The sequence below is a fragment of the Lynx rufus genome, unplaced genomic scaffold (genome assembly GCF_022079265.1).
Source record: "Lynx rufus isolate CCGP_SWC_20201006 ecotype Redwood Valley unplaced genomic scaffold, mLynRuf1.p SCAF_2, whole genome shotgun sequence".
NCBI lineage: Eukaryota > Metazoa > Chordata > Mammalia > Carnivora > Felidae > Lynx > Lynx rufus.
In genome coordinates, this window is record NW_025814834.1 from 220,491,580 (window position 1) to 220,622,151 (window position 130,572).

General features: G+C 56.3%; 4 protein-coding genes across 7 annotated transcripts in view; 3 read left to right on the plus strand and 1 right to left on the minus strand.

The window, feature by feature from the left end:
* The first annotated feature begins 61,263 nt into the window (after positions 1–61,263).
* Positions 61,264–69,804, plus strand: CUNH1orf174 (chromosome unknown C1orf174 homolog). The gene is made up of 4 exons (XM_047083351.1): positions 61,264–61,354; positions 67,165–67,275; positions 68,358–68,816; positions 69,234–69,804. The coding sequence occupies exons 1-4, from the start codon at positions 61,340–61,342 to the stop codon at positions 69,342–69,344; spliced, it is 696 nt and encodes a 231-aa protein (XP_046939307.1). The 5' UTR covers positions 61,264–61,339; the 3' UTR covers positions 69,345–69,804.
* Positions 69,805–73,094: 3,290 nt separating this feature from the next.
* On the minus strand, positions 73,095–85,537 carry DFFB (DNA fragmentation factor subunit beta). Its single transcript, XM_047083348.1, has 7 exons — positions 85,264–85,537; positions 83,891–84,017; positions 81,477–81,665; positions 80,592–80,671; positions 78,608–78,778; positions 77,591–77,691; positions 73,095–73,958 (listed from the first exon to the last, which is right to left on the minus strand). The coding sequence occupies exons 1-7, from the start codon at positions 85,384–85,386 to the stop codon at positions 73,724–73,726; spliced, it is 1,026 nt and encodes a 341-aa protein (XP_046939304.1). The 5' UTR covers positions 85,387–85,537; the 3' UTR covers positions 73,095–73,723.
* A 311-nt stretch (positions 85,538–85,848) lies between these two features.
* On the plus strand, positions 85,849–120,980 carry CEP104 (centrosomal protein 104). Of its 4 annotated transcripts, none has more exons than XM_047083337.1 (23): positions 85,849–85,978; positions 86,462–86,616; positions 89,745–89,895; positions 92,635–92,808; positions 93,198–93,336; positions 95,133–95,195; positions 95,503–95,579; positions 98,434–98,602; positions 99,061–99,216; positions 100,367–100,588; positions 102,318–102,512; positions 103,091–103,258; positions 103,853–104,026; positions 105,588–105,764; positions 108,290–108,496; positions 108,859–108,975; positions 111,017–111,053; positions 111,258–111,324; positions 111,855–111,963; positions 114,032–114,170; positions 114,330–114,397; positions 117,481–117,565; positions 118,533–120,980. In XM_047083337.1, the coding sequence occupies exons 3-23, from the start codon at positions 89,783–89,785 to the stop codon at positions 118,646–118,648; spliced, it is 2,772 nt and encodes a 923-aa protein (XP_046939293.1). In that variant the 5' UTR covers positions 85,849–85,978; positions 86,462–86,616; positions 89,745–89,782; the 3' UTR covers positions 118,649–120,980. The 4 variants fall into 4 exon arrangements, with proteins under 4 accessions (XP_046939293.1, XP_046939294.1, XP_046939296.1 ...); XM_047083338.1 differs by having other exon boundaries at positions 89,770–89,895; XM_047083340.1 differs by lacking the exon at positions 86,462–86,616.
* A 6,251-nt stretch (positions 120,981–127,231) lies between these two features.
* LRRC47 (leucine rich repeat containing 47) overlaps positions 127,232–130,572 on the plus strand; it is an 11,149-nt gene continuing 7,808 nt past the window's right edge. Inside the window, exon 1 of the mRNA XM_047082405.1 lies at positions 127,232–127,852. Coding sequence (XP_046938361.1) covers positions 127,232–127,852 — 621 coding nt within the window. The remainder of the gene's footprint in view (positions 127,853–130,572) is intronic.

Genomic DNA, 130,572 nt, shown 5'->3' on the forward strand with positions numbered 1-130,572 from the left:
CTGCAGCCACCGCAGTTCAGTGGCTTTGCCCCTTGGGTCCATCTCCTCTCGTAAGCCTGGGAGCAGCCAGGTGGCCTGGCCACCGCGGGCACCAGACGCTTGGCCCCACCCAGCTCCCAGTGTGGGTCCCTGAGTGTTGGCCAGCACCCAGGCGAGGGCACCAACCCTTAAAGGAAAGCCCTAGAACTCCCCCTGCCCTTGGAGTCTGGGCCAAGGGGAGGCATGTGTGTGCGTGTGCGTGCACGTGCACATGTATGCGTAGGCACTGTGGGTGTGTCCGCATGTGCATTTGTGGGGTGTTGAGAGGTAGCCTGCTCCTTTTTTTAAATTGTTTTAATGTTTTTATTTATTTTTAAGACAGAGAGAGACAGAGCGTGAGCAGGGGAGGGGCAGAGAGAGGAGGAGATACAGAATCCAAAGCGGGCTCCAGGCTCCAAGCTGTCAGCACAGAGCCTGACACGGGGCTCGAACCCACAGACTGTGAGATCGTGACCTGAGCTGAAGTCGGACGCCCAACCGACTGAGCCACCCAGGTGCCCCGGGCCTGCTCCTTCTTGACTTACTCATTCCCATCTTCATGCTGTCCTCAGGTCACCTCGCAATCTTGATGGAAAAGAGGGTTCTGGATGTCCTCGTCCTGGGATGGATCTGGAAAGTACCTTGCCCTCTGGAGCAGTGAGATAAGGGGCAGTGTTGGCTGCCCTCTCTGGTCTCACTCCCTGGTGTAGGACCCACTTCCGGCACTGGCCACGCTGGGCCCTGGGTGTGGTGCCTGATGCCCCTCTGACCACACTCCCTGGTGCTCAACACATAGTCCTTGTCCCATCTCTTACTTGAGACTTTCTCTCTTTGAAGACAAATGTTTGCTGACCTCACAACATGGTGGCCCTCCCCCACCCAAGTCTCCCTTGCCCCATCTGTTCGCTGCCAGGGCCTCTGCCCCTTCTGCCCCCTCTTCTTGGACAGAAATAACAAAGGGGATGATGGCATCTGGGCAGCAAACTTGGCTCACTCTGCCTTTCTGCCCTTCTTTTAAGGTCAGAGTGAAAATGCTTCCCAGTTCGGTATTTAACCTACGACTAACCCGGCATTAAATGAGCAGGTGTTTCCTGGCATCTCTGAGACAATTGCAGCGGGCAATCAGACCCCCACAGCCACTGAGTCCCAGGACATCACAACTTAGGTATTCGGTCCCCAAGTCTCCCCTGGATACTGTGGGGAAGGTGGTTCCCAGAAACGTGCTGGGATTCCCAAGTGCCTGGAAGGCGGAAGACACATTCTGTGCAAAAGGGGTTGTTCTGGACTGCAGTCGAGCTGAGAACTGGCTGCTGGTTAAGTCCTTGATATGGCAGCTGTGTGGGTATGTACAGGGACCCTTGGTCCCAAATCCCAGCTCTGCCACTTAGCCTCTGTGTGGTCTTAGGCAAGCAGTTCGCATCTGTGCTTCAGTTTCCCAATCTGTACAATCAGATTGTGACGATAACGGGTTGCTACCTTATAGATTATTGTGAGGAATTAATGCACTCATGCATATAAGGCATTTTATTTTTTTTTAATTTTTTTTAACGTTTATTTATTTTTGAGACAGAGAGAGACAGAGCATGAATGGGGGAGGGTCACAGAGAGAGGGAGACACAGAATCTGAAACAGGCTCCAGGCTCTGAGCTGTCAGCACAGAGCCCGACGTGGGGCTTGAACCCACGGACCGTGAGATCATGACCTGAGCCGAAGTCGGACGCTTAACCGACCGAGCCACCCAGGTGCCCCCATATAAGGCATTTTAAAGCTGTCCTTGGAACATAGAAGCATTTACAACTATTATTTCAGAAACTGAGGAAGAGACAGATCGGGGGTGGGGTCGGGTACCAGGCGAGCAGGTTTCCCAGCTGTTGTGGAGCCCAGATGTAGTATTCTCAGTTCCCTCATGAGCCAGTCACTAGGATTCTCAACCCAAACCTCTACTGACAAGCTGGAAATGGGGGATGTTGCCAAGAGCTGGCTTCTTTTTGATCTTTATTTAAAGGGTATTAGGAAATCCCGCAGTATTGAAACACCCTACAGTGAGGCTAGTGTAGAGATAGAACTTTTAAAGCAGACAGATCAAAGAGGCAGCCTCTGGTGCTTCCAACATCTGAAGCCATCCTTATAATCACTCTTCAGACTGCCTGGAGGTCAGCGGACGACCGTGTGGCTCATTGTTCCCAAACCCATGGGCTTTCCAGGCAATGGAACCACAGAGTTTGGTTTTCTCCCTATGATTAGGAAAAGGGAAAGGAATGAGCTTGCACCAAGCACTCAGTTGTGTGCCCCATACGAGGCCACCTCATTAATCCCTATGACAACTCTATGAGGAGAAGAGTATTATGCCCTTGATTCAATGAAGAAGCCAGTGCTCAGAGAGACTTAATAACTTGCTCAAGGTCACACTATTTGACAAATGGACAGCCAAGACTCAATTCCATGTCTGCCCCTAGCACATACTTTCTTCCCACTACCCACTGGGGAAATAGCCTTGGATCCTGAGCTCTCAGAAAAGTAAAAAAAAAAAAAGGGGGGGGGTAATTACTTACATCCTCAAATCCTGTATCCCCTCGTTTCTTCCCACTGGTGTGCTGGGGACTCAAGAGCACAGAAGCCATGACTGACTGCCCCTGCATTTAATGATGTGCTCAGGAGGTCCCACCCCAGGGACCACCTGCTCACAAGCTTTCCCTATGCCTGCAGGGTCCTCATATCCACCCACATCCCAGATGCTCTGTCCCTCATGATGGGTCTTCCACAGCCTGCAAGGTCAAAGCTCCAGCGCATTTTTCAGAGAGCCACACACAGCCTCCAGCAAGTGCTCCTTGGCCCCTCACTCATGAAAGGTGAACATTATGTCTCTTTTATTGCTGGGAGACCTATAACTCAAGGGTACTGCAGGCAGAAGGAAAAACCAGGGCAGACTTCAGAAGTAGAAGAAAAAGTAATACCCTTCATCGGTGAGCTGTTTAAACTCTCCCACTGGGGAACACTTTGTTTTTGATGAAACAGCTGACGTTTGTCTCCAGGAGCCCAAACTGAGAAAAATGGGGCAGCCACTATTTATCCCAGCCAGAGATTACAGTGTCCTGACCCAACACCCCCTGAGGCTCTAGCAGACTACTCGACCAAAATACACAAACCGGAATCAACACGATGTTTTCTCCACACACAGATGCAACAGCTGGTTGGCTGTGGTTTTTTTCCCCTCCACAAACAAGAGTTGACAAACAAGTTCCAGACAGACTCCCAGCTGGTGTACTGCCCTCTGCTCTCCTGGCACAGATGCTATGTGCCCCCATTAATGTAAATCCATAGGGATTTTAGAGGTTGAGCTGAAGGGCCAGGACCATAGGTGAAGGAAATTAGATTTTTGAAGCAGATTCATGGCGTATGGCAGGCAAGGTTTCAGGCTGATGATGTGGTCAAGTGTTCAGAAGCATTTTGGATCCAAATCTGCTTGTTGGGAGTAGCAGACAGTGGTGGTATTCCACTCTGTAGACCCTCAGCACACTTCAGCACTGTGGGGGTGGACAGTTCCCCCTGTCTCCACCACCACCACCCCCACCCCTCCCCCAGAAGACAGTGGTGGTATTCCACCCTTAGACCCTCGGGACACTTCAGCACTGTGGGCATGGACAGCTCCCCTGTCTCCTCCCCTCCCCCACCCCAGACTTGTTTGCATCAGGCTCTCTCTCCACTTACTCCCATACAGCTCACGATGTGGGGAAGATTATACCCTAGAGGCAACCCTGAAAAAAAACAAACGGCAGGTGGTGGATAAATGGCCCTGTCTCACTCTCTTCAGAGGTGCAATAACAGGCGTTCTGTGCAGCGCTTACGGGGTCCCAGTGGGACTGAAGCTCCGTTGAATACAGCGATAATTATCTCCCTAGCAGATTCTTTCACCGAATGTTCCTCCTGCCCTATTCCACTCCCACCATCCCTGCTCCTACTCCTTAGGATCACTTCTCCATTAAAGCACCTGTACCCAAGCCCTTGTCTCAGGCTCTGCTTCTGAGGAATCCAAACCAAATTTAGAAAGCCACCCCTCAGAATGGAATCCTGGAACTCAAATGCTCCCTTATAAGGTAGAAATAAGGACCCCATTGGTGAGTGACAGATAGAGTGATGTCTCGTATGACAGCCTGTGTTTTTTTTAATGTTTATTTATTTTTGAGAGAGAGACAGACAGCGTGTGAGTGGAGGAGGGGCAGAGAGAGACAGAGGTGGAATCTGAAACAGGCTCCAGGCTCTGAGCTGTCAGCACAGAGTCTGATGCGGGGCTCGAACCCACAAACCACGAGATCATGACCTGAGCCAAAGTCAAATGCTCAACCAACTGAGTCACCCAAGCACCCCATGGTCTCTATTTTAAAGTCTATTTTTTGTGATACAAGTATAACTATCCATCTTTATTCTAGTTTCCATTTGCATGAAATATCTTTTTCCATCCCTTCACTTTCGGCCTGTGTATGTCTTTACATCTAGAGTCTTGTAGGCAGCATACAGATGGGTTTTTTTTTTTTTAATCCATTCAGCCACTCTGTCTTTTGATTAGAGCATTTAATCCACTTATATTTAAAGTAATTATTGGGGCACCTGGTGGCTCAGTAGGTTAAGCTTCCTACTTCAGCTCAGGTCATGATCTCACAGACTGTGGGTTCGAGCCCCACATCAGACTCTGTGCTGTCAGCGCTGTCTGCTTGGGATTTTCTCTCTCCCTCTCTCTCTCTCTCTGCCCCTTCCCCACTTGTGCTCTCCCTCTCTCTCAAAATAAAAAACTTTAAAAATAAAGTAATTATTGATAATTACGTCCTTCTTGTCATTTGGTAATTGTTAAATGGCTGGTTTTTTAGTTCCTCTTTGTTCCTTTCTTCTTTTTTTTTTAACGTTTATTTATTTTTGAGAGAGACAGAGACAGAGCTTGAGCAGGGGAGGGCCAGAGAGAGAGAGACACAGAATCCGAAGCAGGCTCCAGGCTCTGAGCTGTCAGCACAGAGCCCAACACGGGGCTCAAACCCACGAACCATGAGATCATGACCTGAGCCGAAGTCGGACGCCCAACCGACTGAGCCACCCAGGCGCCCCTCTGTTCCTTTCTTCTCATCTTGCTCTCTTTCCTTGTGGTTTGACGATTTTCTTTAATGGTAGGCTTATATTCCTTTCTCTGTATCATTTGTGTACTTACTATAGGTTTTTGTTTTGTGGTTACCATGAGGCTTACATATAATAACTTGCATCTGTAACAATGTTGGTAACAACTTAAGTTTGATCCCATCCTAAAGCTCAACATCTTTCACTCCCGTCCCACATTTTATGTTTTTGATGTCACATTTTACTTATTTTTATCTTGTGTATCCCTTAACTAATTATTATCATTTTAATTATAAACAAAAGTTACTACTTTTGTCTTTTAACCTTCACACTAAACTTATAAGTGATTAATGCACTACCTTTACTATATATTTACCTTTCCAGTGAGATTTATTCTTTCATTAATTTTCCTGTTATTATTTAGCACCCTTCCTTTTTACCTTAAAGAAATCCCCTTAATATTTCTTATAAAGCTGGTTTGGTTGTGATGAACTCCTTTAGCTTTTGCTTGTCCAGAAAACTCTTTATATCTCCTCCAATTCTGAATGATAACTTTGCCAGACAGAGGATTCTTGGTTGAAAGTGTTTTCTTTCCACATGTTGATTACATCACACCACTTCCTTCTGGCCTACAAAGTTTCTGCTAAAAAGTCTGCTGAGTGTCTTACAGCTTGTATGTAACAAGATGTTTCCCTCTTGCTGCTTTTCATATTATGTCTTTGCCTTTACATTTGACATTTTAATGATAATGTGTCTTGGAGTGGGGGTTCTTCTCATTTAGAACTCTGTCCTGTAAGTCTCTTAAGCTATCTTCACTTTTTTTCATTCTCTTTTCTTTCTGTTGCTCTGGTTGTGGAAGTTCCACTGGCTTGTCTTCAAACCCACTGATCACTTATTCTGCTTCATCTAGTCTGCCATTAAACCCCTTAAGAATGTTTTTCAATTCAATTATTGTCTTCAGCTCTGTGACTTCTATTTGGTACTTTCTAATATTTTCCATCTGTTTGCTGAAGTTCTCTCCATGTTCAGCCATTCTCCTCCCTGGGCAGTGAGCATCTTTATGAGCATTATTTTGAACTTTTATCATGTAAATTACTTATCTCCATTTCATTCAGGCTTTTTTCCTGAGGTTTTATCTTGTTCTTTCATTTGGAACATCATCCTCTGTTCCTTCACTTTACTCGATTCTCTGGGTTAGTTTCTATGCAATAGATGAGACAACCACCTCTCCCAGTCCTGAAGGAGTGGCTTCTTGGAGGAGAAGAACCTTGTCATTCACCCGTGCCCCAGGTCTTTGTTGTCTGTCAAACCTCTGTGCTTGTCCAAAGCAGCCAATTATAGTATTAACAGCTCCAAGCAGCCGAGGATGTGCCAAGACCCGTCAGAATCTCAGTACCTAGATCCAGACTCTTTGGAAGCCAGATCCTTCACTAGCAGCTTTGTAAGAGGTGTAAATATGTACAGTCCTGTGGGGCCACGAGTGGAAGCCCCATTGGGCACCAGTGCCGGGTGATGTCCTCTGGGCTGCAGCCACAAAAACTGGGGCAGCAGACATGAAAGGCAGGGCAGCAGTGCATGTAAACTACCTTCCAGGAGACACCAGTGCTCCAGCACACAGCAGAGGGAAAGCACGAAGATAACACCCACATTCTGAGGTGTCTGGAAAGAATTACAGTCAGCTCCCAGATGTGTGTTTAATTAGAAGACTGCCCCTCAGGCGACAGCCAGGATGATCAGCTATTAAGCCTCCTTCACAGAAAGACAGAGATCTTGGATCTGATGTCTCTTGCTGTGTTCTGGGGTTTGTAGCTGTTTAAGAATCATTTCTCCATTTGTTGCAGTCCTGTGGGACCCACAAGCATAAGTCCCACTGGCCACCAGAGCCAGGTGACATAGAATTGTCCTCTGGAAACAGCTGCAAAAATCAGAGCACCAGGTAGGGGTCAGTGCCACCAATTATTATAGTCCCACAAAACCAGGAGGACAAGCTACCCTGGCTTCTAGCATCAGGAAGCCGAGAGGAGTCCCCTGCATGGTGTCCGCAAAGATTCAGGCACCAAATGTCCTCTTCCATGAGATAATGATGCTCTGGAGCATGGGGATGGAAAAGTGTGAAGGCGGAACCCCCCACCTCATCCCCAGAGAGCGTTCCAGCAGAACACTGCTAGACATGTGTGTTAGATGAAATGGCCACCCTTCAGGCCAACACTGTAATATAAGTGGGTGCACCTCCTCCACGCAAGTCTGGGCAGGATCAGCCGCCTCTGGAGGAGAAGCCATAGATTACACTCTCTTCAGTGTGGCCACACACGGATATGTGTCTGGTTCAGGAAATGACCAGTTTTCATTAACTGGCTTTAATCATCAGCTATTTAAAATATGGTAATACATTAAATCATGACAAGTGTTGACTTCCCCCATTTTCTGGGGATAAAGTTCTTGGTTTACTTCGGTTTGCCTCAGCTAACAATGTCCCCACATGAAGCACTCCTCCTGACTTCTGTGACCACATGTCTCCTTCCCACTCCATCCTGGCTCTCCATGTCTAGTCTGTGGAGTGACTTAGTTCTTGTCACACCTCATGGCCCTTCTCACCTTTTGGCCAAAGCCCCAGGACTTTGCCACCTGGAGGGAGTCTCTCTCTCCCCACCTGAGGTTATCCTCACCCAGTTATCCTTCAGCTGCCCTGACACCCCTCTGCCAGGATGTGCTGGATGTGTCTCCCAGAGAGTCCCTGGGGTTTGTCATACTTAGCCCACATGCTATAATTATGACAACATTTCGATGTGACCTATTGACTTGTGCATATAAACCACAGTACTATAAGCTTTATGAGAACAAAGACTGTGTCTCACCCATTCTTGTTACCCCAGAATCTAGCATTTTTCAGGGCACATGGCAGGTACTCAGTAAATATCTGTTAGGAAAATGAGGTTGGCGTAAAACAGCATACCTACAAGGTGTCAGTAGAGTCAATTTATGAATGTGTTACTTTCTTACAGACGTTATAACAAGGCACCACAGGCTGGCTAGCTTAAAACGAAGAAATTCATTCTGTCACAATCCTGGCAGCCAGGAGTGCAACATCAAGGTGTCTGCGAGGCTATACTCCATCTGAGACAGTAGACGGAATCCTTCCTTACCTCTTCCTGGCTCTTGGTGGGGGCCATCCACCTTTGGTGGCCCTTGGCTTGCCGCTTCATCCGCCTCTGTCATCGCATGACCTTCTTGATGTATGCCTGTCTTATCCAATGCGTTCTTTTTCTTACGAGGACACGAGTTGCTACGGACTGAATTGTGTTTCCCCCCAAATTCCTATTTATTACCATAACCACATTACTGATGAATAACCGAAGCTCAGAAAGCTTCCATAACTCCCCGTCTCAGTCACTGGGGGGCTCCTGTAGCAAAATACCACAGACTGGGGAGTTGGAGTCTGAGCTGGAGGCCACAAGTCCAAGATCCAGGTACAGGATCCCTTGTCCAGTAACAGCCCGCTTCCTGCTTTGCAAATGGAGGTCTTGCTGTGTCCTCATATGGTGGACGGCAGAGAGGAAGAGCAAGCTGTCTTCTGAAAAGGGCACGAATCCCACTCGTGAGGGCCCCACCCTCCTGACCATCACCTCCCAAAGGCCTCACCTCCTAATACCATCACACTGGGGGTTAGGGTTTTAATATATGAATTGAGGGGTCACACAAACCCAGTCCATGGCACAGTCCCCAAACCACCCTGTTCCAAGGGTGACAGTGAGGGCATATGGTCTGTGGCACGTGCACGGGGACCTCAGGCTAATAGTTGCTTGTTAATGGACTCCAGCCAGGAAGATGGACAGCGTTAAATTTCTGAATATTTTTAATGGACTCTTAAAGGACGTATTTTTTCCCCATTTTTTCTTAAGGAAGGCAGCAAGATATGGCAAGAGAACCCCCAGAAAGGACTCTGAAATGGGAGTACCTGCTGTGTGTGGCTTTGAGCAACACACGTGTGCTCTGTGTGCCTGAGCCGTCAGACCTGTGAACCGAGGCTCACGACCCACAGAGCTGTGAAGGGTCACGTCTGCATAACCAGCAGCCTGGGGCGCTCGAGGCCTGTGGAACATGCGTGTATTGGTCACTACACGAGCCACCAGCTTCCTTGGGAGGATCTCCTTGGCTCAAACTGTTCTAGCAGGTGGTGGGAGGGAGCCTGCAAGGGGGGCTGGAGGCCGCTCACTCCTCCTGGTAGGAGCTCGTGTTAAATTTTTAGGGATTTTAGGAGCCAGTGTTTAAAGCATAGCCATTATTACAAAATCTAGTATGTAAATCCACCGTTGAATTATAATAAAAACAAAAGTAATATGGACTCAAAATTCCTCGCTCCCTAATGAGTCTACCGCATGTTACTATTCTCTGTGCCTTCAAGGTTGTCGGGTCTGCCTGGGTGGGGGACCAGATGGCTGTGACTTCCCACCCACCTGTTCCCAGCCCTGCTTCTCCCAACATACCCACAGGGAGCTTGAGATCAGCCGTGGTAGGACAGACACCAGGGAAGGGGCCAGCACTACACATCGAAGCTTGACTTCTTGTCTCGCGGATTTTCTAGACTTAGAAAAATAATGAAGTGTCACTGAGGCAGATTAAATCTGAAAGTGTGCTGTGAGTGTGCTCGTTAGTTACACTGTGGAGAACACAGCTCCTCGAGGAAATAACTTTGCCGTGTTTGAAAACCGTCATCCAGTTCAGCAAAGAAATTACATCGTCGACAGACGGATGACGTCCAGACGTGCAGCTTGGCGGTTTGAGGTTGGTCTCATTCGCCAGCGTGAACAAAAGCACGAGCCAACATTTGTGTCAGAGCATGGCAAGCGTTGGTTGATTATGAATAATACCAGAGCTCGGCAAAAGTCACCAAAAGCAATCTGTGAGAATCAATGGGCCACAAGGAATTTACAATAAAGAGTGCTGTATCTTGTATTGTTACTTGTAAACTGTGTGCTGCGTATCCGTCAGTAAAACGTTGACTCGTGTGCACGGGTGTGCGTGCGTTTTGCCAGAGAGCCAGCTGGTTCACATCACCGGCACACACTGACTCCGAGAGCTGCCAACCTTGACCTTCTGAACGCCACGGCCTCTCCCCCACCTCACTCCTCGTGGCCACAGCTCAACTCTGATCCTAGAAATGCCACGGTCGCTGGCCTTGACCACGCAGGGCCCAGAGGGTGGTGGCAGCAGAACCAGGCGCTTCTAGGCATGGGTCTCTCCGAAGCTGGCTGGGGCCTTACGGGAGAGAGGAATCTGTTTTCTGGGACCAGTTACCAGGAGGAAACATCATTTCTGCAGAGAGGTAGCATCAGCCTGCAGCCCCAGCTCTTCCAGTGGGAAGACAGGCAGGCAGAGAGGTCTAGGCTGAGGAACGTTCATGTGCCTTCACAAAGACTCTCTCTCTGCCTGAACTCTCGTCTGCCTCCCCTAAGTCTGTAGGGCTCTACCTCGTCCATCCCTAGGGGACCTGCCTCTTCCAGTTGTAGCTAGGTCAGCTTAGAGGGAAACCCCACCCTGGGTATCTGATGGGGTTCCCATCCCCCACTGCCCCCAGGGGGTGTCTGGCCACCCTGATCTGTCATCAGCAAGAAGCTGGACCCAGTGGTAGGCTCTCTTTTTTTTAATTGGGGTAAAACATACATACAATTTTCCACCATAATTATTTTTAAGTGCACAGCTCGGTGGCACCACGCGCCTTCACGTGGCCGTGCCGCCACCGTCACGATCCATCTCCGGACCGAGCCTCCAGCCCCATGAAACACGGAGCCCCCACCCCCTCCTCAGCCCCCCGTGCCCACCCTGCCACATTCTGTCTGTGGACTTGACCACCCTAGGCTCCTCATAGAAGCAGAATCATAGAGTACCGTGCTTCTGCGACTGGCTTATTTCACCGAGCACGTGTCGGCGTTTCCTGCCTTTTCAAGGCTGAATGGTATTCCGTTGTGTGGGTCCGCCATATTTTGAATATCCACTCATCCATCAGTGAACACCCGGTTGCTTGACTATTATTGACCGTCGCGGACATGAGGGTACAAACACCTGTTCAAGTCCCTGCTTTTAATTTTTTGGGGGGTATTTCTACGCCCAGGAGTGGAAATGCTGGATCATACAGTAATTTTTAATTTTTTGAGGCTGATGTCCACAGCGGCTACACCGTTTTACATTCCCGCCAACAGTGCAAGGGCCCGGTTTCTCCACATCCTCACCAACACTTGATCTCTGTGGTGATGACAAGGCAGCCATCCTGAGTGCGAGGCCATACCTCGTCGTGGCGCTGCTCTGCCTTTCCCCGATGATGCGTGATGGTGAGCATCTTGTCGTGTGTCTCTTTGGCCATGTGTATGTCTTTGGAGAAATGTCTGCTCAAATCCTTTGCCCTCGTTTTGAATAGGATTGTTTGGTTCTTGGTTGTTGAGTCGGAGTTCTTTATATATTCTGAGTATGAACCCCTTATCAGCGATGTAGCTTGCAAATATTTTCTCCCATTCTGTGACGTTGTCTTTTCACTCTGTCATTAGTATCCTTTGATGCACAGGGGGGTTTTACTTTGACAGAGTCCAGGAAATTTGGCTTTAAATTTCAAAGCACAGCTAATTTCAACAAGCCCTTGGATCCAGCCTGGGCCAGCCCTGTGTGAGGTTCTGGGCACACAAGGAAAAGGGCCAGAGGTGCCTGCAGTCTGCAAGGTGGACAGACTCACAAATAGGCAATAATGGACTCAGTTATGGCACCCGACGCAAAGCTCTCTGGAAAACACACACACACACATGCACACAAACACAGGTTGGGTAGAGCAGCCTCATAGCTAAGGAAATATCTGGGTCCTTTCAAAGCCCCCTCGCACAACCAAAGGGACCCTAGGACACTCGGTGGGCAAAGCGCGGCTCCCTCAGCCCCCCTGAGAGACAACAGTCATTATGGAAGGCCCAGCAGACCCCAGGAGGCAGGAAATGAGAGGAACGTGTTTAAGACCCCGTTTCCACCCCCCAGGACTACAGCCCCAGGACCTCCCTGAGGCCTGGCGACCTGCTGGGGATGTGGCCCTGACTCTCCCCACCCCCAGCCCCATCTGTGGAAGGGGATAATGATCCATTTGTATTCATAAGACTATTGCTGGGAAGATTAATTAAAAGGCGAGGGTATTTTTAACCATCTGTACTAATTTAGAGGAAGAATTTAGAAATATAATTGTATTATCTGTAACTGAGGAATTCACAGATCCCTCTTGGAATCAGAATATTAATGTGTCTCTCAAAGAGACAGCAACACGGGCAAAATCACGCCTGCCATCCCTCCTAAATTAGCCCAATTAAATAAGGATAATTTTAAATGTTTGGCTTTGGGGGCGGGGGGTGGGAGACAGGCAGTCACACACTGGCAAGGAGAAAAGCAACCTCTCTGCCCCAAGTCTGGCGAGGCCACGTCTCCGACACCAGGCTGAGGGACAGCCCCACCGCCTCCGTCCTGGTCCCCGAGGGCTGGGGTTCCAGCCCCAGGGCGTGGGAATGGATGTTCTCCGGTAAATAACCAAATAACCACAGCAGGGAAACCAAATCAGCCTCCAGGACAGGAGGGAGGTGTTCAGAGATGCAGCTCTGAGCGGGTCCGCCGAGCTCAGAGGCCGTGACCCCAACCTCTGTCCCCATGGGGCCCACGGGACGCACCAGCCTTCAGTGTGGCCAAACTAGTCAGTTATTTTTTTTTAATTTTTTTTCAACGTTTTTTATTTATTTTTGGGACAGAGAGAGACAGAGCATGAATGGGGGAGGGGCAGAGAGAGAGGGAGACACAGAATCGGAAACAGGCTCCAGGCTCCGAGCCATCAGCCCAGAGCCTGATGCAGGGCTCGAACTCACGGACCGCGAGATCGTGACCTGGCTGAAGTCGGACGCTTAACCAACTGCGCCACCCAGGCGCCCCTAGACTAGTCAGTTATTAAAAAACACGAAGCGCTAAACCACCAGGGCAGGGCTGCACAAGGGTGAGCGGGAAGGCTATTTCTGGGTGGTGGCACCTGGGGACAGGGAGGGGCCCTTCTGCAGACCCCAGGCTGTGCCACCCTGCCTGGACGGCTGCCGGCAGGGGAGCCAGGCTGGAGGACTCCGCTGGCCCTGGGAGGTGCTAGACTTCCACACCCGGTCAGAGGCCCCACGGGAGCCCCGGGCCTCTGAAGGGCTAGGGACGGGGAGGGGGCTCCCCTGTGCCAGGGCCCTGGGGCGATGAGGGCCAGGCACCGACGTTCAGAAGGGCACACCTTCCGCCACGCTCCTTCTGCTCCCGGAAGGCTTCCCTGAGCACCCTCGCCAGGCCCTCCGGATTCGGGGTCTTCGCTGAATTTCCTGACGCACGTTGCTGTGGGCCCTGCCGGCTCAGCCGCTCCCGCAGGGATGCTGCAGGGGGTGGTGTGCATGCACACGCGCTGAGTGTGCACACAGGTGAACGCACATGTGGGCACGTGAGTGCACACACACCCACACATATGCACGCAGGCTTTGAAAAGAGGGTGTGACTCACATTAGCAACGTGACTTTGGGCAAGTTTTGAAACCCTCGCCGAGCCCCCACTTCCGCCTCTGGGGTGAGAGGGGGTAAGACACCAGCTCACGGGACTGGTAGGAAGATGCGAGCTAGTAGCCGATTTGTTTCCAGAAGGCACTGTTGACGGGCGGGACCCTGACCCAGGAGACCCCATCCTCTCTCTGCGCCCCACTCCACGGCCCTCATATGCCCCCTGAAACAGGGGAGACGTCCATCAAGTGTCCCCGCGTTCCCAAAGGACCAGGGAGATGGGCACTCAGGTGCAATAAAGCAGGCGGAATAGTGCCACCGCCAGCCGCGCCTGCGGGCAGCGTTCTCCCCAGACAGAGCACATCGTGGCTGGCAGGCATCCGGCACCTTCCAGACCCTGCGAAGCTGAACCTGGGAGATTTCCCCAGGTCAGCGATATGCACGGAGAAAACGAAAAGGGAAGTAACGCCCCAGGGCCACCTCCAGACGCTCCACAAGACACTGGGCATGCGGGGGGGGGGGGGGGTGCGGTGAGGAGGGCATCAAATGATGCCTGCACCCCCCCTGCACACGTGAAGAAACTGGTCAAAGTGCCTCCCCAGTGAGCGATAAACACCCGCTGTCATCAGGGGGGAGGGACTGTTATAGTTGGGGAGGGTCTGATGTCCTGGGGGAGGGCCTGCTGTCCTGGGGGAGGGTCTGATGTCCTGGGGGAGGGTCTGATGTCCTGGGGGAAGGCCTGATGTCCTGGGGGAAGGCCTGCTGTCCTGGGGGAGGGTCTGATGTCCTGGGGGAGGGTCTGATGTCCTGGGGGAGGGCCTGCTGTCCAGGGAGGGTCTGATGTCCTGGGGGAGGGTCTGATGTCCTGGGGGAAGGCCTGATGTCCTGGGGGAGGGTCTGATGTCCTGGGGGAAGGCCTGCTGTCCTGGGGGAGGGTCTGATGTCCTGGGGGAGGGCCTGCTGTCCTGGGGGAAGGCCTGATGTCTTGGGGGAGGGTCTGATGTCCTGGGGGAAGGCCTGATGTCCTGGGGGAGGGTCTGATGTCCTGGGGGAGGGCCTGCTGTCCTGGGGGAGGGTCTGATGTCCTGGGGGAGGGTCTGATGTCCTGGGGGAGGGTCTGATGTCCTGGGAAAGGGTCTGATGTCCTGGGGGAAGGCCTGATGTCTTGGGGGAGGGTCTGATGTCCTGGGGGAAGGCCTGCTGTCCTGGGGGAGGGTCTGATGTCCTGGGGGAAGGCTTGCTGTCCTGGGGAAGGGTCTGATGTCCTGGGGGAGGGCCTGCTGTCCAGGGAGGGTCTGATGTCCTGGGGGAAGGCCTGATGTCCTGGGGGAGGGTCTGATGTCCTGGGGGAGGGCCTGATGTCCTGGGGGAGGGTCTGATGTCCTGGGGGAGGGCCTGCTGTCCTGGGGGAAGGCCTGATGTCCTGGGGGCGGGCCTGATGTCCTGGGAAAGGGTCTGATGTCCTGGGGGAAGGCCTGATGTCCTGGGGGAGGGTCTGACGTCCTGGGGGAGGGCCTGCTGTCTTGGGGGAGGGTCTGATGTCCTGGGGGAAGGCCTGCTGTCCTGGGGGAGGGTCCGATGTCCTGGGGGAGGGCCTGCTGTCCTGGGGGAGGGTCTGATGTCCTGGGAAAGGGTCTGATGTCCTGGGGGAGGGCCTGCTGTCCTGGGGGAGGGTCTGATGTCCTGGGAAAGGGTCTGATGTCCTGGGGGAGGGCCTGCTGTCCTGGGGGAGGGTCTGATGTCCTGGGAAAGGGTCTGATGTCCTGGGGGAGGGCCTGCTGTCCTGGGGGAAGGCCTGCTGTCCTGGGGGAGGGTCCGATGTCCTGGGAAAGGGTCTGATGTCCTGGGGGAGGGTCTGATGTCCTGGGGGAGGGCCTGCTGTCTTGGGGGAGGGTCTGATGTCCTGGGGGAGGGCCTGATGTCCTGGGGGAGGGACTGCTGTCCTGGGGGAGGGCTTGCCCTCCTGGGGGAGGGTCTGATGTCCTGGGGGAGAGTCTGATGTCCTGGGGGAGGGCCTGACGTCCTGGGGGAGGGTCTGATGTCCTGGGGGAAGGCCTGATGTCCTGGGGGAGGGTCTGACGTCCTGGGGGAAGGCCTGATGTCCTGGGGGAAGGTCTGATGTCCTGGAGGAGGGCCTGCTGTCCTGGGGCAGGGCCTGCTGTCCTGGGGGAAGGCTTGCTGTCCTGGGGGAGGGTCTGATGTCCTGGGGGAGGGTCTGACGTCCTGGGGGAAGGCCTGATGTCCTGGGGAAGGGTCTGATGTCCTGGGGGAGGTTCTGATGTCCTGGGGGAAGGCCTGATGTCCTGGGGGAGGGTCTGATGTCCTGGGGGAGGTTCTGATGTCCTGGGGGAAGGCCTGATGTCCTGGGGGCGGGCCTGATGTCCTGGGAAAGGGTCTGATGTCCTGGGGGAAGGCCTGATGTCCTGGGGGAGGGTCTGACGTCCTGGGGGAAGGCCTGATGTCCTGGGGGAGGGTCTGATGTTCTGGGGGAGGGCCTGCTGTCCTGGGGGAAGGCTTGCTGTCCTGGGGGAGGGTCTGATGTCCTGGGGGAGAGTCTGATGTCCTGGGGGAGGGCCTGATGTCCTGGGGGAGGGTCTGACGTCCTGGGGGAGGGCCTGCTGTCCTTGGGGAGGGTCTGATGTCCTGGGGGAGAGTCTGATGTCCTGGGGGAGGGCCTGATGTCCTGGGGGAGGGTCTGACGTCCTGGGGGAGGGCCTGCTGTCCTTGGGGAGGGTCTGATGTCCTGGGGGAAAGCCTGATGTCCTGGGGGAGGGCCTGATGTCCTGGGGGAGGGTCTGATGTCCTGGGGGAGGGCCTGCTGTCCTGGGGGAGGGTCTGATGTCCTGGGAAAGGGTCTGATGTCCTGGGGGAGGGCCTGCTGTCCTGGGGGAGGGTCTGATGTCCTGGGAAAGGGTCTGATGTCCTGGGGGAGGGCCTGCTGTCCTGGGGGAGGGTCTGATGTCCTGGGAAAGGGTCTGATGTCCTGGGGGAGGGCCTGCTGTCCTGGGGGAAGGCCTGCTGTCCTGGGGGAGGGTCCGATGTCCTGGGAAAGGGTCTGATGTCCTGGGGGAGGGTCTGATGTCCTGGGGGAGGGCCTGCTGTCTTGGGGGAGGGTCTGATGTCCTGGGGGAGGGCCTGATGTCCTGGGGGAGGGACTGCTGTCCTGGGGGAGGGCTTGCCCTCCTGGGGGAGGGTCTGATGTCCTGGGGGAGAGTCTGATGTCCTGGGGGAGGGCCTGACGTCCTGGGGGAGGGTCTGATGTCCTGGGGGAAGGCCTGATGTCCTGGGGGAGGGTCTGACGTCCTGGGGGAAGGCCTGATGTCCTGGGGGAAGGTCTGATGTCCTGGAGGAGGGCCTGCTGTCCTGGGGCAGGGCCTGCTGTCCTGGGGGAAGGCTTGCTGTCCTGGGGGAGGGTCTGATGTCCTGGGGGAGGGTCTGACGTCCTGGGGGAAGGCCTGATGTCCTGGGGAAGGGTCTGATGTCCTGGGGGAGGTTCTGATGTCCTGGGGGAAGGCCTGATGTCCTGGGGGAGGGTCTGATGTCCTGGGGGAGGTTCTGATGTCCTGGGGGAAGGCCTGATGTCCTGGGGGCGGGCCTGATGTCCTGGGAAAGGGTCTGATGTCCTGGGGGAAGGCCTGATGTCCTGGGGGAGGGTCTGACGTCCTGGGGGAAGGCCTGATGTCCTGGGGGAGGGTCTGATGTTCTGGGGGAGGGCCTGCTGTCCTGGGGGAAGGCTTGCTGTCCTGGGGGAGGGTCTGATGTCCTGGGGGAGAGTCTGATGTCCTGGGGGAGGGCCTGATGTCCTGGGGGAGGGTCTGACGTCCTGGGGGAGGGCCTGCTGTCCTTGGGGAGGGTCTGATGTCCTGGGGGAGAGTCTGATGTCCTGGGGGAGGGCCTGATGTCCTGGGGGAGGGTCTGACGTCCTGGGGGAGGGCCTGCTGTCCTTGGGGAGGGTCTGATGTCCTGGGGGAAAGCCTGATGTCCTGGGGGAGGGCCTGATGTCCTGGGGGAGGGTCTGATGTCCTGGGGGAGGGCCTGCTGTCCTGGGGGAAGGCCTGATGTCCTGGGGGCGGGCCTGATGTCCTGGGGGAGGGTCTGATGTCCTGGGAAAGGGTCTGATGTCCTGGGGGAGGGCCTGCTGTCCTGGGGGAAGGCCTGCTGTCCTGGGGGAGGGTCTGATGTCCTGGGGGAGGGTCTGATGTCCTGGGGGAAGGCCTGATGTCTTGGGGGAGGGTCTGATGTCCTGGGGGAAGGCCTGCTGTCCTGGGGGAGGGTCTGATGTCCTGGGGGAAGGCCTGCTGTCCTGGGGGAGGGTCTGATGTCCTGGGGGAAGGCCTGCTGTCCTGGGGGAGGGTCTGATGTCCTGGGAAAGGGTCTGATGTCCTGGGGGAGGGCCTGCTGTCCTGGGGGAAGGCCTGCTGTCCTGGGGGAGGGTCTGATGTCCTGGGGGAGGGTCTGATGTCCTGGGGGAGGGCTTGCTGTCTTGGGGGAGGGTCTGATGTCCTGGGAAAGGGTCTGATGTCCTGGGGGAGGGCCTGCTGTCCTGGGGGAAGGCCTGCTGTCCTGGGGGAGGGTCTGATGTCCTGGGGGAGGGTCTGATGTCCTGGGGGAGGGCCTGCTGTCTTGGGGGAGGGTCTGATGTCCTGGGGGAGGGCCTGATGTCCTGGGGGAGGGACTGCTGTCCTGGGGGAGGGCTTGCTGTCCTGGGGGAGGGTCTGATGTCCTGGGGGAGAGTCTGATGTCCTGGCAGAGGGCCTGCTGTCCTGGGGGAGGGTCTGATGTCCTGGGGGAGGGTCTGATGTCCTGGGAAAGGGTCTGATGTCCTGGGGGAGGGCTTGCTGTCCTGGGGGAAGGCCTGATGTCCTGGGGGCGGGCCTGATGTCCTGGGGGAGGGTCTGATGTCCTGGGGGAGGGCCTGATTTCCTGGGGGAAGGCCTGATGTCCTGGGGGTGGGCCTGATTTCCTGGGGGAGGGTCTGATGTCCTGGGGGAGGGCCTGATGTCCTGGGGGAGGGTCTGACGTCCTGGGGGAGGGCCTGCTGTCCTGGGGGAGGGTCTGATGTCCTGGGGGAAAGTCTGATGTCCTGGGGGAGGGCCTGATGTCCTGGGGGAGGGTCTGATGTCCTGGGGGAGGGCCTGCTGTCCTGGGGGAAGGCCTGATGTCCTGGGGGCGGGCCTGATGTCCTGGGAAAGGGTCTGATGTCCTGGGGGAAGGCCTGATGTCCTGGGGGAGGGTCTGACTTCCTGGGGGAAGGCCTGATGTCCCGGGGTAGGGTCTGATGTCCTGGGGGAGGGTCTGATGTCCTGGGGGAAGGCCTGATGTCCTGGGGGAGGGTCTGATGTCCTGGGGGAGGGCCTGCTGTCCTGGGGGAGGGCCTGCTGTCTTGGGGGAAGGCTTGCTGTCCTGGGGGAGGGTCTGATGTCCTGGGGGAGAGTCTGATGTCCTGGGGGCGGGCCTGATGTCCTGGGGGAGGGTCTGATGTCCTGGGAAAGGGTCTGATGTCCTGGGGGAAAGTCTGATGTCCTGGGGGAGGGCCTGATGTCCTGGGAAAGGGTCTGATGTCCTGGGGGAGGGTCTGATGTCCTGGGGGAGGGCCTGCTGTCTTGGGGGAGGGTCTGATGTCCTGGGGGAGGGCCTGATGTCCTGGGGGATGGACTGCTGTCCTGGGGGAGGGCTTGCTGTCCTGGGGGAGGGTCTGATGTCCTGGGGGAGAGTCTGACGTCCTGGGGGAGGGTCTGATGTCCTGGGGGAAGGCCTGATGTCCTGGGGGAGGGTCTGACGTCCTGGGGGAGGGTCTGATGTCCTGGGGGAAGGCCTGATGTCCTGGGGGAGGGTCTGATGTCCTGGGGGAGGGCCTGCTGTCCTGGGGGAGGGCCTGCTGTCCTGGGGGAAGGGTTGCTGTCCTGGGGGAGGGTCTGATGTCCTGGGGGAGGGTCTGATGTCCTGGGAAAGGGTCTGATGTCCTGGGGGAAAGTCTGATGTCCTGGGGGAGGGCCTGATGTCCTGGGGGCGGGCCTGATGTCCTGGGGGAGGGTCTGACGTCCTGGGGGAGGGCCTGCTGTCCTACTGCTGGAGTAACATCCATCCCTTCTGCCCACAGTGCAGGCGTATCACTGTGTCCATCATTCAGTCACTTGATTCTGCCTGGTTATAAGGAGGCTGGAAAATGTAATCGTTGCCTGGAAAAGCAACTCTGAGTACGGGCTCCACAGCCTGGAAGGGTGTGCAGATCTCTGATGGATGGCCAGCACGCTCCGCCATGACTCCCGAGAGCCCCATGATGGATCCAGCAAACCCCACCAAGAATACCTAAAAATAAGGGTATGTTTCCATGCATGGAGCTGCCACCAACTCTCCATTGTCCGCACTAAGGAGACAACGGTGGGTACCGGCGTCGTCCAGACACGGTTCCATTCAGCTGGGGGCTTGGAGCCTGTTCCTTCCGCAGCAGACTCACTTTCCACATCTCTTGCTGTTCCCGGGCTGTGGGGGAGTGAGTTTCCTTCACCAAGTGCCCCAACGTTTCCTGTGACGATGGAAAAGCTGGACAGGTCACCAGAGAATGGCATGCTCAAGGAAGAGGGCTCTCCGGTTCGTGTAATTTGTTGATGCGCGTCCCGCCTCTGTCTTGTCCAGAAGGGATTCAACCTAGGTCACAAACGTAACCCAGATATCAGCTGGGGTCCCCTGCGGTCCAGTCTCCACGAGAACCTGACGACGTGCATTCAGAGGTCTGATGTGTGGTCCACGGCCAGACCTCCCAGAAGCCTCTCCCTTCCCTCATTCTCTCGCTTCCAGGTCTGTCCCAGAGCCTCTTGCAGGGAAAGCCCCAGGAGCTCTCCGTGACACGGAGCAGGTTACACTCTTGTCACCTCCTTCCTCTTCATCACAGCTCTATGACGTCACAGAGCCTCCATGCAGCTGGAAAGCTCTTCTTCAAGCTTTCATCTGGCCCAGCTTCACCCCAAATCCAGAGAACAAGGAGGAACCCCCGAGGAGCAGGAGGAAAGCAGAGAGGCGGGGCCCTGACACGGAACTGGGAACAAAGCATGTGCGCTCCTGGCCACTTGCCGGGGGAGGGTCCTCGAAATCAGCTCCACGTGTGTGGACAAGGGACAAGGGACAGCAGAAAGCAAAACAATCGCTCAGAAAAAAAGAAAAAGAAGAAAAAAAGCACGAATCACTGTTATTACCAGCACTTCCTGGGCGCTCGCCGTGGACCAGATAGAGGCTCCTGTGGGCCGCCCGCACAGAGTGCTTTCAACCCCGCTGACGGCCACTTGCCTGACCTCAGGCGGGTCCCACGGCTGCCCCCAGAGTCCCTGCCTCACCACGAGGGGTCGTCTCTCCCTTGCGAGGGATGCCACCTGGGGAGGTCAGGGGGCACGCAGCCGCCCCGCGAGGCCACCACCAGGATGCCTGGGGCCCGGTCACTCCCTGTAGGCTTGCTGGCGGGAATCAAGGGGGGACTTCCTTCCCACGATATCGGGGGCAGTTCTCACCCCAAGGGGAAGAATCTGGCTGAAATTCAACATAACTCGGCAAGCGTAGGCGGGAGGAGGTGGGGGCGCGGGCGGGGCATGAGGTTGGGCCCGAGGACACGGGGCAAAGGACAAGGAGCAGGAGAGCCGTGTTGCGCGGAGATGCTGTCTGATCAGCTCTGCAGGTAACGGGGAGCCAGCACAGCGAAGTTTTGAAAGTGAGGGAAGTCCCCTTGCCTTGGCTCCTAGGTCGTGGAGATGTTAACACCTTTAAGAAATCCCACGGGGAGCAGGGCCCCCCCGAAGCTGAGCCAGTGAAACACCAGCCTGGACAGACGGCGGGTTGCACACACGGGTCTGGGCCTCTGCTGGCCAGTCTCTGGTCTTTGCCCTAGAAATCCGGCCACATCTGTGGTTCTAAATCGTTGCTTCTCCGGGCGTAGGTTCCCAGATCGTACCCTCCCCCCTAGGGGCCTATTAACAGCCCCCACAGCTGGCCCAGGGCTCCCCAGCAGACCTGGCATGAGGCCGACCCCCCACGGCACACCTGTTCTTGTCCTGGACCCTTGCTGCCCCAGGCCCACGTGGGTCTGGGGTTCCCTGGCAGCATCTGGGGAACGGCATCCACGTGGTCTAACAGGGGCCCCCATGAGGGGCCTGGCCCCACGTGCCAGACCGGACCCCGCTCCGCCCGTCCTGGGGGTTGGTCCCCAAGGATTAACCGGCCAGCCCGGGGGGGGGGGGGCTGTGAGGAGCTGAGCGTGGGCCCCAGTACCCACGTGTGTTCTCGCCACCACTGCTCCACACTCACCGCCAACCTCACCCTCCCCCGGAACGGGCGCTGATCCACTCGTCCAAACTGTCTGTCCATCCATCTGTCTGTTGTCATCACCTCGTCCCCATGATGGACAGTGTGATGTAACAGAAACAGTGGGTTCCATTTGTAATTGAGATTGAACTGCTTCCGGACGAGACGGAGGCAGCACAGAAAGAAATGCTATGAACAGCTCGGAAGGGAGTGGCCCCGAGCAGGGGCTGGATGACGAGCGGGGGCCAGGCCGAGATGTGGGGAGGGTCCAGGCAGAGGGGCGAATGGCACACGGGCCTGCAGTCTTGTCTTGTTGTGTCCCCCAAATTCCGACTCCAGTGGGAAGGTATTTGGAAGCGGAGCCCTTGGAGGTGGCTCATGTTGGATGAGGTTTGGGGCGGGGGGGGGGGCTGGTAAGACTGCTGCCCTTGTAAGAAGGGGACGAGACCCGGGAACCGGCTCTCCACCACATGGGGACCCGGCAAGAAGGCCACCGCCCGCGAGCCAGAAAGAGGGTCGTCGCCACAGCCCGACGGTGCACACACCTGATCTCGGATTTCCGGCCTCCAGGACCGTGAGAGATAAAGGTCTGGGTCTGAACCCCGGCCCACAGAACTTGTTTCGCCAGCCGGGGCTGAGACAGAGACGTCCGCGTCCCGCTTTGGTAGCAGCATAACTCGCGGACAGAGCTGGGATGTGCTTTCTCATCTTCCATTTTGGGGAAGAGCTGGCATGAATTTTAAACGTTTGGCAGAATTGCGCCATGGAGCCACCTGGGCCCAGGCCCACGTAGCGTGCGTCCGGCGTGTTCGAGGCTCAGTCATCAGGAGGGGGGTGTCCCTGGGGGGCAGAGGGCAGCGGTGCGCGCAGGGCCCGGCAGGTGCGGTCGGGGGGCGGGTGCTAGCCAGGGCGCGGTGACAAGATCTGCCCTGTGTGGTAAAGGAATCCTCGGGCTGCCCGCGTCACTGGAAAGGCTCTGGCAGGACAGAAATGGAGACCAGGAGGCCAGGTGGGTACTGGTGGGTGGGCTCTGGGATTTGGGTCCCCTCTACGGGGTCCAAGGTCAGTGCCCAGAATCAAGCCAAGGTCACCTTGGGGACGGGCCATGTCTTGGGCCCCTCCCTTCCCGCCAGCCTCCCTCCCACCTGGCCTCCTTGCCCCCCAGCCTGCCCACGGGAGTGTCTGTGCTGCGGGAGGACTTCAGGGAGGATGTTTCGTGCCGTACGGAATACAAGCAACCCATGACGGCCCCTTGAAGTCGTCGCCAGAGTGGCTGCAGGAGGAGCGAAGAGGAAGGGAAAAAAAAAAAAACAATTTACAATTGCAAATTGGAACTCCTCTCTCCCAGGCCGCACGGTAATCTAGCTCACGAGACAGATGGCAAAGGAGCGTTCCAGGAACATGTTATAACACATCACTGAACAGCCAAGAGCAGATGGGTTCCAGAAGGGCCGGCTGCCTGTCATTTCACCTTGCGGGGCTGGGACAGGTGGCAGAAGCCGGCCCCATCCACCTCGCTCTCTTCTGACCGTCCCTCGGCCCCCAGCTCTCCCGGCTGCAGGAGGGTCGGAGCCACAACCTCAGGCCACCAAGACCAGAGAGTCACAGATGCATAAATCACGCTCCATGCAGCTGTTTGGGGGGGAGGGGAGGAGGACAGTAGGTCCAGGAGGCACCAAAGCGCACCCCGGTCTATAACACAGCAAAGAGCGCGGCACAGAGGGGGACGTGGGGGAGGGAGGGACAGGCAGATGGAGAAAGAAAAGCCCAGAGAGGGAGGAGAGAAGCCCCTCCCCAGGTCTCTCTGCTTTATGCAAATGAGAATAGGTGCACCAAAGCCCAGCGCATCTGCCATTGAGGACACACATCCTTGATTTCACCAGTGCCGCCAGCGTGGCCTTCCTGACGCCCAAACGCTGCTCTTTTTAGGGGAAAAAGAAGGCATCGTGCCATGGATGGGTTTTCTTAGTAACCGTGTTGTCATCCCCCGAGCGTATTCATTCGCCTGGTGACTAGGGGCTGTCACTGGCACAGAGCAGGAGCACTGGCAAAGGGAACCCAGCCCACACCGCGGAGGAGGCCGCGCTTCCGTGACTGTGACCGGGGCTCCAGGAGGCAGGTGGGGGACGGTCCAGGGTGGCCATAGCTCGACACGGGCTCTGGCCTGACTCGGGGGCCAGCGGGGGGAGCTGGACAGCGGGAGGATGGTGAGATGGCCAGGCAGGACCCCGAAGCCGGGGCGGGGCCAGCAGCAGGGAGATGGGGGTGTAGAGGGAAAGGCGGGCCACACAGGTGGAGCCACTGAGGGCAAGCACGGCAGAGGGACAGAGGGGACACAGCTGGGGACAGCTGGAGGTGCAATCAGACTGAAGGACTCTGGAAATGTCCACGCCTGGGTCTTCAAAGCACACTAGAAATTCTGAACACGCGCTACCAAAACACACGTACGAGCAGTAAAATCTAAAACGCACGCACGCGTGCAGATTAGACAGAGAGGGGCGGGCGAGTCTGCAGAGGGAAGGAAGGAGAAAGGGGGCGTCCGGCCCTGACTCCGGGACCTGCCTTTCCCGGCACCGCTCTGCTCCTAGCCGCCAATGGGGCGTGGGGAAGCACCAAGGATCCGGAAGGTTCTCAGGACCCGGTGCGGCTCTGTGAGACGTTAACTGTTTTCAGCATAAATCCAATACATTTCACAAACAATTTCCTTAATGCACCACATGCTTCTCCCTGAGAGAAACGAAGTGATTAATAATGTTAACAATGGAAATAGAAAACCCCCAAAGATCATCCGAGGCCGTGTGAAGCCACACTTGGATCTGAACCAGGCCAGCGGACTTTGCTCCACGTAGAAGCCCTTGGTGGGACAGCGAGTCTCCCGGCCGCCCCCGGCCCTCCTCTCCTGCCGAAACTGCCCTCGGCCAGGACTCCTGCAGGGAAACCCATCCGTCCCCAGACTGGGGCCACATCTGTCCTCGTCTCACGGCACAGGGGAGCAAGACGCCCCCGGGCAGCTCCACGGGCCCCAGGAGAGCCCCAGGAGGTCACTGGGCTCAGGGGACACGGCCTGCTGTGGTCACCAAACACGCAGGGCTGGCGTCTGGGATTTTCCCTGCGGAGTCATCCCAGCAAGGGGGACTCGCCCGCTTGCTGCTTCATTTATTCATTTGTGAATGGTGAGGTTAACGCCACAAATATTTACAGAGAGCTTCAGCCAGCTCTGGGACGGGGAGGACGGAGGGCCTTGGTGGAGCTCCCCGTTTCAGCCTCTGTCTTCCTGATCCTTGGGCTCCGCGGGAGGTCCATTTTTCAAAGTGTCCTCCTGCTTCCTCCAACCTGAAGACACCGGCAGTCTGGACACCGAGGCCGTAGGTTCAAATCTTGCCCCACTGTCTTTGAACCTCAAAGAGTCGCTTCATGTCTGTGTTAGTTTGCTGGGGCAGCCGTGAGAAAACGCCACAGACCGGGCGGCTTAACCAGCAGAAATGCATTTTGTCACAACTGGGGAGGCTGGAAGTCCAAGATCAAGGTGTCGGCCGGCTGATTCCTCCTGAGGCTCCCGGAAGGACGCCTTCCTGTCCACACAGTGTTCTCCCTGACTGCATGCCTCGTGTCCCAATTTCCCTTTTATGAGGACACAGGTCATATTGGATGAGGGCCCATCATGTTGATCCCATTTGATCCAAATAGGTACTGGGGGTTAGCACCTCAGCGCGTGGATTTAGGGGCACACGATAACAACGTCTGAGCCTGGATCTCCCTACACCTGCCCCGACCCCCTCCCAGAACCTCACAGGACCGTGCTGGCTGCCGTAAACCAGTTTTCCTGACCAAGGACAGGAATTGCCCTCAGGAAACCACAGCTCTCTGGCGGGTGGGAGACGACATTAGCAGGTGCTCGACCCGCAGAGAAAATCCTTTAAGAAAAGCCAACCTCGCTTGAAGAGGCCAACATAAGGTCAGAAATGCGGTGCCAGACCAATCCGTTTCTCCGCGCTAATTATACCGCCTGCCTGGCCAGTGGCATCAGACGTTAACCAACACCGGCTCTTTAGAGGTAACAAAAAAAAATTTTTTTTAATAAAAAAAAAAAGGCAGCCCCTTGGTGGGAGGGTTTTTGGCGTTTCATCTGAATTCCATAATGAATAATTTATATAAAGGCTTTATTGGAGCCCAGCATTCCACAATAAATGTTCCGTGAGAACATACGCAAATATTTCAACATCAATTTCTCTCTGGTGGATTCGGCTGACAGCCCAAACCAGATTTGAGTTGCTACATTGCTTATTTACAAAAAATATCATAATATTACTTTTATTTGCATTTTTCCAGGCGTCCGCGGGGTGATGAATTTGAGAGGCACAGGCAGCAGAAGCAGCTGCTCCTGTGGGATCCGGAAGGGAAGGGAGGTCCTGTATTTTGGGGCAGGAAGTGGGGAGAGGGGCTTTTTGCCCGCAAACAGCGATGAGAAGAGAGACTCGGAGGGAGAGAACCACCCGGCTTCTGGGCCATAAAAGAGATTTGCAGCCCCCCATCCTGGGCAGTTCCTGAGTGGGGTGGGGTGCAGGCGCCAGGGGCTTGAGAATCCCGGTTATCCAACCCAAGAAGAGGGCTCCAGGGTGCACGCTTGGCTATAAAGCCTCCAGGAAGGCTGGTCAAACCCTCCCCCTCTCCAAGCCGTCAGCGCCCCCACTCTCCAGGACAGTGGGGAGGTTTTGACGAGGTGATGGGGGCAGCAGACGACTATGTAGATGTGCATAGCCCAGCGTCTGCAATGAGCAGGCCACCAATGAGAGCTGTCACTGTTGATGTTACTGTCCGCGTGGGCAGGGAGGGGTGGTCCTGACTCAGCTGCAACATCCAGGGGTGCAGCACACTCCCGCACTTGCTGCCCTGGGGGTTCACCTAGCCTCAGCTTTAATGCCTTCTTGCTATTTTGTCTTTCTCATTCATGGACTCTTTATGGTTCCACACAATGTCCTTCTAAGGATCTCTCGATCATCTGGCCCTGTGCAAGTCCAGAGGGATTGAATTGGAGGTCTGGGGAGGGAATGGGGACAGAGGAGACCCCAGATGCTGGCTCTGCCCTTCCCACCCCAACCAGGGGAGTGGGAGTTCCTGGTTTCCAGGCTGTCAGGGCCACCTGCCTTTTAAGAACCCTTGGACGTGGCCGACGGTCCCTGAACAGCCTGCGCTTTCTGCCCACTGAGGAATCTCAGCCCTGTGTGGGAAGGATGGGCCAAGATGGGAGGCACTTGGGGGGGGGGGGGTGCCTGAGTGCTCAGTGGGTTAAGCATGTGACTTCAGCTCAGGTCATAATCTCATGGTTCACGAGTTTGAGCCCCACGTTGGGCTCTGTGCTGACAACTTGGAGCCTCCTTCAGATTCTGTGTCTCCCTCTCTCTCTTCCCCTCCCCGACTACCTCTCTCTCTCCTCTCCTTCCAAAATAAATAAAAAACATTAAAAAAAAATTTTAAAGATGGGAAGCAATGGGAAGTAGATGGTAAAGGGGTGGGGGCAGTGTCCTGGAAACCACAGAGACACCCATCCTTAAAAGACCTCTGTGTTGCTGACCAGCTGTGCGACTTTGGTTGAGTTTCTTTTTTTTTTTAATTTTTTTTAAAGTTTATTTATTTTTGACACTGAGAGCGTGAGCTAGGGAGGGGCAGAGAGAGAGGAAGACACAGAATCCGAAGCAGGCTCCAGGCTCCGAGCTGTCAGCACAGAGCCTGACCTGGGGCTTGAACTCAGGAACTATGAGATCATGACCTGGGCTGAAGTCGGATGCTTAACCGACTAAACCACCCAGGTGCCCCTGGTTGAGTTTCTTAATATCTCCCTGCCTTCATTCCCTCATCTCTAAGATGGAGTGATTATAATCCCTTCCCAAAGGGAAATTGGGAGGGCCTCTGTGGTGCCAGACGTACACCCAAGATATGCAGGCTGTCGCATATGCCCTGTTTATTTGGGGGAGAAAAGAGGGCAACCTAGAATGTAGAAGAGTTCCCTTCATCCTTCAGTGTGTGGCCAGGGCACAGGTCACCTCCCCTCACTCCCTCCTTCCCCACAAGACCCCATATTTGGTCTGGTGTCCACCTCTCCTTTGCTTTGCCCATGGACTTGGGAGGCCAATACCTTCTGTTGTTCTGGTTGCATCCTGATTACCCACCCAATCACAGTATGCCATCTTCCTCACCAGTGATTATGTCAGCCAATCAGCACATGGAATTCCCCTCGTGACTATAATAGGTCCAGGAGGGAATATATTATCTAGGCTGGCCAAGCAGAGGGATGAGAAGGACTTGCCCTCCATCTATCTTTCTCCCTCTGGGTGTTGTCCAATTGGCAACTGGCTGCACACATCTTAAAGTGATGAGGGAGGCTGCCTGAGGACAAGGAGAGGCAGAGTCAAGGGAGTCATAGAACAGTGAGGCTAGAGCCCTGATGGCACTGTGCCTGCAGTTGACCTCACTTCAGAACATGTTTCCATGAGATGGTGCATCTCTTTATGGTTAAACCATCTTGAGTTGGCTCTTCCATTACTTGAGATCCAAAGTGTCCTCATTTGCACAAGTAGGAGAGTCATTAATTCATTCATTTATTCATACCGTCTTCACTGAGCACCCAGTACAGCTGGGTACTGTCTTCTTAGTACAAGGTATAAGAACACAAGAAAAAGTCCTCTGTCCCACATGCTCACCATAGAGGAGGGGAGACAATTAAGAGACATGCACCACCCAGGTGAGCATAAGACAATGAGGGAGAGTCTCTCCCAGTGAGGGACGGGTGGGGGGGCAGGCAAGGGAATAGAGTCAGTTCCTAGGGGAAGCAGACCTGTGAGCCATGGTTGGGTTGCTTCCTTATAGTACCTCGGATCGTCCATCTGACTACTGTAAAATGTTCCCTGTGTATAAACTTAGAGGGTCTCAACTGTGGCCAGACCTCCATTGTCCCTCAAATGTCCAAGCCTCGGCAAGGTGGGAGTTGTAAAGGAGCACACAGGGGGATAAAGGGAAAAAAGCAGTGGCCAAATTAAGGTTGAACACCAGAATTTTGTTCTAAGATTTGTGAGTAAGGTCACTTCAGTTTCAAAGACCCACACAAAGCTCTTTCAAATTTAATTGAGATTCATTCCTCACCATACTGGAAATGTCCATGAGAAGATCCTCCTGGAGCTCCCTGTTGAAGCCTAAAGCCTGTCCTCTAATGAGGCAGAACACTGGGGTGGCTGAGAGCCCCACAGCCTGGGATTGACCTCACCACTCGCTAGCTGAGTGACCTCGCAAGGCTCAATCATCTCCTGTGGGAAATAGGACAATAACAGTGCCTACTTTAGTGAATTAATATGAAGAGTCTATGGATAAGAGAAATAAAGTTCTTAGCACTGCTGCTGGTATACAGTCGCTGCTCAATAAGTGTATTATTTTCTAGATACTTTCACTCCAATTAATGGTCTATAGGTGAAGATAACTGGGATTAGATTTACATTCCTAACTAAAAGAACCAGATAACAATAAAATAACCAAAAACAACAAAGGAAAAATGTATGAAACAACAGGTTTCATTCCATGGACATCAGGCAACAAAATCAAGTAATTCCTGAGACAGAGGAAATAAACAAAGTGAGCCTGAAGATCTCCCTTGCTTGCTGCATTGGGTGAGTTTCCAGACTGCAGCACAGGCACAGGGAACACTGAGTGGAGAAGACAGCTGAGAATCCAGGGAGACCAAGGCATCCAGAGTTCACAGGACAGAACACTGGAGAGGAGAGAGCTTCAGAGAGAACTCTGGAGATCTGCAGAAGACCTCCTTCAAGTATTCAGAAGATGAGTGATCAGTGCACGTGGGTGAAGAAACTACCCACAGCTGGGGAAAGAAGGTCCCAAAAAGGATTAGCAGGAGCAGTGCCCAGTGCTCACACAAGGCTGAGAAGTACTGTTCCCACCACCAGCATAGGAAGTCCCATAATTCACAGGGCATTGGGTAGAGTACAAGAAGGGTCTTGCCTCAGTCATGGACATTCATTATCCCAAAACCAGATGCTGGTCTGGTCTGGGGTAATTGCTACTGATTTGCTGGCCCCACCCAACAAATCTTAAAAACAAGACTTGAAGGGATCAGAATGTTCTCAAGTAACTTATCTGTATCCCAGAACAAAGTTCAGGAATATTTTAGATCTATAAAATATATCCAGTAACCAGCGATGTAAAATTTGAATAATGTCTGGCATCCAATCAAAAATCTCTTGACATGCAAACAAGTATGAAAATATGATTTGTGATAAGAGGAAAAATCAATTAAATCAGAGCTGACATAGACATTAGAATTAGCACACAAGAACATTTAAAAAGTTATTACATGGGGAGAATGGTCAAATTTGGTGAAGGGGATAGAGAAGCATAACCTTTCAGTTACAAAATAAATAAGTCTGGGTGCTGAGCATTAAGGAGGGCACTTGTTGGGATGAGCACTGGATGTTATGTTAGTGATGAATCACTAAATTCTACTCTTGAAATCATTATTACACTATAAGTTAACTAACTTGGATTTAAATAAAATTTAAAAATAAAAAAAAAGAAAAGAAAAATAAACCTGCATGCCTAAAAGGAAAAATAATAATAAATAAATAGATAAGTCATGGGGATTAAAAAGTACAGTGTAGGGAATATTGTCAATAATATTGTATTAATAGCACTGTATGGTAACAGATGGTAGCTACACTTATTGGGGTGAGAATTAAATAATGCATAGAATTGTTGAATCACACTGTTATACACCTAAAACTAATATAACATTGTATGTCAACTATACTTCAATTTTAAAAAAAAAAAAAACTACCATGTGCCTAAAAAGAAAGCTAGCAAATTTCAAAGGTCCTTGCTCCCAAATAAATAAATAAAGTTACCACAGCCAATACAATATTGAAGGAAAAGAACAAAGATGGAGGACCAACACTACCTGTCTTCAAGACTTATTACGTAATCTACGGTGATCAAGACAATGTGTATTGATGAAAGAATAGACAAATAGGTCAAGGGAACAGAATAGAGTCCAGAAGTAGATCCCTGTAAATACAGTCAGCTTGTCTTTAACCGGGAGCAAAGGCAGGACAATGAGGCAAAGTTCTCTTTGACAAACTGGAACAATCATACATCCACATGCAAAAAAGTAAACTTAGGGGCACCTGCGTGACTTTGTCAGGTAGGCATCCAACTCTTGATTTCAGCTCAGGTCAGGATCTCGTGGTTCATGAGATCAAGCCTCACATTAGGCTCTGCACTAAGAGTATGAAGCCTGCTTGGGATTCTCTCTCCTCTTTCTCTGCCCCTTCCCCCACTCACACATTCTCGAGCATTCTTGCTCTCTCTGTCTTTCAAAATAAATAAACAAGCTTTTTGAAAAAAAGTAAATTTATAGGGCGCCTGGGTGGTTCAGTTGGTTGAACATCAGACTTTAGCTCAGGTCATGATCTCGCAGTTAATGAGTTTGAGCCCCATGCTGGGTTCTGTGCTGACAGCGTGGAACATGGAGCCTGCTTCGGGTTCTGTGTCTCCCTCTCTCTCTCTCTCGCTGCCCTCCCCCTGCTGTGCACTCACTCACTCTCTGTCTCTCTCTCTCTCTCAAAAATAAACATTAAAAAAATAGACTTTATTTTTAAAAAGTTAATTTAGATACAGGACTTACACCCTTCACAAAAATTAACTTAAAATGGATCCTAGATATAAATGTAAATGCAAAACTATACAACTTTTAGCAGATAACATAGGAGAAAACCTAGTTGGCCTTAGATTTGGCGATACCCTTGTAGAGACAACACCAAAGACACAATCCATGAAAGAACTAATTAAAAAGCTGAACTTCAGGGACGCCTGGGTGGCTCAGTTGGTTAAGCATCTGACTTAGGCTCAGGTCATGGTCTCATGGTGTGTGAGTTTGAGCCCTGAATCGGGCTTTCTGCTGTCAGTGCAGAGCCCACTTCAGATCCTCTGTCTCCCTCTCTCTCTGCCCCTCCCCAATCTCTCTCTCTCTCTCTCTCTCTCTCTCTCTGTTTCTCAAAAATATACATGAAAATTGTTTTCTTAAAGCTGAACTTCATTAAAATTAAAAACTTCTGCTCTGTGAAAACCAATGTCAAGATAATGAGAAGACAAGCTCAGACCAGGAGAAAATATTTGCAAAAGACACGGTTGATAAAGGAATACTAACCAAAATATACAAAGAACTCTTAAAACTCAACAGTAAGAAAATAAACTATCCAATTTAAAATGGGCAAAAGACCTGAACAGGTACTTTACCAAAGAAGATATACACATGGCAAATAATTATACGAAAAGATGCCCCACATCATATGTCATCAGGAAAAATGCAAATTAAAACAACAATAAGACACCACTGCACACCTATTCAAATGGCCAAAATCAAGAATACTAACAATACCAAATGTGGAGTAATAAGAATTCTCATTCATTACTGGTCAGAATGCAACATGATGCAGCCACTTTGGAAGACAGTTTTGTGGTTTCTTACAAAACTGGACACACTCTTACCGTATGAGCCAGCAAGCATGCTCCTTGGTATTAATCCAAATGGATTGAAAAGTTATGTCCACACAAAAACCTGCACAGAGATGTTTACAGCAGCTTTATTCATAATTGCCAAACCTTGGAAGCAGCCAAGGTGCCCTTCCGTAGGTGAATGGATGATGAACTATGGTGCCTCCAGACAATCAAATATCACTCAGAGCTAAAAAAGAAATGAGCTATCAAGCCATGAAAAGATGTGGATCGCTGTTTTAAATGTGATTGCTAAGTGAAAGATGCCAATCTGAAAAGACCACCTATGCATGATTCCAACTGTATGACATTTGGAAAGGATAAAACTGTGAAGACCATAAAAATATCAGCAGTTGACAGGGGTAGAGGAGGGAGGGATGAATAGACAGAGCACAGGGGATTCTTAGGGCAGTGAAAATACTCTGTATGAGATTACAACAGTGAGTACATGTCATTATACACCTTCCTAAACCTGTAGAATGTACAACACCAAGAATGACATAGCTTCCTCCTTGGTTTTATATATATACACACACATATATAACTCTGATGTTGGTAATGGGAGAGGCTATGCACATGTGGGGGCACAAAGTATATGGGAAATCTCTGTACCTTCCCCCCATTTTTGTTGTGAACCTAAAACTGCTCTAAGGAACAGTCTTTCTAAAAACAAGAAAAAAGAAAAAGTTACCACAATCACATATATTCAAAAAGTTAGAAACATGGAAAATGTTTAAAAGGCCCAAATCAAATCTCTAGTCATGAAAATCACAATATCTGAAACGAAAAATACACTGAATGAAATTAGCAGCAGATTAGACATTAAAGGGGAACGACCAATGAACTTAAAGACATGGCAATAGAAAGTATCCTAAACTGGGGTGCCTGGGTGGCTCAGTCGGTTGGGCGTCTGACTTCGGCTCAGGTCACAATCTCGAGGTTCGTGGATTCGAGCCCTGCGTCAGGCTCTGTGCTGACAGCTTGGAACCTGGAGGCTGCTTCAGATTCTGTGTCTCCCTCTCCCTCTGCCCCTCCCCTGCTCATGCTCTGTCTCTCAAAAATAAATAAATGTAAAAAGAATTTTTTTAAAAAAAGAAAGTATCCTAAACAAAACACAAAGAGAAAAAATAATTTTGAAAAAATGCCAGAGAATTAGTGAGCTGAGGAATAACTTCACACAGTCTGATAGAGTGTAACTAGAATCACCAAAGTTGAAGAGGAACATAAAACCTAGTTAAAGAAATAATGGCTTCAAATATTCCAAATTTGACAAAAACTACAAACCCACAGATTCAAGAAGCTCAGCGAACTTCCAGCACTGGAAACATAAATGCACACCATTTGCTTAACCTCAATGATAAAGAGAAATCTGCAAAATAGCCAGAGGAAAAAGATATGTTACATAAAGAGAAACAAAAATCAGAATGACAGCCGATTTCTTATTGCAAACAATGTGAGCAAGAAGACAGTGGATCAACATCTTTAAATCACTGAATTTTTTTTTAAACTGTCAACATGGAATTTTATACAGTGAGTTATCTTTTTTTTAAGAAGTAGAAGTTTTATTTGGGTATAGTTGACACAATATGTTACATTAGTTTCAGGTGCAAAACATAGTGATCAAACAAATCTATACATTATCTACACTCACAAGTGCAGCCATCATCTGTCACCATACAACACTATTAAAATACCATTGACTATATTTCCTCTGCTGTACCTGTCATCCCCGTGACTTATTCATTCCATAACTGGAAGCCTTATAGGGTGAAATTATCTTTTAAAAATAAAGGCAAGGATTCCAACTTCAGATAAGATACAGTAAACATGCCCCACCTGGTCTCTCCTGCTAAACTCAACTATAACACCCGGACACATATATGCATGAGTTATTTGAGAGTTTTGAAAAGTAAATAGTGGCAGGAAGATTGAGGAAGAAAACCAGATATTTTTTAAGTACCACTAAATCAGTAGTGAATTCACCAGCTTTTTCCTCCAGTGTCCCCTGGTCTGCACACAGTGCAGCTCACAACCCCTGGGCATTGGCACAGAGAAAAGTTAAGGGAAGCCTTCTAATTCTGAAAGAATGGGGCGCCTGGGTGGCTCAGTCGGGTGAGCATCTGACTTCAGTTCAGCTCATGATCTCGCAATCCGTGAGTTCAAGCCCCACGTCGGGTTCTGTGCTGACAGCTCAGAGCCTGGAGCCTGCTTTGGATTCTGTGTCCCCACCTCTCTCTGCCCTTCCCCGACCTGTGCTCTGTCTCGATCTCTCAAAAATAAATAAATGAAATAAATGTTAAAAAAGGACTTAAAGGAGAAAGAATGGAGCCTCCTAATGCTCAGAAAAAATGTGGGCACCCCACATCTTTTCTCTCTACCTTCTCACACCCCAGATCCCACGTGGTCCTGTGACAGTGTTGGCAGGACCACAACAGAAACCATTAGGAGCGAAAACTTTGAGGCAGAGGAATCTTCCTTTCCAGTTAGTGGATCTGTGACCACAAGGGTAGGGGAAGCCCCGCTGCTCTTTTTCCTCTGTCTTTCTCCATCACTGGCACCAGAAAAGGGTAGAGCCACAGAAGTGCATGTCAGAGCAGGGTCTCTAGAGCCCTAGGTTCCTGGCCAAAGGACCAAATCGAGCCAGAGATTACAGGGAAGAGTGCAGAGAGGGAAAAGCTCTGGAAAGCAGCCCCATAAAGTCGCTATGAACTCCTGGTCTCTCCTCCCAAGCCACACATGGCATGAATCTGATTGTAGGTGGTATATCAAAGACTTCAAGAACTGAACCACTTCTGGTTCAAAGACTGGCCCCTCAGCAGAGCACACATGGGAAAGATATGAAGGGTGTTCCAAAGGCTTTGAAAACTGTACTGACATTGAAACCACAACCCACACAAGATGTGTTGGATCATGTGGCTGGAGCCCAACCTAGCTTTATTGCTTGCTAAAGCAAAAACACCACCATTCCTCAAAGTATATAACCAGAACACAGAGTCTCATAACACTCACAATGTCCAGGATACAATCCAAAATTACATGGCATATGATGAACCAGGAAAATCTCAACTCACATGGAGAACATCAACAACCATCACCGATGCCAAGATGACACAGATGTTGCAATTATCTGACAAAGATTTTAAAGCAGCCATCAGGAAAATTCTCCAAAAAGCAAACACGAACACTCTTGAAACAAAAGGGAAAATAGAAAGTCTCACTTAGCAAAGTAGACGACACAAAGAAAAACCAAATGGAAACTTCAGAATTGAACAACACAATCATTGAAATTTTAAAACTCACTGGATAGGGCCATAGTAGATCAGCTACAATAAATGAAAGGCTCAGTGAAGTTCAAGGTAGATCCATAGAGATGATCAATTCTTAGCAACGCAGAGAATAACAGTTGGAAAAGTAAATGCAGGGTCAGCGACTTATGGGACAATTAAAAAGCAAAAGGTCCAATATTCACATCATCGGAGTCCCAGAAAGAGGCAAGAAAGAACACAGTGTGCAAACAATACTAAAGAAATAGTGGCTGAGGAGCCTCCCAAATTTGGTGACAGACAAACCACCAGGTTGAAGAATCTCAGTGAACCACAAACAGGACAAACCCAGAGAAACTCCAATCTCGAATCCGCAAAAGAGGCCGGTCCTAAAGTGACGTGGCCTTCTTTTCCTTTCCTAACATTTTCTCTCAAACTCCAACAGTTAAATTCAGCATGTGGAGAGTCGTGGCAGCAGCTTCCAGGAGATCACATGGCCTTCTAGTTGGGTGGGGGGGAGGGATGGAGAGAAAGCTGGAGCCACCAGAGGTGTTCCCCACCTTGGCTCCTCGACCCAGGGTCCATCTCCCCTCCCCAGGCTCCTCCCAGCCTCCAGGGGGTACCCTGGACTCTCTGCCCTTCACATGCCACCATGGCTTCACCCTACGTCCTCGGTACCTTCAGCCTCACCTGTACTAGTGTCCCTTTCCCCCATGGAACCGTGCGGGATGGTGACTTGGCTGCTCACATCCAACAGAGCTACGAACGGTTTGAGCCCCTCTCTTCCCTGAAGACCTCCAGCATATTTGGAGGAGAGCACAAGACCTCCGGTTCCTTCTTGGAGACAGAGAGACCTCGACTCCACCCCTAACCTTTAAAACAGCTGAGGTCAGAGTAGAGGGGACGAAGGGATCTGAGAGATGCAGAGGAAGTGTCTCCACGCCACTGTAAGGGACACATTGACCTTCCAGCTCCAGAGGCATGGTACCCACTTGTGGCTCAACTGCCTTTGTCTTTGGCAGCCCTCCACCAGCTCTGGGACCTGCTGTGACTCCCCTTTGTGACTCTCCTCCTGCCAGGAGGGGAAAGCAGCACGTACACACACACACACACACACACACACACACACACTTTTAATGCTTTCAGCCCACACACAGTCCTGTGTCAGGGTTGGGGACTCCTCCTCCCCCCCCCACCAATCAGGTGGAGAGTGCAAACACGGAAAACAGCTCAGACCTCTGGTGTCAGTCCCCTCCCCACGCCCAGCCTTCATCTACAACTGGGAGGACCACGTAGTGCCCAGTGACAGCACTGCTTGGTCTGCTAGCAATCCCCATGGAATTTCCCCCGCACACGTTACCCGACCCGCAGGGCTCTCGGCTTTCTCGCTCTCCTGACACTGCTGACAGGTCCAGTACGGCTAAGTCGGAAACCAGGACGGGTCTCAGTGTCGCCGTTCTCAGCCTCCCACAGCTCCACAGCGCGGTCTGACGCCCCGTGCAGGGAGGGCTTCCAGAGGCCCGTTTGCTGTTCCCCCCGCTGGGCTGTGCAGACTGAACTATTGGTGCAGATGTGTTTCCAGTTGGTGACTGAACTAAGGGGCCGGGGTGGGCGTTTGGTCCGGGATGGGCTCCTCCAGATGCCACCCGTGCGACAACGGTGCGGACAGACGCCAATGGCTAGAAGGGCCTCAGACAGGAGGGAACAACCTGGAAAAGGGCAGGGGTCTCAGCCCGAGGCAGTCACTGGGCATCTGGGTCGTGCAGGGAAGGAATTGGGGTCTGTGTGGGTGGAGGCCCCCAGGGGCCTCGCCTCAGGGCAGGAAGAAGGGTGTGGGCACCGTGTTGCCCAAGTACCATTCGGACCACACTCCAGGTGAGTCAGGGGCCGCAGAGCCTGGGGACCATGCGACCCCTTGGCTGCCAAGTCCCCTCTGCCTCCTGACGCAAGAAACATCCTCGACGTTCTCCATTCTCCCTGCAGGAACGCAGGCCCTGGAGCTGGACGTCATACGGTCAAAGCCCAGCTCTGCCACTTGCCAGCGTGACCTCGGGTGAGTCTCCACCTCCCTGTGTCGGTCAGGTGGGGAAAAGACGGTGCCCCACTGAGTGCTGAATGAGCCCACATTAGAAACTCCCCCAGACTTGGCTTCTCCACCCAAAATGTGCCGCTCAACCACAAACGGGCTGCCCCCCCCCCAGTCACTGCCACCAACGACGACTTCCCCTCCCCGAAGGAACAGAATATGGCTGTTTTTTCGTTTCTGGGGCAATAGTAATGAAGCATCAGAGTGGGGGGCAGGGAGAAGAACTTTAACCACTCACATTTCTTCCCCCCAGCGCTGGAGGCTGAAGTCGGAGATCAAGGCGTCGGCCAGTGGCTCCTTCTGAGTCTGAGGGGAACCTGCTTGTAGCTGTCTTCATGTTCACACGGCATTCTTGCTGAATGTCCAGATTTCCCCTCAAGGACGCCGCCAGCCCTACTGGATCAGAGGCTCATTTTACCTTAATAACCTCTTTAAAGACCCTCCCTCTAAATAGGGTCACATTCTGAGATACGCCCATTAGGGCTTCAGCACGTGGGGCTGGGGCACCATGCACCTGTCACCAGCCCTCTGGGTTAACACCTTCCCTGTGCGTGAGCTCACGCAGAGGACACTTCACGTCACACCGTGGAGCGTGTGACACCCACAGCCCCCACCAGGCCACAGCTGGGCCCCCTCAAACTGCCCGCGTGTCTATTTTCTGCTCCGTTGTGGGGGAAGACGAGTCCTTTGTAGGACAGTTTCTTAGGACAGAGATTGCTCTTTGTACTTGGAGCTTCCGGGGAGCAGGGGAATGTCAAGCTGGGAAGGAGCACGGAGAGCCAGTGACAGGCATCCCATCCCGTGTCCAGGTGACCCCGCAGCCAGCAGCCGCAGACACGTGACAAACAGTGCTCACGTGGGCTCCCCGGCCGCCAGCACAGTGCCAGAGGCCTCGGGGCACCGCCAGCCTCCGCACATCTGCAAGAGTGGGAGGGCAGGAAGCTCACTTCCCAAATTGTCCGGGTCCCAGTTTCCCTCGCCAAGAAAAACACAAGCACTGGGCAGTCGCTCCCTGCTTGTTCTTGCCGCTGACGGACTCTCTCTGGTTCTGATCATCGCCCACTGTGCTGGGAGCCGCATCAGAGGGCGGCCCGAGGACCCTGGTGACTCACAGCTGGGCCCAGGCGTGACCCCGAGAACCCACAGGGCCACTTGCTCACGGCATTTCGGCGAGGCCTGGAGTGGGGGTCCCCCGCCCCCCTGCCAAGACCGCTGGGAAACGTTCAGAGAAGTTCCATCGGTGCGAACTTAATAAACTGTGGCATGAAATATTTATCCACTTAGACCAGCTTAAGTAAGTCAAGTGTGCTGGAAATCAGCATCGTGCTTTCATTTTTAATGAGCCTTCTGTACAGCAGCCCCTTCTGTCACTGTCAGGTGCTGGGGGGCAGGAGTTCCCAGAGCCCGATGCAATTTTAATCTCCCTCCACAAAGATGCTGAATAATGGACCACGTTTGCTCGCGGGAGCCTTGCCCGAGGCCGGGGAAAGTTGGCCTCTGATCTAAGCAAGTCCCATGTTTGCTCAGGAGTCTCCTCCTTTCTCCCCCTCTTCTCTGAGCACCAGAGACACTGGTGACTGCTTAAGCAGAGCCCACAGGGGCTATGGTTGGCTGAAGGATGGCCCCCAAAGGTGCCCCCCTACCAGCCCCAGGACCCATAAATGCATCACCTTGCGTGGCCAAGGGGACTTTGCAGATGTGAGGAAGTTAAGGACTTTGAGGTGGGGATCATCCCGGATTATGTGGGCAGACCCAGTGTCATCGCAAGGTCCCCATAAGAGGGAGGTGTGTGGGTGTCACAGAGAGCTGTTTTGCAGGCAGAGGAAGGGTCCACAAGCCAAGGAATGTGAGCACCTCTCAAGAGAAAGCAAAGGAACAGATTCTCCCGTAGAGCCTCCAGAAGGAGCACAGCCAGGAAGACCCATTTTAGACTCCCGACACCCAGACGGCCAAAGACAACAGCACTAGGTTACAACAGCACTAGGAGATTGATACAAGGACTTTCTCTCTTCTCATCCTGGCCACCCCAGTTCTCCAGATCCCCGGCTTCAAACCCACCTCCCACCCCTTCCCGGCCCCGGGGCCTGGATCAGGTGCCTCAGTTCTCTCGGACATAATCCTAAATCTCGGGGCAGCTGGGATCGTGTATCCGCAGCTCCGCCCCCTCGCAGAGCAGTCTGAGGACAGCGCGGACGGTGGCACCAGCACGTTGGAAGCCCCACGGGAAGTGGGAAGTGTCCCCACGTCAGTGCTGCTGTGTCTCGAGACAGAGCCTCCGGGAAAGGTGAAAGAAAGAGCCTCCACGGCTCAGGTAGGAGTAATTGCGGCTGCAGGTAGCAACGCGGCTCTGGGTGGAGGGAGGATTTGGGCCAGCAAAGTCCCACGAGGAACTCTGTGACTCACTGTCTGGGACCATGACCTCGGCGGCCTCCGCCTCCCTCCCAAGCCTAGCACCGCCTCGGAGAGAGAACTGAGCTCCCGAACATTTCGATTCATGCATCCCATGTTCTGAGCCCTGGTGGGGGGGGGGGGGGGTAGCAGACAGGGCCCCTGCCCTCCGGAAGCCCAAAGACTGGGTGGAAGGATATTGCTGGACTGCAGTGAACTCCTTCAGGCGGGGACACAGGGGAGGATCCCGCCTCCCAGGGGCAGGAAGGGCTTCCTGGAGGAGACGGTGACTGAGTACCCACTGGGCCAGATGGGCCCAGCTAGGAACGGAGTTTGCCATCTGCTTGGAGACAGACGTGTCCGCAGCTCACTGTGACTCTAGAATCCACGAGAGGTGCTAAGGCCCACCCAGGGCGGGGGCTGCAGAGGAGGAAGCGGGTCCAAGGGTTATTGAGAAAGCTGATTCCCTGAGGGGCCGGGAGGTACAGAGACTTGCAGGTGACCGGCTGGTTCTGGCCGGGGTGCCTGGAGCGACAGAGGCCTGAGGGCCGGCCAAGATCATGGCCAGTGGCAAAGGTCAGAGCCGGGCTGCAGAACACAGGAGTGAGCTTGACTTGGAACCACAGATTTCCAGGACCGGGAGAGCCTCTGCGGGCAGACCCGGCGGCTGCCACCCAGGCTTTGCCCGGGGGACAGGGAACCTCAGAACAAGGCAGAGGACGCTGTCCGTTGGCCAAGAGCCCTGTCTAAAGACCGGATCCTGTTGTTCCCACAGCAGGGATTTCACCCTCCCGTTCCGCGTCCTTCTCTCCGTGGCTGGCAGCCGGGAGAGCTACTGTCACCGTCCCCGCCCACAGTGATGGGGCACTGCTGCTGCCCAAGAGGCCACCCTGGAAGGGGTGGGCGCAGGCAAGTTAAGGGCCCGTGCCAGAAGACAGGCAAGTGGGGTCCTGAGGAAGGAGGAGGAAGGCTGCGGACGTGGCGCTCCCGGCTGGGCAGCAGGGCCCGAACGAGCTCCTCAAACGACTCCCAAGGTCCATCTTTCCAGCAAAACCCTCAGGAGGGCAAACCTCACCCAGGGCTCACTTGGGCAGCCAGTCGGTGACTCCGCAGGCAGATGTCAGGGTGTCCCCACTGACCTCGAACTTGCTCTTAATCTAACTCCGCCAGTGCCTCGCATACCCATCCATCCATCACCAAGGAAACATGCGATGCAAGGTCCCCAGTAACACTGACCTATCTGGACCACAGCGGGGCTGGGACGGGGCTCCCCCTTCTCACGGCCAACAGGCTGTTCCCAGGGGCAGCTCCCCACACAGGCCAAGGGGCTGAAACCTCGTGGCCGTGGAGCCTCAGTGCTGGGCAGCTGGACGTGTCCAGGCACGGCCAATTTCCTTCGTGTGCCCTATAAAAAGCTGGGTGTCCGGGGAGGTGCCGTTCGTCCCCTGGGGCCCTGGGACACACACCAGATCTGGCACCCCTCTCACTGCCCAGCCTGAGGAGTCGTCTTTTCTCACCCCCACCCCAGTCAAGCCGGCCCCTTAACCCACACTGTGTGATGTCCAGGGATCGGGCCCCAACCCTAACACACCACTGGGGTGGTGAGGTCTATATCCCAATCTCCCTCTTGTCGTAAGGACAGTGGTCACTGGACGAGAGTCCACCCTAACCCAGTTTGGCCTCGTAACGTGACGACATCTGCAAATAAGGTCACATTCACAGGTACCAGGGTTTGGACCTGAGCGTGTGTTTGGGACGCAATTCTGCCCAGTGCAGCTGCCAACATCGAACCAGAGAAAAACCAGGCACTACATGCCCCTGGGTGGGAGAACTCAGCGCCTCGCCAAGGGGACCACACCGGCTTCGACGGGGCCGCTGGCTTCAGCTGCCTCTCGCCAGCAGTTCCCGAGGATGGGGGGACATGACAAACCACACGGTGACGATGTGGTCAGCAAACGCAGAGTGTGGGTCCAATGGCCCAGGCTTCTCACAGACAAGGTGTGAGGGAAAGAAAGGGATACATGTGGAACCTGTGTGTTAAAAGAGACTTAAGGACAGATCAGCTCTGGGGCACCTGGGGGGCTCAGTCGGTTGAGCCTCCGACTCCTGATTTCGGCTCAGGTCGCGATCTCGCGGTCCGTGGGTTCGAGCCCCTCGTCGGGCGCCACGCTGACGGTGCAGAAACTGCCTGGGATTCTCCGCCTCCCTCTCTCTCCGCTCCTCTCCCGCGTGTGCCCTCATGCACGCCACCCCCCTCTCCCTCTCAAAACGAAACTTTTTTTTTTTAATGTTTTATTTATTTTTGAGACAGAGAGAGACAGAGCATGAGCGGGGGAGGGGCAGAGAGAGAGGGAGACACAGAATCTGAAGAAGCTCCAGCCTCCGAGCTGTCAGCACAGAGCCCGACGTGGGGCTTGAACTCACAGACCTCGAGATCGTGACCTGAGCCGAAGTCGGACGCCCAACCGACCGAGCCACCCAGGCGTCCCAAAACGAAACATTTTAAATAAATAAATAAATAAAAATAATGAGTGAGACTAAACCAGGTTCCATTTCTCGACGTGGGTGGGGGCATCGAGGCTGTTTGCTTTAATAATCCATCAAGCTAACATTTGTCTCACCGTTTTTCTGTACCCGTGCTTTATTTTGCAATGAAAAGGTTTTGAAAGTTAACTACTATAATAATCATTAAAATCACCATCATTAGCCTCGAATCATGCTACAAGTGTTTCTAAAGAGTCCCCTGGGCCTGGGACTACGCCGGGTACCAAGCATTTGGCGATGAGGAAAACAGACCTGGTCCCTGCAGTCGTGAAACTGACCACCTGGGGCGGGTAGGTGGCGGGCAGGTGAAAATCTGCCCCCATAACAGCACGTCTAACTGCATTGTCCCGGCATGAGCTACGTGGGACGGGGGAGGAGACCCTGAGTCTGGGTCCTGGGACGCGTGAGGCCTTCCGGAAGGGTGGATATGAAACCAAGAGACGTTCTCCGTTTCCGCTGCAGAAAGAATGCGTTTTGCTTCGTGGGAGGGATGGTGACATACAACAGCTAGCCTGTATTGACAGTCACCGTGTCCTGGGTGTGCTTGCTAAGAGCCTGACACAGCGCCTCGGTTATCACAACCGCCGTCTGCCCGCGAGGGGGGAAGAAAGCGCTGGCTGGTGCGTGTGGCACGTTTTTAGCTGCCGGGTCATTCACACACGAGAGCGAAAGCACCGCGTGAGTGTTCGTTTTGGAGCCGGGCAGTGACATGCACCCACAGAGCCACCACCCCAGGGGGAGAGCAGTAGTCTTCTCCGTCAGCCCCGAAAGTTCCCTGGGGCCCCAGCCCCACCCATGTCTTGCAGAGGCCTCGCTTTTGTGTCCTGAACCTCTGATCCGGGCGGATCTGCCCCAATCCGGGTGACTCTCTCCCTAAAGCAGAGGCCAGGGCTGGCCGCCATCCCCAAGGCCCCTGACACATCACTGCCCACCGTCACCCCCAAACCTGCCAACCTGGGCAGGAAAAAATGCCAGCCGGCTGACGCCCGGGGAAGGGGGCAGACGGGTGTGGCTCACAGGCTCCTGTCACCCTCGGATCCCAGAGTTCGCCCAGCCCACCTGCATTCGTGGGGTGACGGCCTGGGAACCACAGCGGCCTCAGGCAGCAGGCTGGGAAGATTCCAGAGCAATCCCAGGGGAGGGGGGAGACGGGGGAGCCGTTCCCGAGTGGTCAAAAGTGCCCCTGGGACTGGACAGTCTCTGTCTCTTTCTCCCGGGCTCCCGATGGGCAGAGGATGGCAGCTCACGTTTGGATCTTTCTCCAACAGTCCTACCGGCTGATGAAAACCTCCCTGGAATTTGAGCAGGTGCACAGTCCCCGGAGGTCACTTATCCCCTGCTTCCTGGTGGCCCAGCCTTGACAACACATGTGCCTTGATCACCAGGAAAAGTGGCAAAGAGACTATGGGGGTGTCCGAATAAGCCCAGCCCCCCACCCCCACCCCTGCCCACTCCCAGAGTATCACTTCCCTAGCAGCAAAGAGCAGAGCCATCCACTGAGAAGGGGGGTGTCGCGACAGAGATGCCTGCCGTGCCCTATTTGGAAAAGGAAAAAGACCGTCCCTGCAAAAGCAGCTGACGTCCGTGGGCTAAGATTAAATGGCAGGAGGGGATGGCCTCCACGCTGGCCTTCCCAGCACACAAAGCCTTCCTCCCAACCGAGAAGGAGCCCCACGTGAGCAGCGGAGCCACAAATAGCACTAGAGAGGGCGAGCCCTTTGTCGCCGGAGAGTCGCCTGACGGGGGTCCAGAGGCGGGAGGGAGGCAGCCAGGGGCGTCTTGCCAGAAGGATCGGGATCACGCAGCACCATGCTTCTGTGTCCCAACAGCCCTCTGCCCCCTCTTCGGCGAGTCCCCGGGATGGGGATCCTGGAAATAAGTCCCCCCCTGTTCACGGCGTCCGGGAGGGCTCTGGGTCTCAGCCGTGCGGTCACACTCTGACATCACTCCAGCATCCCAGCTGTTTGCAGTGGGTGTTTTTGGATGAGAATTCTACCTGGAATTAGTTCAAGAGTTTCGTAGGAAATCTGCTGTATGAATGTCGGCGCAGTGAGGCCGGGGGCCGGTTTTCATCCCCCCCCCCCCCCCCGCGAGCTCATTCCGCGTGTGCTTATTCCTAAAAAGGAGGTTAAGTACCCACTCCTATTCCCCGGCCAAGACTGCGATGCAATCTGACGTTTTCCTGTGTGCCCTTCACGAGGCAAGCCTCAGGAGGGGCCCCCTTCAAAATGCTGGCAGCCCCACTCTCCCGGGCCCCCTCCCACCGGGCCCGGTCGCCCCAGGAGCAGATGACGCGTGGACGCGAGCAGAGCCAGGGTCTGTGGCCAAGCTTGGGCTTTGCAGCCACATGACATGGTCACTTCCTGGGCCGGCGCCCATCTGGGCGGCTTCTCTGTGCCGCCTGAAACACCCAGAGTCGTCACCCATACTGCCCCCGCTTTCAGAGGGGAACTCGGGCACGAAGGGGTTAAGGAGCAAAGTCAAGTTCACATGCTCTTCACTCAGATCAGACAAATGAGTCAGGGCTGGGAGAACCCAAATCTCACTGCTGTCACGAAGGGGTGCAGCCCCGGGGCACACCCACCCGGCTGGCTGCCTCATCGGTCTTCGCAGACAAGAAGGAAGGAGAGAGACCCAGTCCCTTCGGCCCATGATGTGTCCTATTTTGTCTGTGTCCCACTGGGAAAGGTGGACCACCCAGCAGGTTCACTCCTGGTGGAGGGAGGGGAGAGAGAGAGAGAGAGAGAGCACAGGGCAAGGGGTGCCGAGCCTTCCGTGAAGGGTCGCACCCGAGGGGGGAACATCAGGGACAGGCAGTGACCACCCACCCGGACGCCCAGGCCTCACGGGGACACAGAGACTGTGCCCAGAGCCCGCTGTGACATGGGACAGGTTGGGGAGAGACCAGCTGACCTGCTTCGTGAAGCGTCCCCTCCCCCTGAGGAGGCCGCACCTCTGCCGAGAGCTTACTGTGCGAGCCGGCCTCGGCCATTCAGGAAGGTAGGCATCCTGCCCACGTTTCAGGAAAAGGGAGTTTCTTATGGGAATTATGGCTTCTGAGAATGTGGGGGCGCGGCTGGGGGAGTGAAGGTCTGGGGGGGTGGGGAGAAAACCACAAGCCCCTCCAGCCAGAAACAGCAGCAGGTGGGGGGGGGAAACTGAGTCCCGGGAGCCGAGGCCCCGGGTGTCGGCCCCAAGAGGGGCCACACACGGTTCTAGAGAGGGCCAGCTGAGAAAGCCGCTGTGTCCGGTGCCACCACCTCTGGCCACCAGGGCCACCTGAGAACACGGCCTCTGCTGAACCGCACCCCGCAGACCTCACGCTGGCCAACCACCCCCAGCCCGGAGGCGGCTTCCGGCCTCGGCAGGAAGGGCCTGGCGAGTGGACAAGAGACCACCCAGCCCTCTGGCGGGGGTGGTAGACATGACGGGGTCTGATCCTCAGGAACGGGGTGGGGGGGGACCCTGTGGGACTTGGGGGGCTGCACCTCCCCTGTGGTGGACTGGAGAGGAATGCAGGAGACGGTCCAGCGTGGCCAGAGCACCAAGGGACTCTTCAGAATGATGGCAGACAGATTCTCCCTTCTCTTCCCTTCCTGGAGGTACCCATGAGTCAGGGGAGGCCGGGAAGCACCGGTCAAGCCACGAGGGGGAGAAGCTGGGATGACGAGGGGGCGGGGGTGACGGCCAGAACCAGCTGGGAGGGGGCTGGGAGGGCAGGGGAGGGGCACCGGTGGTGCGTGTTATGCAGTAAAGGAGAGGCTTTCCCGGGGATGGCGAGGTCCAGTTGACATGGCCTTTACTCCATCAGACCCACTGTGACCGTGCAGAGCTCACCCAGGTCCAGAGGGACGCTCTTCAGCCCTTGGTGGCTGCTGCTTCTCAACCTCCATTTCTTCTGTCTTAGGAAACTCCAGTTGTGTCCCGTCTCGATGTGTGAGTCTGGGCTCCCCAGACGAACGGACACAAAACGATGTGTGCACATGTGGAGAGAGAGAGATTTGGTTCGAGGAATTGGCTCACGCAATTAAGGAAGCTGCAAGGATGGACAGGCCAGCTGGGGACCCAGGAAAAGCTGATGTCGCAGTTCAAGTCCCAAGTCCGCCTGCCACAGAATTCCCTCTTGCCTGGGGGACACCAGTCGGGGCCTTCAGCTGATTGGAGGAGGCCCACCACATCACGGAGGGCAATCTGCTTTTCGCTCAAATCCCACTGGTTTAAATGTCAGTCTCATCCAGAAACACCCTCATAGAAACATCCAAAATAATGGACGGCCCCGTACCCAGACACTGTGGCCCAGCCAAGTCGACACATGAGATAAACGGCCATGTTTTGTCTTCAGACAAGGTGCCCCTGAGCGTCTGTCTTTGCCAGCCCTTTGCTGCAGTCGGGAATCCAGCCGTACGTCCGGCGGTGGGATGGGCAGGGTGGCGGGGTCGGCTGCCCTCGTGTCTCCCTTATTCCCCAGCAGACAGGCTGCCCCTCGGCGTCAGGGGCCGACAGCTCACGAGCCCGTGGGAGACCCGGTCTCACTGGTCCTCGGGCCTCTGTGGCGGGGCCCTTCCCGCCTCACACCCGGACCCAGGCTACCGGCTTCCGATGCACCAGCTCTTTGTACTGACGTCAACACTCACTGCCTCCCCACGCTCCCGACCCCTACCTGCCCCGGTCTGTCCCCAGCGTCCTCATGGGGCCCCGCACGCCGTGCAATCTGCTTAGCGGCATCTGGACACTGATTTCCATCCCCCCCACCCCCGGACCCTCACCTTCACGGGGCAGGCGTGTGGGGCCACTGGTGTCTACAGCAGTGTCCCCAACATTGTCTGCACCGTTGTCAGGCGCAAAACAGATGCTCCATGAATGCGTGTTAGATAAACGGATAATCAGTACTTCAAAACTGTATTCTAGGGGCCCTTGGGTGGCTCAGTCGGTTAAGGGACCGACTTCGGCTCAGGTCGTGATCTCGCGGTCCGTGAGTTCGAGCCCCGCGTCGGGCTCTGTGCGGACGGCTCGGAGCCTGGAGCCTGCTTCGGATTCTGTGTCTCCCTCTCTCTTTGTCCCTCCTCTGCTGGCGCTCAGTCTCTCTCTCTCAATAAATGAATAAACATTTAAAAACCATTTTTTTAACCGTATTCTAACCTAAGCCTGTCTGGTTGAGGCCACAGACAGTACCTCCTGGCTTCTGTCCACCATCTTCAACACCCACACACCTGTACTGTTACCTTCCCCGGGTCCACGTCAGGCGCTCCTTGGGCTTTTAGAAGCCGAAATAGCAAGAGTGGGACACGGGCTGCCTGGGCATCCCTGGGGACAGGTGTCAACACAGGATCGAGGGCAAGGGGGGTGACTTCCTGAGCCTTGTCCAGAGGGCAGAGAAGTGAGGGGTGGGCTACACCCGGGCACCAAACGGCCGTGTTTCTTAAAGGTGCGGCTCGCCTGGGCCTTGGGGTCTAGAGGCGGGAATGCGGTCTGGGTAGAAAGAAGCTTGTGCCAAACTTGTGCTCCTCGGCCCCCCGGCCCCGGCCCGTCTCCACAGAGAAGATCCCAACCCGGTCACAAGAGGCCCAGTCTGATGGCAGTCAGGAGAGCGTGCCGTAGACAGACCCGTTTACTGGGGTCTAGGGCAGGGCCAGGGAGCTGCGGTTAAAACAGGGGTCACAGCTGGAGGGCTGCACAAAACCCCTCTCTGCCTGGGCCCCCCCTTCGGCCCAGGGGCCAGCGAGCACAGACAGCCGTGGAAAAATCACGGGTGGCGACCCAGGAAAAGCAGTCAGCCCGGCGCCCGGCCCTCCCAGCACGGACCACGCATTCTCCAGTGAGGACTCTGCATCCCCTTGTGACACGAGCTGGCATCCAGGTGCTGCCGGGACCCAGGCCAGGCTAGGGTGCCCCTCAAAGCCCCCGCTCCAGAGTCCCAGGCGCAGCCTGCTGGGTGATGGGTCCAGTAGCTCGAGGGAGTCGCCGCCGTGTGTTGACTTCGGCAGGCGGGCGGCCCTGACCTCCACGTCCTGGCTTCATTCTGTCTCCGCTCACTGCCAGACACCCAGGCGGTCCTGCAAGCTCCAGGTCACAAGGCAGCTCAGGACCGCACCCAGAAGGCTCTGTTCTGGAGGAGCCCTGTGTCTGTGACGGGTCTCTCGTTCCCTGCAAAGAGATGCCGTGGTGCTCGATGCCCCCTGCTGTGCCTGCTGGGTGGTCCGACGGCAGGTCTGGGTGCTCAGTTCCAGCCCCGTCTCTGGACCCGGGCCGAGTTCCTGATAAAGGGCACACCCCAGGCAGAGTGTCCGTGGGGGACTGTCCACGTTCCATCAAGGCCGGCCTCTCTGGAAGCATGAGACTCACGGCCCTAAAGCCTCTGGGACCCACGGGCTGGTGGGGTCCCTCCTCCTGCTGGGCTGGGGGCTCGGGTGTGCGCCCCAGGAGAGAGGCTGAGGAAGGAACGAGGTTTGAACACACAGCACGGGAAAGAAAGCTGGGGGGAGAGGAGGGAGTAAGTAGTAGCTGGAGTGACAAGCAGAGACACGGAGAACGCGGTCCTGCCCACAGGGACACGCTCACCCCCAGTAGCCCCTCAGCCAGCGCCCCCAAGGCTCCATCGGGGCCTCGGCGTCCCCCCTCGCGACTGAGGAATCTGGACCAGCACGACCCTCCCTCCATCAGGACTCATCGGAGGCCCCACAAAGGAAGACATGTCTTCTAGAAGAAGCCACGGAGTGGGGCTCGGGCAGAGAAGGAAAGTCTGCAACCTGGGCCTGCGTCCCAAGTCCTGGCTGTGCCTCCTGGTCCCATGGCAGAGGCCCCTTGGGCGTGGGGGGCCCAGCTTGTCCCTCCTGGCCGCGCTGGGGAGAGCTCCGCGGAGGGACTGGGCTCGGGACAGCAGAGGGTGGAAGAGGGCAGGGTGAGCAGAGCTCCACCCCCCACCAGGACCCCCAGCACAGAACGCACACGGGCGTCCCTGCGGACCTGATCACCGTTGCCTCCAGACCAGCGGGCGGGCGCTGCACGGGGGTCCCCGCAGGCGGCGGGCAGGTGGGTTCCTCTGTGACGAGCCGGCACTGAGCGGCTGCCACTTCCCGTGTTTAATACGCGATTCTGATTTCACGCCCGGTGCCCCCCAGGGTGTGGGGAACCCAGAGGCACCGTCTCTACAGAGGTAGCTGCCCCCGACCCCGGCCCATCCACAGATTCTGTTCGTCATTAGGGAAGGAGCCACCTTCCCTGCCCCGCACCTGCCGCCCTCCTCCGGAGCCTCCCGGAGCAGAGGCCGCGGCCACGGCTGCAGTTCCCTGTCTCATCCTGCCCCCTGCTGCCGGGACCCAGACGCCAGACTCCGCAGGGTGAGGGCGCCCAGGACGGCTCTCCAGCCCCGGGCTCAGCACCCCGCATTCCCCTCCGTGGGGGACAGGGGGCCTCTGCCCCGCACCCCACGATGCCTCAGTCTCCCCAGGTCTAAATGGGTGCAATGAGTGAACCACCTCCGGGTGCTTCGAAAATCACATGACGTAACGCCCGGAAGAGGCTGGCTTAGAACAGTGCCAGGCACAAACGGAGGCACCCTCGGAACATGTAAGCGTCCCTGTGCCCACCCCATCGGCGCGGGGGCTCAGACGCTAGAATGGCCCCCATGTCGCCTGACTTGGTTACTCAGTCAACAGTGACCAGGGACCTGCTAAGGGCCCGGCTTCTGTCCCAGCAGGCCCATCTCTGTGTCAGCCCCCTTGGCAGAAGGACACCCCATTCTCTACAAAGGTGACAGCCTCGTGCTGGTCAGGAGCTGGGGTGGCCGAGTCTGCAAAGCTGGGCCACCACACATCTCCCGATGCCTGTGCACCCTGCTTGCCCGGCCGTCCCCAGAAGACCGCACGGCACCTCCAGTGCCAGCCAACAGGCACGGTGCTGAACCAGTGACCTCATAGTTCAAAGCGTCCTCAGCGTGAAGGCTGCCCAGGCCGGCAGGATTACGAGGTCCGTGGGCATGCAGGCCTGGACCGCCGGACCTCAGTAGCCGCTCTGCTGCTGTCTCAGAGACTCGGGCACACGGATGCTGACTGTCCTGGCTGCAAAGTTTTAAAAACCTTTGCTAATAAACAAATAAACTTAAGGGGCGCCTGGGTGGCTCAGTCGGTTAAGCGTCCGACTTCAGCTCAGGTCATGATCTCGTAGCTCGTGAGTTAGGGCCCCGTGTCGGGCTCCGTGCTGACAGCTCGGAGCCTGGAGCTGCTTCGGATTCTGTGTCTCCCTCTTTCTCTGCCCCTCCCCAGCTCACACTTTGGCTCTCTCACTCTCTCTCTCAAAAATAAATAAACATTAAAAAAAAAAAAAACTCCAGGTCGTAAGTGGACAGCACCACCTCTTTGGAGACCCAGGTAATTAATTTCTGACTGGCAGGGAAGGCTGGCCTCTGGTGCACACAAGTGGTCAGTGTCTCTCGGGGTCGGGCTGGGGACAGGAGGCTCGCCCGGTCCCCATGGTCCTGGGAGAGGCAAGGCTGTGCGGGCGGCCCCTGGGCTCTCGCTGGCCTCACCTCGGAGCTGTGCAAATATTAAAACATCGTTGTCTGTGTGCCTCTCGTCTGGAAGATTGCATCCCCACGACAATGGGATCAAAAACTTTTAGTAAATTAAAAAATTACTCAAAAGAACATTTCCCTCTTACCGAGAAAAAGGCAGGTGACTCTCATTTTCCTGAGAGGAAGAATGTTCTGTAAAACCGCTCCCTTTGTAATCAGGTACATACAATGGGCATTAGTTCCAGGGAATTCAGCAGCAATCGGGAGAAAAGAGATAAGAAATTTCCACCCAGCCTAGGAAAGAGCGCGAGGGAGTTACAGACCCACCAGGACACTTTATATCCGCTTTTCCGTGCTGGCGGGGGCGGGGCAAAGAGTTTAATCTGGCCTTTGTCCCCCCACTTCTGGGCAGTCATGTCTAAAATGTCCTGCCTGACCGGAGGGTCTGCCTTCCTGGGGGCCGTGGGTCACCCTGGATAATCCAACAAGGGGACCCAGAGTGGTAGTCGTAGGGTAGGGCCGGCCCTGCCAGAAACACAGACCCTGTGATTTAGAGTGTCCCCCGGAGACTGAGAGCAACAATGTGGGCCACCAACCAATCGATAAGCAGTTGGTCAATCATCAGTCATACCTCTGAAAGGCAGCCCATCGAAGGAGCGTGTGGGGCAGCGAGGCTCCGGAGAGTTCCCTGATGGCAGTCCTCCATGTGTGTCGTCACACTCCACGGCCGAGAGAACGTGTCCTGACTCCAGGAGCAGGGGACAAAATCTGACAAAATCCAGGGGAAGACATCACCCCCACCTTTTCACCTCTAAATTCATGCCAACCGTGTTAGTTTGAAAATGTCCAAGAATTCCAGATGGTTCAGTCATAAAACCCTCGACGAGGCACAAACCTTGTTCGCTGCTCCTTGTGCGTGAGCCAACACCCCGCGAACCAAGAGCCGTGTGTGGAGACCAGATAACAAAGCAGGCCCCGCCTGCCACTTTGTGCCCAGACTTCGAAAAGGCGACTGGAGGAAGGCAAGCTGGAACCGTTCCACGCAGCAGCCGGGAGAGGACCGGGGAGCAAGCCAGCCTTGGCAACGGCACCACCTGAGAAGCAAGGTTACGTCCGTGACATTGGCTCACACCTGTTAGCTGCTGTGAATGGGACCGCCTGGCTAAGCCACTTAAGTTTACGTACAATATCATTTATCCGGCACGTAGCTGCCTCAGATGCACTGACCTGAATCTGCTCTGGATTCTTAGCAAGCAGCCAGACGGGGACGCAGCCGCGGGGACAGGAGTAGACAGATGCCCTTCGGGGATGGCGGGGGTTCCCTCGTGCAGAGGAGCCAGAGCGAGGGCGGGCCGACCAGGTGCCACGCTGTTCCCGGTGCCCGTGGCACACGGGAGAGAGACCCCCGCTGACGGACGCGGGGCCGTGGGGGCACGGGGGCGCTGCCGGTGTCCCTTAGGACCAGGGTTTGGTCGTAACATCCGGTACCATTTTGTGATTTAACCACTTCCCCTATCGGATACCTTTCTTTGTCCCCCGAGCTGGCCACCACCCACGTGACGTGGGGGCCTAGAGGGTTCTTCCTGACCTTGCCTTGTTTCTGAACAAATGCTGCTCATGCAAAATCTCTCCAGCCCAAACTGTGCATGTTAACAGCGTGTCTTTCTTGCACTCGAAGGGCCACTGGAAAGAAGGGCCTTGTGTGCTGTCACGTCCTCGGGGGGGGGCACTTGTGCCTCCCGGTGCTGGCCCTTCCCTCCCTGCCCTTCCCACCGCCCTCGAGGGCCTCCGTCACCTGTACTGACAACCCAGGAGGATGCGGGCACCTTGGAGCATATCTGCAGCCCCGAGGACACCCATCTGACTTGGAATCTGATAACGTTTTGCTCTTCAAGGCCACAGCCAGAAACGGACTGAGACCTGGGGTTAGTTGTTCCTGGTGCTACCAAGTATGGGACACCAGCGAGAACTGGCAGGGCCACCGCTGTGTCTTCTGCCGGGTGGCCGTCCCCCAGCATCGGTGGTGGCCAGGCCCTGCCGATGCTTGGGGTGCCTGGAACACAGACCGTCCCACCACGAGTGACTCCCGCGTGGCCGCAGAAGGGAAAACAGCCACCCTCTAATGATCACCACATTTGTGGGCAAATTTCGTCTCTCTGGCGGCTGCCCCTAACGTGTCACTCGCTGACGCTTAGCCGAAAGGAGCCGAAAGGGCCGTGGGACACGGAAGCGTTTGTGCGCGGGAGGCAGAAACAAACCTGGTGAGAGCGCCTAATTGACACGTCGGGCTCCCCAACCCCAACCTCGCCCGGCCGTTTCACAGGATCCTAAGCTGATTTCTACCTGCACAGCCCCGCTGGCTGGAGGGCGAGGGAGCTCTCAAAATTGGGCTTTTCCATCCTGTGGTTTTCTTCCTGCCTGCTCAAGGCTTCTCATGAAACGGCATTGTCCTCATCTAGCTGGAAATGTAGTCTCTTCCAGGCTCCGCAAATGCCGGGCTCTTTGCTCAGAGGACACTGTGGCTGCGGTCCCCCCTCCTCGCCGCCCCCAGTGGGTGTGTTTAATGTTCCCTGCGTTGTTGGGGCAAAGGGAGACGGGGTGGTCCCTACAGCTCTCTGCTCGCTTGCAGCCGCTTCCCTCGGTCTCTCTGGTCGCATGCCCCACCCTCCTTAGCGGGAACCACATCTTCCCGTGGTCAGGGCCCCGGCGGTTTGGTGGTGCCTGCGATATTGCTACCAATGCCGAAGCGCACGGAACTCCATCAATGTTTGCTGAACGACATGAACGCATAACAGTAACAGTCACTATGTGCGCAGGTGTCGGGAGACGGGTTCGGGGAGATCCTGGCCAATTTCCACTGGTGCAGCTCTGGTGGGGAGCGGAGGCATCGTAAGGATGTTCCTTCATGCGCGTTCACATCTCGATACTTCCCAAAATGACTTTGCGTGACTATCAATGGAAACAGAAGCGCTGTTGGATTTGGGGGACCCACACTTGATCACAGAAAAGACAGAAGGCAACATCGGAAGCCAAGGGGATGGGGAAAACCAGTACCGAGAACTCCTGAGTCGGGACCCCTGGTAGAGGCGTGTCCTCGGGGTCACGGCTGTGAGCGTGGAGAACACCGCCCCCTCCCCACCCCCCTGTCCCGTGAGCCCCGAGCCAGAAGATCCGGCCGGGGATGATGACCTTCCATCGATCATGAACTTCCTGAAGCATGAGCAGGTGTAACCACCCACACTGGCACACTGTTCCCAACAGGGTGTAGGGGATTTGAAGCCCAACACGGCCCATTGTTCCCAAACATTTTAATGCCACAAACTGTTTGATTAGCCTGCAAAGTGGGCCACAAAAAAAAGCTACCGGGGAAGCTTTGTGAAGGGGCAACATCGGGCATCCCCCCCACCCCTGCTCAGGCGTGCATCCCCACCCCCCCGCCAGCCCCTCTCAGGCACGTGCACATGCGCCCTACACACTCAGCAGCACTGCCTCTTCCAGAAACCTCTTCTCGCCCAACCTACCTCTACAAGACACCACTTCCTGCCCAACGCTGGCGCCCTCTGGAACATCGTGGCACTTCCTGGCGGCCGCAGCAGGAGCTCTGCCTGCCCTCCCCCCTGCTCTCTGCAGCCACGAGCCCACACACCCTTCTCCGACCACGTCCGGAAGACGCCTCACCCCTAGTAGGGTCTTGGTGAATCTGTGTGGTATGTCTTTTTTTTTTTTTTAACGTTTATTCATTTTTGAGACAGAGAGAGACAGAGCATGAATGGGGGAAGGTCAGAGAGAGAGGGAGACACAGAATCCGAAGCAGGCTCCAGGCTCTGAGCTGTCAGCACAGAGCCCGACGTGGGGCTCGAACTCACGGACCGTGAGATCATGGCCTGAGCCGAAGTCGGCCGCCCAACCGACCGAGCCACCCAAGCGCCCCTGTGTGGTATTTCTTTTTTTTTTTTTTTTTTTAATTTTTTTTTTCCAACGTTTATTTATTTTGGGGACAGAGAGAGACAGAGCATGAACAGGGGAGGGGCAGAGAGAGAGGGAGACACAGAATCGGAAATGGTATTTCTTAACCCAGGTGAGGAATTAAGATCTTTTCAACAGCACACGGCTGCCTACCGTGGGGCTGTGATTGCCCAGCCACGTACAGTGAAAACCAGGCTGCGAGCTTTTCCTTTCCCTTTTTTTTTTTCAATCAATGCTGAAATGTATCACACCCCTTTTCTAAATAGACTGGTTTTCAGAGCACTTCAGGTACACAGCAAAATTGAAAAGATACAGAGATTTGCCCTGACCCTCACACCCATAGCCTCCCCACTGTCAACATCCCCCCCGCCCAGAGTGGGACACTTTCTATCGTTGCTGAACAAGTGTGGACACATCATCGTCCCCGAGAGCCCACAGTTTATACTGGGGTTCGCTCCTGCTGTTGTACATTCTATGGGTTTGGACAAAAATAGAGACTGCTCACCCAGACCCGCCTCACTGCCCGGAGACTCCCTTGTCCTCAGCTCATCCGTCTGCCCCACCCCCATCCCCAGGCAACTGGCCTGGTCGCTACACCTAGTTTTGCCTTTTCTAGAAGGTCACGTACTTGGAAGCATGTTTTTTTTTTTTCTGCTTGGCTTCTCTCTCTTAGCGTGATGTGTTTAAGGTTCCTTCATGGCTTGGGGCACCTGGGTGGCTCAGCCGGTTAAGCGTCCGACTTCAGCTCAGGTCATGATCTCACGGTCCGTGAGTTCGAGCCCCGTGTCGGGCTCTGTGCTGACAGCTCGGAGCCTGGAGCCTGCTTCGGATTCTGTGTCTCGCCCTCTCTCTTTTTGCCCCTCCCCTACTCACACTCTGTCTCTCTCTCTCTCTCTCTCGAAAATAAACAAAACATTTAAAAAAATTTTTTAAAGGTTCCTCCATGGCTTGATGACTCGTTTCTTTGCAGCGCTGAATAATATTCCATTTGTGGATGGACCATTTTATTTATCCACTCGCCTTCTCAAAAGGACTTCTTGGTTGCTTCCAAGTTTTAGCAGTTACGAATAAGGCTGCTATCAACATCCTTGTGCAGGTTTTTGTGCGGACATAGCTTCAACTTCTTTTTTTTTTTTAAGTTTATTTATTTTGAGAGAGAGAGAGAGAGCACATGCATGTGCACGTGCAAGAACAGGGGAGGGGCAGAGGGAGAGAGAGAATCCTAAGAAGGTCCCACACTATCAGCACAGAGCCCACCCGCGGGGCTCCACCCCACAAACCGTGAGATCACGGCCTGAGCCGGAGTCAAGAGCCAGACATTCGAGCGACTGCGCCACCCAGGCGCCCCCATAAGTTTCACCTCCTTTGGGTGAATACGAACGAACGTGACTGCTGGATCGCATGGGACGAGCATGTCCGGTTCTGTAAGAAACCACCAAACTGTCTTCCAAAGTGGCTGTGCCATTTTGCATTCCCACCAGCCACGGGTTTCTGCCTCACGTTCTTCTGTGAGCTTTTTTGCGTATGGCTTTCCCTCGCTTTTTAAAAAACTATTGTATGTGTTTTTTAAATGTAAAGGGTCAGCATATAAGAGACAATCCCTCGTCATACAGGCCACCGTGTGCTGGCGGTAAGGAGACGCGCTCCAGGCCAGGATGACCTCAGTGAACAAATCCGCTGACTTAATCAATTGAAAATTCTCTTCAACTTTCTCGCCAGGCCTGCCAGTGTTTGTGAAAGGCAAATACTGAGCTGTGGACATACCCGTGTTTGAGGAGTGAGTTTGCGTGATGGGCGAGAATACAAAGTTTCCTTGGAATATTCAATCCTCGATTTCTTTGTGTGCATTATCCCCACCATCCATCCATTCAACAAAGATTTGCTGAGCACCTAGCATGTCCCGGCACCGAGCTGGGTTCCGAGGCCGCGGTGGTGAGCACAACACGGTCCTCGCCTTCAGGGAGCTTACGGTCCCCGTGGGGGGCCGACCACAAGCCAGGACCCCAGCAACATCACACGCCTGCCGCTGTGAGGGCGGCCCTCACTGTACCTCCACGCAGGAAGGCGGGGAACAGTTCAGCTGGAAGAGGGAACTGAATCGCACGTGCAGAACCGTGTGGAGGCGTGAGCCTGGGTTCCGGTCTGTCTCTGTGCCCTGCGGGATTCATGGCATCCCGACGCCGGGAGCCAGAAGATCAAAGAAGGGATCCTCCACCAGCTCGAGGCCTCCCGCCCCACCAGGAGGGGCGGCCGTGGCCCAGGTGTGGGCTCCTGCCTGCTTCCTCCCGCCGGGCCTGAAAGGGGCTCGGTCCCGGAGGGAAAGAGGTGACCCTGAATAACTGTCACTGTCACTGCCCACAAGAAGCCTGACTCCCTGAGCAGAGCTGGCACCTCCACCCCCCACATGCTGTCCCCCGATGTGGCTTCTCCCCCGTGGCTCTTACCACTGCAGATTTACAATTCCTTGTGTGATTATTCTACCAACGCCCACCCCCATCCCTGCTGGACTAAAAGGCAGACCTGGTGATTCACTGGAGCAGGACACCATTGCAACCCTGGGCCTGGCTCAGTCATAGAGGAGCTCAGCACACACGAGGGGCTTAGCACACACGAGGGGCTCAGCACACATGAGGGGTTCAGCACACATGAGGGGTTCAGCACACACGAGGGGCTCAGCACACATGAGGGGCTCAGCACACATGAGGGGTTCAGCACACACGAGGGGTTCAGCACACACGAGGGGCTCAGCACATACGAGGGGTTCAGCACACACGAGGGGCTCAGCACACATGAGGGGCTCAGCACACATGAGGGGTTCAGCACACACGAGGGGCTCAGCACACACGAGGGGCTCAGCACACACGAGGGGCTCAGCACACATGAGGGGTTCAGCACACACGAGGGGCTCAGCACACATGAAGGGTTCAGCACACACGAGGGGCTCAGCACACATGAGGGGCTCAGCACACATGAAGGGTTCAGCACACATGAGGGGCTCAGCACACATCAGGGGTTCAGCACATGAGGGGCTCAGCACACGTGAGGGGCTCAGCACACATCAGGGGTTCAGCACACATGAGGGGCTCAGCACACATATACTAAGTGACTGAGTGAGTGAGTGAGTGTGCCATGCTCTGGGAGAGAAAAGAGCTAACTTGCCCCCATCCTGAAGGAAAAGCAGAATGCTAAATAAAGCCATAATAAGGAAACTCAGGTTGTGGGAGGCAGGAGGACGACTGGTAATGTCCCCCTCCCCCTGCGGACATGCAGTTTAAGCCGCTTTGAGGTCTGAAGCATGGGATTAGCCCGGAAAGATAGGTAGGGGGCCGGGAGAGCAGGTTTTCCAGGAAGAAGGCAGAGCCCAGGCCGGGAGGGGGAGGGGATCTGCTGCACCCTGAGCGCCAGGAGGGGAGCAGCGTGAGCAGGGGAGGGTAAGGGGAGAGGGCAGCAGGCGCCCCTCCTGCTACACGTTCATCCAACAAACATTCACTAAGCACCTACTATGTGCTGGGCCTTACAGGTCATATTAAGACCGGCTCTTGGGGTACGTGGGTGGCTCCATCGGGTAAGCTGCCGACTCTTGATTTCGGCTCAGGTCATGATTCCACAGTTCGTGAGTTGGAGTCCCGCGTCGGGCTCTGTGCTGGCAGCACAGAGCCTGCTTGGGATACTCTCTCTGCCCCTCCCCTGTTCTCTCTCTCTCTCTAAACAAATAAATAAACTTCAAAAAAAAAAAACTTATTTAAAAAAAGGACCAGCTCTTGATCCCAGAAGCAGGGGGGAAGCAACAGAGAGCTTCAGCAGGGGGTCAGGCCACCACTGGGAAGTGACCACCCCACTGCCGTGGGCAGCGTGGGCAGGAGGAGAAGGGGGTCCAGCCATGCGGCTGTGCAGGAATGGTCGCTGATTCGAAGCAGGGGCTGAGGGAGTGTCACCTATCCCGGGTGGCCCTGGGTGTCAGGCCGGAGCAGCTGGGGGGCTGGAAACACCATTCACACAAACCCAGGGGAGGGGGCGCAGGGCAAATTTGTGAACAGAGATGAAGCATCCCCCTCTGGGAGGCCGTGCTCAGAGGCACCGAGGGCTCGGGCAGCGGTCCCGACATCAGCAGACACCATGATCCCCTTCGAGGCAAACGCTAGCTGGTGACAGTCAGCTCCTAGTTTATGAGAACCGGAGCTCTGAAGGACCCCAGAATAAAACCACTGAACCTAGGGGCGCCTGGTGGCGCAGTCGGTTGAGCGTCCGACTTCAGCCAGGTCACGATCTCGCGGTCCGTGAGTTCGAGCCCCGCGTCGGGCTCTGGGCTGATGGCTCAGAGCCTGGAGCCTGTTTCCGATTCTGTGTCTCCCTCTCTCTCTGCCCCTCCCCCGTTCATGCTCTGTCTCTCTCTCTGTCCCAAAAATAAATAAACGTTGAAAAAAAAAAAATTTAAAAAAAAAAACAAAACAAAAACCACTGAACCTAGTTTATCAGGAAACCAATTTCAGTGAAAATGGGACAAGTGTTTAACGCGGTTCGGCCTTGGGTGTTTCTTCAACAGCTGACAGTGGTTACATTAGTTTCCCTTTCAAATGGATTTTTCCTGCCAGTCCACATTTGTCTTCTCCCTTCCACGGAGACCACGGGAAACAGGCAGCCGGGTGGACAAGCACGTGTGAGCACGCGAGCGTGCCTGTGTGCACACCAACACTGCGTGTGCTTTCACTCACGGCCCAAAGCAGACCCCACATGAGGCCTAATCGAAGGGGCTCCGCCTAATTACCCGAAGATGCCTCCGCAAGGAGAGGGTAGTGTGAAAGGAGGGGAGAGCTGGCAGGATCCTTAAGTACCCTCACTTTTTATGCACTAAAAAGAGGCATCGAGTGTATTTCCGGGCTTTGAGGGAGTCATTCCGCAGGAGCAGAGCACGTTAGTGTTTCTGGAGGAGAATATGAATCACCCTCTGCTACGGAACAATGCACACGGGACCCTCGAGCGGTACCTGAGGCCGAAGCACAACACAGGTCACTTTTCAACCTGTACAGTTTAACCGGAAGATCTAATCCTTCTGACAAAACTGCCTGGTTTAAATGTTCTCACCTGTAAACACATGATAATAAACACCACTGTCATTGACTCGCAAAGCACACGTACGGCTGCTTCCGCCTTTGTGCCACGACTCCGGGAGGCCAGTTCCGGAGGGGCACCAGCAAGCAGGGTTAGAGGACAGGGCTGGGCATCCCTCAGCCCCCAAAGGGGGTGGGGGGGTTGATGGGCTGGAGGACAGGGCTGGGCGTCCCTCGGCCCCCGGGGGCCCACCGAGCCCTCTTCGAGGCACAGGTCCTAGGGCCCAGAGCTGGGGGCCTGGAGTGTTTAAAGGCAAGGCTGGATTTCATCTAACTTTAAAACTCTCAAAGGCAGACACTGGCTTTAATGCACAGTCCCTGAGCTGCCAAAAGCCAGGACGCCGGAGAGGGGAGAGGGCAGCGCCTTTGGGACCGTCACCGTGAGGCCAGGGCTGCAGAGAAGCGGGACTGAAAGGGCTGAACCCCGGCAGGTACGGCCGTCCGAGGGCCAGCTGCGCTCCACCGGCGCCGGGGAGAGGCTCGAGGCTGGGGGCGTCCCTGCGGGCAGCTTAGGGGCAGAACCACGCAGGGCCTCGCCGGCCCACCTCCGAGATCCGGGGCTTCACCAGCCCCCAGGCCGGGCGCACCCTAGCGCTGCCGGGGATTCACACGCCAGGGCAGGAGCCCACCTCCGGGGCGAGGATGAAAGAGACCGCCCTCTTGTGAGCAACCACTTCCCGCCATCCCCCCAGACACGTGGCCGGCCTTCCGGGGGGTGCCCCTCATAAACATGGCCGCCGCCCCGCTTAAATGGGGCCGCCACGAGGGTGCCCCTCACAAATATGGCCTCCGCCCCGCCCATTACGCCCAGCGCCGACTTTGTTGGGTCACATGCCGGAGGATGCCGGGCTGTGATTGGCCAAACTTCTGGTGCCGTCAGACGCCGGGCGCGGGCCGAGGGCCGCCGGGTCGTTGCTCCTCTGAGAAGCGTTAGGCCGGGACGCGGGGGTTCGGGCAGTGCTGGGGGCGGCAGCGCGCCGCTCACACTCATGAGGAGCCGGAAGGTGAGGCGCCGAGACCGCGCGGGAGCCGTGCCGATGAGGCTGGGGTTCCCGCCACCCATTGTCTGGGGAGTTGAGGAGGCCGCGGTATGCCCTGGGCCGGGGGCTGCCTCTGCTCGGGACTCCCTGCCCTCGCCCTCGGGTCTGAGGTCTGAGACCACGTCCGGGAGGGTTTCCACATCACGACCCTGGGTGGGGGGCGGGTTTGGGGTCACGCTTTTGGGTAGTGGGGGGGGGGCTCCCACATTACAGCCCTGCGGCTGGGGGAGTCCTGGGTCACGCTTCTAGGCAGGGGCTCCCACATTACGGCCCCGTAGGCGGGCGCGGGTCCTGGGGCATGCTTCTGGGTAGGGGGGCTCCCAGATTACGGCCCTGAGTGGGGGGGCAGGTCCTGGGTCAGCCTTCTGGGTAGCAGGCTGCCAGATTACGGCCGGGGGGGGGGGCGGGTCCTGGGTCAAGGTTCTGGGTAGGGGGCTCCCAGATTACTGCCCGAGTTGGAGAGAGGGGTACTGGGTCGCTCTTCAGGGTGGGGGGCTGCCAGACCACATCCCAGGAAAGGGGGCCTCCCTGTCCAGAACTGGTCTGGACCCCTGAGTACTGCTGCCGCCACCCAAGCCCTCTGTTCTTCAGCATGTGACCTCAGCCTGGCCCCAGTCACTTCAAGTGTAGAGTGGGGTGGGAGGAGGCCACTGCAGAGGGGGAGAGGACTGACCCGGCACTGGTTCCTGGCACTCCGTACCTGGCGACGGACCGGGACACAGAGCACCCGGTGCCCAAGGAGCGGGCCCTTTTCCGGGCGGGGGGTGTGGGGGGGCTGTCTTACCAGCCTGGCCTCTCTTTTGATGGAATCTTTTGGGCCACATTTAAAGTTACTGATCTGGTTGGATGCACGCATGCCATTTTACTTTTGTTTTCTTTATGCACGTCTGTTATCTTTGTTCCTTGTGTAGATGGATGAAAATGAATGTTTTCTGGTGGGCATTTGTGTTTTCTTTCTAGCAGTTGCTCTAGGTTTCACCGTATGCATTGTAACTTAGTGGAATCGGCTTTGTGGTGTGTAAATGGGGTGACTGATCGGTCAGGGGCCCCCACATGTGGGGCGGCAGTGGCGTGAAAATTCACCTGAGGCCGAACCCAGGAGCTGGAAGGGCGCAGTGCAGGAGGGGCTGCTGGGAGGCAGTGGGCGGGGCTGCGGGAAAGCGGGAAGAAGCGGAGGTGTGACCACCAATGGGGTTCTCCCTTTTCGGGACCTGTGCCGGTTGTAAGTAGCCCATTGGCCAGTTGGGGCCTATGGCTATTTCCGGGGGCGGAGTCGCCTCGTGGGTCTGTTTTCAGACAGGTGGGCGCGGGCGCCCTTTCTGCACCCGGTTGCTCCAGCCTGTTTGCCTAAAAGCGGCCTCTACAAGCTCCAGATTTGTCGTGAGACCTAAAAATGTACCTTTATTCCCTTCACCCACTTTCTTGGTATGTCGGGATACCTGTTATATCTATTAGCGTTAGAAACCCAACGACCTGTTCTGATCGTTTCTCCATGTGTGGTCCTCTCGTTGCCCCAACAGTCCTGCTCCCACCCCCGTCCTTTGTGCTGTAACTGGCAAATAAGTCACATTCCTTTTTTTTTTTTTTTAATGTTTTTATTTCTTTTTGAGACAGAGAAAGACAGAGCGTGAGCAGGGGAGGGGCAGAGAGAGAGGGAGACACAGAATCTGAAGCAGGCTCCGGGCTCCGAGCTGTCAGCACAGAGGCCGACGCGGGGCTCGAACTCACGGAGTGTGAGATCATGACCTGTGCTGAAGTCGGAGGCTTAACCGACTGAGCCACCCAGGCACCCCAAAGCACATTCCTGTCTACGTTGTATAATGTTATTTCTACAACCGCTTATAAATCACCAAGAAAGGAGGCACCCCTGCTTGTACGCTGTCGGTAAGCATCGACAAAAAGGGCGCCCTCTTTCTGTGAACTTGAATTCCCGTCCGGGGCCACTTGCTGTCAGCCTGCAGAGCTCCCCCCCCCCCCCCCCCCCCCGTACCTCTGGCAAGAAACACGGGCAGCATTCTCTCCGCTTATCCGGAAGTGTCTCTTTTGCTTTGATCGCTTTGCTAGATACAGGGTTCTCGGTTGGCACATTTCTTCTTGAAGAACTTTGACTATGTTTGACTATATCCATTGCCCCTGCTCAGTTAGCGGTGTGTTTGTTTATCGGGCTCCCCTGGTGAGTGTTTCCTCTGCCACTTTCAAGAGTTCTCTGGTCTTAGGCTTTCAGCCTTTAAGCGGCGCCGTCTGTTTACACAGCTCTTTCCATTTCTCTTATTGGGAGTTTAGTTCCTGGACATTCCTGTGTGTGAAGGTGGTTGGTTTGTTTTTGTTTTTGTTTTTTTCAATAACTGGGAAGTTTCAGCCATTATTTCTCTGTGTATCTTTTCTCTCCTTCCCTCCCCTTCCTGGCACTCCCATTACACATATGTTGGTGCCCTTGATTGAGTCCCATGTTTCTTGAAGACTCTTCATTTTTCTTCATTCTTTTTTCTCTCTCGTTTGACTTGCATGACCTTGGGTTTGCTTATTATTTCTTCTGCCAGTTCCCTCCAGTGAAGTGTTTATTTCAGTTCTTGTACTTTTTCACTACAGAATTTCCTTTTGGTTCCTTTTCATAATTTCTTTTTATCGTCATCATTCTGTATTGGATGCAACACTGTCGTCAAATTTTTTATTCCTTAACTGTGGTTCCTTTTAGCCTTTGGACATGTTCATCATGGCCACTTTGAAGGCTTTTTCTGGTAAACTCCACCCCAGGCACCATCACAGGTTCTTGGAACATTGCCAGCTCTTGTTCCGCTGTAGACATCTGCCTTCCTCTCGCACGCGCCATCATTTCTTGTTGAACCTGGACATAGTAGATAGTGCAGCAGTTCTGGGTACCTGTCTCCCACCCCCACGGACTATTGTTTATAGGCTTTTTATTTGGTGACTGGGTAGATTTCTTCTATGGGAGTCTTTTCCCCTCTCACCTGGGCAGCTGGGACGTGCCCCTGCCTGCCGGGCAGCCCGCATTCTCCCTGGGGTGGCTCTCATCCTCTCCTCCCCTGACCACACCTAGCTGTTAAGCTCCCAGTAAATGCCTGTTGATTGCTCAATTGTTTTCAGCAATAGCCTGGGGCATAAATTGCTCTGCCGATAATCCAGTCTAGCTGTGGCTTCTTTGAAGGCCTAGTTTCTGGGGTCAGCGTTGGATGTTTGTGCTGACCCCAGGAGGGCTCTTCCAGCTGCATTATTCCCTGGTTGTCACCTGCAGACTATCTGACCTAAAGTTTATCTTGATGTCTCTTTCTAACTGCCTTTCTCCACAACCTCTAGTGTTCTGGAGAGCCCCTTTACGCATGAACTTTATCCACACTCCTTGCAAAAGAAGTCAGTTCTGTAGGGAAGAGATTAAGAATTCTGATTAGGAACTCTGTTTTAAGTCTGTCCCTCCCCGGGCAAAATGTCTGCTTCAGTGCCTTCACTGATGTGACACCTCTGCCCCTGATCTCTTGGAGGAAGGCTTGCCTCTCCTGGCCGGGACCCGCCTCGCGCCTGGGAGCCCAGCGTCCTGGTGGTGGCGGTCTGGTGGCAGTCGGGAGTCCATACACCACTGAATTTTGTGGGTGGTCTTGAATAACATTCTTTTACCCTTTGCATGCCATAGGACCATTTCCAGAAGTCTTAAATGGTTTTCATACTTCTTGCCAGTTCTGTGGGGGTCAGCGGGGTTCCTTGTGCTGACCCGTTGGAAGTCAGTCTTGTCCTGCCCTTTTGGGAAACCACCGTGTTGCCTGTGACATCCCAGTTTCTAACCACTCACTTGGAAGGCAGAAGACCGACGACGGGAAGCAAAGCAGCTGTCCAAGGCAGAAGAAACTGCCGGATCCCATGTGGGAGCTGGCGCCTGGGGGGTGGCTCCACCCGCGACGAACCCGAAGCCAGCGCGATGCCATGCCGGATGTGACGGCAGCTCCTGAGCATTGGCCTATACCCGCCAAGAGAGCCTCTGCAGGGGGCCCGGAAGTGAAGGTTAAGGAGCCCGCCTGGGGAGCCTGGAGCCCCCACCTCAGAGGTGAAGCTGGAAGGCATCGGGAAGCACGCGGCTGCGCAGAAGGGCCTGAGCGCTTTGGCGGCACGGGGCCAGGACTGCTGCTCCCCGGTTCCGTCCTGGGGAGCGGGCGGCTCCTGGAGCTCATGTCGGGGAGAGCCGTGCATGATGAAGCAGGGTGAGGAGGACTTTGAGGCCACGCATCCCTGTGTAACCTCGCACAGGCCCCTCACCGGAGCCGCCATCCTCTTAAAGAGGAGGCTGTTCAGGCCCCAAGCACAGCACGTGCTAGCTACATCAGCACTCGGTGATAGCGGCAGCCATCCTCAAGGCCAGTCGTGTCTCTCAACCAGCACCGAGCACAGTCACAAGGGGGAGTGTCGGGAGCAGGACTCGTAGGGGAAGAGAGGACAGTTGGTGGCCTGGGACTAAGGCGGCCGTTCCCTCCTGGGAGGTAGGAGGACTTCAGGGGTCATCTGGGCAGGGCAGGGAGGACGGGCGTGCTGGAACCGCTGCAGACTCCCCCACAAGTGGCTGTGAGCCCAGACCCTGCTGCACCCACCCGGCAGGCCCTTCACCTGGCCTGGAGCGCCGTGTCCCCGCTGTGCGCACAGGCCACGGCCTTTCCTTTTCCTTCCATCCTGAATGCCGTATGGGACAATCCGGTATCTCACGGCCTGGGTGAGCCGCCACCTCCAGGGGCCTCTGGAGACCTCCAGGGCTGCAGATGGGGATGGGTGGGACGCCATTGCAGATTTCTAAACTAGCGGTCTCCTTTTTGATTGGTTTCCTCTTCCTTCCCCCGGCCCCTCGGCCCCCAGCCGCTGCCCTTCCATCTGCATGCCGGCCCACCCTTGCTCACCACGTGCACTTGGTATCCATTCCAGAACAGAATAAGGAATTAGTGGAAAAATGGGTGAGGGATGCCTGTGTGGCTCAGTCGGTTAAGCGAACAACTCTTGATTTCAGCTCAGGTCATGACCTCACGGTTTGTGAGTTCAAGCCCCACATCGGGTTCTGTGCTGATGGCTCAGAGTCTGCTTGGGATTTTCTGTCTTCCCTCTGCCTCTCCTCCGTGTGTGCACACCGCTCTCAAAAATAAATATTTATTTAAAAAGAGAAAAAGCGTGGAATTCAGATAAATCTGTAGTTTAGTGAACAGGGGTGAGCCAATGCTAACTTTTCCATTTTGCCAGACGTACCATGGGTTATAAGTTTTACTTTTTCGTTAATTCTTTTCTTGCATTAGAAGACTCTTGCATTCGGAGTAAACTGGCGGCAGACCATGTTAAGATTAGTCCAAAGTCAACTGCTTTAAACCAGTAGAACTGGGACTGTTTCCACCTGTAATTTGAGGGAGGGAGCGATGGGGGTGGGGCTGCCTTTTTGTTTTTTCATATTACCTTTTATCAGGAACTCAGATACCATGTAAAAGTTCAAGAACCTTCTGAGAAGGCTGCTTCTAAACGTTTGCAGCTAGCTTAGTATCTGTTAACCTACAAATGGAGGTATAAGGTGACGGGGACAGACTGTCCCCAAGCTTCTGAGGCCGTTGGAAAGGGTAGGTCTGCATCTTCAATCCAAGACAGTTTAGTTTGAATTTGCACAAGGCCACAGGGGACTTTCCAGAAAGGTGAAGAGGGGGGTGGGAAGGACTCAACAGGGTTTTCTTCGGTTAGGAAGTCGCTGTGTCCGGGCTCGCGTCTCACAAGAGCGTTTGCTGACGCCTTGGGTCCTGTTCTAGCTCACAGGTGAAGTGCGGTCTTCGGTGCGCCTGAGAGCCTGCCGTCGCTCAGCCAGGTTGGCCTCTGCTCGGGAAGCCAGCATCGCCACGTCTGCCAGGACGGTATGTCAGGTGAGTCTCGGTAACAGAGCTGCCGGATCTCGACCGGTGTGGCCATTTGTATGCGAAATGTTCGCCCTGAGATGGGTCGTGTTAGGAAAGTGTCGTGGTGGGGCGCCTGGGTGGCGCAGTCGGTTAAGCGTCCGACTTCAGCCAGGTCACGATCTCGCGGTCCGTGAGTTCGAGCCCCGCGTCAGGCTCTGGGCTGATGGCTCAGAGCCTGGAGCCTGTTTCCGATTCTGTGTCTCCCTCTCTCTCTGCCCCTCCCCCGTTCATGCTCTGTCTCTCTCTGTCCCAAAAATAAATAAACGTTGAAAAAAAAAATTTAAAAAAAAAAAAAAAAAAGAAAAGTGTCGTGGTGCTTCTGTCCCAGAGGAGAGAACCATGTAACTGCTTTCAGAGGAAGGTGCGCTCTCCAGCCCAGGGCCGTGCTTTTGGAGCGTTCGCCCATCCACGGGCAGGGGTGTCTCAGACTCCGACTCACCGTGCACCTTTGCTGGTCATTCCTTGCCGCCTTTTGCGTGGTGTCGGCTGCCATGGCGCCACGCTTCTTTAGCCCTGACCGCTTCGGGAGAGAGGTTTGCCTCTGTCTGTGCCGAGCGATCCTAGCCCACGAAGTTGCTGTAAGCTCGACCTGCCTCGGGCCGCGCTCCGGGGTCTGGTTGGGACTTGGGTTTTACACCAACGACTAGCGTAGAGTTTCAGTGGCCTACGCTGCTTTAAAGACTGCAGTCCATTTAGTAAATCCTGGCTGTGCACCTGCTCGGGGTCAAGAACGGCTTCCGTCCGAGCAGAGATGTGTGCGACCCGGAGTCCCGCGCTGTAACTACGATACGGTGGTTTGTGCTTCCGAAGGTGCCTCAGGAAGTAGAAGGCCCCGGTGGGTGTGTGTCTAGATTCTTCCCCAACCGCCAGTTTACATCGTGTCCCTCCGAGGGAGACAGTGACGTGACCCCATCGTGCAAGTTGTGGCAACGACGTCTCTTGCTTAAGGCGTGAGGAGGGCTCGCCCCCAGGACGGAGGCCTTCTGACTCGCCGTCCGCCTCACAATCCTACACGTGTCTGGTTCTCTCACACACTTTTCTCTCCACAGACTTCCTCATCACACAAAGCCGCCGACAGGCGAACTTCCAAGAAGTTCAAGTATGACAAAGGTCATCTTGTGAAATCAGAATTACAGAAACGAGTCCCCAAGAGCGATAGTGCTGCTCTGCCCAAGATACCACCCGAGCGCCCCTGTGACAGTGACCCTCTGGGGTTTGCCGAAGAGCCCACGGCGCCTCCAGGAAGGGGAGCTGGTGCCCCGACAGAGCCGGCGGCCACGGGCGGCCCCCTCGGGCATGGCACCGCTGTGGGCGACGCTCGCCCCGCAGAGACTGAAGACGGCCCGTCCCCGCCGGCACACGGGCCCCTCACGGGAGAGGACCCCCACGGCAGCCGCACCGCACGGGGCGGGGCGGCACTGCAGACGGATGACAGCGTCTTTCTGGACGAGGACAGCAACCAGCCGATGCCGGTGGGCCGGTTCTTCGGGAACGTGGAGCTCATGCAGGTAAGACTGGCGCCTCCGTGGCTGCCCCCGCGCGGGGCGCGCACTTGGCCGGCTCTCTGCTCTCCCTGCATGTGGCACTGCCTCGGGGACAGGCTCCGGTCCCCACGAGCAGACAGACCAGTCACTAAGTGGGCGCACCCCTTCCCCATCCTCAGCGGAAGATGGTTGCCAGGGCACAGCTGCTTCTGGGAGGCTTCCTTCCCGCTCGGCCCTCGGGTGGGGGCGGGGGGCCTGGCAGGTGACTCTGGGCCTCCCCGCACGGTCGCGGGTGGGGAGCGACTGCCCACACTTGTGGGGCGTCCTCTTCCGTTTAACCCTTGCGTCCCCCACATCAGCCAGTGGGGGACGAGTCCTCGCCCAAGAGCCGACAGGTGCGGTGGGCCGGCGGTGGCTGAGGGAGTGTTTCCTTCCCCCAAGGACCTTCCCCCGGCGTCTTCGTCTTGTCCTTCAATGAGCAGACGAGAATTCAGGAAGATGCATTTCAGAGCCAAAGACGATGAAGATGATGATGATGGTGCAGAAGTGTAGAGAATAAAACACGAATTTGACAGTCAGTAGTAGTCTGACAGTTGAGCAAGTTCTGGGATTCACACGACCTTATCTCCCAAGAAAACGTGTCCTTCACCACACGTTGAAGCTGACCCAAGAACACCCTAGTGCAGAACGCCAGATACCTGCAGCATGGACACGTGTGACCCAGAACGTTCTCTGAGATCGTGCGGTTTCTGATATCCGTGTGTGCGGACGATGGCTTGAGTCCCCTGAGGGGGCTGGGAGATCTTTCTAAAGAAAACTGCTCACTTAAGCTCTTTAGTTTTGATAACACATGCGTTTATTTTCCATTATCAAAATTTGATCATTCTCATGATTGAGTCAGTGTCAGTTCTTAAAGAACTCTCCTTCTATTTCTGTACATGAAGCTAATGTTTACCTTGGGAATTTTGCAAAACACATACGACCAAGAAATAAAATATATTTTGGAAGTATTTTTAAAGAGTCTCGTGTTCCAAAAACTCCATGCTTGTCTACAATATTTGAGAGTCAAGTGGGGAAAACGAATCCTTTCCCGCCTGTATTTGTTAAGGCTGGGTCAGCCTTCGTACCTGCTCCCTGGGTTGTGGGCAGAGGTGAGGCCCGAGAGTCGAGAGCTGAGGCTGTGCCCTTGAAGGGAGAGGGCCCCTCCGTGTAGACTGAGGGGTTCCTGAGACAGCGGCGCTCAGCACAGTCCTCGCCCCGTGCGGTGCGGTTACAGAGCGGGTGGGCAGGTGAGGAATACCCACGAGGGATCCCCACGACTGGCCGAGGGAGGCTGCCTGCGATTCAGGAAGACTGGGATTTTCTTGAGGAGCATCAGAGGCTGTTCTTCAGCTGCGGTCGTCCCCCTCGTCCGCGGGGTCGGAAGCAAATGTCCTCCCTGTGACGCAAGGTCAGAAGGTTGGAAGTAGCCCAACTCCGTGTCACCTGCCCGCATCATCGACCTCCTTCATCCCAGCACACGGGCATTTGTCATGAGTGCGGGACGGCACATTGTCGTGACCGCTCTGCTTTACTGTTGGTTCCTTCCTGTGCCCGATGCGAGGTTCAACTTTGTCACAGGTGCGCGTACAGGAGAGAACTTGGCACGTAGCCGGTTCGGGACCACCTCTGCTTCAGGCATCCACTGGGGGTCTTGGAAGGAACCCCCCTGCCGATAAGCGGGGGCGGGGCGCTCCAGTAACAGGAGCTCAGTCCTGACAGCAGCTACATTTAACCGTATTACAATGTCCTGTGAGGCACGGAAGGATCTCACGTGAAAGATCATTCGGGGCAGGTAGGTCGCTGAGTTGCCCTATAAGCTTTTCGAGCCCCTCCAACACCCACCCGAGACACTGCCCAATGTGACTATTAGCAACTGTGACCACCGACTCTGGATAATTTTTGTGGTTTATTGATCAACAAACTACTTAATAACTTGGAATTGTTGCTTATAAAGGCATTTTGACGGCAGCCAGGGAAAACAACTAACTAGTTGGGGTTACTGCAGAATTAACTAGTGATCACAGCACCTGAGTTAGTGGTGAACGACTGCGTCAGATGCCAGGAGTCTCTGGCCTACGTACCGGCCTCTGGGAGAAGCATCGGCCTGACCTGCAGAAGAGCCTTGCTATCACGTTCCCACCAAAATGCGAGCGTGCGCCTGGGGGCCCCACCCCTGCTCCCACCGCGTGACCTCCTGGGGTGGCGAGCGGGCCAGAGACGGTTACTCCCAGGTGAGGGGTGCTGCAGGAAGCAAGCAGGTGTCCCCTGCAGAGACGACACAGACCGCATGGAGCTGGGGAAACCGTGCTGTGCTCACGTGCTGCGGGACCAAGCGTTGGGCTGAGGCCCGTTGGGGATGACCTTAGCAGTACAAAAGGAATGCAGACTAAGCCTTAGGGACAAAATAAAGTTTCAGAAGGCATAGCGAAATACACGTTAGAATTACTTGTGACCTAGCAGGCCCTGTGACAGTGTGAATTTTTAGGATCCATCTCTACTTGTCTTCACGAAGTGCTGCCCAAGTGGTTCGCTGAGCAGCAGAGGCGTTCCACACTGTCTTAAACGCCCGCTGCACAGGGACCTCCCACGGGCCTCAGGCTGGACGATCCCCACAACTGCTAGGACTCAGGAAAGGATATGCTCCCAGTCCCCGTTTATCGCGGGAAGGACACTTGGGGCAAAGTGCAGAGGCCTCGAGCTGGTGGCGGAGACCTGGCTTCCCTCTCCAGCCAGATGAGGGGCAGTGCATGTGAGGGCTGCCGACCCGGGAAGCTCACCCAGACCTTGGGGCCGCCCAGGGTCTTGTTGGGGTCACACGAGCTTGGAATGCCCACCCGAGGACCTCGGACTTGGACCCCAGCCCGGCCCAGGTCACTGGCTGGTGACAGACACCCCCAGGGCGGGGTGTTCCTGGAGCCTCAGGCAGGCTGGAGACCGGCCTGTCCTGGCAATGGGCACTCAGGGCTCCTTCCTAAATTGCTTCAAGGGCTTCCTAGAGTGTTTGGGGTTGAAATGCCCCCTTTCCAGGCCTCGCCTCACCAGAGCCCTTGTGCCTTGCTCACACTGGTCCAAGGGCCTCCACTGCGGACCCTTCACCTCATCCCTCCCCCCCCCCCCCCCCCCCCCCCCCCGCCCTGGCTCTGCACGCCGACTCCCTCCCTGGGCCTCCCTGCCCTCGCTCTCCAGCCAGCTCCCTCTGCCCCTCAGCTGCCATCAGAGTCTGACTGCCAGCCGCCTCCTTCCCTCCTGCAGGCCCTGGGTCTGGAGGTCCTCCCTCTGCAGCCTTGCTGACCAAAGAGCCGGCCCACAGCAAGTGACGGGCCTGCCGGTACGAGGGACCTCCTGCCCGTACCACCCAGCATTCCTGCACCCACAGATCACTAGACTCAACACTCCCAGCCGCTACGTTTTAACTCCCTTCTTTTGTTGAAAACGGACAGCCCATGACCCCGTTTTGCAAAGAGGTCGCGCTGCTGCTGGGCTGGAGAAGGAGGGTCCACAGGGACAGCAGGGCGCGCTTCCCACGGGCCCCGACTCCCCCACGGTCTGGGCTTCCCCGTCCAGCCAGGTAAACACCACGTGCTGAGGTGGCACTCGTACGGTTCCACACAGGATCGACTCGCTCTGAGATCTCGATTTCCAAAAATGGAATAATGATTTTGGCTCAGGTCACCATCTCACAGCTCCTGAGTGCAGGCCTTCAATCGGGCTCTGTGCTGACAGCACAGAGCCTGCCTGGGATTCTCTGTGTGCCTTTCACTCTCTCTCTGCCTCTCCCCTGCTCACGCTTGCTTGCTCATTCTCTCAGAAATAAATTAAAACCTTTGGAAAAAAAAATCACTAACCCCTATTTTTATCCTCATTTTCATCATTCCCAGTGAGTGCAAACTTTTTTGATAAGTCTTTTTCTGAAAAATCTTTATTGCTTTTTATGATTATACAATAAATGTAAAAATTCAAATATTAAAATCTGTGTGATTTTAAAAAATGAATGTTTAAAGGATCATGAAATAAGTGATCATTTCAAAAACTTCAAGTATTATAAAATACATGATTTAGAAAATTGGCTCTTTAAAATCCAGTACCCGCCCCCCACCCACCCTGTCCCCCAGGACTACTGCTGTCCTGACGGTGTGTTTCCTGACTGTCTTGTACGTGCGTGTGACATACACTCACGGGCTTTTATAAAACCAACAGATTGTCCTCTGCATGGTCAAGCCACCGGATGCTTTGTGCACTCGTCAGCTTCCCTTTTCCGTATGAAACACACAGAGCTGCCACGTGGCTGTGCCTTATGTCCACGTGGAAGACGAACCCAGAAATTAATGGCCTCTGACAGCTTCTGAGCTACAAAGCCAGCGGTTTCCCGCGGTTCAGCACGATACCACAAGCAGGACTCACCTGTGGACAGGCATTCAGAGGGTTTCCCGCTTTCTGCCATCATAAACCATACAGCAGCGCGTGTCCTTGCGCATTCTTTACAAACATTTCACCCTGAATGGGTTGCCACTCTTTGGAGCATCCGGAAAAGTCCAGCAGATACAGCCTCACATCCGCCTGGAGCAGAGACCCAGCAGAGAGCTGACGCAGAATGCCCGTGCCTCGGACCAGCGCGGCCACGTCGGGCCTGACGCTGCGTCTCTGCGGGGGCCGCCCAGCAGGGACGGAAGGGCTCCTGAGCCAACCGCGCGCCCCAGGGCACGGCTAGCCTGTCCGCTGGCACTCGGGCCGTCGGAGGTGCGAACACAGATTCGGAAATGTAGCGAGGTCAGAACTTGTAGGAGGGCTCTGTGAAGTTTTTCCAGAAACCACTGCAGCGGCAAAAGTGTAGTAACAGTGCCCAACGGGAGGACGTGCCCGCCGGGGGAGGAGGCGCCACGCGTGGCCCATCACTGGCACTTGCGGGCCGGCTGCCGTCTCTTCGGCTTCGTCTGGGGTCTGTAGATCCTGCGTGGGTCACAGCTGAGCCCGTGGCTGGTTTTCTTATGGCAGGCGATGTGGACCAGCTTCAGGTTGTGTGCAGTGAAAAGCAGGCTGTAGAAGTACTCCCAGGACACCTCCCTGTCGGCCCGCTCCGCAACGGCGGCCTCCAGCGTGGGGATGACAGTGCGCCTCTTTTCTATTCTGCAGGGCAAGGCGAGACAGGGTCACGGTTGCTGCCGGCGTCCCACGGCCCCTACCGAGTAGCCTGCTATGGCAGCATGGGGACACGTTGGAGGGCTTCACCCGGTCATTGTGGCCCAAATGTGAGCTGACGTTTGGGGGCGTACAGGAGGACACGTGGCCAGAGGTTCAGGTTTCAAAAGGAGCCGCACTTGGAAACACGCCCGAGGAGCAGCGGGGCAGTGACCCCTCCTCTGGCCGCGGCTGTCAGCAGGGGCAGCACTGGGGGGACGGTCCTCACCGCATGCGGCCCCAGGGCCAGCAGCTTGAATGTCTCACGGAGGAGGGCTGGCGGTGCGTGTTTGTAAGTACTGAGAAGTACACAGGGAAAGGGGGTGGAGCCCTATGCCACCCGTCCCCACCGACACCCGTCTGTGGTGACAAAGGAGCACCTCCCCAGCTGAACCGCAGAAGTAAAGCTGAGCCCCTGTCCTCCCTGGGGAGAGTCTTCAGGGCCTGACGTCTGTCTTCCCAGCCGTGACCTTGTGCTTGTGTGTGTGTCCACTGGAGACAATCGCGATACTGCTTTGTGTAAACCTGTTGTGCTTACACACCATTCAAAGCCCGCGTACTGACAGGTAAAGCTCGCGAACTGAGCTTATAACACGAGGAATAGAAACGAGGCCGGGAGGGCCGCTGCAGCATGCTGGGCCCACCTGTCCCTCCAACACGGAGAAACACTGAAGAAAAGGGAAAAAAGGTACAAAGCTGAGCAGGTGAGGGCTCCCCACTGCCAGGGACTCAAGTCCACACTTGATCCGCAGGGGCGAGCCACCCTCCTGCAGCCCACTGGGGCTCTGGTCCCGACAGAGGCCCAAGGGGAGGGCCAGGGAGATGGGACCGAGACCCCAGTCCAGCCATTAAAGCGGAAGGGAAGCGGAAGGGAAGCGGCAGGGGCGCCCGGGGCTCCGGGAGGGAGGAGAAGCCACCCTACCCTCTACCTACTGCTGCCTGCCCAGCCCCAGAACAGGGGGGCATCTGCTGACCCCGACCGCTCCCGTGGCTGCGCGACGCTGGAGGGCTGGCTGGGGGCGGCCTTGCTCCCCATGGCGCCTTTCACCCTCAAGGAGGCCAGGCCAGGGCCCTCCCCACTGACGCCAGCGCTCAAAGAGAAGGAGCCCCAGCGCGCAAGCACGTATCAGGCGTCCGCTGGCGTCCTGTGTGCTGGAGCCACATGGCCGAGCCTCGGTCAGCAGCGGGAGGGGTGAGGACAGCACACAAGGTAGAGGCCCCAGGAGGCATGATTCGGGCGCACCAACAGCGTGACCATTTCCACAGTCACCAGGAAACCCAGGACCCCCGGCTCACCGTTCACACAGACCCACAGTCCGACTGCACCTGCCACAGGGGACGGGACCCAAGCCAGAAATTAATACTCCGCTGTTTCAGAGCCACGGGAAGCCCTGGCTTTCCGTGAGTGTCCGGCAGAAACAAATGCAAAACCACCCTGTGGGGACACGACAAGCCAGTGCACAGAAAACACAGTCCCCACCGAGGGCGGACTCTGAATCCAGACGCACAGATGTCACAAGGAGCACGCCGCAAAGGGCGAGGACCCCGGCGGAGGACCTGGGCTAGAGCGCTCTGAAACAGACCGCTGAGAGGCCTCGGAGGGCTCCCCGACACCACCCCCACGGCACAAGGGAGACAGGACGAGAAGGTCCAACGTGCGGCCAGCGGGAGCTCCAGAGAAGCCGGACAGAGAGAAGCCGAGGAGGGGAAACTAAAAAATACTCAGGTGTTTTCCAAAACGAAAGAGAAACTTGTCTTCGGAACAAAGACAAGCCCCGGTCAGAATTTAAGGATCTAAACCCACACACACGCCATGCTCAAAGAGAAAGGGAAAACCTGAAACGTCCGCAGAAACGGCAGAGAACGGGCCGTGGGCAGAATTCTCCCGAGCAGACGCCGGGAGAGTGCGAGCACGTCTTCAAAGTCCTGAAGGTGGGACACCCACCGCCCAGAATTCAGTATCGCTAAATGACCACGCAGGAGCAGAGGCCAGAGGGACATTTTCCAAGACCGAAGAACATTTAGTGCCCACAGGACCCTCCTGGGAGAAACGAGCCTGAAATAGGACAGAAAACCGGAAGTCAGACGCGTGCAAAGAAGCGGGCCGATTTGCCGGAAAACAGAAGTACTGCATTGAGACAGAGAAAATGCACCTGAAACCAGGGTGTCAGGCAACCCTGCTCCGGCCTCTGCCGCTTCGTCTGCACTCTGCTCCAGGCTGGCCTGCTCCGCCCCTTGAGTGCTGGGACCGCCCCCAGATCGATGTCCCCACGCCCCAGCAGGTCACGGAAAGTAGCCGACAGATGACCTGGAGAACCCGGCAATCGTCTCTGGGTGCTCCGTGCACATAGAAGGGGTGAGACCCAGCACCCTGCCTAGAGGGGAGCGCAGCTCCTCAGCTCGGGCACCAGGACAGCCTCCTCACCTGAACGTGCACCCCAATCCCCAGCACCCGGGTAACGGTGCGCGGAGCCCGAGAATCTGCATTCCTGACCAGTCCCCACATGCTGAGGACGCTGCCAGTCCACGGGCCACACCCACATGGCCACGCAGGTCGGTCCCGCGTGCGCGCTCAGCCCAGGGGGCTCTGTAATAGCGGAAGGTGGAGTGCCAGAAGCACCTACCGGGATGGAAACGGATATTCAAATGATACTCTCTTGAAAGAGCGAGGCACTCTGCACCTGGTGAAATGAGTGCACGAAACCCACAAACGCATCCCCGCGAGCACGACATAGGACGGAAAAGCCCGGTGTAGAGTCACCACATGTGATACCACTTATGTCCATTTTCAAATCATACCTACAGGGTAAAGGTCTACATAAACAGGCATCACAGGGACGCTCGCAAATGGCAGCAGAGCGGTTCCCCGGCGAGGACAGGGGTGCATCCAGGAGGGGTGGAAAGTGAGCCTCAGCTGTCCCTGTGATCTCCTACACATGTGCAAAGCCACCTGTCCCCAAAGTGACAGAGCCACTTGAAGGGCACTGGAAGACCTCTGTCTTCACAAAGCAGAGACAAGGACATCATTATGTTCCAGAAAAGAGTCTGTGAAGATAATACAATTTTACTTGTGCGCCTTTTTGAGAAAGAGCTCGTCCACGTGGAAGAACACTGCTGCCGGCCTCCACGCACCCCAGTGAAAGCAGGAAATGCCCCGCGCACAGTAACCACCCAGAACCCCCGCTCTGAGCACCTCCTGCTTGGTTGGGGCAGGACACCCCCAGAGTGCGATGCGGTGAGAGCCACCCACTGGGCCCCACAGGTGGAGCCGGACGTGACCGAGGGGCCACATACCAGGTTGCACGCACGTGGACAAGGACCTGGACCAGCTCCTGTCGGAGGCCCCCACCGTGGAGGGCATCTAATCAGGCAGGTTAGGAGTGGGCACCTGCACCCATCCGCACGCACACCCAGGACACCTTTGGGTCCACAACCCACAAGCTCGGCACATGAAACACGAGGCAGCCGGCAGGCAGGCCACGGACGCCACGGCAGGGACAGGCCCCCGCAGGTGCCCCGTGGGTCTGTGAGCTCAGTTCTCAACAACAAGCACTCCTGACCTCTGCGGAACCCGTACTCACATGTGGTCCAGGTTCCACGTACTAAAGAGGATCCGGCTCTCCCTGTTACCGTAGGGGTTGATGGAGTGTTTGGATGCACAGCTGTCCACGTCAAAGGGACCCTAGGCAACAGAGAGCAAGCTCAGGTCCTCAAAGGGCCTTACCCCGGGTCTCAGGCAAGCGGGAGGAGCTGACTGACGAGCCCCCGGTAGGGGACTTAGTCCTGGTAAACGGTGTGCTGCTTGGGGCGATCAGGAACCCTGTCTTTGGAACGGCGCCCCCTTTCCCTCATTACCCCCAGTAAGATACTTGTTAGGAATGCCGGATTCCCAACCGAGCGCCTGCTGGGTCCCACACCCGCCTCCAGGGCCTGCTCCGTACCCTCAGTGGCACTAGAAAAGCCACCAGTGGGGACAGGGCATTTTACTGGAAATGCATGGGGTCCAGGAGGCCGGGAAGGAAGCGTGGGCAGTGGAACAGCCCCTGCCCGTCCTTGCAAAGGTCGCCGGCCCCAAGCCTCCAGACTGTGACCCTGGTCCCCAGAGGTGGTAGCACTTGTTGGGAAGCGGTATCTCTGTCATTTATCCGAGTGTCCAGGAGGAGGCCCAGGACACTGCTCCCAGCTGCTGCCACCACACCCCGCCAGGGAGTGGAGTCAGGCCACACTAACACCCGAGGGGTCACATCTGGCCACCAGTCCTGAAATCTGAGCCGTCACCTAGATGGCTGCCCGGGAACACACCACGTTTCAGAAGCTCCGAAACCGTCCTCTCCTCTGCCCACCACCCTTCTCCCGAGGGGGCCAAGTGGCGCCCTCCGTCCCCAGTGCCCCGCATACTCCCTGCCACCGGCAGGTTCCCGGCCCGCGGCGGCAGCACCGCCCGGGAAGCGGGCAGAAGACCTGTGAGGAGCAGCTGGGGGCCGGGAGGTGGGGGGTCTTTCCCGGCACCGTCCGGGGGTTCCAGGGCCACTGAAGCCAGAGAACCACGAGCTGAGCTGATGCCCGGAGGGCCGCCCCGGCCCCGGCCCCCGGCTCACCTGGCAGGAGAACCAGCCCTCGGGTGTGCAGAGCCGGCTGTCCGCCTCGGCTCCTCTGTCGAAGTAGCTGCTGTGGTACTGCTCCGCCCTGAGCTTCCGGCACATGAGGCCAACAATCCGGACGTACTCCTCCTGAGCCTCGGCGCCCACCGTGGAGGCAGAAGCGCTCACCTTGAAGACGCCAAGGGACATCGCTGAAGGCTGGCGCGGTCGGGGGACTCCGAGTCCACTCGGTGCCACGGCCCTCGGGGACCCTGCCGCCTGGAGTCCCAGTGCGCTGAGTTCACACGGTCCCTGGCCGGCCAAACCCGGCCAGCTTCTCTGGGCCCGTGACGTGCAGCCGGGGTCAGGGTTGGCCACGTAACAGACTCAAGTCCTGGCCCCGTCTCCCTGGTGCTCGCCGCTGCCACGTGGGAAGAAACTCGAGAGGAGGCGGGCAGGCGAGGAACGTCACCCGCCCGCCACGCACGCTGCCCACTCAAGCTGGAGGGAGGCTCACAACAATGCAGCCAAATGCTGAGCACCCGGGGGGAGGCAGAGAAAGACCCCCCTCCTCCCCACGGGGCTCCTGGTCGAGTGTGAGCAACAGGACGGCAGACATATTAACAGGGCACAGAGGGCCCGGCAGGGTCTGTGTGGTGCCGAGGGGGTCACAGCCTGAGAGACAGGCCGGGGCGGCCAGGGCAGGAAGCACGCTCTCGGCAGCAGCAGGGGGCAGGCAAGGGTGGCCAGGGTGGAGCGGAGGTGGGAGGACAGAGAAGGTGGGGGAGCCGGGCCGGACCACAGGGGCCTCCACACTGCGGTCCTGAGCTTTCCTTCTCGGTGGAGCACGGGCCGTGCATCGTCCTGCACCATAGACTCTGCGATCTACGGTCCAAGAAACGCGGGCAGGCATGGAGGGAGAGGGGGAGGGAGCGGGGCAGGAAGAACATCTGCAAAGTCAGGGGGCAAGACGGCCTCGGGACTGCCTTCCAAGCACACGAGCACAGGGGCAGCCCCCCCCCCCCAACACGCCTCTGCAGGGAGCACCCAATCTCACCCCTGCGTGGAGGGCCCGGCGCAGGGGTCACGGGATCTTGGCCTGGACTCCCGTCCACTCTGAGGAGCTGACCTCTTCCATGTTTCATCCTTACAGAGGTCAGCGCCTGGGGAACGCACCCCACCTCTGTCCCATCGTACGAGGTCGGAAGGCAGCTGCACAGACCCCCACCCTCACGGCAAAAGGCGAGTGCCACGGGACCAAATTTTCCTCTGAGCGGGACGGGATACCGCTCCAGCTCTGCCCTCCGTGCCGCCAATCTGTCCGTGGGCTCTGCTTCTTCGCTGAGGGGGCAGCAGGACAGAGGCCACATCGGGCACAGATTTCTCTGGGGACGGACAGCCACGTCCAGCGGGAGCACCGAAGCTTTAAATCTCCATCTGTGTTCGCTTCTCGGATCTCCCAGGGGGGAGGAAGGATGTCATCTGCTTCCTGGGCCCGTGGAGTCAGAGCTCACACCCAGAACGGCTCGGAGCACCCCAAAAGCAGATGCAGCTTGGCCCTTCCCAGTTCTCGGAGGTCAGGCCCCCCACCCAGGGCCACAGCCTGGAGACAGAAGTGTCCTCGTGGGGAAAGAGGCCAGGACCCACCCACGTGGGCGTCCGTCACAGCCAGTGCTGGATGAAGACAAGTTCACGTCAAAATCCAACCACCTGACGGGTGATGACGTTCACAGGTCGGTTCTATTCAAAACCCACACTGAGACTCCAGAGCAAAAATAAAGGGGGCCAAGGTCCCAGGTGGGGCCCCAACAACCCCACAGGGCGCCAGCTGAGGGCGCCAGCTCAGGCCAGCTCAGGGCAGAGTGCGGGGACCGGCCGCTAGCTGCACCCCAGGGACACCGCGAGCTGGGCCCCGGCGGGGCCGTCCGCCTGCAGAGGCGCGTAGCTCCGGGCACCGTCTCCACGCCTCGCCTCGCCCCCGTGCCCGCCACCGCACACCCACCTCTCTCAGGTAGCTCCGGATACGGCTCTCGCAGCTGTACCTCAGGTAGCCAGACTTATTCTTGAATCGAGACTCCAGACCTGCCAGGAGCAAGAGAAGACGAGACCCCCCCCTGGAGTCCACGGCCATCCTCTCCCGGGCGGCAGGGCTGCGAGCGCCACCCGCCTCGTCTGAGAAACGTGCTGACCGTGTCCCGTTCGTGGGCTCCTGCCCTCTGCCTGGAGAGGGTTCTCTGGCCCTCCTGCATCGTGGGCATCTAGACACCACAGAGGGGCTTCGGCTCCAGGCACCCGAACCCCCTCTCCTGCAGTCCAAGGGCGGCTCCGGCGGGCCTGAAGGCCGCGCCCCGAGGTGGACACGCCCAAGTGTCCACTACGGCCGGGTGACAGACAAGCAAAACGCGGTCCGGCCACACCACAGAACGAGATCCAGCCTGAAGGAGGGAGATCCTGCAGCACGCGTGCACCCGAGGGCACGGTGTCTCGTGGAGCAGGCCAGGCTCAGGAGGCCGAGTCCCGTGTGATCCCCGGGGGAGGCCCCAAGGGGAGTCAGATCCAGACTGGGTGGAGGGTGGGGGCTGGGAGGGGACACGGGGACGGCTGCCGTTGAGGAACGTGAGAAGGTTCTGGAGACGGATGCTGGTGGTGGCTGCACGCCACAGAGAACGTGCTCGACCCTAGGCCGTACGCTTAGAATGATTCAGACGGAACACGTTACGTCACGTACGCTTTCCCACAGCTGACGGAGGAGTAAGGAGGCCAGTCCCAGGGCCTCTAGCACACAGAAGCCAGGCAGGCCCCCCACCCAGGGACTGCGGTGGGACCTGGTGTCCCCTGCGTGGCCAGCTCCCAGCAAGCCCCACCCCTGCTCCGGGCCCCGGAGTACCTTCGAACCACGGTGGGTCCTCGGCCCTGGTCTCGGCCTCGGTGTTCTCGCTGACGGTGTGCAGGAGGTCGGCCAGCAGCTTCTGCCGCAGCGGGGCCTGCTCCCCGGAGAGCAGCTGCCGGGCAGCCTGGATGAGCCCCGCCTGCGGCTTGTGGAACGCGTGGAGGAAGTGATGGATGTCACTCACATCTGCCACCAGAAGAGTCACAGACAGAAAAGCCGGCGGTCCTTTGAGCGCTGCGGTGAGGAAGGGGTCTCCGCACGCCCAGCATCACCACGCTTCTGGACCTGCCAGACCTCAGGGGCGTCCGGGGCCCCGGGCTTGCCCGGATGCCAGCTAGCCCTTCCCCTGGGCCTGGCTGCCCACCCCTCAGCGTGGGGAGGGGCCGGATGGGGAGGCACGACAGCCGGTGGGTCGCTGCCCTTCTCTTCCCCAAACGAAACCTCCCACGTCTCTGGGCCTCCTTCCGGACCTCCCTCCTGGAGCCTCCCACACCCACCTGACTGCAGCCCAGCCAGCACTTAGAACCCAGTGGAACCACGGTCTACCGCGACCCTTCGTGACACCTCGGCCAACAGAAGCGGCAACCCACAGAAAGAACAATGCTCCCACGGCCCAGCGGGTCGTTCCGGGGACGAGAGGCTGTTCAGTGCTCGAAAATCAACCAGTATAAACCCACCCTTCATGGGCTAAAGAAAAAGAGTCACGTGATCATATCCACTGACGAGAAAGGCAGGAGGGAAACGCTTCCGGGCCCAGGGCTTGGTGACAAGTTTCCAGTCTTCACGTGCAGAGCATGAGCACAAAAGGAAAGCATGGGCAATGTGGGCTTCATCGAAATGGAAAACTTGTTCTGTGAAAGAGCCTGTTCTGGGGATGTAAAGACAAGCTACGGAGCAGGAGGAAATCCCTAAAAGCCACGCGTCTACCAAGACTCATATCCAGTACGTATTCTGAGAAAAACCCGAAACTCGACAGTTAAAACTCCAATTAGAAAATGGACAAAATACAAACGGACAAAGACACGCCTTCTGGGCGAGGACGGGTGGACAGCCCACTAGCCCAGGGAAAGATGGTCAACCACACTACCAACAGGAATGCAAAGCTGTCCACACGGAGACACCTTGCACGCCCATCAGAATGGCTAAAATAGAAGAGTGGCAAAGCCAGAAGTGGGGGAGGCTGCCGAGGCCGTGGGACAGGTGTTCCCACTCCGGAAAACAGCCCGTTTCTTTAAAAACAACAACAACAATGTGGGGCGCCCTGGGGGGCTCAGTCGGTGAAGTGTCCAACTCTTGATTACGGCTCAGGTCATGATCTCACGGTTCATGGGTTCGAGCCTCACGTCGGGCTCTGCACTGGCAGTGTGGAACTTGCTTGGGATTCTCACACTTCCCTGCTCTCTGCATCCCCTACTTGTGCTCTTACTTTCTCTCTCTCTCTCAAAATAAATAAATAAGCTTAAAAAAAATATTGAGATGCGATCCCAATCCCTCACGATTCACACACTTGAACAAGTCCGTGTTTCCTAGTCTGTTCACTTCGCTACCACGAAATGGGAAAGAAAAGGAAAAGCCAGGCAGGCTCTCAGCCCTGTCCTGCCCAGTCCCCACCTCCTGCAAGGGGCCGTCCCAGGAGGCATCACAGTGACTCTGCTTTCTGGCTGCCTCCTCTAGAAGGACAAGGCCCCAAAGAGATAGAGCGCTTGCAACCTTGGAGCAGACACTAGATGTGACTGCTAACAGCGGAGTCCCAACCGCAGGGCAAAGCCACACGTACCCCACTCTAGGGCCCCTTTCTGTCCCTTCGGCCAAAGAGGCAGATATCTCTGTCTTCAGGGCTCCCACTTCCTGGAGCACCAGAAGCATCTCCTGAAATGTAAGCCACTTTGCACAAGAGCCAGGAACGCACACTGGCTCTGCCCCTGGCCTACAGCTCCAATGTGCAACTTGTCATCGAGCTGGTTCTTAAATCCGGATGCCCCTAAAGAATCACGCCTGGAAGCGATGCCTCTGATGGGCCCCCAACGTGACAGCACATCAGCAAACACCAACAGAGCAGACAGCACAACCTGAGCCGCCACCGCTCCCTTCGCACGGCCCGACGACACAGGATGGCGTCTCTCTCTGGCTCTGCCTTACCCACAAACCTGTGCAGGTCCCAACCCCCAGATCCCTCCCTTCTGCCCTCTGGAGTTACTAGGACACCCAGAACGAACATAAAATTCACACAACTTAGAAAAGACACCTAAAACACCCAACTGGACAACCAGGCTCCCGACTCGGGGCTCCCCCCTGGCGAGCTCAGAGCGAGAAGATTCTCCGTTTCCCTGGCTGGTCCCCCACAGCAGGCCCTCAGCACCTCCAAAGCCGGGCCGGCTTCCCCGCCACTCTCCCACGTCCCCACCACTTACAGCCTTGCCAGGTCTGGCCTGAGGTGAGAAGCACGAGTTCCGAGTTGTCAGGGACACTCGAGAAGTAGTCTCCGGTGAGCTCGGTGCCGTCTTCGTAGAGGCACAGGCGGGAGCCGGTGACGGGGAGCTGCGGAGAGGGAGGGTAGGGCGGGAAGCTAACGTCTTGGGTCTCAGGCAGGCCACCTGGGAGCATTAACCTGAGGCCCTTCCACCTGCGGTCCTCACAATCAGAAAAAAACTGTGTTTTAAAGAATCGTGCCCGGGGTTACACGTCGTTCGAAAATATCGGGGCGCCTGGGTGGCGCAGTCGGTTAAGCGTCCGACTTCAGCCAGGTCACGATCTCATGCTCCGTGGGTTCGAGCCCCGCGTCGGGCTCTGGGCTGATGGCTCAGAGCCTGGAGCCTGTTTCCGATTCTGTGTCTCCCTCTCTCTCTGCCCCTCCCCCGTTCATACTCTGTCTCTCTCTGTCCCAAAAATAAATAAACGTTGAAAAAAAAAAAAGAAAATATGACAAGTCACATAAAAATATATACCTAGCGGTGTCGACTCCACAGGATTCACCACACAGATCCTTTCAAAACGGGCTCCTTAAAGGCACTTAAAATCCAAGCCCGTTTCAGAAAATGATGCCTGACTGCTTCCACTAAGCCCATAAACACACCCGCACCAATGAGGACACATCACCCGACTGGTATCAGGACACGCCCGCTCAGCACACTCTGTTTTCCCGGGCGATGATTAAAGCGAACATCTTCCTGAAAATGACTCATTGCCTCTGGCTGACGAAGTGTGAACGGTACACGGTCCGCTGGTTTCCTAACACTGTCCCTCCACCCTCGTCAGCTTTACGAGCGTTCACGGCAACTCCTGACGCTCCCGCCCCCACACGCACACACGCCCACAACCCGCGCTGTTCCAGGTCCAGGTCAAGACAACAAATACAGTGAGACTCCAGTGAGGATGAGGACTGCAATCCCTGCGACAACAGTGCTGGCCTGTGAACACAACTCCTTCATTTTACGGAAGGGGAAACCGAGGCCCAGAGAGGCCCACTGACTGTGCCCTGGAGCACACAGCAAGTTAGCAGATATGCACTAGAACCGGGAGTCCCAGAATCTCAGGCCAGAGCTGCCGTAATCTTCACGGTCAGAAGAGGGAGGTGTTGCGCCAGAACCCTCCAGAAACTCCCGCTGAAGGGCTGAGTGACTACAGGAAGAAGTTTGAGGAGGCGCCAGGTCCCATGGACCCCGGCCCGGGGCACCCGCAAGTGGAGGCCCGCGAACCCCGGCCCCGGACACCTGCAAGTGAAGGCACCCGAACCCCGGCCCCGGGCACCTGCAAGTGAAGGCACCCGAACCCCGGCCCCGGGCACCTGGAAGTGGAAGCACCCCTTCCGCAGCACCTCCTGGTAGCTCCTCCCCGCCACCCCAAACTTCTTCGTCCTGTGTAGAGCCCGCAGCTTGAACGTCTTGGGCTTCCGGAACACCGTAAACATCCTCAGGACCTCCGGCCCCGCCGGCGGCACCTGCTTGGCCGGCCACTGAGGCTGTTGTTCGCCCAGGACCCAGAGATCAGCTGAGCGGCGGGGTGCGGAGCTCGGTGGGCTCTGCGACCGAGACCCCGGCCGCGCGCTGTCCCCCCGGAGACTCCATTACCCAGAAGGCCCGGGGAAGCAGAGGTGCAGCCCCGCCTTGCGCGCAGACGCCGTCCTCCGGGAACTTCATTACCCAGAAGGCCTGGGGAAGTGGAGCGGCAGCCCCGCCTGTGCGCAGGCGCCGTCCTCCCCGAGACTACATTACCCAGAAGGCCCGGAGAAGTGGAGGCGGGGAGACCCCGTTTTGTGCGCAGGCGCGGCCCAGCCCGGCCCGTCTGGTTGTCATGAGAGCGGCGGCCGCGGCCCTGGCGCTGGGCGCAGGCGGCCGGGGCTGCTCCTCGGCGGCCACCGCCGCTGCGGCTCGGGGGTGCGGGCCGGCCCGGGGCGGTGGAGGAGGCGCCGCCTGAGCTCCGGAAGCCGCTGCCGAGGGGCGGCGGAGGGCCCTGGGAGCCGTGAGGGCGCCGAGGTCCGGGCGGGCCTTCCGTTCTGACAGGTACCGGGAGTCCCGACGACACCGCGCGGGGCCTGGCGGTGTGGGCGCGGCCGGGGGCCGGAGGGCGGAGGCCGAGGGGCTTGGGGGCAGGGGCAGGGGGCCGGGCCCGGGAGCGCGTACGGAGCGGGGTGCCCGGGCCCGGGTGGGCGCTGCCCGCGCTCCGCCCGCCGCAGCCCAGGGTCCGGCCTGCGGTTGCCTCCAGTCGGCGTCGCATTTAGCGTCGGGTACTTTCTGCACGTCGCGACCTCCGTGTTCGGGCCGCACGGCTGACGGGGACCCGAGTGAGTGAGGAATGCGGTCGTGCCGCCGTGCGGGTTCGGTGCGGCTCCCCACCCCCACCTCCCCACCCATCTTCGGTTTCGGACGTGCGCTCGGCGGCACTTGCGGCCTTTAAGATTACTTGGCCAACCGTTCTTTACCCGCCTAACAGTTAGGTTTCCTCAAAAGAACAGTGGAAACAAGGTTTGTCTCCTAATCTTGTAGCCAAACGTTCGGAAGTTGCTGAATTGTTTCGCTTTGATTCATGGAGGTCAACGATCCTGAGAACATCTCGGAAAGTTGCGTTTTGATAGACTTGGTGAGGCTACCGCTGAGCTGCCTTCGTCCACGCAGCCGCTAGCGTGTGCCGCAAGGCCGAGGTGAGAGCCCTTGCTGCTGCTGCCACGGTCCTACCTGCCGGGAGCTGAGTATTTCGGGGAGCTTTGATTTTCCCCAAAATATCAGTGGTGAGGTTCACAGAGGCTGATAATAGCGTCCTGTAGTAACACCCCAGGTATCACGCAGCCCTTGAAAGTTCCCACAAAGGGTCCCACGGGGTGCAGGGTGGAAGGGCCGTGGAAGAAGGTGGACAGAAAGGAATCGTTTCCAAACAGTGGGGTAGTGATGTCCTCACAGTGCCCAGGCGTTCCTCCTACCTGGGTCCCGAAGGCCCACACTCTGTCTGGGGCTTATGAGACAGTGTAGTAAATGGACACCTCCTTCGTTAGGACTCTGGAAGTCTCACGTTTAAGTCTTAGCACCTTAGCAGAGAGGACTGCTCAAGGTCAGAGACTCCGGAACCCGAGCGGCTAAACACAGATTCTGCCCACACAGCTTACTACCTGTGTAACTTTGAGCAACAGCCTGTCCGTGTCTCGGCTTCCTTATCCCTGAGGTTGGCGTGACCACAAACCTATGTCAGTGTGACGAAGGTGTAAGTGTGTGTCTAGGGCTGAGGACAGTCCTTGGCGCACAGCAAGTGCTTCAAAGGTAGTGTCCACATGATCACATTCAGCTGAAGGTACCTCGTAGACACCTACAGTTCCAAGGTGGAACAGGAAGTCGTGGGCCCTGCCCTTGAAGGTGATTGAGGGATTTAGGGGCGCCTGGGTGGCTCAGGCGGTTGAGCGGCTGACTTCGGTTCAGGTCATGATCTCACGGCTCGAGCAGCTTGTGCAGTGCAAAGCCTGCTTCGGAGCCTCTGTCTCCCTGCCTCTCTCTCTCTGTCTGTCTCTCTCTCTCTGTCCCACCCCATTCGCACGTGAACACACACGGTCTCTTGTCTCTCTCTCTCTCAGAAACATAAAAAGTTTTTTTAAAAAGATGATTGAGGGATTTGAGGAATTCAGAGCAGAGACATAGAACTTTCAGTTCGGCTGGACTTCAGAATTCATGATAAGAAGTGGGGGTTCAAACAGCAGACTGGGTCAGGACACAGATGACCCTTCAACCCGGGATAGGGAGCACATTTGGAGCTCTGAGTGAAGACACAGATGCTGATGAGCCCAGCTGGGCGTGAGGAGAAGCACAGGATAGTTGGGGGAGGGAGGAGTGCTCCAGACAGGGAGACTTGGCCACAGGCCACAGTCGTCCTCTAGAAAAGAGTGGTGGAGAAGAGGAGATTCAGTCCTAGTCAGCCATCTGCAAGATGGTCGGGGTGTGGGGAGTGAGTGCAGGCTGAGAGCCCCTGCAGAGGACGAATCCCTGCCCTGGTGAGGCCAGAGGTGGGACTCCACCCACACCCCTGCAGGCACACCCCAAATATAATCACTGCCTTTCATTACCTTCTGGGCGAGTTTCAGCTTTCCTCCGGTACTGTGACATCCTGCAGTGAGCTTGCATCAGAAATAACCAGGCTCCCTAATGATGGTTTATTTTTCTATTTGGAATGCCTTTGTTCCCACAGCCCAAGAAACGTTAGCAAGTACCAGCCAGTAATTTATGCATGTGGGCCTTTTCAGGTTCAGAATGGAAGTAAAAGAGAGATCTAGATCACGCACCAAGCACATTAAAATAAGCAAAATTTCATGCGGGATAATGTTTATATGTCACGTCCCATTCAGAATTTCAGTTGACAGTATGTCCTATCCCAGAGAACTTTCTGGAGAATTTTTTATTATCCACGTTAGTGAGGATTCTTCTGATTGCGGATACTTAAAGGTAGTTCAGATTGGCTTACTGAAGAGGAATTTGATTGGCTCAACGACTCGAAAATAACCCGAAGCTTATGAGTAGTTTGGGCTTTAAATGTGGCTGAACCTCAGGGTTCCCAAGGTGGCTGTTGCCCCGTGTCAGCCCGCTCTCTGGCAGGACCTCCCCACAGGAGGCTTCCAGGAGGCCCCTGGGAAATATTCTGCGGCCATAGCCCCAGCAGGAAGAATACTTCTCTCTCCCAGTAGCCCCGGCAGAGTCCTTGGGGAGAGCCTCGCTGGTCCAGTGTGGGTCCTGCTCTCCTGTTCCCGTCCCTGAACTAGCTGCCGGGGAGGGACGTGGAGCGTGTGGGGGAAACTGCAGTCGGGTGCCGTCTTCACACAGGGACAGGATGGCAAAACCAGACGTCGCAACATCCACCCTCAAAATGATATTCAGCTGTGAACGGTTCACTAAAAAATGGCATAAAACATTCGTTCGACCAATGGCTAAGTATCTGCTACGAGTCAGTCACTCCAGCAGGCCCCGGGTGCCACTTCTGCATCCGACCCACCTCCCTGGAGTCCTGCCCTCCCTTCTGCGGGCGTGTGCTTGCCGTCAGCCGTTACCACACTGCTGATCAAACTGCCCCTTTCCTCTTACTTTTGTGTAACTCGTTAACACGCTGATTACATTGCTTTCTTAACTCAGATTTAACAAAAAACAAAAATTTGGTATTTGTATCTTAGCAAAACTGTGTTTTTACCACAACAAAGTGCCACAAACTGGGTGGCTTAGGACAACAAAACTTTGGAGGCTAGAGGCTCGAAATCCAGCTGCCGGCAGGGCCACGCTCTTTCTGAAGGGGAGGACCGCCCCTGCCGGTCCCAGCTTCTGGTGGTGACAGCAGTACTTGCCGGGTCGGGTCGTTGGCTTGTAGACATATCGCCCCGGGCGCTTGGCCCTTTCCTTGGCTGTGTGTGTGTCTGTGTCTCCTAAATGGACCCTGGTGCTGCTGTATCGGGCCCGCCCTGCTCCAGGACGCCCTCATCCCAACCTCATTACATCTGCAAAGACCCTATTTCCGAAAAAGGTCATATTCACAGGCACTGGGAGTTAGGACCTCAACGTATCTTTGGAGGGACACAGTTCGACCCACAACGTGATCATGTTTTTAGGACATGTGTTTGGGAAAAGTCAAGGTAAATGATCCCTTAAGTAGAATTAGAGGCTCCTATGAAAAACGCTTAACAAAAAACTAGATTCTTTCAAAGTGATGGGGAAATTCTGAATATGTTGTGAATTATGTCATCTGTTAGCAAAGCACGAACTGACCCTTTCCGTGGTCTAAGACGTTGCCGATTCCTTTCTCTTAAAGAAGTCTTTCCTGCCCTTACAACCAGCCCAGCGCCCAGGATGCCGCACAAGATTGGCTTCGTTGTTGTCAGCTCCTCTGGGCACGAAGATGGCTTCAGTGCCCGGGAACTAATGACCCACGCACCTACCGTCAGCGGGTGGAGGTCACCGAGGTGAGGTGGGCCGGGCAGGGGTTGGGGGGGTGAGGGCGGGGCCGGCGGGCTCCCTTCCTGCTAAGTTTCTGCTCTATTGCAACTCAGGCCTCAGAACCACACTGCTGTTTTCGTGCCGCGGTGCCGTCTGCGTAGTGATGCAGTGGGCGTTCTCCCTCTTTCTATGTTTTTAAAGAAAATTTGTTGGATCTTTTTCCCTCAAAGCATTAAGTGACATTGGCTTCAGAAATGTACAGATACGGGGAGAGGGTGGAAACTGACCGGCCACGGTTGTTGAACCGTCTCCCCTGACTGTCCGCCGGGCCTCACGTCCTCACTGTGCCCCGTGCCGGCCGGTGTGTCTGCAGGTCGCTGCTTTCACAGCCGAGCTCCTGTGGGCAAGGTTTTGTTAGCCCCAAACTTTAACCAAGAACGTCTCTTTCAATTGATCGTCTCGAATATTTGCACACCTTTTAAACTGTCCGTTGCTTGAGTAACATTATACGAGTTGGTATTTTTCTGAAACTAAGCCTTTTCCTCAGAGGTCGTCAGTCTTCCCCAAAGGTGAAACCATAGGAGTCCCATCACGCAAGTGCCTGACAGGCTTCCTGCCTGTGGGGCCAGCTCCCCAGTGCGCCCCACCCCTCCCCAGCGTCCACGCCTCTCACGCTTCCCACCGTCCCGTTGTGGCCTCTTCAGTGTCCCTCAACGACAGCTTTGATGCGTGCACAGACTCTGTAAGCTGCATTTGAACAACTGAGTCACGGGCCTGGTTTTTGAAGGATTTTAAAAAGCCTAGAACTTCTGATTTTGTCTGGTGTCTTATTTTTCTTTAAATAATTTTGGAGGTTTTTTTTTTTTTAAACATACTATAGGATTTTCAGAGTGTCCTTGTGCCCAGAATGATCTCACCACCGAGTATGACGTATGTGCTTAGCATTTGAAAATAGTAACTATCTTAAACGTCTAAAGCCACACTTGACCACCGTGAGCGACTGAGGAGTGTTCGAGTCACAAGCTGCTGGGTTCCTGGTTCCCGGTGTTTACTAGCTGCCTTCTGCCCCAGAGCCATCTCTCTTACGAGCTTTTCATCTTTGAAACCTCAAAACCTTAGTGCTGGCAGATTTCTGGTGACTGTGCCTCTGGGGCGAAAGTCCATCAGATCTGTGCTCACCCGCCCCGTCACCCCTGCACGTCCCTTGGAGCTAGAGCTGGACTTAGAGGCTGAGCAGATTCTCCTGCATTCAGCCTGGTGTTCCTGTGTTCACTCTTCCCTCCTCTTTTCTGTGTGCTGCTGGGAAGCAGGCACTCGTTATGCAGCAGTGGGGAGGGAGGGAGGCCACAGCGGATGGGGAGGAGGGCCCCAGCTGGCAAAGCAGGGGACCAGGAGACTGGCTGCACAGGATGGGGGAAGGTGGCAGGGGTCAGGAGTTTTTGTCTGTCACATCTAATAACATCTATGGGTGTCTGCGTGGAAATGTCAGGTCACAGCTAGATCGTAGGCTTGGACCCGGGCAACGTTTAGTTGGGGCTCCTTGACACAGGAGGTTTCTAAAGCCGTGGTCAGATAGGCCCCCTATGGTGAGTGTGGGGAGAGGAAGGAGCCTGAACCCAGCCCAGGGGAGGGCGCCCTAAGGTAGGAGGAGGCCAGGAGCTGCGGACTGAACAGAGCAGGACTGGGAAGTCCACTGCACATGGCCTTGGCCAGAGTTGGCTGTGACAGCATATGCCCTGGAGGGACTGGGGAGGGTGCGTGAAGAGCTGAGCTGGTGGCCACAGACAGCTCCTGTGTAACATTGGCAGCCAGGCCCCGGTGCGGTCACAGGAGGGGTTTCTTAGGATGGGGGGTTCTTAAGAGTGCGTCTGTGTGTTGCTGGAAGTTTCGGGGGCAGGCTTGCTCTAGCACTGTTCAGGAGGCTGAGGGGGGGGGCGGGGCACCGGCAGGGACACCACCCCATTCGGGGAGTGAGCAGCCCCATCTGAGGTTCTTGTCTTCTCAGTAGAGAGGGAGGCGCCTGGAGAGGTGGCGGAGGAGGGCCAGGGAGCACAACCAGGGGGCAGGAGTGAGCACACCCTGCAGGCCGCCGAGCCCCTTCCACCTGTCCCCTCCTTGGGTGCATCCCCCTCCCGGGGCCCTGGATGCCCCACCATTGTGAGCCGGGGTGTGCCAGCTCAGCGGGCGCGGCGTCTACTGCCCAAACGCTGTGCTCTGTTGTTCATCGTGATCAGATCACGCAGCGTGAGGGCTGTGCTGACGCTGCGGTTCTCTGACCTCCAGTGTAGGTTCTTAACGCGCTGTGTCGCGTACTAAGCAAAATTAGAAGCTCCACAGTGGCCAGTCGCAGGCTTCTGCGGACCGCCAGGCACACGTGGCCCTCGCTCAGTGTTGATTCTTGCCCGGCACCCTTCGCTCGGGATTCGCCAAGCAGGTGGTTTCCCTGAAGCATCTGGGTTCCTGGGGAAAACCCTTCGGCCCTGCTTGCCCACTAGAACAGCCTCTTAAGACGGAAGTATTGATCTCGTGGTAAACCTCAGGTTTCATTTTGGACTGTTTTCTACCGTGAAAAGTCTGACTCACGCAGGTCGGGTGTGAACTAGAGCCTCAGCCCTTCCTTGCGAAGCCGGAGGCTGGAGGGAGCAGCCGTGCCGCGTGGGGCCCTCACGTCAGCACCCGGACCGCCTTGCTACGTGGGGAGCGCCACGCACGTGGCTGGAAACCGCGGCCGTGACCGTGTGGAAAAAACAATGGTTTGCTTTCAGATTTTGCCAGTTTCCGCAAGAGATCGTTCTCCAGATGGTGGAGAGGTGTCGAATAAGAAAGCTGCAGCTGCTCGCCCACCAGTACATGATCCCCAGCAAAGTGGAGTTCTACGTCAGCGAGAGCCTGCCCGAGTACTTCGTGCCCTACCAGGCAGAGCGCTTTCGAAGGCTCGGGTGAGCGTGACCTGGAAAGGTCTGGTGGGAACTGTCAACCCGACTGCCTGTCTCAGTGCGATGCAAACCAACGGATCGCCCCCTGCGGTTGGTCCTGTGTCACAGACTTGTCTTTGCTGCCGGGGACATGGTGTCTGAGCAGCCGCCCCATGTAGAATATGCTCTGTAAGCAGGGCTGTCGTTTTCTTCCATGGAGCTCGTCTCTGCCTCAGATCTAGAACTTGTTTTAAGAAGCCTGGTTAGAGTGCAACTTCTGAGCTTTTTCCCTAGGTCTTTCCACTCTAGACTTAACTTGTATTTAACCCTGTGGAGTTCAGTGGTAGCAGCGGCCACTTCCGCTGCGCAGGACAGTCCCTGTCAACGTGACTCTGGCGCGTGCTCTCTTTCAGCTATGTCTCTCTCTGTGACAACGAGAAGACGGGCTGCAGAGCCCGGGAGCTGAAGTCCGTCTACGTGGACGCGGTGGGACAGTTTCTCAAGCTGACCTTTCACGAAAACCACCTCAACAAGTACAACATATATAATCAGGTGAGATGCGGGCCCTCCCCTTGACCGCCCCCCGCCTCCTGGTGGCATTGCGTGGGCCCGCACCCCTTGGCAAAGACATTTCAAGTCTTTCTCTAAGATGGTAACTTTTACGGAAGGGCGGTAGGCCGTTCCGAGCCACGCTGTCCCATCAGGAGCCGCTGCCACACACGGACGTTGCACCCTGGGGGCCTGGGCACCGAAGCGCGAGGGGCTGCGTGGGTTAACTGGACACTGGAGTTCAGAGGCTTCTCGTGAGGAAGAGAGTCATTTTCACAGTGAAGTGATAATATTGTGGCCATGTTCAGTTTAAAATCGACGTCATTCTTTTCACATTCTTTTTTACTGTGTCCATTAGAAAACTTGGGGCATCTGGGTGGCTCAGTCGGTTAAGCATCTGACTCTTGGTTTTGGCTCAGGTCATGATCTCGCAGTTTGTGTGATCGAGCCCCGAGTGGGATTCCACACTAACAGTGAAGAGCCTGCTTGGGATTTCCCTCTCACCTCTCTCTCTGCCCCTCCCTTGTGGGCACGCACACACTCCCTCTCTCTCTCTCTCTCTCTCTCTCTCTCTCTCTCTCTCAATAAATAAACTCAAAAAAAAAAAAAAAAAGGAAATTTAAAATTACCTGTGTGATTTGCACCATTTCTGTTAGAGGACACTCTTCTAGATAAACCCACTAAATTTTGCAAGATAAATCAGCCCCCTGGGAGAAATTGGGGATGTGATGAGATGTTGCATGTAGTCAAGCTCCAAGCAAATAACTCTCATCTTTTCCTCCCTCCCTTCCCATCTTTCTTTTTCTTTTCTGTCTTTCAGTTTTGTTTTGTTTTGGGCATGATTAATGTAGTAGAAATCAACTGTGTCCACAGCAGACTCTTAATTAGCACAGATACTTTCAACACTCCCTGCCCCCTCCAAGAGGAATGGAAACATTCCACCAAATCAAAGTTTTATATTCAGCCAGTGACTTAGAGGCAAGCTCTGAGATGTTACTTGGTCCATTGCAGCCATGCTTGACCATAAACTAGAAGACTGACACTTTCTCCTCCCCATCTTGTGTGTGTGAACCTGCAGTTCCCCTCACTTCATTCTGGTAGTGATCCTCAAGAAAGGGAGGATGTGGGAAGGGGACTCCTCCCCCTTCAGGGAATCACTGATCCAGACAGACTGAGCTACGTCAATGTAGAGTTTCAGTTCGTTGTCTAGTTTACCAAGATCATGTGGATGGGCCCCAACACTTGACTGTGAGGAAGCAGTTCAACATGAGGCTGTGTTAAACCTGTGGAGGTTTTGGGGCGCCTGGGGGGCTCAGTCAGTTACGCGTCCAACTTTGGCTCAGGTCATGATCTCACGGTCCATGGGTTCGAGCCCCATGTCGGGCTCTGTGCTGACAGCTCAGAGCCTGGAGTCTGCTTCAGAGTCTGTGTCTCCCTCTCTCTCTGCCCTTCCCCCGCTCGCACTTTGTCTCTTTCTCTCCTTCAAAAATAAATAAACATTAAAAATAATTTTTTTAATTAAAAAAAAACCAACCTGTGGAGGTCTTTTAGCCTTTATTGTTTTAATATACTTTAGACGTTAAAATAGCCATTCGATTTGGTATTAGAATATCAACTTATGTGATTCATAGAAACTATTCGTGGTAATTCTATACACTAGAATTCAATACACTTGGCATTTTACAATGAATGTGCTTTGATGTACATCATCCTCGATGACAGTATGAGTGGGCAGCTTGTCTTAAAGGGAGTAAGTCACAAATCTGATACTTAATTTCTGTTGGTCAACTCTCCCTTAGGTTGCTCTGGTTGCAGTAAATATCATTGGAGACCCTGCAGATTTTGGTGATGAAAGCAATATTGTAAGTTTGGGAAGTTTCATTCCTAGAGAAGAAAATGTATTTCTAGCAAGAGGGGATTGATCACTTTTGTCACATAAAGTGTCCTCTTGAAAATGTTTATAAAATTGTCTGTTGAATAACTAGCAGATGATTTTTAGCAGCTATAGTGTATTAAAGTTTCTTTCACTCAAGAATTTGAACTGTCCTTCCAAAAGACTAGGTTCCTTAAAGCCTGCTGACACCTTCCTATCACGTCACCTCTTAGTTAAGGTTTTGTGTTGATCCTGTTTTCCTCTGAGACGCTAAGCAGAATGTTTTGCTCCCACAGACCTCTAGAGAGAAGCTGATTGATCATTATCTGGGGCACAACACCGAGGACCCAGCTCTGGAAGGAACTTGTACTGGGTAAGAGTCCCTCCTCCCAAGGCCATCAACTCCTGTGACGCTCCTCAGAACCACCAAAGTGTGAGTCACCTCCAGAGGATTCTGGACGCGAGAGCCTCTCAGTTCAATTCTGAGCTAGATAAGCCGCTGATGCGATTGACTTAAATACACTTAAAGATTAAGGTCACTGTTTTCTTTAGCACGTCTTCATTTATTGCCCTTCAGAGACATCTTCATTTCTCGTGTGTTCAGGTATTACTGGAAAGTTCCTAAAATGCACGCAGGTAAAGGATCTGTCCACCGTGCTTTGATATTTTATTGGCACAGGCAACTTTCTGGGTAAGAATTAAAGGAATTAGTTGACCCGAATTGTCAGTTCCTAGAGCCTTCATCTTATGTCTGCTTTAAACACTCCCCGCTCACACGCACCCCGTGACGGCTGTGCTGCAGGCCCAAGGGAGGCTCCCCTGGGAGCGAGGCTCACTGTCCACTGGTGTGTGTACTTGGGACACAAGGGCCTCCTGAGCCACAGAGAGAATCTGTCCATGTTTTATGCAAGCAGAGGAGCCCGGCTTAGGCACGAATTACTCTGTGTCAGCAGTCTGGACTGCCTTGCTTCCTGCGGAGCGTCCCCGGGCCCACCGCCTGGCAGTTACGGCATGGGTGTAAGGATGTGAGTAGGGACACTGTCCCTACGTGTGTATAAAAATAATGAGGAAAGTGACCTCTCACCTCCACAGGCCGCTCGGCCTCCCTCAGAAGCTCCCTGTGCCCCACAGGGTGACAGCAATGCCCTCCTTACCTTTCCGGGTGAGGACTGACAGTGATCCCTCCACGTCCGTCAGCACCACCCCCCGGACAGCTCCTTGGCTCTGCCCTCAGTGAAGCCCCAGGGGTCGAACAGGGACCGCCAGACCCTCTGGCTGGTCTTAGTAGCTCCCACAGAAGTTCTTTAGGTTATTTGGACTCTGCTTACGTTAGTTCTTTATCAAGTTAGCCCGCTGGAGCGGTGGTGCACAGCATGCCCATCCTGACGCATCCGCAGGGCTTGGCTGAAGGCACAGAAAGGTCGGTAGAAAGCCTGTGTGCTGTGTCGTGCGGTGGCACCGGGCATAAAGGCGCCCGGGTCACCGCCAGGGGGTACTCGTGGACCGTGGGGAGACCCGCGCTCCTGAAACTGCCCAGCGCCCTGGAATTGTGACCAAGGGGCCAGAGGACAGGTGCCACTCTTCTCTTTGTGGCATTTTCATAGCGAGATGGAGTCTTTGCTTTCATCTCTAGGACTTCGGGGCAAAGCAACTTTGACTGAAGAGTATAGAATACGTTTAGGTGGAAATGGTTAATCTTGTACCAGTACCAAAGCATGTTACTGCCTGGTCATCACTGACCTTTGTTTCTTTTTGAGAGGGAGGGCAAGAGTGAGCAAGGGGCAGAGAGAGAGAGAGAGAGGGAGAATCCCACAGAGGCTCCACACCATGCAGAGCCCAAAGTGGGGCTCAAGTTCACCCAACACAGGGCTCAAATCCCTGAACCATGAGACCGTGACCTGACCCGAAGTTGGACGCTTAACCGACTGAGCCCCCCAGATGCCCCTAGCCGTTCTCTCTCCCTTCCCATCATCGAGATTAATTGACGTTGTTCTAAGCTGCTGAAGCTGACCCCACCACCAGGTCTGGTGGAGTGCTGAATTCCACGGGTGGGGAAGGGCTGGGGGGCTGTGAACAATGATATCAGACAACCAGACTTTTATGATGAGGAATATTTTCATCAAAATCTACCTATATATAAATATTTTTTTTAATGTTTATGTACTTTAAAAGGAGAGAGAAACAGAGTGTGAGCTGGGGGGGAGAGACGGGGGTGGGGGGCGGGACACAGAATCCGAAGCAGGCTCCAGGCTCCGAGCTGTCAACACAGACCCCAATGCGGGGCTTGAACCCATGAACCATGAGATCATGACCTGAGCCAAAGTCAGAAGCTTAAATGACTGAGCCACCCAGGCGCCCCCTGTATATAAAAATTTCTAAGCCAAAGCTAACAACTGGCTTACTTTGTGTAGCTCATACAGCAGACGGAGACTCTGAAGCATGTCGTCAGCATTTTTGTTGAGCGGTTACGTTGGCATTGCTGTTTTAAATGTTAGACCCAGGAGAAGGCTGCCAGCCTGCTGTGGAATTTGAAAGAAAGAGTGGGGTGACAGTTAATCATAAATGGGGTGTTCAGATAACCAAAAAGGTCATTTATTCCTGGAAGGATTTTTCTGGTCTCCCCAGGAGTTGGGATGTCCCACAGACGGACACTTAGAGGAGAAGGCCAGGCAAAGTGCTTCTCCATCTATAGCGCCCGTCAGAGGGTGGTGCTGGTGTCAGGCATGCTGGGCGCCTGGACTCCTGGCCCCACAAGTCAGACTCCTTAAGGATGGTGCATAGAAATGTGTTCATTTTAGTTCGGGTTTTCCCCGTCCTTCAGATGATTGACGTGCACTGTCCTGTCCCCGGTGCCCAGAACAGAGCTGGGCACGGAGTCTGCACTCAAAGTATCTGTTGAAGAGTAAATAAAACGTTAAAAAAGAAATAAAATTTAAAAAAAAAGAAATACCTGTTGAAGAATGCAGCAAAGGCTCAGACGCCCCAAGTACAGTTTAACTAATGGCCAAGAGCATAAGCTGTGGAGTCAGAAAGACCTGCTTGCACTGAGAGCTGGGTGACTGAAGCCCGTCACAGTTTTTCTGAGCCTCTGCTTTCCCAGGCAAGAAGGCTCCAGGAGCAGAAGTGGTGGGGGTGCCATGTCTGCGACCCTGTCTTCGGCACTGGACCCTCGGGGCTCCCTCTACCACTGCCCTGTCCACTCTGAAATACCCGTTTCGTTCCTTTAGGAAATCTGACTACATTTCTCCACTAGATGACTTAGCTTTCGATATGTACCAAGATCCAGAAGTTGCCCAGATTATACGTAAGTTAGATGAAAGAAAACGCGAAGCCGTCCAAAAGGAACGTTACGACTATGCCAAGAAGCTGAAACAAGCTATTGCTGATTTGCAAAAGGTACTGCTTCTGGAGAGAGCGGGCCCCCCCCTCAGTTCTGTGAGAAGGCCCCCGTGACCCCGACGCGTGGCACGACAAAGGCCCGTGGACGTTTAGCGTGGGTCCAAAGACATAAGCAAAACGAAGTTAGGGACGGTCCAGCCCCTAGGTTAAGCGTAAGTGAAGGCACAGGCCCCGCCTCTTCAGACCTCGTCCTCCACGGCCGCGTCGCTGTCCTGAAGTGCCAGGGAACCCAAGAGGTTTATGGTCCCTGTGACTCGCGCAGGGTCTTAGACGCTGGGGCAGGGACACGCAGCGCCCCTCGTGGGCCTGCGTGGCTGCTGCTCCGTGGCCCCAGCCCAGCCCCCCTCCCCCCCCCCCTCGCGAGTGATGCCGTCACCCGAGCCTCGCGGGGCAAGCCGTGCGTGTGCCCAAGGCGCGCAGGCCCGCATGAGGCAGAGTGACCCTGTGTGCTTCAGGTGGGCGAGCGCCTCGGGCGGTACGAGGTGGAGAAGCGCTGCGCGGTGGAGAAGGAGGACTACGACCGCGCCAAGGAGAAGCAGCAGCAGATGGAACGGTTCCGCAGCCAAGTGTACGAGCAGCTGCGGCTGCACAGCCTCGTGGATGCCGAGCTGGTAGGTGCGCGGGCCGCCCCGAGGGGCCGCTCGCCCACAGCGTGCATTTGTGAGACACACGCCCTGTGGCGCTCAGGTCACAGTTCAGATAGGTGACCTCAGGGGCACCTGCGGGGACTCAGTCGGTGGAGCACCCAACCCCTGATTTCAGCCCGGGTCATGATCTCCTGGTCGTGGGTTCGAGCCCCGCGTCAGCCTGCTCAGGGTTCTCTCGCTCCCTCTGCCTCTCTCCCCTGCTTGTGCGTGTGCGCACGTGTGCTCTTTTTCTAAAATAAAACTTTAAAAAACTTTCTTAACTAAAAGATCCAAAGAAAAGATAGGTGACTTCAGCTCCCTCGGCCTCCGTGGGAGGTGCTGCTGGACACGAGCGGTGAGACTCACAGGAGAGGAAGAGGGGAACAGACCGGGGCCCGTATCTCCCTGCATCTCCCCAGCCCGGTTTCCTCGTTTGCCAGCCCTCCTCACGTGTGCCTCATGGCCTCGGGAGCGTCGAGCGTGAACAGTCCCGACAGCCCCGGCTCGTTAAGACGGTCTCCTGGGAGATGCCCTGCCTCGGACCTTTAGAGCCCACACGGGCAGTGGTGTCCATCCCACATCACAGGCTAGGAAACTGAGGCCCAGAGCCGCACAACGGAGTCCGTGTGAGAGCGCGCACCCTGCCGCGGCACTGCCGGGCTCAGATCCGGCCCCATTGCTGGTGGTGTGATCTCAGGGCCAGTTCTCGGTTTCCTTACCGTATGTACGAGGCGTACCTCAAAGGAGATTGTCCGGTGCACTTCCCTCCGTGCCTGGCGCAAGCTAACCGATGTCACGATGACACAGAGGCACCCGCTTTCGCAGCCACAGGGCGGAGCGCACGGCCGTGCCGGGTTCGGGTCTCGCCAGGCGCGCTCTGCCCACGTACCTCGTCTCTGCTGGCAGGTGTGCGCGCGCACTTCCGCCCTGCAGTGACCCAGGCGGTATGCTCGCGGTCACGCTGGCGCTCTGGCGTGCCGCCACTTCCGTAGCGCACACGGCCGTCGAGAGACGGGTCAGATGGGGCGACGGGACTGGGGGCCCCTCGGCCTGCCTCAGCTGTCGCGCCCTCCCTCCCCGCCCCGGGAATGGCACGGCAGCAGCCCCGGGAATGAAGGGTCCCGTTTCTCCCCAGGTGCGAAGGCCTCCTGACCTGCCCCTGCAGCCCCTGGCGCACTCTGGCAGTCCTCGCCACCAGCAGCCAGCGCTCTCTCGACCGCGAGAGGACAGAGCCCCAGAAAGCCTGCGTGCAGAGCCCTTCCTTCAGGAAAAGCCTCCGGCACGTCCCCTGGGCCCTCCTCAGCCCGCCACAGCGGACCAGGCCCCGCCCGCCGCGGACCCTCACTTCAGGACCCACGTAGGTAACTCAGTTTCACGTTGGGTGCAGCACAATCAAGAGACACGCAGTGAGGACCCGTTGGTGCCCGGGCTCTCCCAGCGCAGGGATCAGGGCACATGCCCGCACAGCCCCCACCCGTCCCGCGTTCCAGGACAGGGACGTAAGTGCCGAAGCCTAAGCAGCCGGCAGGTAATCACCCCTCCCGGGGAGGCCCTGTGCGCACTTGGACCGGCCGGGCCTCCCGCCGCAGGCGGCCCGGGACACGCTGGCCTCCGGAGCCTGTGCTTCACCTGTAAGCAGGCGCAAGCAGCAGCCGGAAGGATTGCTTCCAGGAATAAATGAGACAGTGTTTGTGCGGCCTCACGTAAGCTGCCTTCGGTAGACCCTCAGGACGAGTCATGCGCTTGTCACGTACACATGCAAGGTACCGTGCTTCCAGAATCTTCTGTGTTGTAGGTAACAGAAAACCCGGCTAAACTGGGGGCCTGCTGGCTTCAGTAACGAGGGACACGAGGGCCCGCGTAGGTTCGGGCTTGGTTTGATTCAGCAGCTCGGCAGTGTCCTCGACGCCCGCTGCCTTCCTGTCTCAACTCTGCTTCCTGTGGGTCCGAGGCGCCCTGGGGCTGGACCTGCCACGTGGCTTCAGGTGCACACGGCGTCCCGTCCAAAGGGACCGTGCGCACCTGAACGTATCCGTCACGTGCCGGCCCAGAAGTGTGACAGGGACCAGAGGAGGGCCTCACCAGAGCTCCCGTCCGCGCGCCAGGCGGTGTGGCCGGTGGCCTCTGGGTGGGGAGGCAGGGCGCCAGGCGGGCACGGGGAGGGTCTGCTGCAGCCTGAGGCCCAGGAAAGCCAGCGAGGACGGCACTTGTGTGGCTGCCTCCCCAGGAGCATCTTGTGTGTAACTTCGTTATTTTAGGTCATATTTAATACCTCGGCACATGATACCCCAACGTCCCCTTTGTTACCACATCAACGTGTTTTACAGCAGAGTAGATTTTGGAAGATGAGAAACTCATTCTCGCACACGGTGTACCCCCCGTTTATGTCTCAGTGGGTATTAAGTGTGAGTGAAGCGTCCCAGTGACACCTGCCTCGGGAAACGACTCAGCAATTTCTGCTCTCGCTTAATTTTCCGGAAGTCTGCTACATACTTACTTGTCGAGTTGCGTGTCAGTCTCCACGTGGGGATGAAGCCCCGGGAGGCGGGGAGTCCGTGTCGCCCACTGCTTGGGCCGGGGGCCCGACGAACACCTGTGGGGCTGAGCGCCTGCCCCGAGCAGCAGGAGGAGCGGAAGGCTGCCCTGAGGTCCTCGGCGGGGCCGCCCGTCTTCCTAGAAGTCTGCCGGATGACAAGCACGTTTAAAATGAGGCCTGATCGTTATTGCTAAGTCGTAAAGTATGGAAAAAAACAGAAGTCTTGTCAAGAAAACGCAATGACTTGTACCCTAGTCAGTTCCATGTCCTGTGAACTGTAATTACCAGCAGTGAATAGCACCTGACGCAGAATTCGGGCCACTTTGTCATTAGGTCTGTAGTGAACTTAGAAAGGAATAGAGACCCTGTCTAATTTTTCCTATTAAATCCTACCGTTGTATAAGTCGTCCTAATCTGATGAAACTGATATTTAGCGAAATACCGTTGTTCAGACCAGGTCAGCGCAGAGCAGTAAGCCTGCAGTGTAGACATGGTGTTGGCAGTGGGGGAGCCCCGCCGGAGCTCTGTAGCCGCCCTTCCTCTCCTGTAGCTCCAGGCCGTGCCCTACGATGAGCGGCCCCTTCCTGCTACGCGGAAGCAGCCTGTGGCGGCCCTGGAACCAGAGAAGAGTGACCGGGACAGCAGCGAGGCTCCCAGAGGAGCTGCCACCGGGGAGCCGGAGCCCTTAGCAGAGAAGGCACTGGGAGAGGCCAGCGCTGCCGTGGACGTGCTCGGAGAAGCCCTGGTAACGAGCGGGCCCCGCGGGTGGGCACGGGCCACGGGGAGGGACGAGGGCGGGCAGGCGCCCACGGCTCTGTGTCTGAGATGTCCTTGTTGTTCGATTGAAGCCTTCTGAGAATTATTAATTATATAAAACAGCAGACGCATAAGCTAGAACTTAAGATTTTATGAACGGGTATTGAAGATACTGTCTGGTATGGCCAGAGCCCATGTTGAAAATCTGCCCCTCCCAGAACACCTGCTAACTCGGGGGCAGGGGGGGGGGGGGAATGATGGCGAAACAAAACAGAGGACGGCAGTCTCCTCTTGAAATGAGCCCAGTGGGCCTCTCCCTGGTCCCCGGGCCCCTGGGCGCCAGCTTCACGTACTTCTCCTGGCGGAACTTCTGACACTTTCCATATTTTAGCAGGGCCTTCAGTGTTCTGCGTTAGAGAAATTATTCTTTAAGTGTATGTATTAATTCTGTTCTCACAAGAGATTTTTCTCCGGAACAAACAGAGGCTGGGGTCGCAGGGTCCTGGGGGGTGGCGTGACATCACTGAAACGCCTGCACGGAGTAAGGCAGCCTCCGGTCTGTGGTAGGTCGCTGGGGCCTATTCCAAGACGTGGTCGTACCGGGAAGATGCGCTGCTCGCACTGTGCAAACAGCTGATGCAGATGCCCGCTGGAGCCCCCAAGGAGGAGCTGAAGAACGTTCTGCGAGCGTCCATCTTCCTCGTGAGGAGAGCCGTCAGAGACCTCGTGACCCCAGTGAGTCCCCTCCGCCCCTCAGTGGCCCCGGCTCTACGGGTGAGGTGCCCCCGGGGCTCGGGGTAGCCCGGGAGGGGGCACGGGTGTCGCTGGGAATCAAGGTTCTGTGGCACGAAGCGTGCTCAGCCAAGGGCATCGGAGTCCGTCTCCGCCCGGCCACGCGCTCTGCTCTCGAACGGCACCAGCTTTGCCACGCTCTTTAAAGCAGCGTTCGCTGAGGCCGGGCTCCCCGCGACCCGCAGGCACTCGGTTGACGTTTTTATGTTTCACAAGCCCGAGGAGCCCGGGGCCGTTAGCGAATCCCCCGACCCCACAGGGGCCATGACAGTGAGCTCGCCCGGCGGCACCGCCGTCCGCATTTCCCCGGCCCGGCAGGAAGGTCAGGCGCTTGGCGTCCAGGGCGAAGCGGGTGCCTCCTGACACGTGAGGTGCGGGCACGTGTCTTCCCAGCTCGAGGCGCCGTGTTCAGGAAGTGGTTTTCAGCTCTCCCTCTGCGGCCCTTCCCGTAGCACGTGATGTTCAGCACGATGCTCATGCTTATCGTTCACGGTAAATGTCAGAGGAGCGCCTCGGCTTTTATCACTTTCTCCTTAGGTCTTTCAGGCTTCTTTGAAATTGCTGAAAATGATAATTACGCAATATATTCCCAAACACAAACTGAGTAAGCTCGAAACGGCCCACTGTGTGGAGAGAACCGTTCCCGTTCTGCTCACCAGGACCGGAGACTCCTCTGCTCGCCTCCGAGTCATAGCTTCCAATTTTATCCAGGTACGGATGCCGCCGTGAAACTTGAAACGGCAAAGAAGCGTGTCACTGCAGCCGTTGGGCCTTGCGAGGTTCTGTCTCCCCAAAGAGCGTCACCCATTCTCCTTGGTGACGCCCTGCCCTGCGTCTCTTGTGCTCTGAAAGCTGAGTTTTGCCTTAGACGTAAACTTCGGTAAAGTATAGTTTGGCCCGTCTGGTATTTGTCTGCGTCGACACGCGCTAGTAACTTCTAGTGAAACTAGACGGAAAGCTGAACCAGAATAGGAAATTGGGGGCAAAGAGATAAACGTGCAATGACCTCAATCTAAGTAGTTGTGTTCTTGCCGCAAACGAGCCTCCTCCAGGCCAGGCATCGTGGGAAATCCCGAGGGAGCTCTTGCCCCGAGGTCCATGCTTGGGCTTCAGCAAGTCTGTGAACCCCGTAAGTCCTGTACATTCTCAGAGGGATCCTTTTTAGTGTGAAGAACCACTAATCTCATTTTCTTCAACAAACTTGAGTTTGTTGAGTATGAAAAAGGAGGAGGGAGTTCTGCTAATAAGGTAAAAGTGACCCCAGAGTCCTACAAGACACCCCCTCTTGCTTGTGACTCGGTTTGGGGAGATGGCAGTTTTCAAAAGGGGTGTTGAAAATGAGAGCGTGTCTTTCCTCCATGAAGCCATTTTTAAGACCTCTGGTTTCCGAGTAGTTTGGAGGTGCCGTGGTGTGGTGCCCTCGTCCAGCAGCAGACCGCAGGGCCGGCCGTGAACGAGCTGTGGGCGGGGTTGGCTGCCCACGCACCTGTGATCGTGGGCAGAGTCCCTCAGGGGCCCGGACGTAAAGGGGACTTCTGGAAAAGCCAGAGGCTGTTTGAGGTGGTGTGGCCTGCTGTTAACGGATTTTTTTCTGTTTTGCAGCCCGTATGCCTTAGTGTCTTATCGTTTTCTTTCTGTGTCTGGTTGCTGAGTGATAAGCACGTTAATTACAGGAAGACGTGTCTGTTGCTAGTAGACTTACGTGCTGTCCTGTGAGCCCCCCAAGGCCCCCGTCCGCCAGCCGTCTGTGACTGCTGTGCTCTCAGTTGACGTTTCCTAAATAGTAGCACAGCACTCATTTCTTTGAGAATTTTAGAAATTAGAAAACCTTTTTCTTACAGTTGGGAAATGCTGAGAAGAGAAATCTTAAGTTTTCGCTCACATTTTGTGGAAATCTTTCATTTATCTTTGGGTGATCATGGTTTTATTTCTCATGCTTTAGGGTTTTTTGTTTTTGTTTTAAGAAGGAGCAAGTGTGAGTGGGGAGAGGAGCAGAGGGGCAGAGGGGCTGGGAGGGAATCTTAAACAGCCTCCACGCTCAGCGCAGAGCCCGACACGGGGCTCAATCCCCTGACCCTGGGATCACGACCTGAGCCGAAATCGAGAGTTGGACCCTCAACCGACTGAGCCGCACAGGCTCCTTTAGGGTTTTATTTTTAATCAGTACACCTGGAATAGAAACACGAGCATATTTGGAGGATCATGCTAAATTATACTAAGTGGCCTCTGGCGTTTTCCAGTAAAAATTAACAAGTTCTGTTGGTTTTTATAGGAAATGGCCTTGTTTAAGGAAGTTAGGTCTCTCCAGATTATCCCACCTTACTTGGTACAGCCGTTAAAAGCCAACTCTTCGGCTCATCTGGCAATGAGTCAGATGGACCTCCTGGCCCGGCTCCTGAGAGACCTGGGCACCGGGAACACGGGTTTCACCGTCGATAACGTGATGAAGGTAAGTGCACCTGTGTGTGTGCTGCTGTGGCCTCCGCACGGGAGGTGGGCCTGGGGTGCGGTGGGTGTCCGGTCACTGCTTGTTGAACGAACGAACGAATGCATGACCTCAGAAAGACGGTCACTGTTTCATGTCACAAACGAGTGCACCAGAAGTCTCCCTGCTGTTGGCTGTGTCCCGAGTTGGTAACTGGTCTGTACAGATCTTGGCCGCAGTGGACAGGTCACAGAGAGGCGGGTGCCGAGTCCGCAAGAACGTCAGGTTTACAGAAGTGCAGGGAGTTTGCGTGCCTGGACGACCTAGTGCAACTAAGAAGCCGCTGGAGAGACACGGCCACAGCAGAGGCCCCGCGTCCCTGGTGCCACATGGCCCGCACGGAAGCTCTGTACACGCCACCAGCGTGTTGGCCGGACGCGGACACACAGCGTCCGGTGCAGCCGCCCCGTACTCGCTCCTGTCGGTGCGGGAGGGCAGGGTCTGCGGCGTGATTTCAGCGCCTTCTCTCCCTCCTCTGTGGACCCCGCATGCCTGGCTCCCATAGGAGCTTCGACTTGCAGTCTGTTGGCCATCAGTGGTCGCTCCTGAGCTCCTGTCTCTTCTTCTACAAATGCCAGGGGCAGCCGGTGGTAGCCCCCATACACAGTACCCAGCCGCCTCCACCACTTCTGGCGGCAGCAGCCCCGCGGCCACGGGGACCTCCGTGTTTCTCGCCCCCACGTTCACTCCGTGCTCCCCAGCACAGAGCCTGGAGCCTGCCCCGCACACTTAAATTTCTGTTACGGGCGCCCCGCTCCACGGTGCCAACGTCAGCATCGGTTCTGGAAGCTGGCAGGGGCGGTGCCTGCGGCTCTCCCCTGCAGTCCTGGTTCTGGAGGAGAGACGGCGCTCTGGCCCACGCAGGCCCTCAGGGCCGCCGCTTCCTCCTGGGTCGCCACCACCAGCTTTCACGCACAACCTGGGAGGTCACTGAATGAAGGAAGCGACGAGAGGGTGGTGAGGGTGTCCTTATGGGCCAGGCTGCTCCCGCCACACTTCCTGTGACCGCAGTGGCCCACACACACAGGACCTGGGAAGGGTGCCACGGCTGTGTGCACTGAAGAAGGAGGCTGGCCTGTTGAGCCCGTAGCCACATTCGGGTCCATCTGAATGCTGGAAGGAGTGATCCTGATGGAAGGAAAAGAAGAAAGAAATGAACAGAAGTGGGAAGGAGGGGTCAGTTACCGCAGGAGCAAAGTCCCGAGTGGCTCTGGTAAAGACTCAGCGGGCTGGCTGCGTGTGGAGCAGGGAACACATGGGCTTCACGGAAGCCGGACCCGATGGCAGAGGTTCAAGAGACAAGAAGGAATATGAAACGCCCCCTGGACGTCTGAGAAGGTGAAGTGACTGGAAATGCCTCAGTCTGACACCTGCGGTGGCCAGTCACCACGTGCCTCAAGTCTGCAGGCACAGTCCACGCAGCCCACGACTACGCAGGAGAAGACGGGGTCCCAGACTCTAAGGGTGTGCATGAACACTGGAAGTGACCTAGCGATGGACCGCACTGTCCAGGCTGGACGCCCAGGGCAGGGACGGCTAGAGGGAGGTGACAGACAGGAGGAGACGGTAGTGGGTGCAGGAATGGACCGGAGCCCCAGTGGGGCTGGGGAGCTGTCAGGGAGGGAGTACAAGAAAGTGGGGAAGGGAGGAGACCTGGGGGCGAGCCGCTCCGGGGGGCGGTGGGGGGCAGGCAGGCTCTGGGGTAAAACCAAAGAGCCCGTGGCCAGGCTGACGCCGTGGGAAGTGAGCAGCCTGGCGCCCAGACCACCACGGGAGGTGTCGGTCCACTGTCGCGGCAACACCATTCTGCGATGGGGTGAACGTGTCACCACAGGTCCCCGTGACAGCGCCTGCGGCCGAAACACATGGGTGTCCTTGACAGAGGAGTGTCGAGCAGGAAAAGAAAGCTCCAGAAAGATAAGCGCAGGATGCTGTTTAAAACATTAAACACACCATGGTACACGCACACTGATGCTAGTGGACTAGTGGACGGGTAGGAGCTTGCAGGCCTGCTTCGGGAGAGCCACGCCTCCAAGGAGCACGGGAGGACAGTGGGCCCAGGAGGCTTCCACGGGGGACTCACGCCATCACCGCGGTGCCTTGCTTCTGAAAGACAGAGGTCCCACAGAGACACGGCAGAATTACAGCTTTGGTGATGTGGATGGTGGATGTGTAAAGTTTCTCACCTTTGCTCTCCGTGATTGGAATATTTTGTAATATTTAATGTGAAGTTTAGGGAAGGTTGTAACCTAAACAAATGCTTGTTAGTGTGTTAAGTGGAAAAGAGCAAAACAAAGTTACATATACGACCAGAGTTCAATCACGTGTGTGAGACACACGGTGAGAAACTCTCTGTCATAATGGAATTGTGTGGGTGGTGGTCTGTTTTTTGAATTTTCGTCATGTGCCTTTATTTCTTTTATGCTGGAAAAAATACTGTTATTGTAAGAATCAGTAACCACAAGAACCCCTCCCAACTTTATTTTTAGTTTTCAGTGAGTGCCCTGGAGCACAGAGTGTATGAGGTTCGAGAGACAGCGGTTAGAATTATTTTGGACATGTATAAACAGCACCGGGCTTTTATTCTAGAGTACCTCCCTCCAGACGACAACACCACGCGCAAGAACGTTCTCTATAAAACAATTTTTGACGGATTTGCTAAAATAGACGGCAGACCTACAGATGCTGACACGAAGGTACGTTAGTTTGTGTGAAACTGTGATCTGATCCTGTACCGAAGGGGTTATTTGGTCCCCAACTAAAGTGACAGAGGAGCTCCACGTAGAGGAAACCAGCACTCTGAGCTCAGGTGCAGGCCCTTGCACTTGCTGCCTGTGAGACCCTCAGTTTCGGAGCAACGACAGCTGAGAGAACATGGGCGATTTTATCTGCCAGTAAATGTTTTCAGGCCGATCTGGCGAATTTACTTTGAACCCTCCTTACGTTGTCAGCGACCGTTCTAACATATAAGAGATGTAATTGATATGCCGTAATTCCCTCCCAATTTCGAAGACCATCCTAAAAAGCTGTTCTAACGAAAAAATAATTTTCATATCAGGCACAGAAGAAAGCAGCTACAGAAGAAGCGGAAAAACGAAAGAAAGAAGAAATTAAAGCTTTACAAGGGCAGTTGGCAGTGCTCTCCGAAATTCAGGCCGGAGTCCAGCCTGGCAAGGTCAGCGCATCCTTCCCCGGTCGCCGCTGTCGGCCCCCCAGACAGACGCACGGCAGGCTCGCGTGACTTTCTGTGGCCTCAGGCGGGTGGCTGTGTGTGTTCTCTGCTGCGAGTGCTTCTAAAACTAGTCTGGGGTGTGAATAAAGGGACCTCCCACTAGCTGCTCTGTGTTAGATTCTGGGTCCCCACTCTTCACCTCCCAGGCAGTGGCACGAGCGGCTCGCAGCCGCTAATGTCTAAAAACAGGGCCGCCTGGGGGGAGGTTTCCTAGAGAGGAAACTTCCGGGCTAAATGGTCCTGGTACAAGGACATTTCCCCTCCAGAGCTCCCGGCCTCCTTCAGGGGCAAAGGAGGAAAATATGGCTGAATGTGAAGGTGCGATTCCCGTGCACTAAAAAGGGGGGGTTCAGGTAGACGTTCCACCTCAGGGAGCCCCGGGTCCTCCGCCTCGGGGGGACGTCGTGCGCGGGGGGTCAGGAGGTGCTTGGGGGATATAAACACCGGCTGCATGCCACTGATTTCGTAATTTGGTTCCTTGAGTAGAAAGAACGTCTCTCTAAAAGAAAGAAAGGGGGAGAGGGGGTGGGCAGTAGCCACGGAGGAGCGTGAAGTGTCAGCTGTGCGGGAGAGAAGGTTCCAGGGCGTGGCGCCCAGCAGCGTCCCTGCCACGAACAGTGCTGCTCTGACCTTCATCCCTTGGGTCCGCCAGTGGGCTGGGGACGGTGTGTGCCAGAAAACAGAACAGACAAAACTCCCCATCCCCAGGGACCCTGTCCTCTCTCGGCGGCATCTGACAGCAATCCAGATACTCAGGGAGCTTGTGAGAGAGAGTGGGGGACCGCAGAGGAGCGGCTTCGGAGGAGGGGCTGCTGCCTGGCGCCTTGCTCCGGGGGGCCTCTCGTGGGGCTTGTCTTGGGAAAGGCCTGGCGACAGGAGGCCAGAGCCCGAGCCTGAGCACCAGGGGCCCTCAGGGGCGGCCGGAGCCGGGCGGCTGGCGCACGGGGCACCGAAGAGAACGAGCTGAGTGGACAGCTGAGTGACTCAGGAAGCTGTCTGAGGGTTTCAAGCAAGAGTAAATCTGCTCTCCGAGGCCTTCACAGGGCCACCAGCCTTCACGCAGGAGGACTCCTGAGTAGTGCCCCCGGCCTGGAGAGAGGACCGTGCGGGCAGAGGCGAGGAGGGTGGCCTGTGCGTGCGTGAAGTGCAGCCTAGGATTTGCCGGTGGGCTCATGGAGGTTGCGTGGGGGGAGGGGGAGAAGCCCAGATCTCTCCCCGTTTGTCCCCAGTTTGCACCTGGGGCACTGGAGCCTCCTCCACAGCAGGGTGGGCGGGGCAGCTGCTAGGCCTGGTCAGGAGAAGCCGGGGCCTGGGACCCCCAGGGAGAGAAGGCTGAACGCTTGCTCATCCACACGGGGGGGTGGCGAGCTGGGGGGCCGGGGAGGGCACCCCTGGCATGAGCAGCTAGGAAAGGGGAGACGGCTGAGGAAATGGCGTTTGAGGGGCACCCTGGGCATCCACAGGGCAGGGCGATGGTCACGTGCTGCCCAGAGCTCACAGCACCAAGGTGAGCCGCTGGAGAGCCAGCGGGGAGCAGGGGAGCGGTGAGGGCAGGGGAGCGGCAGCAGGGACAGTAAGTAGCCTGAGGCAGGGACTTGAGAGGGGAAGACACGTATTTGGGCATTGGGAGCTCACAGAGCTGTGTTACTTGTTGGTAGAAAGTCTAAAAACAGGGCCGCCTTGGGGGCTCAGTCAGTTGAGCATCTGACTTGGGCTCAGGTCATGATCTCGCAGTTTGTGGGTTCAGGCCCCGCGTCGGGCTCTGTGCTGACAGCTCCGAGCCTGGAGCCTGCTTCCGGTTCTGTGTCTCCCTCTCTCTCTGCCCCTCCCCTGCTCATGCTCTGTCTCTCAAAAATAAGTAAATGTTAAAAACAAAAAGAAAAAAGAGAGTCTGAAAACAGAAGAATTTGCTTTCAGGGTCAACACACCCTGGACAGACTGTGTGCAGCCATTTGTCCCTGACCTTTCTGCTCTTGTGTCTTAGGAGACAGCAGGCCCCGCGCTGGAGGCAGACAGTCAGGGTAGGTGCTCGGTCCCCTCGGCCATTCAGCAAATACTGGAGGGCGGGACATTGTACGACCTTTGTTAACTCACGTGCTTTTAAGTGTATTTCACACCAAACTGGTTACTAAAACTTTGAAAATAATTTCTACAAAAGGTCATTTTAAAAAATAACCTTTTTTTTTTTTTTTTTTTTTTTTTCATTTTTTTCTTTCTCATTTTAGACATGGAAGGAGGGAAGGCAGCCGCACGTCCTGCCCCGGAAGTCCCCGCCGCTCACTACTTAGATAAGTGCGTGGGGTCATCCTCAGCCCGGTGTATAGAGATGGAAGGGACCGGCCACATAAAACGCGACTCAGTAGATATTTTCGCCCCAGCGCACTGCAAGCCTGTGGGCTGATAGGCTCGCATCGCTCATTTGTACGAGTTGGTAAATTGCCCTCCACACTGACGGGCTTAACTCTGGGTGTGTCCGGTTTCCCCGCACTTTACCCAACACTGCTTGGCGGCTGATTGTCAGAGGGCTGTTAAAGGTACCAGATGTGACAACAGCGAAGCACGTCCCCTGTGCGGCCGCCACAGCGCGTGTGCAAGGAATTTCAGTAGAACACCTTTGCCTTTTTTTCCGACGCAAGTTAGCGTTTCTGCCTGATTGTGCTGGCGGGTTAGAACTTGCGGGACCCAAAGCCGACTTGTGTCAAACAAGTGGGCCGCCCCCCACGGAGCCTCTGGCCAGGGCAGCAGGGCCGCCCAGGGAAGGCGAGGGCGCGCGTGCATCCAGGCCCCTCCGCGCCTCATTTCTCGCTCCTGTCTCGTTTCAGTTTATGTATCTTCTGTGGGGAGAGGAGTGAGTCCTTCACGGAGGAGGGCCTGGACCTACACTACTGGAAGCAGTGTCTCATGCTGACAAGATGCACCTGCTGCAGGCAGGTCAGGCGCCCGGCCACACGCGGTCCCTCCACGGCCCGTCACAGACCTGCCCCACGTGTAGCGCTCCCCGGGGAGAAGTCGCGGGGAAAGTGGCTGAATGGCTGTCACCCCGTTTTCTTACTTTTTCCCGCTATTTTAAGCGAGCCGTGTCCCACGTACGTAAACGTGCAGGCGCACCTCAGCGGTAGGGTTCCGTTCCGGACCACCCCGGGAACGCACAGAGCGCAAGAAAGCGAGTCACGTGACCTTTGTGGCTTCCCGGGGCGCGGGGAAGTTACGTGTGCTGTGGCCTGTGGTCTGTTCAGTGTGTGAGCCGCACCTAAAAAACGACGTGCATGTGTCACACACGTACTAAAAAACGCTGGCCAGCATTTGGGCTTCTGGCAAAGTCCTATTCGCTGATCACAGGTCACCGTCACACGTACGACAGTGAAAACGTTTGACGTGTTGCAAGAATTACTAAAACGTGATACGGACGCAAAGTGCGTAAATGCCGCCGGGACGGTGGTGGCAAATGACCCCGTCAGTGCAGGGTCGCCGCAGCCCCTCCGTCTGCAGAGAACACGGCATCTGCGAAGCACGTGACAGGAGGTGCCCGTCCGTAAAGCCATGAGTGTGAGAGCCCGTGGAGCCCCCACAAAATAACACACCCGTGTCCCCAGCACCCAGGCCCCTCAAAGTGCACCACCTCCCCCCGCCCTGAGTCACCCCACCGTCCTGATTTCTGACACCACAAGTTAGTGTTGCTTGCGTTTTGGGTTTACATGATAGAACCCTACAAAATGTACCTACTTTATGTCAGGTTGGTCTTCCAGCTTTAGAGTGTTCCGTTTGAGCAGTCCACGATTCATCCCTCCATCCTACTGTTTTTGGAACTCAGGTTGCGTCCGGTTAGAGCCTATCACGAATAACGCTGCCACAGACATTCTTGTATCCGCTCCCAGTGCGCCTGCGAACATGCCTTTTTGGGTGCACCCCCGGGGGCGGAGTGGCTGGGCGAGCCAGCGCTGGGCTGCGGGGCTGACGCAGGCCGTGCTCCGGAGGGGTCTTAAGGGCGTGGGGGGCTGTGCCACATATTCGCCAGCTCCGTGATTCCTGCCCACAGTGAGGTGCGGCCCCTGTCCATCCGTCTCTTGGCCACCCGAGTGCCCTATTTTGTAAAATAGCTTCTAGTTTCTTGCTCACGTTTTGAATTGCGTTGCCGGTCCTGCTCTACTGATCTGTAGTCATGCTTCAGGTGCACGGACCGGAGTCCTTGGCCAGCCCCAGGTGCCATAGTTGCCCTCTCCCGCTTGGGGTCTGGCCTGTTTGTCACCCCAGCGTGTCTTTTAAGTTTAAACGCTGTCCACCTTGTTCGTCTTGCCCGTGGTTTACGCGTTGTGTATCTTGTTTAAGAAGACTCCCACCCCCGGATTTGCATGTCTTCTCTGATGCAGTAAGGCCTTCCTTTTAATAAAGGAGGAGAATGAACTTCTGGCCTCTACCTTGGGGCTCTTGCAGGCTACACAGCAGCTCTCAAGTAGGCAGAGCCCCCACCCCCACCCCCACCCCCCACAGCCTGGCAGTGCAGACTTCTAGCCTCCCCCCAACTCCCAGCCCGTGTTGGTGGCTGGATTCCCAGCAGGTGTATGAGTCCGTGCATAGTGGTCACTCCTGCTGAATGTGCCTGGGTGGTGGGAGACTCTCCTAACAGTCTTTTCGTGACCCCGTCTCTGCACGTTCTTACAAGCAACAGGGAGGCGGGATTTGAACCCAGAGGCCACACGGCTAAGCTGTTCCGCGGCTTCCTGCGTGTACTGCGGGGGTTAGCCATCGCTCCTCCGTCCCCCCCCCCCCTTGGCAGTGTCCTCTGTGCACTACCACCATAACACAAGGAGGGAGACACAGGGGACACGGGGTCTTCAGCAGAGTATAGCGAGCACCCGAGGAAGCCCCCTGGGGCCAGTGGGGTCAGGACCGAGTGAGAGAAGAGGTGTGCGTGTTCCACCCCTGGGGAACAAGTGCAAGGTGGTGCTGCACGCGCCCCGTGCTCTCAGCACCCTGCTTCCTTCTGCATTTCTGGATGCAGGTGGTCGAGATCTCCAGCCTGACAGAGCACCTGCTGACCGAATGCGACAAGAAAGACGGGTTTGGAAAGTGTTACCGCTGCAATGAGGCTGTTCTGAAGGAAGAGCTGCCCAGACACATAAAAGCAAAGGATTGTAATCGTAAGTGCCTGCTCGGCCCCGCCCAGACCCCTCGGTGCCCGCTGTGCCCCGGGCCCTGCCCGGGGAGGCCCCGCGTGGAGCGCTGGCCCGTCCCGTGTCTATAGCTCCTGGCTCAGGTCTCGGGAGGAGCTGAGCCTTGTCCTGCTGATGCCGTTTCAGCCGCCAAACCGGAGAAGCTGGCAAACCGCTGTCCTCTGTGCCACGAGAACTTCTCACCGGGGGAGGAGGTGAGGACCTAACTGGAGCGTGACCCTACCTGGGGCTGACCCGGCGACGAGGCTGTCAGGGCTGGGTCGCGGGTGGGGGACCGTGAGTGTTCGGGGAGCACCCCGGTCCTGCTTCAGGTCCGCCTGACACGCTGTCACCTGCCGTCTCCCGTGAGTTCTCCCTCCTGTAGCGCCGTGGACCCTCTGCGAGGGCCTCAGCTCTGGGTGGGTGAGCGCGAGGGGCTTTCGCCTCTGTCTGGGCGCGGCACCCCTCTGTGCGCCGGGGCCCTGAGTGGCGTCTGGGCCAGACGTGCGGGTCTCTTCTCATTACTGCCATCCAGCCCAGTGCAGTTGGGAGGTTCTACCTCGCAGATGACTGCAAGCTCTCCTCCCTTCCCCGGCGCCGGGGAGTCTGGCTTCCGGTTCCCGCCCCCCTCCTCCCTGGGCCCCCTGCTCTGACCAGAGCAGGTCTGAGGCTCGTGTCGGTGGTTCAGCTGACACGACAGTGGTGATGTCCTCCACGTGCCAGGCAGGGCGGTTCTGGGGACCTGCCTCTGGCTCTGTCGCTTCCACTCCAGCCCCCTTAACCGCTGCACCTGCAGTTCCCCACGGGTCCCGCCGTGGGCTCTCCCTGCCCCAACCGTCTGGGATGTGCCCACGAGACGGCTCAGACCCAGCCGTGCTCTGCAGCTCGCCCTCGACCTCTGAGAGAGCACATAGCAGACGGGCCTGCACCCATGCCGTCGTCCCAGGCCTATCGTCCCTCTCTCAGAAAACGTCAGATACACAACACAGTGCATGGCAGAGCAGAGGGGCCCGCAGGCACCCCTCACGTCCCATCGCCAGCTCGTGTGGCCGTGGGCTCACAGCCACCCCTGCCTCATGTGCACCCAGCTGCGGCTCCCCACCCAGGCCACGCTGAGGTGCAGCCAGACGGCACGTCGCTTCCTCTGGAAATGCTCTGCCGTGGGGCTCCGGAAACAGTGCTCGTGGAGGCGCTCTCGAGCGCGTCCCCCAGCCTCCCCTCAGGGTCAGTGTCCCGGCCCCCGGTGAGGCCGCACGCGGAGACTGCTGGATGTGTTTCTAAGTAGCCTCCTCCGTGTGCTCTGTTTTAGAGTTTGGTAAGAAGTGGTCTGCCTGGCCGGGTTTCCCGTGAGCTGGGTTTCCCGTGGGCTGGGTTTGCGGATGGCCTCCCTCTCGGCACCGTTAAGAGGTCGTTCCCGCCCGGTTCCTGTGAATCGCAGGTGGGCTCTATAGGCCGGGTCCGTTTAAACCTCAGACTTGCCCGCAGCCACTTCTTAGCCAGTGGCCCGCCCTTCCGTGACCGGGCACATCCCACGACCGTCAGGGATCGTCAGGTCCACGCAGCCCAGCCTGCCACCCTTCAGTCGTCAGCTGGGCTGCCGCTTCCGAGAGAAGCGTCCCTCCCTCTGCCCTGCAGTCGCCCCCGGCCGAGAACGTGTGTGCCTCCCGCATGGTCCACGGGCTGCACAGGAGCAAGCCGCTCACCAGCGTGTCCCTTAGTGTCGTAAACACGCAGACTCAACCGGTGTCCTGCAGCCTCTCTGAGGCCTGAGTCGCCTGGTCTCTGGCCAGCGCGGCCTCTCGGACGGGCTCCTGGCCTTGTTGGTCGGACCCCGGTGTTCTCGGCACCCCCCGGCTGTTGTCACGGTCTGCCCGCTCCATGCTGACCCTGCCCGGGCCGGCCCCAGACCTGGGCTCCCTCCGGTGGAAATGGATATTTTAGAACAGCATCGGTGTCTCCCCTGCTCACAGCTACCGAGTTGGTCACTGTCGCTGGCCTTCCCGGTGGACAGAGCCAGGTGAAAATGCTGACATGACCACCTCGTGAGTTCAGCCGGACATTTCCGACGCATCCTGTGTCTCCCGGCGTCCCCTTTCCCCAGCCCAAGGGTTGGGTTCTCAGAGCCCCGGAGATGCCAGACCCGCCTGCCGCCCGTCGTCCACGCGCACTGCGCGACCCCACACGCAGCACGTGCCTGGCGGCAGTGCCCAGACTCGGGGCCGCGAGTCCCCGTTCACGTCCTTTCCGTGTCCCCTGGCGGTGGGGGGTCCACGAGCTGTTTCACAGCCACAATGCGTTTACAGGCACCTGCTTTATTGTGTATTCGGTTTTCGGGGGGGGGGGGTAAAATTAAGTCCTGTAATTATATAAAACACTCGACCAGTTCTGAAGTCTGTAAAATGGGACATATGCACAGAAGAACAGAGAGCAGCTGCAGTCCCTGCCCCTGCCTACCACCCCTCCTTCCTGACAGGGCCGTTTTTAGTGGTTTTCCCTTTTAAAAGTCGTGTAAGTAGTCCTCACGTGCACACACCTTCTCTCCGTTCACGTGTGAAACTCAGGCTTTGTGTCCGGGGTCGGATTTCTACCGTGACACTAGCTGTCACGGGACACCCGGTCCCTGTGTGGCTGCCGTCATCTCCTGCTCCGTGTGATGCAGACCTCAGCCCCTCTCCTCCTGGCAGTCGTGTCCCCCGGCGTCCGACAGCTCGCGGCTCCAAGGCCGTCAGCAGGCCTCTTGGACTTCTCTGTTTGCTCTCGGTTCAGTGGTCCATGCCTGCAGCCAGTCACCACACGCTTGGCGGCTCAAACATCCTTCTATGATGTCAGTTTCTGTGGGGCAGGAATCGTGGGCACAACTGAACGGGTCCTCTGCTCCAGGAGTCACCAGGCCGCAGTGACACGTAGACTGGGCCGCGTTCTCATCTGTGGGCTCGGCTGGGGGGGGGGGGTCTCCCGAGCTCCCCCAGTGCTGGCAGAATTCTTCTGTCACTACAGGACTGGGGTCCCTGTTTTCTGCCGGCTGGCAGCCAGGGGCCACTCCCCGCTCCTGGAGGTCACCCTGCCTCGTGTACTCCCCGAATCCACTCACGTGCACGTGCTTATGTGACAACAGTCCGAGCGCGCTGTGCTCGGAGGTGACGAGGACCGAGGGGCTCCGCGTGCCGCATCAGGATGTGAGGTGCGGCCACGTCGGGAGCTGCGGCCGCCTCCGGTTTCAGGTCTGACAGGAGCTCAGCTCGTCTGCTCCCTCTCGGTCACCTGGTTGACGCGGCGTGTGCCTCCTCTTTTGTTTCAGGCGTGGAAGGCTCACCTCATGGGCCCCGCCGGCTGCACGATGAACCTGCGCAAGACGCACGTGCTGCACAAGGCGCTGCCGCCAGGTGAGGTCTGGGGCCTTGCTGCACGTGGGTGCCGCGTGGCGGGGTCCCCGCACCCCTGGGGTCACACAGACGTGCTTCCCTCCCGTCTTCGTGTCCGGCCGATGGCCCGTAGCGAGTAGGCTGATGTGTGCCCAGACCTCTTGTCGTCAGCACCACGCTCGCTCTTGCCTGAGGGCTCCCGCCGCGTCCTTCGGGCGCACGCCCCTGCTCCCGGCTCTCTGCATCGCCAAAGCGGAGCGCTTGGAAACAGACGGAGAGTAGACTCACAGATATTGCCGCTCCCTGCCTCGTAAATTGTAATTGCAGCTGCTTTGTGTTGGATTGAGAACGCCGACAGGAAAGCAGGGCGTCTTTCATTAGAAAATTCTTCCTGACGAAAAACCGTGGACGGACGTTCTTACTTCAGGGGCGTTAATAAGTGAGAGAGTAATAAAAACGAGTGTGGCGGGATGTGGGCTCTGGGCTCCACCTGCCAGATACCCGGCCGAGGGCCGAGCGTGGCTGACACCCCCCCCCACACACCCGGCCACCTCTCTCATAACGGAGGGAACATGGGCACCTGGAGGGGGCGCCTGCCCGGGGCCACTCAGCCTGGAAGCGAAGCTGTAGTCACGTGGCTGCTGCTTTTGTTCGTTTCTGGGGCTGAGTCTCTACAGCCGACCCCCCGGGCAAATGAGCAAGTTCTCTTTCTTCCCGCCCCCGGGCCAGGCGTCTCCTGTGAGCCCGTTGGGGACGCACGAGCCCTGCTCCTCAGCCCGGCAGCCAGCTCCCACACGTGCCCCGCTCAGCCGGCCGCCTGCGGACCGAGTGGCCGCTGTGCCGCCCCCTGCAGACCCCGCTGGCGCTCTGCTGCTCCCCAGGGCCTGACGACACCTGGCCGCCATGCCCTCACTGTGGCTTGGCGCCCTGTTGCTGTGTTAGTCTCCCTGCTGACACGGGGCCTGTGTGTTGTGTGTTGTGTGTCCAGCAGGTAAAGGCCCAGCCACGACCAAATCAGGGACCTCCGCATCCAAGGTCGGAAGCAAGATCCCTACCCCAAAGGGACTGAGCAAAAGCTCCGGCAGAACATACACAAAGCGGTGACGTGACCCACATTCTGTCTCCTTCGTCCCCACGAGGGACTGAGCAAGTTTCTTGATTGCGAACCATCTCTCCTAAGATCCGCCTTTGGACGTGGCGACCCTGTGCTCCGCCCCCGCCGTCCCTCCGCCCGTGGCCCTGCTGTCCTCACCTGCCGCTCCCTGTGAGGGGCTGACGCAAGAGCCTGCGTCCGGGGTTCAGACCAAGCTCAGCGCGGTTTGAAGCAACCAGGCTTCTGGCCTCCGAGGCCGCCGTGGCCAGAAGAGCAGCCACTCCGTTTGAAGGGGACCGGCCTCCCTGTCCGGGTCGGGTGTCCTGCGAGCAGAGCGCCCTCTCCTCAAGCGCTTGGAGTGGTTTCCATAAAGGCTTCGCTGTAAACCTCGTGCACGTCGGTCTCTCTCTCACGTGGCAGAATTTCCGCAGGGCTTTGGCTCAGTGGGCCGCGCGAACCAGCCTGGAGAGAGACGGCGGGCACGGATCTCGGCGGGCGCCGGCCCCCGCCCAGCGCACCTCCCCACTGTGTGCGGACCCCGCACCTCCCGCCGTCACGAGAGGGAAAGACGCACCTGCGGTCGCCACGCATGGGTCCCCCTGCAGCACCTGCCCCGCTAGGGCCCCCCCCCCCCGACCCCCACCCCTGCCACCGTGCGGAGTGCTGGGTCCCGCCCGACCCCAAGCTGCAGCCCCTGGGAGCCGAGCCTGCCGCCCTGTGGCTCCATCGGGGCTCTCCTCCCGGTGCTTCCAGCTCCTTCCTTCTAGAACCACACCTGTGGTTCTAGAACAGAGTTAGGACCCGCCTCTCCACCGATTGTCCTGCGCCCTGAACACGTGTCGGTCAGAACAGCCCTCTCTCAAAGCCCTGAGCAGGCATGGCCTCGCCCTCGACCCTGGTGGGGAGCAGCCACGCTTGGTTAACACGCGCGAACGAGCCTTCAGCGCGACCAGCAGGCTCGGGTGTCTGCTTTGGGCCTGTCCTGCCCCTCACAGATCTACGAATCGGAGCCCTAAGTTCATTTGTCTCAAACACGCCCCGCGACACTTCAAACCCCAACATGGCTTAAAATGAAGAGACCGGCCCTCGTGTCCCACAGAAGCGGTTCCCGGGCTTCGTGTCCAGGTGGCCGCGGGGCAAAGCCAGGGTGTGTCTGAAACCTGCTGAGAAGCGTCCCGTCTCCCTTGTGCCGGCCTGCGCTCCCGCTGCCTGCCGGGCCCCCGGAGACCCAGGGAGGCCGGCCCTTCCCACCCCGCCCGCGGCCCAGCATGCGAGTGGTAGGCGAGTAGACAGCAGGCCTCCGGGGTGCCGCTGAGAAATGGGTGGGATTTGTACCGCCTCATCAGCATACACACCTGTTTACTTCCCCGCCACGTGAAAGAAAACACGTTTCGGAAAACCCCTCATAGCCGTTGGAGCAGTGCGTCCCCTGAGTGGGTTAGTGACGGGGAGTTTGCACTAACCACTCTCCGTTCTGGGTGAACTAACACTTTCTCATATGGTTGACTCAAAATACAGCAAGAATAGGACTAAGAGAACTGCCTCTGCAAAAAATAACTCAATTAAGAAATAAGTAGTGGGGAGAAAGAACGTAAACCTTCATCAGACAGAGCAGAACACAGACGCCGAGGGAACTGGGACGCGACCCCTCCTGGCTTCACAGACCGCGGCCACGACCTGGTCCCTCCTCCTCCAGGCGAGCCGCTCCGTAACACGAGCAGTGATGAGAAACGCTAATCGAGGAGCCATTCTCTTCCCTCTAATCAGCACTCGCAAAAAACATGTATGTAATATTTTCCATATATCGTAACTTCAAAAAGATTCATAAAAATATTTCACTTTAGTGATTGAACAGTTGGACGCGTTCAAGACCGGTTAGCCTTGCTGGTTCCAGAAGGAGCGGGAGTTTCTGTCGAAGTGAGCCCTGCTTAGCGGCTACAAAGAGCTTTGCAGAGTTAGAGGCTATTAAGGAACTGAAAATACAGGACAGGCAATTCTGAAGGAAGTGTAGGATCCCTTGGCCATTTATAAATAAAAATGTAAATTTGGAACAAGAATTAATAATTTTCACTATGAATATGTTGTGGATATTTATTTCTCTTATTTTCATATTTCAAAATATTTTAATTTAAAAGAAATGTGTCTATAAATTTGGCATCAGAATACACATGTAAATACCTTTAATGAAAATTTTTAACTTTTTAATGTTTTAATATAGTTTTCTATTTGTCTTTATTTCAGGCACCAGAATTATAGTATCTAACCAATATATTTTTGTTGTTATTTCAGGGCCTAGGGGTCAGTTCACTCTGAGCATGTTAACACAATAAAAAGGTCACAAAACATCCTGTCACTTTTATTTCAAGATTGTAATTAAAAGGTGAACGAGTTGCATGCACTCTGGCCCACACCGGGCATGGCTGGGGCGGGTTGGGCGTGGGGGGGGGGGGCCCGAGCCTGGCCCCACATAGGGTGTGTCGAAAGGAGTTTCCCGCTGAAGAAGCTAAAGAATTTTAAGTGCGTGTAAATTGGAGAGAATCGCTGACCCGCTTTATCTTGTGGGATAAAGTCGGAATGTTGGGGCGGGGGGGGGGGGCTGCACTTACGGTCTCTGCACGGGCTCTTCCCTTTTGACAGAGGAACTTTTGCCGGCCAACAAGGCTATTTTGCTTTCAAATAAGTAAAGCGGCAGTATTTCCTCTGTTGATTTCTGGAGTGTTTTTAAGCTTTTATTAGTTTTGGTAATTGTATAATTGCTACCGTTCTGAAGTTATAACATACAGGTGCTAGGTGTGTGCACTGCACGAGTGCAGGACGAAAGAGCACGCTTTCCAAAGAAGCCAAGGGCAAGCGAGGGGCGTGCGCTGCATTCACACCTGCAGAGATGTGCGAGAGGGAAAGAACCCGTCCGTGTGCTGTTCGAATTAGGTGTTCATTTGTGCCGTTGCGTATTTGCTCTTAAAACCTAGGCCCGCTGAGCGGTTTGGTGTGTGTGCAGCAGCCTTCCTGGCTCTTGCCCCTCGGGGCTTTGGGGCCTCCACCTACCTCATCCCGGATGAGGCCCGGGCTGAGCCCCCTGGCTCTGAAATGCAGGCCACCAGAGAAAGTGGTCAGTGGGTTGGTGACCTTCTGTGCTGCTCCTGCAGAGCGTGTCCCCCCGGGGTCTCCCGGGACCTTTCGAGGCCCGCACGACGCAGCTGAGGATATCCTCAATGGTACACAGGGACGCCGGCTTCCTGGAAGGCAGTGAGCCCAAATGTGCACCTGGGTCGCGATGGGTCAGACCAGGGAGGCCGGTGGACAGCAGCTGATCCCTGCCTCAGTTTCCCCTCTGTGGAGTGGAGCCAAATAGAAGGTGCTGAAGAGGCCGGCCTGGGCAGTGAGTCCGCAAGTTTGGGGAGGGAGCCCACACTTAAGCTGAGGGGTCCCCCCAGCCCTTCGTCCCTCATTAGGCTGTAGCAGCACGGGGCTGGGGAACGGGGAGACCCAGGCATGGACCACCCCCTGCCCAGAAGGCCTCAAAACCCCACCGAGCTTCCCAGACCCCAGACCTGCCCACCTGAGGCACTGTGCTGGGATTCCAGGGGAGGGGCCTGGAGAGTGGGGAGGGCTGAGGTCAGACTCCCCATTGGTTGGATTTCCTTGTGCACAGGAGGAGGTCATCCCTAAGCAAAGCCCTTTTGTGTGCTGTGGTCCTGCAGGTTGAGGACCCCCCAGGACTCCCCAGGAGAGGTCCTGGTACCTCTCAGTGTCCTGGGACCAGTGTCCTGCCTGAAGGTGGGGGACATTGTGGGAACCAATGCCAGGGTTCTGGATGGAGATCTCTCTCTCTCCCCATGGGGTAGGGAGCACCTTGGGAGTGCTGTTTACCAAATTCTGGGATCCTGGAATGGTGGGGGGGGGGGGGGCGGCGCAGTCCCTGGTGGCTGGGGGAGGCCAGAGGGCGAGCCTGCAGATGTCCAGGCCTGGCTCCAAGTCTCAGCCTGGGCGGGGCTGGGACAGAACAGGGCCAGGAACAGAAAAAAATAATCACTTACCTTCTTCCTATTGAAAGTTTAAAAGTTTGCTTTTTAACACCAACACCTGTCACCTACCTGGAGCTGATGTTTTGTATTTTCTGCTCCTGAACGAGGTAGAGATTTGTGAAACGACACAAACACAACAACTAAACAACCCGTCTTTGGAATCCAGTATAATCATGAACGTCCGTACACAAGAAAGGCGCATGGAGACACCTTACAGAGATGGAAAACACACGCAGACGACAAAGGATCAGTACCCAAAAGACGCGGAATTCCTACTGTCATCAGGAAAGGGACCAGCAGGCCTCCAGCCAGGCTTTCTGTGTGAGTGAAAACAAGTAGGTAATTCCAGAACACGGCACCCAAGTGTTCTGCTGCTGCTGGGACCCGTCATCGTGAGCAGAGTTACTGATGGCACACACCCCCTCACAGTTCCACAGCTCACGAGTCTGACGGGGTCTCTGGTCTAAGACAGGGGCTCAGCGGGGAGCACCCCTTTGTGGGTGCTCCGAGCAGAACCCGGCCTCTAGAGGCACCCCCTTTCCTGAACCCAGGGCCCCTCCCCCCACGCTCAAGGCCAGCACCTCAAGGTCACCGACTATCCACCTTAGTTCCATTCGCAGCTTCAATTCCCCTGTGCCATAAAACCTAATACGCTCCCCGCTTCCGGGGTTAGGACGTGGACTTTGTTGGGGGCCATTACTCCGCCCACCGTACGTGTAAGGACACCACATGACTAATGTCTACATCACGTTTCAAAAAGGCCCTCACAACCCGGAGGATATTCAGAAAAAGTTTAACAAAGATTACTGATGGTGATACCAGAAAAAAATAACAATACTGGCAGGCACTTCAGTATTTACATAAAAACAGTATTTTTACTAAAAATTGTTCACAATTCATATGACAAAAATATCAGGGCAACTTAATATCCAATGCATTTGAAATAATTTATAGGCGCGCCTGGGTGGCTCAGTCGGTTAAGCGGCCGACTTTGGCTCAGGTCATGATCTCGCAGTCTGTGAGTTCAAGCCCCACGTCGGGCTCTGTGCTGACGGCTCAGAGCCTGGAGCCTGCTTTGGATTCTGTGTCTCCCTCTCTCTCTGACCCTCCCCCGTTCATGCTCTGTCTCTCTGTCTCAAAAATAAATAAACGTTAAAAAAAATTTTAATAATTTATAAACATGTTACAAAATATGAAGTGAACTATAAATTCACAAAGGTAAGTATTAAGTGTAAGTAACCATTCAATAAGCAAATAAAATAGAGGATAAAATTTATAAAAATATTAAAAAATGCTCCTTTTCATTCCACGCTGGTGGGGACGTAGTATTCAGAGAAGACTCTGTGTGTGGAACGACACTGTCTCTAATGATAATGAGAAGCAGTTTTTTCCACAGGAAGCACCTCCAGTGTGTCCCAGGAGCCCTCGGAAATGCCACTGCTGAGTTATTCCGTCACTTTCCAAATCATCCCGCAACAGAAGCTTGTGCCTTCTTGGTCAGTACTTTCTTTCTTCTCTTGAGGATTAGGCAGGTATACAAGAACACTTCCTGAGCAAGTGCAGGTCACTTTGCTAGATTAGCAATGCTGACTCAGTGCATAGTTTAAATTTTCAGAATTTTTAAAATAACTAAACAACAGCAAACCACTGGAAATGGTCCGGGCTCCTTCCAGATCTCATTGATTTGGTGCTGTCTTTCTTCGTGGTCACAAGATGGCTACTACAGCACCAAGGATCACATCCTACTTCCAGTGTGCTAAGCCAAAACAAAGGTGGTTAAGAGAGAACGGGCTTTCTCCTCACATGCCTCTGTCTTCTCAGGAAAGAAAAACTCCCCAGGAGCCCGCAGCAGAAATCCATTTTGCTTACGGACCAGGTTGAAGTCAGTCTATCCTCAGAATAACTGTTGGCAAAGAGACTTCCGTGACCAGCCCTGATTCTTCCCCTGGGGCAGGGCAGGCGCCACCTACACAAAGCCTTGTGGGAGCAGAGGTGGCAGAGCTCAAGCCAGGGCAGGAACTGCAGAGGGGACGAAGCAGAGACGTTCCCGTTGTGGCGGCGGCTTGAGAGGATTCAAGGCTGAGTTCCTTCCAGCCCTGACTGTGATTCTAAAGAATTTTCCCTCAACACCGATGGAAGCTTCCATTACAGATTCACACTTAGGTGCCTCCTCCTGGTTCTTGCCACATGACCGGGAGGCAGGCACACCAGCCCCGAGTGCGCACTTGGTCGTTGGCTCCCTCGCCCCCTGCCCACAGCGGATGCACTCCACCTACACTCCGGGGCAAGCAGTTTCACTCGGTCGCCCGTCCCTTCCCTCTTTAAAAGCTGGCCCACACAGGGGCGCTGGGGTGGCTCAGTCGGTGAAGCGTCCGACTTCGGCTCAGGTCATGATCTCACACTCCGTGAGTTGGAGCCCCATGTCAGGCTCCGTGCTGACAGCTCAGAGCCTGGAGCCTGCTTCACATTCTGTGTCTCCCTCTCTCTGCCCCTCCCCCTGCTCATGCTCTGTCTCAAAAATTTAAAAACAAAAAAATTAAAAAAATAATCATGATAAATAAATAAATAAATAAATAAACGCTGGCCCACACAGCGTCACAAGGTTGGCTCGGAGGCATTAGCGGGGCTCCAGAGAAACAAGTCACTTGCTAACCACCTGCATAATGTGTTGGAGACCTGTTGGCAGTGCTCGGGGGACCGGAGGCCCCCTTGCTCTACAAGGTAGTAAACTCGGCCTTGCTTCTCAGGAAACGTCTCAACACTTGGCTGCCTACATAGACTTACCACATGGGAACGTATCCCTAAATAATATCACCTTGAGCTTGACGTGTTTTTAAGCCATGCAAATGGAATCACACTACATATCCTTCTGCGCGACCTTGAGAATCACCATGCTGTCGGGCGTCGCCAAATACTCACTCCCGACGCGCTCACCCATTTTAGGAGATGTCTCACCCAGTATTGATCCATTCTCCTGTTGATGGACATCTGGTTTGTTTCCAGTGTTGGCTACTATAAAACCATTAATGTTCTCATAGCCGGTCAGGAGGGCAATATAAATAGCATGAGCTGGTGGACTCATTCCCAAAAATCTACTCTAGAGAAACCAAGAAATCCCTGGGGAAGGCTAAAGTTCTGCGGCGCTTGGGTGGCGTGGCTCCAGCAGGACGCAGAGCACGAGGTCCTGCAGGTTCTGAGCTGCGGCCAGCTCAGAAAGGAGGGCCAGATGCAGGCTCCGAGTTCGCCCCCACTGATGCGTGTCCTTCACAGATGGAGTTGGTCGCAAAGGCAACCAAGGCAAAATACCATCTTTTCTCTAGGTGACGTGCTGCGGGGAGGGGGGCGGGTTCCCAGTTAGCCCGAGGACCCCGCTGGAGAAAAATACGGCATATTCACAATTTACTTCTAATACTAGACAGCAGACCATCCACAGCTGCCTGTCACGTGGATGAATCCCAAAGGCATGGCGTGGAAGGAAAGCAGCCAGGCTCGGCGAACACCCTGCACATCACACAGGAAGCTCTGATGTGTGGTGTCCGGGCCCAAGAAAGCCACGCCCCTTGGGGCACCAGGGGGCTGAGGAGACGCAGTAACCTGTTTCTTGTGCATGATGGCTACACGGATGTGTTCAATTGGGGAAAATTCAAAGTGTGCACACTTTTCTGGGTGTAGATCACACTTCAATACAAAGTTCAAAACTTCCAAAACAAAACGAAGCAACGGAACCCCCCAACCCCTGGGGTGGGGCGTTAATGAGCAGAGGGACAGCTACCCTGAGCTCGCACTCCCCCTACCCTCCTCCAACGCCCCAGCTGGCGTGGTGCCTGACCAGGGAAAACTGACCCATCCCCTAGCACCTTCTCAACCCTGACACCCACTCAACACCTGGGAACTGGGGGCCATCCCGGGCCGACCCGCAGCCCAGACCATTAATTAGGCCAGAATCTCTCTCTAACCAGGGGCCAGGCCTCAGTCATTGGTAATCTCCCGCTTCTGATGCGAGAGCCACTCATCTGTGGACGACACAGCTGCCCTGGGTGCTGGTGCAAACCAGGAGATTCGATCCCAGACCCCTGTGCGAGGGCGGACCTGGGGTGGAGGGGCTGTCGGGGCGATCAGGGCGCGGCGCCAGACCCGGGGAGACGAGCGGGGCGTGGGGCCGGACCGGGGACGGGGTCGCGCGGAGCGCGGGGCGGGACCCACGGGGCGATTGGGGCGCGGGGCTGGACCCGAGGGGCGGTCAAGGGCGATCAGGGCGAGGAACCGGACCCGGGGCAGCGCGAGGCGAGGGGCTGAACCCGGGAGGCGGGTCGCCTCCCCAGGACGCGCCGCTCCGCTACGGTGACTCTTCGAGGTGCGGCCTCCGGAGCGCTGGCAAAGGCCCTCGGCCGCCAGGAGGCACCTCTCTGCCACTCTTCCCCTGTAGGCGCCCGCCCCGCCCCTCCTCGCTTCGCCCCGCCCCCCGCGCGACCAGTCCCGCCCCGCACGTTCTCTCCTCCCGGCCCGAGCCGGAAGTGACGCGCCGTGCCCCGGAAGTGCCCCGGGAGCTGCAGCGGAAGCGGCGGCGCCATGGCGGCGGCGGCGGCCCCCGTCCCCGAGGCCTGGCCCGAGCTGGAGCTGGCGGAGCGCGAGCGGCGCCGCGAGCTGCTGCTGACGGGGCCCGGGCTGGAGCAGCGGGTGCGCGCGGCGGGCGGGCGGCTGCCGCCGAGGCTCTTCACGCTGCCGCTGCTGCACTACCTGGAGGTGAGCGGCTGCGGGAGCCTGCGCGAGCCGGGCCCGGGCCTGGCGCAGGGCCTCCCGCAGCTGCACAGCCTCGTGCTGCGGCGCAACGCGCTGGGGCCCGGCCTGAGCCCCGAGCTCGGCCCGCTGCCCGCGCTGCGCGTGCTCGACCTGTCCGGCAACGCGCTGGAGGCGCTGCCGCCGGGCCAGGGCCTGGGCCCTGCCGAGCCGCCGGGCCTCCCGCAGCTGCAGAGCCTCAACCTCAGCGGCAACCGGCTGCGCGAGCTGCCCGCCGACCTGGCGCGCTGCGCCCCTCGCCTGCAGACCCTCAACCTCACCGGCAACCGCCTGGACTCCTTCCCCGCCGCGCTCTTCCGCCCCGGCGCGCTGCCCCTGCTCAGCGAACTGGCGGCCGCCGACAACTGCCTCCGAGAGCTCAGCCCCGACATCGCCCACCTGGCCTCGCTCAAGGTCAGCGGGGACTGCGAGCCGGGGCCCTGGAGGAGCGGTGGGGAGGGAGCTGCTCCCGGGCGAGCCGTCCCGGGGACGCCGCAGTCCCAGCCGCCCTCCCTCCCGTGACTGGGCTCCCCATCCTCACGTGGTTGGCTCAACAGCAGGGCCCCACGCCTAAATTTCTGTGTCTTCACGCATTTGTGAAATGATTCAGTGACTCTGGGCGGGGGGGTACCCAGGCAAGGCCCGGAGATGTGATTTACCGGGATTTCGCATGATGCCACACGGTGTGATTTCCTGTATGCTGTTCCCTTCACCCCGACGACCGCCTTCTAAAGTAAGAGTTGTTATTCCTGGTTTACCGAAGGCCGGAAGGGGTTGCCGAGTCCACAACAAATCATTTGGGCTTTTCTCTAGACTCCGTTGTCCAGAGGCTGCTAACGTACTCCCGTTAGGTCTGCAGGCCCCAGCGTAATGCTGGCTGAGACAGGTGTGCAGGAGAGGGGAGGATGGACGTTGCAGAGCCCTGCCCTAACTCCAGTCTGGAGGCTCCTGGGCAGCCCTCTTTCCCCGTGTTCCCTTTTCCTTTTGTCCTGAAAAAAGCAGGTCTTTGTTTCTTTTTGCTCCTAGTTTTCATCCTTTTCATGCAGACCTTTTTTTTTTTTTTTTTTTAATGTTTATTTGAGAGAGCATGCACACACAGGAGAGGGGCACAGAGAGAGAAAGAATCCCAAGCAGGTCTCCGGGCTCAAATTCCCAAACGGTGAGGTCGTGACCTGAGCTGAGATCAAGAGTCAGGCATTTAACTGGCTGAGCCCCCCCTGCCCTGCCCCCCGCCAGCCACCCCATGCAGACTTTTTTTAAGCAGTAAAATGTGTATACAGTTTAGCAACTGATCTATTTCCAGCCGAAGTTACTCTTAAGGTGTTGCCACCTGATTTAACAAACGTGTATGTCTGTGTAAAGATGTGTCTGCAAGTGTGCATGAATATGTGTGCACGTGTGTGTAGTTAAGAGAAACGGACGAGGCCTCTCAGCAGAGTGCTTGCTGGCATTTCCAGAAGAGGCTGTGGGGGGTGCTCCTGGGACCTGTTGGTCACCCCCGGCTATAAGGCGTCCCTTTATGGCAGAGGTGTGACGGGTGATGTACAACGCTGCTCGCTCGGGTCTGTTCGGTCTCTTGGTTTTCCAGAAGGTTGACGGGCCAGGTGTGTAGCTGAGCGCGGTCCCTCGAGGGCAGGATCGGGTGTTGTACTTCACCGGAATCGCTTGCCAGTGTGTACGACTGCTTCGTTTCAGACGTTCTGTACCGCGTCCGTGGTGCCCACTGGTGACGCGTGTGGCCTTTATCGTGTGCAGACACCTGCATTCAGGTCGGGGTGCGTCTCCTCTGCTGAGCCCCCTGGCCTCCTCCACTCTGGCCGCTGCTAGGCCCCCATCGGCTCTCCTCCCCAGGAAGACGCCTGTGTCTTGGGGAGGGTCATGCCAGAGCCGCTTGGAGTCCCTCTTGGACTCAGCTGTCCTTCGGGGGCCTCTCTGAAACGATGCCTCCGTGAGGAGCGGTACCGGATCCGTGCGAGGCCGCGTTGCCCTGTGTGCGCGCTGGGGTCCTGAGTACAAACGTGTTCTCGTCCTTGTGGGTGCTGCGGGGAGGCGGCCTGGGTGGAGAACTGAGCTCACAGGCGGAGGTGGGGGTCCCCTCAGCGTGTCCTGGCATTGCTGACGGTTCCTGCACCTGTGAGAGACTGGGGACGGCCACAGTGCCGTGAACAGGGGCGGTGGTGCTGCGGTCACCGTGACTGAGGACCGTGCCAAAACCTTGTGGCGGAAAACAACACCAGTCATGTCACGTGCTGCCCGTTTTCCATCCCGGGCTTGCCATAGATCACGTGTGCTCGGGGCTGGGCTCCTCTGGCCCCATGTCATCTCGGCACCTCTCCCCGCGCGGCAGGGTGGCCCAGTTCTCCGACCACAGGGCTCCTTGAAGAAGGGGCTTGGAACCAGCACCCTGGCTCCCACTGCACCCACTGGTTAAGTGAGCGAGCCCAGTCCAGATTCGTGGGGAGACGCCACACAGGATGTAAATGCCCAGAGGCTCGGTTCCACGGGGGCCACCAGAATAGCATCCCACGGGCCCCCACTTGTCCCCTCACTTCCCCTGAGGCAGGGAGATGCGTGCCTCGTGCACCCTCCCCCAGGAAGCTGCCCCGGATAGGGGCCCCAGACCCTCTTCCCCACTCCCACCACCTGGGACGAGGGAGCCCGAGAGACCACTGCGTATCCACTGTGCCATAACCTCACCACCTGCTTAACTGCCCGGACCCAGCCCGCCCTGTCGCCGTCCTGCTGTCTGGCCATCCAGCTTGGCTCTCCATGGGAGACCTAAGAGAATCTGGAGTGGTTTCTCCTGGTGGCATGTGTCCTTGTTCTGGGGTTCTGTCACCTGTGGTGCACCAGGGATGATGGCCCATTGCGTCACCCTTGCCTTTGTCGTAGGCGACTGACCCAGGCCGGGGCGCTGGCCTTCAGGGCTGACAGAGGAATGGGCCTGGCAGCTGGAAGCTGGCTGGAAGGCCACACCGGCCAGGCCTCCCCATTTCAGGGCCCGTGTTCACTGGGACCGTCCACGTGGCTCACAGATGGGACTCCCACTGTGGTCAGGTTTCCCAGAGAAACCAAACTTTGCATGTGAAACCCCTGTCCAGCCCCAAGGAGCCCTTCGTCCATCTCTGTCTTTT

Excerpts from the sequence above, each read along its gene's own strand:
- CUNH1orf174 (XM_047083351.1), top strand. Across the intron at positions 67,276-68,357 it reads CTGCCAGGACGGTATGTCAG|ACTTCCTCATCACACAAAGC; the intron begins GTGAGTCTCGGT and ends TTCTCTCCACAG. Across the intron at positions 68,817-69,233 it reads GGAACGTGGAGCTCATGCAG|GACCTTCCCCCGGCGTCTTC; the intron begins GTAAGACTGGCG and ends CCTTCCCCCAAG.
- DFFB (XM_047083348.1), bottom strand. The coding sequence starts at position 85,386 with ATGTTTACGGTGTTCCGGAAGCCCAAGACGTTCAAGCTGCGGGCTCTA. Across the intron at positions 84,018-85,263 it reads AGGGGTGCTTCCACTTCCAG|CTCCCCGTCACCGGCTCCCG; the intron begins GTGCCCGGGGCC and ends CCCTCTCCGCAG. Across the intron at positions 73,959-77,590 it reads ACGTGGAACCTGGACCACAT|AATAGAAAAGAGGCGCACTG; the intron begins GTGAGTACGGGT and ends CTTGCCCTGCAG.
- CEP104 (XM_047083337.1), top strand. The coding sequence starts at position 89,783 with ATGCCGCACAAGATTGGCTTCGTTGTTGTCAGCTCCTCTGGGCACGAA. Across the intron at positions 89,896-92,634 it reads AGCGGGTGGAGGTCACCGAG|ATTTTGCCAGTTTCCGCAAG; the intron begins GTGAGGTGGGCC and ends GTTTGCTTTCAG. Across the intron at positions 103,259-103,852 it reads TCAGAGACCTCGTGACCCCA|GTCTTTCAGGCTTCTTTGAA; the intron begins GTGAGTCCCCTC and ends CTTTCTCCTTAG.